The sequence below is a fragment of the Colias croceus genome, chromosome 8 (genome assembly GCF_905220415.1).
Source record: "Colias croceus chromosome 8, ilColCroc2.1".
Taxonomy (NCBI): Eukaryota; Metazoa; Arthropoda; class Insecta; order Lepidoptera; family Pieridae; genus Colias; species Colias croceus.
In genome coordinates, this window is record NC_059544.1 from 4212875 (window position 1) to 4334770 (window position 121896).

The 121896-nt window shown below is 30.8% G+C and overlaps 3 protein-coding genes and 7 long non-coding RNA genes across 10 annotated transcripts; 4 read left to right on the forward strand and 6 right to left on the reverse strand.

Moving 5' to 3' along the window:
• Positions 1-33193: 33193 nt before the first annotated feature.
• Positions 33194-35728, forward strand: LOC123693828 (putative odorant receptor 92a). Its single transcript, XM_045639066.1, has 5 exons — positions 33194-33999; positions 34264-34360; positions 34739-34843; positions 35142-35297; positions 35623-35728. The coding sequence occupies exons 1-5, from the start codon at positions 33194-33196 to the stop codon at positions 35674-35676; spliced, it is 1218 nt and encodes a 405-aa protein (XP_045495022.1). The 3' UTR covers positions 35677-35728.
• A 1383-nt stretch (positions 35729-37111) lies between these two features.
• Positions 37112-47413, forward strand: LOC123693691 (microtubule-associated protein futsch-like). The gene is made up of 11 exons (XM_045638885.1): positions 37112-37238; positions 37516-37554; positions 38177-38212; positions 38683-38721; positions 38938-38967; positions 39054-39086; positions 39513-39539; positions 39667-39714; positions 39794-46630; positions 46824-46904; positions 47276-47413. Exons 1-11 carry the CDS (start codon positions 37160-37162, stop codon positions 47284-47286), a joined length of 7260 nt encoding a protein of 2419 aa, XP_045494841.1. The 5' UTR covers positions 37112-37159; the 3' UTR covers positions 47287-47413.
• A 9859-nt stretch (positions 47414-57272) lies between these two features.
• LOC123693939 lies at positions 57273-58142 on the reverse strand. The gene is made up of 4 exons (XR_006751736.1): positions 58035-58142; positions 57796-57825; positions 57615-57717; positions 57273-57343 (listed from the first exon to the last, which is right to left on the reverse strand). It is a non-coding gene; the product is annotated as an uncharacterized LOC123693939 (long non-coding RNA).
• A 3603-nt stretch (positions 58143-61745) lies between these two features.
• LOC123693981 lies at positions 61746-62334 on the reverse strand. Its single transcript, XR_006751746.1, has 3 exons — positions 62244-62334; positions 62023-62049; positions 61746-61880 (listed from the first exon to the last, which is right to left on the reverse strand). It is a non-coding gene; the product is annotated as an uncharacterized LOC123693981 (long non-coding RNA).
• A 2380-nt stretch (positions 62335-64714) lies between these two features.
• On the reverse strand, positions 64715-65379 carry LOC123693944. Its single transcript, XR_006751739.1, has 3 exons — positions 65295-65379; positions 65138-65164; positions 64715-64847 (listed from the first exon to the last, which is right to left on the reverse strand). It is a non-coding gene; the product is annotated as an uncharacterized LOC123693944 (long non-coding RNA).
• Positions 65380-68531: 3152 nt separating this feature from the next.
• Positions 68532-69129, reverse strand: LOC123694031. The gene is made up of 3 exons (XR_006751760.1): positions 69041-69129; positions 68744-68770; positions 68532-68626 (listed from the first exon to the last, which is right to left on the reverse strand). It is a non-coding gene; the product is annotated as an uncharacterized LOC123694031 (long non-coding RNA).
• A 2954-nt stretch (positions 69130-72083) lies between these two features.
• Positions 72084-73573, reverse strand: LOC123693933. The gene is made up of 4 exons (XR_006751735.1): positions 73479-73573; positions 73111-73137; positions 72256-72359; positions 72084-72112 (listed from the first exon to the last, which is right to left on the reverse strand). It is a non-coding gene; the product is annotated as an uncharacterized LOC123693933 (long non-coding RNA).
• Positions 73574-74141: 568 nt separating this feature from the next.
• LOC123694086 lies at positions 74142-74631 on the forward strand. The gene is made up of 3 exons (XR_006751769.1): positions 74142-74203; positions 74271-74318; positions 74527-74631. It is a non-coding gene; the product is annotated as an uncharacterized LOC123694086 (long non-coding RNA).
• Positions 74632-79809: 5178 nt separating this feature from the next.
• On the forward strand, positions 79810-81254 carry LOC123693941. Its single transcript, XR_006751737.1, has 4 exons — positions 79810-79901; positions 80123-80155; positions 80775-80864; positions 81186-81254. It is a non-coding gene; the product is annotated as an uncharacterized LOC123693941 (long non-coding RNA).
• Positions 81255-87040: 5786 nt separating this feature from the next.
• Positions 87041-118064, reverse strand: LOC123693590. Its single transcript, XM_045638753.1, has 5 exons — positions 117965-118064; positions 117670-117798; positions 103582-103720; positions 97164-97265; positions 87041-87502 (listed from the first exon to the last, which is right to left on the reverse strand). The coding sequence occupies exons 2-5, from the start codon at positions 117688-117690 to the stop codon at positions 87459-87461; spliced, it is 306 nt and encodes a 101-aa protein (XP_045494709.1). The 5' UTR covers positions 117691-117798; positions 117965-118064; the 3' UTR covers positions 87041-87458.
• Between the last annotated feature and the right edge of the window lie 3832 nt (positions 118065-121896).

Genomic DNA, 121896 nt, shown 5'->3' on the forward strand with positions numbered 1-121896 from the left:
AATTATAATTATTTACCAATTGTACAATAAGCAACTTTCCCGTAATTGCCAGTCTCTTAAAGTATCATTTAAATGAATAATGCGACAAATTCAATAGAATTCGAGTCACTGCTTTTTGGAGAGTGGGCAAAATTATCGAGGAAGGGAAAATGAATTTCATTATTTTTTTTTCTCTCTCAGAGGTCTGTCGTTACGTAGTTATTTCGCGTGGAAAATTCTTTAGGGCTTTATGATTTGCAACTGAAATGTTTCTATGCCAAGCTAGCTTTGAATAAACCTAGAAAATTATATTTTCCATGAATGTTATACCTACCCTTAGAAATGCATAAATTACTTTCCATTTCACTTTTGGTTTTTATTTTTTCATTGGCGCTTTTTATAAGTAATCATCATAGATGTTGATGTTTAACAGTGATTCTTGAAAATAGGTATCTGGTCAAATACTATATTTTATAAATAAAAATAAAAGAAAAGGAAGATAGACTTAGATCAATTACATTATTCTAATATTATACCATTGTTATGCAAAAATTCACAACTGTTTTCACCCTTTACTATATCAAACAGAAAATCCGATCACAAATACAGGCACGAAATGACACGAAAACAAAGATACAGAAAACACAATTGGTATCTACTTAAAATTCATCAATCATATCTTCCGGCCTACGTGTATTGTTAGGAATGGATTTATTTGTAAAAAGCATGAAATGGGCCTGTCATATTCCGATCGTTGGCGAATCTATCAATCACAGATTGACTTGGCGAGCGTGTGACGTCACATCTTATCTCCAAGCTGGGTCAACGAAGCGCGTAATAGCTATTTACCTGCCAACCCGTGTTCGACGGATTATCAATGCTCTCATCCGATTTTGATACTTTTTCAGATTCGTAAGGAAGATTAGCAAGGGTCGTTGGTAAAGCGAAATTGAGAAGTATTAACTCAAGTAGCTTAGCGTTTGATTATTTTCTTTGAACGATTTTTGGAATGTGATATTTGACGTTTTATTTAAAGCAAATTAGCTTAGTTCCTGCGACTTTGCTTTGTTGATCATATTTCATTTTTTTTTTTTGCGGGAACAAGTAGCTTTATCAAAGATTTTTTTAAAGGCACCCGTCATCACCGGGTCTTTGCGCCACCTCTGGATTATAGTCCAGAGACATTTTTACTTTTATTTATTTTTTGCACAAATAATGTTAAGATACACTATAAAATACTACTTTAAAACAAAATAAAAAATACTGGAATAAATTACAAAATATTATGCTCTTAGCTCTATCTGTCTCGATCGGAATGATTGTCGGAAAATTATCAGACAGATTTTATAAATTTCAAGGCAATATCCTAATAATTAATAAAACATTATCTCATTCACATATACATATCAATAATGCATCTTATTTATAATTAAACTTAGCTCTATCACTAAAGACAGATTAATTCTCAAATTTTACCTTTAATCACTGGATCGCTTCTCGTCGTCGCTAGCAAAAGGTACTCTCATTTACCACCACATACTTTACATATATTAAAAAACCTTTTAAACGCATTCATTATGTAGTAAGTACGGTGTACAAAACAATACATTCAAGCACCATTAAAAATTCAACTAAAATATTGCGAACAACGCCTCCCTTCAGATTAAATTCTAATTCTGGTCCCATATAAAACATCGTTGTAAACTTATCAACAAGACACGAAACGAACGCTCTAATGGGCCGCTGGGGTCCTTTCCTTTAATGTCCACTCGTAAATTGGACGAAAATAATTAAAATCGCACGTCCGAACGCTCCAAGACCAAAACATGGTCATTAGGAGTGGACCGCGCCGTCCGCGCCGCTATAAAAGGGTTCGATAAATAAACTAGTGACATTTAAATGTTCTATTCAGTACTGATGGAGAATGCTTTAAAATATAGGGTTACTAGCTTTCCGCCCGCGGCTTCGCCCGCGTTTTCAGAGAAAACCCCGCATAGTTCCCTTTCCCGTGGAATTCCCGGGATAAAACCTATCCTATCTCTCAAGTTGGATTGAACTGCACATGGTGTGCGAATTTTATTATAATCGGTTAAGTGGTTTAGGAGTCCATTGAGGACAAACATTGTGACACGAGATTTATATATATTAAGATATTTAAAAAATCGTGCACAACCGTACAATATCAAAGTACGTAGAGTTGAGACGTAACATTGAGGTCATACGATTCCATTTGAATGGTTGATATTATAATTTATCGTCATGTAGATTTTAATAAACGGAAAGTTTATATGGATCTTCAATGATTTCAAAGTGTGAATCCGCATGTTTTAGGATTTTCTAGAGTTTAAAGTTCTTCTGTAGGTCTATATGGGTCCAAATATCTATAAAACTTCCAGAAAAAATATGATACGCTTACAACTTCAATTGATGTGATCCTCGTATAATAAAACAACGAATTGGTATATAAAGAAGAAATAAAATATTTTTTTGGGTACCTAACACGTATCACTTATCAACGGTTGAAAATCTTACATAAATCAGTTCACCTGCTTAATCAGCTTACCCTTTGTGAGCAGCTACTATAAATAAAGTTTCAATATTTATTTCTATCATTCACATCCAATAAATCGGTAAATAAGAGCTGTATAAATATTATAAGAATGCAGAACGCTCTCCACCGACTCGTTAGTTGATATTGATATTTGATGTAGTAAATCAAATATTAGCGCAAAAAGTCGTCGCACTCGCGTCGAGGTAAAAAATGTATATTTTTCAATAGAAACCGTTTAGCGAGACATTCATTTTGCACAATGCGTTAGCTAATTTTCACATTCATTTTTAGCGTTGTGCTATAATTCAATAGAGCACATAAATTTTGCACGGAGTACTTTTCGACTATACCTACAATAGAGGAGGGAAATTAATTTGTTTTTCTTACAATGGGACGTCTAGACAATCGCGTATAATTCAAGTTTCACTTAGTTTTGTAGACGCTAATGGTCGAAAACTTGTATTACAACAACGCGCTTAAATCATTTTAAAGGTGACCGGTGAGAGCTACGACTTGAATATTAAAATGCCCTATCACGTGATGGTACAAATATTCATAAAATTTGGTTTCAGTGTTTGAATATTGGAACCAAGCCACACTAAATATTAATAGTTATTACGCACTTAAGCTGATATTGTGTTTCGAACTTTATCGCTAATCATGCTTATTAGTCAGTATCGTGAACAACACCTACATTTTTCTAGACATTGACATACAAGATCTCTATTTTTCTTTTATTAAAGGCTGGGTATTATTATGATGCTCATGAACACTTTTTATATGAGCTCCAATGTGTGTCCTCATTCTAGAATCTATACTAAGTATAAAAATGAATCGCAAAATGTGTTGGTAAGCGCATAATTTTTTTTTATAATATTCCTTGAAGTTCGAGGATGGTTCTTATGGAGAGAAAACATAAACATGTACCACGGGCGAAGCCGGGGCTGACCGCTAGTATACTATAAGCTTATCCTACGTGATTTATTGCAATAAATTTTGTCCTTATCTTCTGTAAAAGTCTCACAGGGTTTTCATTCATTCATGTAGTTGATAATAGCGATTATCAAACATCATCACTATCGTATCATAGCATAATCAAATCCTTAAAAGATACTTCAAAAAAGTTCATAGCCATACTTTTATTCAAGTTATATTCTACATGCCATATTCATATTCACCTAACTCTTTATTATCCCAACTGAAAACTATTTGTTCGTCAGTAAAACATTTCGAGTATCTTAACTAAATAAAACCAACGAAGTGCTACTTTGTTGAACACAAAATATTATTTTATTGTCACTTTTTATTGCGTACTCTTGCATTGTTTTGAGACTCTACGTTTTAATATTTTATCTATGACTGGTTCACTGGTTTTATCATCAAACTTTGTGGTTTAGAGGGTGACATAAAACGTCTGTATATAAAGTGATAATTACTCGTATCTATTCATATAAAATAAAAAGATAAATAATAGTGCTAAAACATTAATAAAATAAGTAATTTTTCAATTCTCGGTACCAGATGCGAAAGATGTAACAACATCAAAAAAGTATCTTGAAAAGGTACAAACCATGTAATAATTAATGTGTTTATGCACTAAAATCTATCTTACAAAATAGGCCTTATAGCTTTTTGTATTACTTGTAAGACCTAAAAATAAACATTACAATATATAGATGAGGTTATCACTAAGTTTTATAGTTTTAAACATTTATATAACAGGCGATAACAATAAATACCGCTAAAACTTACAAAGATTGTAAATTTTTCATGTGTAAAATTGCTAACTTTTCAACTTTGACTACGAGTTACTTTGTAACTTCAAACTATAACTAGTAACAGCTGAGTTTAAATTAATTTCGTCCCCAAAAGCATTGTAATAACTTTAAAATATTCCAAATTGTCCGAAAATATGTTGCGGTGTCTATAATCATTAATATTCGTCGTTAAACCCTAGCTTAATGGCAATTTTACGTCTTATTAAAGGGTTATAAAATTTTATGCGACGCTAGAATTTAGCGCGACTTGTTTTAATTAAAAACGTTTTGTGAATAATCATGATGCCATGATCTGTTTTATATGTTCACCACGTTAGAGGTCTTTAATTAAATCATATTTTAAGCTATTGTTTATTTTAATGAGCTTGGTATAATACGCTGTGAACACGAAAGTATAAGCTATGTTAAGCTAAATGTGTCGCTTTGTTTTTAAATAAGTAAATGAATATTATATCTGTAATATAAAAAAATTGTATTTATAAAAATAAATTCTGTTGTTAAATAATTATTGTAAATAGTATTATATTTTCACTCAGAAATGTCTCATTTCAACCCACTGAAATATCTCCCATTAGGAATAAGGTACTTTTCGCGTATTTTGTTGATGAACAGGATCATATTGCCGAAAGCAGTTTACAACTTTTTTATTTCTACCAAGTTTAACAAAAATAAACCTTATTGACTATTAACAAACCGTTTCGCATATTTTATTTCAAATTAAATATCCAACGCTTCAAAACTGTACTTACCTACCCCTTAATTCGCATGCAACTACATCCTGAACTATAATTAAAGGCACAAACGCGATTTAACAGTTCAAAATTATAAAATGAAACAATTCTTCAACATGACCGTTTAAACTCGTCACTGAAGAGCTCCCCAGTAAAGAGTTGTTCATTAGGACTAAACACTGAACGACTTGAGCACGTACGAATGAGATTTCAGAACAACTGTTACAGCTAGTGTTTTTTGTTTGCACTTATCTAACTTCGCTAATACGTCGTGAAATTATTCCGTCAGCGTATTTTAACGTTTGCTTGATCATGCCGAGTTGAATAAATTAGTTTGTGCTGCGTCTGCTTTATATTTTATTAAAAGCTACATGATATTTTGTCTGGAATAATGGTTGGTTATTTCCGTTAATCTTTGGTAAATTAAAAAATTGCGTAGTAGAACATAATTTTACTATATCTGATTTCTGATCAACAATAATTATCATAATGGGCATTTAAGTGTGTTACCATGTCTCATAACACATGAGGTAACAAAAAACTTATTTCATTATTACCTCAAACAATTGCAGCCATGAAACGCTACAGTAAATAATATGATTTTAACAACCCCTTAGTAATTTAATTAAATATCATATTCCAGAAGTTCAAAGGAGCTCCCATAATGAAAGCCATAATTCAAGAAATTCGTAAAATTACGTACTCAGTCCAAGAATTGCCGGATGCCATCTCACAAAGTATCTTTTGATGGTCGTAAAAACATCCCTAACAACCGGCCGATTTCGTTCACTACTCCGCCTACCTTCTGAACAGCTTTTATGCTCTGTACCATCTTAACCCCAATAATAAAATGCGCCTCGTAAATAGATAATAAGGGTGAATCCAGCAGACGCCATTAAAGGCGCCATCATACAGTTTAACTGTCGCTATCTTAGCGCACTAATCGACGTCGCGGATTTTAATATCGTTTTTATTATTGTAAGCCACTCGCTTGCCAATATGCTTTGCCAGCAAAAAGGATTTATCGGCTTAGAAGTAGGTGAAGTAGGCTGTTAACAAGGCAATAGTAAATCATAAAACGCTTACATTTTCTCGTAATATGTACTTTAATACTTGCTGATAACAAATCATTGAATATTTGATGTAATATTAATACTGTCCTAATATTGCATGACGCAAAGGTGGACAAAAAAGGATTACTTTACTTAATACTTTACACCCACGGAATAAATCTCCTAAGTGTTCCTTTAACACAGTGTAATAAAAAAAGGATTTGTCCTATGCTTAGTATTGAATGGAAGTGTCAGTCAAGATCTAATAGATTTCTGCAACTACACAAAATCACAAAGACATTACATATTAACGAAACAAACAACAATAAACTTCTATTGGCTTTACATTACATTAATTAATAATCCGATCAAGTACGATCGAAAGTGGTAAAACCAATTTTCCACGTTCCAATTAAATCATTCCGTTTTTCCCATAAACGCGTATATTTTCTCACGCGCTGTTAATCTATTTAGGCTGGCCTCTTAACGAAACGTGGAACGACATCCAATATAAATGTGGATAAAATAATTGTGGTATTATAATGCTAGTCTCGTGCCAGGTAATCTAGTTAGCGCTCGGGCGGCGCCGATCATTACTGCATTGCAAGACTATGAACGTGAACTAAGATATATGCTACTGGAAATGGTTTAAATATTATGTATTATATTTTATTTAGTAAAGGCGAGAAACTAAGAGGAACTAGGAGGAGCACGATCGCTCCAAGATCATCGTGGCAGTACTGAATCTTCAGGATCTGAAATCAGGAGTCAGAATGAGTAATCTTCATAATAGCAGATGATAAAACCCTGCTTGGTAAAAGCTACCGACAAGGAGTAAGAGTAGAACTTTTATATAATAGTAACCAAAGTTTATTTTTCTCATAGTTATAAATCATTTTTACCGGTAGGGTATGTACAAGTATGTACTTGAAGTTGTAAAATAAGAGTCAAACAATCCTATATGTACTATTTTAATATTTCTCATTTCTATTGTTCTAGGGCAGGAAGTAATAAATAAATTGAAAGCAGTGCAAATTTAGTATTAAAATATGCCGCTTATGTTTATTAAAATGGTATGTTTCAAACCAAATCATAGAAAATAAACAGACAATATAAATAACTTACAAAGCAAGCTTTTTTCTTACTACTAAGTTGTACATTATCTATGCCATATCCAGTACTCTATGACAAGGTTGGTTATCCACTCGATGCGTCAGCATTTTTCACGAATACGAGATAATTCCAATCGCCTTCAGACTCGTTGATCCGTTAGATTGCTGAAAAAGATGATCGTAGCATTTTCTCCTATTCATTCAGTTTTAATAAATGAAAAATATTAAATCATGCAGTTGATTATATTTCAATTGTCTGGATTTAATTGAATTGTTTGTAGAATAATGCAAAAACTGTACGACTTTAACGAACTTAAATTCTCATTATTTCCATTGTTATAAGGAAAGTGAACTCGTAATAATTATTATTCAGAGAATTTCCAGTAATATACATTTACAGAACGAATGAGTAGAATCAGACTGTAATTGTGTGTCACTTATGATGTTCTGGATAATATAATAAACATTAATTATGAAATAAAAAATTCAAAATGCTGAATACATCAATGGATCAAACACTCGAATAATTTCCATAATGATATAATTTATCAATAACCACCCTAACGAGCAGTGGTTTTTAAAAAACTTACAATTTGTATAACTATTAGGAGCAATAGAGAAGATTTATTCGTATAATGTCATGTTCTATTATCGCATACATTCTTAGTCGTATATGTATTACGTTCTTTATATAATGTTCTCTTATAATGGCATTTCCTAGTTCTGGAAATAAATCTTGGAAAACAAGAATGTTGGTGAAATAAATGTAACGTCAATCTGCGTCCATTTGTCGTTGGCGTCGCGTCATTGTTAACTCTTAGAGGACTTAACACACGGCTCGTAAGTTTAGTTAAAAATATTTAATAATATTTTATTAGCGAGAGAAATAATTTTAAAATATTATCATAATTTTATGTTTAATAATCATTTTAAACGCAGTTAACATATACTTATATAAAAAAGTGTGTAAATGCTATGTAATGTAAATAAGTCTGTTATCTGTGATACTTCTCAAAAGCCCCGCATATATTCAAATAAAATAAGAATAAATGGATGAATGCCACAGAAACTCTCAACTAGTTATGTTCTAATTTCTTTATTTTGTACGCAATGATTCTGAAGGAAAAACCATACATATTCACCATTCTTCCTACTAATGTGTACACCAGCTAAGCCACAAAGCTTAAGCCGAAGAAGGGAAGGAAGACAAAACTTAATGACAAGTGGACAATGACGCAGATTTGAAACGCTTGTCGCGAGATTGTCAGAACGTTTCGGAGGGTGGGCTTGCATTATCGTGTTGACAGATAAATAAATACGTTGATTGATACTGTAGGAAAAGAATTGCTTTTGGATAGTGATTGCTGTTAATTGAGGAGGATGGGATGTAGATACTTTTAAATACTAATGTATTTAAGATAAAGTTATCCTGCTAGAAAAGAGGTGTTTCGCCATTGAAGAGATGAAAATGAAATTACAATTGGAATAATAATTTTATTTTAGGAGTATCAATGGTGCGTGTCTGCAACAGCTAGATTTGACTTATACTGACAATAAAAAATGGATAAGACATGAATTAAAAAATATAATTAAAAATAATGTTTTATAACTTGACCAATTAGATTTAAATTTTATGAAATTCAGGATTGAATTTCAGGAATAATCATAAATAAATACAGGATCAAATCAATGGGAATCAACGAAAACATTCGTAATTAGAGTCGAATATTTGAGCTTTACACCAACTATGTATCTACAGAAACCTTATACGAGCTCGTCAAGTAAATCTATTTGCCCACAATCTAGGAGCTCTCGGGTAAATCAAATCGGACAATCAAGTGGAAAAATCTATGTCCGCAGTACAAACAATCATGTCGAGTTACCGCGGTTTGGAGTGATGAGGGACGGTCTTCGCCTACCACTTAGACCATGCTTATGGTGTGGGCGAAGTAAGGGCGGTAGAGACAGCGGGTAAAGCCATCGAAATAGCGATATTAAGTATGTATATTGCGTCCTTTTAGAAGCAAGTAGGTTTCATTATGTTTGAATTTGTTTGAGTTTAAAAAAATTGTTCTTAACATAAATTTCTCACAATAAAGATCATACTATAACAGATGCGAAAAAAATAATTAAATTTATGATAATAAATAATACCTCTATTCTTTACGTTTTGTATTTGTCTGTTATTATGCACATTGTAAAAATAGTGTTTTTTCTTAATATGTGTGTGTATGTATTATCCTTCAAGTGCAATGTATGATACATAAAGACATTTTAAGTTTGAAAAATCAGATGTTTTGCGCGAAGTGACAGTAGTACCCACCTCAACGCTTCGCTTATGAGGCGTGCAATATGTTATAAATTATCGTAGCAGTTCATTATAGGACACTTTAAAACATCTAGGCTTTTAATATAGGATAAGATTAGAATAGCTGTATCACTATTTGTAAATATTTGTATGCCAAAAATCGCGTACACGGTACACCTGACTTTTACGCCTACCGCTGTTACCATGAACATGGCCTTATTTGATCTCCTCTCTCCCTAAGGACCTCTCTGAGGCACGCTATTTGTTTTAAAGCTTTATTACTAAGTAATGTGTACATAGGTCAACCCTCTAAAAATTTCTGTGTTGACCAATATATCTAATGCAGTATTTTAATTTTATTACTGTTTGATTTAATTCGAATGTTTTTCAACGTAGTTGGGTACATGAGATGAATGTGCCGCATCTGTTATTTATTTTGTGGGAATCTTATATTTATAAACATTCACTTATTTTGATTGAAAAATGTTTATGGTGAAGAATTATTTACAGAGTAAACTTTCCGGTTCAAATTACTACATAGCTGCCTTATTATAAACCGATTGAATATGCACCAATAAACTTCATTATTGGTTTATAACACCATAAACAACCTCCAACTACCGAACGCTATCATCCAACTGATTAATGTACCCTTTATTGCTTTTATTATCCACAACCACGTTATTACGAATTAACACAATCGTAAAATCCAGTCCATACTCCATTGTGCTCCGTAATTTATTCAGTGAGATACAAAAAACTTGTACCTTGTAACCGAAGGGTCGGGGATGGGCGAAAGGTGTCAATTTTTGAAAGATTGCACCGCGTCATGAATATTATATGAACGAATCGAGTTAAGGGTATTTTGCGATAATGTTCGACGGTCGTTTGGATGCTGTCAGCCTATGTCATTTCACATGGATTGGCCCTTTGTTAAAAGTAACACGTACGGTGTCAACTCGGGACGGGGAAGCTATCGTGTGGAAAATTTGCTTCCTAACAACATTATGTATGATGTATGCAAATAATACAATTTACAGTGATATCGATATGGTCAAAGCGTGTGGCTGCTTGTTTACATGAATTTTACGACTTTTTTCGAATATTTTAAATGACTATACATTTTAACTATATTTTGTTTTAAAATAAAGTAGGATATCAACATTTCTTCCCTTGGTCGATTTATGATTATTATAATTATTTAAGTTTCAGAGGAAATATTATTCATAATATTATGGAGCAGTTATTTCAAATTCTCTTAGAAAAGATTCCGCTCTTATTCTTATTTACCATAACTACCACAAAGCCAACGATAGACTTTAGCAAAACTTTATCTCGCTATTTATAAAAAAGCAATAATTTACATCGAATGCGTTTAGGTGACAATATCTTCATGGAATGGCCATTTTTCTTAAAGTTGTAACAAGTGTCATAAATAATAGATTTATACGAGTGAACAGTCCGATAGGGATAGTTGTCTAAGGAAATCGTAAAATAAGTTTTTTGCTCTGTCGCCGCCCCATAACGTCTGCATCAGTAAGTTCCATCTTAAACTATTGTTTGTTGTTACAGAATTACAGTTAAGATTTGTGTTAATGTTTTTGAAGTGAAACTTCTTTCGGCGCGTTGAGATTAAAAGTCACGTCATTGCAATATCGTCACGTCATGGAGTAAGGCGACGTTAATGGTATCATTAAATCTTGCCAAAGAAGTTTCACTTCTGACGCGTGTGCTCGGCGCACACGCTCTTTTTTTAATATAATAATAATAATTAAAGAAATTTTGTACTACTTACTTTCACAAAACAGTAGATATATGCCCAGTATATTATGCACAATGCCCAGAATGCATATTATTGTTTATGATTAAAATTTTCTTCGTCGTTAGATAAAATACGTACAACGTAGCTAAAATTCACGTACCTTTAAGTCTTTGTGATATAAATAGAAGGAAAATTCGACCAGAGAAAGTATAGCAATTTATTTCTAAATTTAATGAACGATCACTATCTCAGCATCAGCAGACTGAACGGTGCCTTTGAGAACGCCAGAGCGATCCCAAGATTTGCATGTAATTACCATTTTTGATTCTCTCTTCTTTTGTGTAAATACTCGTCCAAAATTTAACACCGTAAATGACATAATACTGCTAAAGATATGCTGAATTATTTATACGATAATACGCTTTCCGGCCCGCTTTACATCTTCGTTTTAACGTAGAATTACGCATCAATGAATATTACTTTTGGGGATTTTTGTTCCTTAAATAAATTATAACATTTGAATAAGAACATGTTTTAATGAATTTTCAACGGGAACGCGGCACGGTTTTGTATTTCATTTCGTATTAGCGACTTGAAAGGGAATTCGTTAGGGTCGTCGATGTGTCACCGCTTAAACCGAATGTAGGGTAAAAGAATATCATTTATGCATTCAATAGCATATTTAATCAAATGAGAGTATTTTAAATTGATTACATCTGCATATGGTAAAAGTTAAATAAAATAAATATTGACTGATGCCTTGGCTTAATAATAATTTGCGCAGTGATTTATCATGGAATTAATAGCACAGTAACACAGAAATATAAGTCCTAACGCCAGCAGATAACGTGCATCCTAATATCATAGATGATATAATACGTAGATACTTATAATATGACACTACCCATCTAAAAAATACAACAAAAGAATATCAGCTCTACGGCACTAACAGAAACGCTTATATTTCAGACTAGCTGCACTCCGCGGTTTCACCCGCGTTGCTTCGCTTATGTTAGTTCTAGCGTGATGATATTTAGCATATAGCCTTCCTTGATAAATGGGCTATCCAACAATGAAAGAATTATTCAAATCGGACCCGTAGTTCCCGAGATTAGCGCGTTCAAACAAACAAATAAAGTCTTCAGCTTTATATTATTAGTATAGATTAGTATAGATATAGATTTTCTTAAAAACATTATATATCAAAATGACTTCAAGTATTTCACTTTCACAACCCAGCATCAACTCTATGCCATCAAGTCGTCATTGTTACCAGCAGACGTTGGGTTTGACACAAAAATTATTTGTTCGACAACATTTACGAAGCGATCAATCTGAAATTGGATTTCATAAACGCGACCCTGCTCATGATGGCTGCGACTTTATAAAATCGTTTTTTGTGGATTACTGATCAGTAATGTAGGTAACAAGCGCACCCTGATACTGTTTGGAAATCCATTAAATTTGAGTTAAGTGTGTATTTTCTGCTTACTAATAACTTGAAATTAAATTAATATTTTCTGTCAAAGTAGGTAACCAATTTCTATAATAAGGATTTCTTAATATGTTGGTATTCATAAAAATGTATTGTTAAACAGCCTAGGTACGCTATTCCATGTATCTATACTAATATTATAAAGCTGAAGAGTTTTTTTTGTTCGTTTGTTTGTTTGAACGCGTTAATCTTAGGAACTACTGGTCCGATTTGAAAAATTCTTTCAGTGTTAGATTAGTAATAATAATCATCACGCTAAGGCCACGGCAGCGGAGCCACGCGGGTGAAACCGCGGAGCGCAGCTAGTTAATAATATGTTAACAAATCTTAAAGGTGATAGAGCTTTTTTACTCTACGAAGACCACGATTTCATATTTCTGAAGTTTCTTTAGAAATATTTATTTACTAATCCAATGTCTCACAAACAACGCGTCCAGAAAACAAACTAAAAATTCAAATCTCCATCTTGTATTCGACAAACGCGCGTTCTTCGTTAGGACAGGACCGCCCCATACCTGCGCTGCATATGTTACTATAAGACCTTTTTCTCTACAATTCACAAACTAAATTCCAGTCGCTTTGTTTATTTGTTACCAGTTGACGAACGAGCCCTAGCAAATTGAATTTTCTTGGATTTACAGCGCGGAATTACAAAAGAAAACAAAAGACTAACAATCTGTGATATTGATGTAGTTACGATAAGTATTTGATAGTTTTTAGTGAGCATTACATATTAATGCACTTTGATATATGGTTGTACACTTATTGCAGAATTCCAATTTATGCATTCTCAGTTTAAATGACCCAATACCTATTAAACCTTATTAATAAAAGCTTCTAACAGTTTACTATAGGTATAAATAAACGTAGATACAGCAAGAAGCCGCAGCAAAAAAAATATGACACAACTAACAAAAAATCAGCATCTTACCTTTTAAAAATAGAAAAATATTGAACAAAAACCAACCAAACTAAGCTTACAAAATCGCTCCAAATGCCCTTACACCAAAGAATAAGGTTCTTAAACTTCACAAGATGGTCTAATGAGTCATTACTTTCATTCCACGTAATAAACGTCCTCGTAGTGGACTTTATTAAGATTGAGGATTACAGTTGGAGCGGTTTAAATCACCGAGTATGATCCCATAATTACTCATTAAGGCTCTAAGAGAAGACAAAGGACGAAACTTGAGTATTTGAGTAATGGAAGTCAGTAACCCTTTTCGGTGCTATTTATGATGTTTGATTTTATATATAATTTTATTTTTACGCCAGATTTTTAATAGAATAAAAAATATTTACGCGTAACTACTATGCTATGTTTAGTATTGTTCAGTTCAAATATTTAAAAGTAAATCAGTATAACATGAGACTAGCCAGTTAGCCACCAACCACAGTTTGTGACGGTATAAAAAAATAAAGAGCCCTTTTCTCAGAAATAATAATATTCTTAAAATTGAATATTCATTTTTTTAAGTAGTTGCTGTAACCACAACATATAAACTTTTAAAAGTCTTATCTCATCTTTTTATATCTAAATTCTATATAGACATTAGACAGGTTAAAAAGAATCATATCGAGCAAGATAGATTACGTAAACAATTTAAATTACGCAATAACAAAACATATTTTATACAATTATACGTCTACGATAAAAATGTTATTTAATTAATTGAACAGGGATTCCTAGAAAGGGAATATAAATTCATAATAACGCTAAATCGAAGTTATTACCCGAAACGAAATAGAAATTCAGGGACACAACATTTGTTCAGTAAACCCTCAAATATTCATGGAGCAATTACCGTAATTTATGATGTAACCTGCTTATTAAATTTTACTTAATGTTCACGATAGTTGTGGTTGTCTAACCTTTGGGATACCAAAAATTATGATTCATATTTTAGCTTTTAAAACGTTAGAAATTTACAAGTAAATTGATATTTTTTATGCTTACAAAAATAAAGTTCCAACAAAAGGTACACAATCGATGTTGGATAAAGCAAGACTTAATTTGTGATTTATTAATCAACATAATAATAATTATCTTTAAAGAGCCTACTTATAATTTTATTATGCGCTGATATATGATGATAAGATTATTTTTAACGCATGATGTAGTGACATTATTTCAGTCAAAGAGAAAGTAAGGAAGTCTATTCAAACTTGATCAAAACAGTATTATATTTCGAACTAAATAATTTATGTATAAATTGTCCATATCGTTTGAGATTGAAGTCGTATTTTTACTACGTAAATATAAATGACGTTGGTATGAGTATTTGCAGACCTTTTTACTTATTTGATTGAAGCACTCCGCTAAAAGCAACGATATGTATTTCATTTAAATGGCTTTTCAATTTTATATGATATTTACAACTGCAGAGGTTTATGTTTTTAGAATACTAATATAACTTTAGATATTTAGATATGTAAAAAAATACCATAGGTTTTGAACATGCAGGAGAATTTAAATAAAAAAAATCGATGTTGTTATTTGTTTGATATGCGTAATTATTTTCCGATGACATTATTTTGAAGTTCAAAACCAGACGTAATTTAACTAAGATACGCATTATTTGAATATATAATTAACTAAAAAAAATTATATCCGCATCTTACCTAACTCTTTGATAAACATGTAACTTGACACTAAATCAAAACTTTAAACAAAACAGTACAAACTGGTCTAGACCAACAATTCCTAGATTCCATCGATCAACTTACCACTTTGATCGACGTTTTATTATTCGCCAAGAATTCTCATGTACTCAATCGCTTGAACACAATAAAAGTGGATATAAAAACTATAATGAAGCAAGTTCATCTTGCAAATATTTGCTTGTCTGGAGTCGTAATGACTCGAGTTTCTGAAGAACTTTACAATGAGGTTTTACTGGAACATTGAATTCGTTTAGTTGTTTGTTGTGTTTCGGTTTGTTGTATACGGTTTGTGTTAAGGAAATTATATGCTTTTGTTTATATTTAGTATTAGTAGCCGTGCAACTGTATAATATATAATATAAATTTATAAATTAACCCACGATATAACTTCAAACATATACCTATGTAAGTTTTAAAAAAAATTCCATCATGCGCTCCATAAGGTTTCTGAGCATATCTCATTCAATGATATGAATAATAAATACTTAATAAATATTTCAGGACAATTTTCACACACGGCACGATCTGATCCCATACTAAGCTTTCGCTTGTGTTATGGGAACCAGGTGGCTGATAAACATACATGTTATATAATTTTAAATAAATACTTATATAGATAATTAACACCCAGACACAGAGCAAACATCTATGTTCATCACACAAATATTTGTACAAAAACAAATATAACACGACCTGTGGCTTGGAAGGCAGGGCACTACCAACCAAGCCAACCGGTCAGTCAATCATGCGCTCCTTAAGGTTTTAATAATTCTGAGCATATCTCATTCAATGAAATGAGACTGAGAAATTTTAAGAGAAACAAATGTTATTTTTGAATTAGAAGTTTAGAGGCAATTTATATTAATACTACGAAGAAACAACTTACTTATACCTAGTAGTTAGTTACCCTTTCCCAAATCTTAAGTAATAAGCTATTACTCTATGAAATTAACTAAACAAAGTATATGTGACGGCTTAATTTAGTTGTCTTGTTACCATCCATCTTCACAAATGGCCAACGCATTACAAAGTTGCGTCCCTTTTCCCAAAACCCAAGAGGTCACTTCCTCTTATAGTTAATTATAATAATTGGAAAAGGGTCTTAAATCGCTGGCAATATTGAAATACCTCTGTTTCCGTACCCAATCAAAATAGCTGTATCAATTTTCCATAATTATTATGTGAATTTCATATTGTTTGGTAGAGTACTAAAATCAAAACTATTTCGATAAAATATAATAATATTCTGTCTGGTTTATGGCTACAACTAAATTACCTACTATGAAAATCCTGTGATAATGAAATTGCTTTTCCAAAAACGCAACTTACAATAATTAAGTACCTACTTAAAAAAATATATATTTATTAATACCAAAACAAGAATACCTACGTCTTCTTCGTATAATGATATGAATGTATTTTCTGACATATTATAATACATAGAGAACAAATTCTTACCCTTTGTTTGATGCAAAACCATTGATTACACTAACAGGCAATAAGAACATCAATTGACGCAAAAGCTAACCTATTTGTGAGAGCTTAACTCCCATCATTTCTCCATAATGTAATTACTTATACCAACTGACGAGAAAGCAAGATCCACAGCTACCAATTTTAATTGACCCCTGGTAAATGTTATCACGGAACATATTTTAGAGTAAGATATAGTAAAACAAAGGCCAAGAAATATGGTCGATTTTCGGGTGCGTTGTTATTACAATGTATTTGAGTATGTAGATTTGGTATTGCCTCTTATCATACAATGGAGTCGGTAAAGCAATTACTTTGGAATAGTTTCAAGCGTATAGGCGAATCGAGTGCTCTTACTAGCGGACTAATATATTCGCAATTTGCGATCGGGAAGGGGTTTTGAAGCATATGCAATTATATTGAAATTTAAATAATATTATCTCCTCATTATAAGTAAAGCTCGATTAAAACGATTTAAATTTTAAGGCTCGAATCACCTTAAATTCAATGTATATTTTTTTCTTATTATTAGGTACTCTTTTCATTCGCATAATTTGATTAAGTGCCATCATAAGATCGATTTAAGGACATCACAACATATTATTTCTACATATACTAGAAGACGGCACCCGTCAAGTTGTATTTTATTCAAAAGGCAATATGAAAAATGTTATTTCTCGTCCGATAAAGTTTAATACATGCCCATTTCTATGAATACCCAAGTCCTGAATGCGAAAGCAAAACTTACTCCGTCTATTCGAATCTAGTAAAACTAATTTAACTACATCTCTTTACTTCTATAAATTCTACGACAATTTTTATGTTTCAATTTATTTTCTATTTCAATGTTCGCGGTTAGTACGATGAATAAATTTTAATGTTTGATTTCAAGTTTATGTTTTAATTAAAACTTTGTTTGCAATCGTTTAAGATTGTTTTGATAATTAGTTGGTTGAACAATATATTTTAATAATTATGATTTTTAATCCAATTGAATAAAAATGCTAAAATATTATGTGGAATGTGTTTTAATGAGTAGGTACTTCTAATTTTAATTTATGAAAATTGCAATTATTGGTTACTTTGTATAATATTTTGTTTGAATTTTATAAAACACGAGTAATATAATAGTAAAAACCGATGAATTATAGGAGATTTGTAACTCTAGAGTCTAGATATTAATATATAGGTAGATTTGAATATCGTATTATTTTCTCTAGTATTTTTTAACAGGCATATCCTAATTTTTCATAATATTTAAATAATTGAGCCACTCACGAATTACATTTACCATTCCAACATTAAGTATCCATTCACACCCCAATGATACCAACTTAACAAATTCATAAGGTGATATTCGGATAGGTTAGGCCTAATTATACGAGCGACGCGCAATGCATGTTAACTAGTGACATTTGCATCAATTGCTGGAAGCCTGGTACATTTGGTCGCATTTTCGACGAAATTTGAGGGAATAATGTCTCTATTAATTTAACTTATTATTTTTACTGGTGAAGTTCTTTAATATTTATTATGATGAAGGATTGATAAAATGTTAGTTTTAAATTTTTAAACTTACTAAAAATACTTCGCAAATAACTTTTTCCAGTATTTTTTAAGTTCAGTTTAGTTTATTAGGTAATAGGTATACACAAATATAGCTTTTACAACAATATAAAAATCTCTAAGCTTTTAGTTCTGTTACATTGACAATTTTACAGGACACTAATTTTAAATAATTTGTAACCTACTGACTCTACTTTCTCGAGTATAGGATTAAAACAAAAACAATTCTAATAATAAGTTGATTCTCTACCAAATTAAACAACGTAAAACTAACAATCTAATAAACACACGTCATAACAAAAAAGGGGTGGTAGAAGCAACTGTCAAAATCACGTGATCATTACATCGGGGAATGATTCGGAAAATGAGCGCGGGATAATTGGCTTCCTGGAATGAATTTGTGATTCCGTAATATGATATTTTGATGGCGTGACTGGCGACTGTAGTTATTAATACGTGTATATTCTATAATGTAACAATAGGAGAGCGTCATATTCTTATGTAGGTATGTAAGTAAAAAATACGATATGATATGATAGTCGATATGCGATATTGGTACTAATTTAATGTAACATGGATAAGCAAAAGCGTTCATTTGTTCAGTAAAAATAAAATGGTCATTTTCTAAAACGCCCCATTCGGTTAAAAGTGAACACTATAAAAAAATTGTAAACAAGACGACTTCTGTCGAAGACGAAGTCTTGACAATGTTGTAAAAAAAATATTGCTTTAGAGTATATTCGTATTCCTGAAAGAGAAACGGTGTGAGCTTGACCTAATTCAAAGCATGCTCGAGTCCCACAAAAGTTCAGGCAACAAATAACGGAATGAGGCCAATAGGGGATTTTATGAATTCAAAATATTTTCCTCAAGGGTTGGATATATTATGGATATGTGCCATTAAAATTTGTAGGTATATAATATGTGAACTACTGGATTATATAGAATTTAATGAATTTAGTTTTAATTCAACAATCCAGTATTAAGTTTAAAATAATCTCTCTACTTTCACATTGCACCCGTTAAAATAAAACTATTATAGACGATAATTAGACGTAATGGTAACGTATAAATGCGAAATATTGCTTCAACAAAGAAATGACCATTACAACGCTTGTAATGACATTGATTTCATTTTCAAATAAGTCGTTTGGAAGAAAACGACTAAGAAACATCTTGGTATAGCCACTTACTAAACTAACTTAAGCTCGAAATTGTTATGATACTATTTACAGTAAAGTATTATAAGTGGTGTCTGGAGTTTCAAAGTTTATTATTATTGCTTTGCTTATATTTTTGTTTGCCTCATCTCGATATTTCTGAAATTGCAGTTTATTCCTGGGGGATATTAAGCCGCCTGCTGCGTTTTACCGTACTTCTCTCATACAAAATATTCCGTTTCCTGTTTATCGAATAGTTATGTGCCTGAAAATATGTTTATTTAACACATTTTTGGGGATCACTGTATTTTTTCCGTTGCTCTTTTTGAGTATTTTACTATTCATTGTTACAAATAATATGAATAAGTTTTATTTTTACTGAGATATTTCGTCAATTTTGAAAAATAATAAATAACTTAATACTATTAAAATAATTAGAAGGTTTATTTCATCTTTACATATTTTAGTGATAATTACATCAGAAAATATTTAATTTGATGTAGGCAATAAAATTCGTTTAATCAAAAATAATTAAAACAGACAAAATTTTAATTAATCATCACAAACAATCAAGAAAACGAATTAGCTGTTCAACGCACGGGACGCAATACGCATAGAAATAATTACTTAGCAACCACACTTGGTATAGAGCGTGTTTTATTAAGAACTGCAGGAGGGTTTATTATACGCCATATGCCTGCCGAAAGTATTTTAAAAAGGCTTTTGTGAGCTACCCTTTCGCTTCGTGAACGTACCGCGATGAAATGCTCTTTTATACTTCAAGAGGCCTTCGTATTGTGACTTCGAAAACACGCAGTGGCTTACGAAAACAGATACTCGGATAAACAATACGCGTTTTAATAATAAAACGCTTTCTGACGAGGATTCAAATGAAGGAAACCGCTGTAATGGATACATTGAAGAGCACTTTTTTGTTATAGTTTAGATGAATGAAGATTTACGCAGACTGCCGGGATTGTAATATTTTACTTACATATTTTCGCATTGTTTTTGTTACAGAATAGACTTGCTTTTTAATTATGTTAATTATAGCGGACCTATTTTTGTGTTCATTTTATATTCAACCTTTAAAATTACTTTTAAATTTTGTTTTTAGATAGTTTAATACAGATTAGCTATAACGTGCCGTATAGTTATCTAGTCGTATTATGTGCACAATCCTCAATGTAAACAAACAGGGCAACTTGACCATCAGTACATCAAAATATAAACCTCCCTTGGAAACTTTGAACATACCCAATCAAGAGGTTTATGATATTACAGCCAAAATTTACATCGTAAACACTAACTACCTTCCTATCAAACGGTTCAAATTCCCTAATAGTTAAAGGATTACCTTTTGTAAACTAAAATGGGACGCAATCATCATCTTATGGACTAGGACTACAGAAGGGCTCAGGATTAAACTATGTCTTACTTATGCAATAGAGAACGCGCCTCGGGCGAATCGAAGCGACCCCTTTGGTCCTCTGCAAATATTCCATATAATCATTCGGTTTTAATTATTATTGCTGTAGTGGGCAAGTTTTGTTTGATGTATTGATTAAAATCGTGTTTGTGTTGAAATGCCATCTAGATAGCGGTTGCCGGCGTGTCAATAGATACTGTAATCTCGTGGGGAGGACTTGTCACTGTGTTCGTAGATTGTACAATACCGGCTTGGTTATTTTCCAAGGGTCAATATTGTTTTGTATACGATTGCTGTATAATTAATAGTACATTTTAATCTAGCTGCGATGTAATTTTATACTAATGAATTCGAAAAATATATTTGAATTCAATTAGATGAATAGATTTCGTACATAATGATAAACATAACATAGTCAAATTATCTATAGCTTAGCTGTTACATAACAAGTCAACTTTAGAAAGAAATAATCCAATTTACCGCAAATGCTACGAACTCTATATGATCTGGTAAAGGGTTGTGAAAGTTCTTGTCAAAAGATTATTTGTATCAAATTAAAAGCGGACAATACAGTAAAAATTAAAGCCTCCTCCCAGAAATAGAATGTATGTAAAATGCATCTGCCCTTAACCCGCATGGTGTCACGAAACTTATTTTTACAGTTTAACTATCCAAACAAATATTTAGATGTAACTTCGTACACATGTGATTTATACGACCACTTCCGTTTATAGCATAATAAGCATAATACTCCTCTTATACCCTGTTTCTTATGCTTCCATAGAAACAACAAATAATCTATTATGACTCGTCATATTCAAAATTTTATCTGCCGCATAAACACATAGGGCAACATTGTCGCGTAAACTATAACGACCAGTAGCTTTACGAGCGCATAAACATAAAAAACTCATCGGGTCCGCGCGAAAATATGAAAATGCACCTAATATCGTGCATGTGTGTAAATAAAAGTTTTTCCATTTAGCCTCAACGTCGTTGGAAGCTATTTCCCTATAGAAGTCATAAACACGATGCTTAGTCTACATCCCCTTGCTCGAGCGAAGTTCAATTTTATTTCACTCTTTAGCGCGCTGTACTATAAGCAAGAAAAATGTTTCGTTTCCCTGTCCGTTAGACACTTTTAATTAGGATTTTAATTTTTAAGAGCTTCGCTTGCGAATCTTTTACCTTCGAGACATTTATCTATGAAAAGTACTTAATTTTTAATTACTTTTTTGAACATTTTTTAGTTGATGCGTTATATTATAATACAATTCAACTAAGCCACAAGATTATTACTGTAACTGTTAATAAAGCAAGCTAATAAAGAGCCGTTCCTAATCATACTCTAAAATCTTAATACCAATAATTTACAAGTATTCATAATTCAGGTAAACATGGTAAGTATACCAATATTTAAAATTCATTTCATTAGGGAGCGCACCGAACAAAAAACAATTTAGCTGATGTAATATCCGAAGCAATTTTTAATAATTACGTTATATGCCCCAAATGTTTGAAACAACGTTGTCTATCAGAGCGTGCTATTAAGGGTATGGAGAGGCCGGTAAAGCCACGAGAGCAAATAAACTTTGCCGAACGCACCGTAATAGAAGTTCATTGGATTAAGCGAGGCCTGCGTAAGCCTCAATAACAATAATAAGCAAAAATGCACGTGGAGCTTTAGCATTAAATAACTCAGTCAATAACGTCTAATTTAGGGACTAAATACACCCGAGCACATTCCGGGCCGGGGTTGTGCGGTTGCGAATTACGATGCCCACAGTTTATGTTATTCTCATTAAGCTAAACGCTATTTGAGTTTATTGCACTCATTTTTAAATGCTGTTTATATTTTACTTTATTAGATTTTATGCGGAACGCTCTATGCAGGCTCAGTTTATAAATAACTGCCTGTTCGGACACTAATGGTTATATTGTTTTACATTCTTCGTAACGTTATTACATTTTTAAATGCAGAGCGATGGAGCTCAGAAGAAAACATTATGTAAGGAATATTTTGTGTCTTGAATTAACTGAAATTCCAAAAGCTTTTGCTTACAAACTGTTTATTAAATTTGGCAAATAACCATTTGTATTATAATAGACGTAAAATTATAGGCTCAGCAAAAGTGCTCAAAATTCTCTAAAACTTTAGCTTGAAAAACCTAATCAGTTTTCGACTTCAACATACACCCTAACATTTCATAAACAACCTTTTGTATTCAGACAAAATTATAATCAACACATTCTCTATAAACAGCGAAAGTGCTCGAAACTTCTAGAATTTTCGAATTCAACAAACGAACACGCATCGATTTAAATACCCAGTTGTAGCTCAGGTGTATCCGAACATTTCGGAGTCATTTGTCACGAGGCGCCTTGCAATAACGCAGTACGCTCCATTTGCACATAGCGCAATTTATTCTGCATTCACATACATTTTCTGAACACTTTGCTGTATCCTTTCGTTTTAAAAGATTTCTTTTCACGTTCTAAATATGGCGAGCGCAAACTTTAATCTTTGGCAAAATTATCGTTCTATAAATTAAGGGTGTCTTCCTGTCATTAAAAGATAGGATTAAGTAGGTTTTATTTTATGTAATGTAAGTTTTAAAGTTTGTAACTATTAATTATTAATCTGTGATAATGCTGAGAAATAAAGAGGCGTAGCTGGAATCTATTAATATCGCGGCAGTGATTGCCAAAGTTTATTCAATTTTAAAAAGATTGTTGGCACCATGATTGTGAACTATAACCGTTCAATTTGTTTCTTTTGTTATTATCACTAAATAACAAAATAAACAAATAATAAGGTAAACTTATATTTAACAAGTAATCGAACCTTTCAATAATAAAAATTTCAAATATTTTACCTTATAAACACTATCAGAACTAAATATTATAATCCGCACATTACTAGACATCGCTCGCGGCCGCGTCTCAGCGTTATATCTTTTGTTTCCGTTTTGTAAAATTTCGCCCCATAACATTATGTTGATGGTGGCAATAACGCTTGAAATATTTACGAATATCCTAACAAACGAGCCGGGTTTGATAAATAGACGATACTCGGGTTGGATTGACCGTGGCGGAATAAAGATAACACGGACCACAATACACGATCACGGCATTTTTCTTTTAAAACGATTCTACGTTGTTTATTACGTGTAACGCTAGACAATTTGTTCTCGATTTTGTTTTTTCTGTAGTAAGTATTTCAATATAATAACATGGAGATGAATGTTGTGGGTACGGTATGTGGTTTGGAAATAAGCGATTTTTATTTTTCTTTATATTGAAACTTCCATGAGCATTTTCAGTTATAAAATGGGATCTGGTTAATTTAGAATGGTTATTCTATTATAATTTTTATAATTTCCATAGATAAACATGAAATATCAATAAACTCTTTATAACATAATACCTCTATATAGTCGATGTCTTGAAAATTAAAGTATGATTATCATCGAAAATAATACCCCCTAATAAATATAGTCTCCACACAAATTATTCAACTATTATAAGAAATACAGACTTCTTTGTTGATGCAGAATTCTTTATGAGATCTGCCATTAAAAGTTAAACATACTTCAGAACTAAGTAGCTTGCTGGACGGAAGAGCTAGACGTACCTACATCTTTGTTCAAGCCCCGGCATAATATTGCTTTTATTTTTATTTTACATAAGAAATGAACCAAGTAACTGCAAACAGTTAATGGATTTCAGTTTTGTTCCTTTAGTATAAAACGGAGATAAGATTTTTTAAGAATAAATTTCGGGATCTTTAAACCCTTATACTGCTTATTCAAGAAACATAAAAGAAAGAATTTCGGTGATTTTAAACCTAATGAAGCTTGTTTAATCTGTTTTTATTTATATCTTTATTAATTGTCTCACCTATCTGTATCTTATAAACCTGAAGAGTTTGTTTGTTTGAACGCGCTAATCTCAGAAACTACTGGTATACGTAGTACATTACATATTCTGTGCTACTGGGCAAAATTATTTCAGTGTTAGATAGCCCATTTATCTAGGAAGGCTTATAGGTTATACATAATCACTCTAAGATCAACAGGAGCGAAGCAACGCAGGTAAAACAGCGAGGCACAGCTAGTATTCTATAAGCTTGATAAATAGTTTCAATGTAATGCAATAAAAATATATTTGATCCATCATTAAAGAAATGCTTTGTACCTTAAACATAATATAATACCAGAAAAAGTACAATAAATAATAATCCCCAAATATAAAACACTTCGTCAGAATTTCTTGTTCATTAGCAACTCTGACCAGTGTGAAGACCCTCTCATCTCAGATTATATCAGATCCAAATCCCAAAGCGAAACAATACGAGGTACCCCACCTTGCTCTGTTGCTCATTTTGCTATTCATCGCAAATATACACACGGTTTAAAAGTATGCCAAGTTATATGTATTTTTTAATCATGTACTGGAATATAGAGCAGATAAATGGTGCTATGTTGTTCAATTAATTAGTTGGTTGTTAATGTTATAAACTATAACTATAATTTTACTATAATTTTATGTATTCTATCTTCTATAATCTACATTATTATTTTATTTATTATATCAGCCACCCGCGTAACATGTACGTTTCTTCTTTATCTCCTACCTTGGGCAGTCTGGAAGAGATCGCTAGTAAGCGATAAGGCCGCCTTATGTACCTACCTTTTGATGTACCTTTGTATAATTGTAAATATTACTTGGTGTGGTATATTAAATTGATAAATAATAAAAATAACATAATAACATAATATCGAATAAGATATATGTTATGTTGCTCTAAACATGATCACTAGTACCATAATAATATAAAACGAAAAGTAAAGCTGTGTGAAAAAAATAGAGTCGATAGCAACGATCGTATTTTAAAATATAGCTCGATAAATGTAAGAAGTGTTCAAGTAAGATAAATAAATAGATTTTCATTAAAATTCTTATGAACTACATTTTTTGATAATTTTAAAAGTTCACTTTTCAACAAAAGTATCAAAGCAACATAGAGTAGATAGACTCAGAATAGAATTGACTTAAACTCAAGTCGTATCTTGATCATCTTAATCTTTATCTTCTTTAAAATCTGTATTTATATTTGTTTGACTATCTGCAGATCCGTGTGTATCGCTGGTCAGTAACAATTGCCGCTGGACAAGTCAATATAGTGGTCCCTAATTAGGATGAGTTGCCCGTTAACAACAACCCAATTAGGACGCAAATTTTCAAATAGTTACACTAATAAAACCGCTACCCTTTTTGATTTAACACCCATGATTTTCGCTCCGTATTTAATTTCAAAGCTACTTATTATGTACGGGCTTGAAAGTTTGTATTTAATATGAACATATAGCAAAAACTGCACATAATTATCTATAATAATTATTGTTATAAGTGATCGTAAAGAGCAAGATATCTTAAATTGAACTTGTCAAATATTTCATCTATCATTAGCAGAAGAAGACAATTGTAGAATAAAATAAAAGGGTATGAAATTAAATGTCGTTCTTCAATCAGTTTCACTTTGATTTTCAAGCTTAAAATTCAAAGAAGTTCGAATAGACCAATCGATACTCATCAAGACTAATTCATGCGGAGTCGCGACGTCGATCCATTCCGATACAATTTCCCAGCGGACGATCCCAACAAGACATCTAATTACAAATTCAATGCGGCCAATAAATATTCCAATAGCTATTTTACATAATCAAGACCACAACATCGAAGGAACTTTTGAAACGCGGGCTGACTATCCAATATGTCGGAGCCAAAACAAATTGAGTCCAAAGAAAACATCAAAGCCGCAAACACAATTACAATTTTGCTTATGATAGTTATAGAAAACCCTTATTAGAAGTCCGGGATGAGGCAATTTCGCGGACAAAAGGATGCCCTTCAGTGGGGCTGACGGCAATTCAAAAGTTTACAGATGACAGGGTCCGTCGTGTCCGAATTTATTGAATTTTCCTCGAGTATGAAGAATGACCAGGGATATTGTTCTGTCATACATAAGGGTGTATCGTAGTAACCAGTAAGACGCTAATTAACTCGGACGGACGCATGTTAAATGTATGAATGGGGTGGGTTTTATTCAGTTAATGTTGTTGTTGTGGATGAATATGGACTCGGAAGTATGTAACAATAAAATGCTAATTGGTTATTTTATGTTCTTTATTTTAAATTTGCTGCAGTTGATAAAAATATACTTAGTTAGAGACGGTTTATTTTTTATTGTATTAAAAAATATATTCGTAATTCGTATAATGAAGTAAAAAAATGAATTGTACGTGTCACGATAATATTAATTTATTTCTTTTTACGTCGTTCGAAAATAAAGCATGATATTAAAAGCCTAAGTAAACCAAATAGACAGTCGTACCCAAACCTGAAAAGGAAATTTATCCCACAAGTTAATAAACTAAATTCATCGAATATCTCCATTAAAATGATAAACAGCACGAACGTAATTTTGGGATACAAAAATAACTGAAATGACCTCATAATTCTTCCATGAATTCCTCGCTCGATAGTGGCTCTCCAACAATTAATTATATTGCTTCTTTGACAACATTCCCGGGATAGTTTATTGACTTCGAGTTGTGGTCATGGTTACTTACAAATACAATGGATGTTGTATCTTTGAGATTATACAGAGAAAATATATTTTATCTGACAATAAATAGAAAAATTAGACATTTGGTGAAGCAAACAAAAATTACTGGAATATCAACAAACATAATATTTTAGACCAGTGTAAAATACTTCTGTGTTTGGAATAAAAGATGGATGATTTTGTAAAAAGGTATTTTTACATAATGTTAACTCATATGAACCGAAGGCAGGTATTGTTTTCCATTACAGGTACAGCTTTTTCTTATCAGTGTTGTAAAAGTTACAAAGAAGATTTTTGTTTTTATTGCAGAACACATAATATTGTGATTATTGCAATAAATGAATAGTCATTCAATGACCTATTATACTAGAAGACGCGGCATACGCCAACATTGCACTAAAAAACAGCGTAATTAATACATACCTACTTACTAACGCATTATCACCAATACAGTTGTTCTCTCTTTCACTCTCACGCACGAGACATAATACATGTCTCACTCATGTACTTCGTAATAACAACTGCCGATTAAAATACAAAAAGAACGTCCAGCCACGACACTGAATGGTGCGTGACTAAGTGAAACTCGGGCACTTACCTGAGTTTTTTCTTGCCAAAATAGAGAGCGGGTAACGTATCTAGCTCTTTTATATATCATAGTAGTCATTAGTTTAAATAGCAATAATATCTTTACAATTCAAGTCCATATCTAAAATCGAGACTACATTCCCTATTCCACTAAATAATGAAATCATATCATTGAAGCTAATACAATGATATTAATTTCCAAATTGAATTGTGCGAGCCTCCATCCATTTGTATCGTATTGAAATATGAATTGAATTTTATATTTTAATCCACTATTACAAGGGTATTCTGGAAAGTTCGTCTACCTTATTGCGGTGTCTACTGCTATTTATTATAGTAATGCTTGCAATCTGTCGTTTTACGAACGCAATAATTCAAGACAGCGATACCATGTTATAACGATTTGGTTTACATGTTCATTTTTATTAAGCTATTAAACCTGGATAGAACATTTTCTAAATACAGGTCTTTGTATGTAATAAATGTAATAAGATAGATGTGTTCTCTTGTACTTTGAGTGATTTTTCAAAGGTGCTCTTATATATTCTATGTTAGGTATCGGGAATGTTAGTTCTAGGTATTAAGATTATAATTGTTAAGTAGTACTTATTTTTAAGTTTAATGATGTTGATGTTTGATAGATGAGAATTGTTTTTGTTTATTTATAAAAGAACACTGTCGGTTGTCGGTAGGTTAGAATCCTATAATGATATTCAGTTCTATGTGGTGTAAATAAATAAATAAAATAAATAAAAAATATAAATAAAAGTATCTCTGTATTTCTTCTTCACGTCTCAATCGATGAACCGATTTGGATAACATTTGCTACGGAGATAACTTGAGACGTTGATAGGATAATTTACAAGCCAACTTCTTGTTTTCATACATTTACATTGATTATATTATGCCTGTTAAATTCATGTATTAATCAGTTTTAAACTCTCTCTTCATAAACAACATTAACTATAGAGTTTTTATAACAACACCAATTACCTGATGGAATTTCATACATCATTCGAAATAAATAAATCGTTTATTTGCAAGTAAACATGGTAACAAAAGATCGTTTAAAATATATCATCACTAAACCCGCTGATACCACAAAAGTGCACGAAACGTGAAACAGTTTCATTACTTATTTTAATAGCCAATAAAGTTGTCCCAATTTATTGCAACTATTTCGTGTGGGCAATCAAGCGAGGCCATCCTACCTCATGAATTATGACCCAGACCTTTAAACTTTAATAAAGTCATTCAGTATCCCCTTTATATGGTGAACGTATACTTTAAATTCTTTTAATGCTCATATAACATTGTACTTAGCCGCAGGTTTCCGTCTTTTTGTAGCGTTTTTGTTTACTATATAAGAAAATTGTGTATAAGCCCGCCTTTAACAATTTAGTGACGATTTTAAGAACCGTTGGCTGTGCCAAACTAGATTTTGCTTTAAAGATGAAAATGAAATAAATGCTTATTGACCAATAAACCAGTTATATCAAGTAATACCTTAATGCACCTTGCATAACATATGATTGCACAGTCACAATATTTAATAAAACATATTCCCTTGAAAAGATTATAACATTTACGAGTATGAGCCTTCTAATCAAATTAAGACGCATGGTTTGTACTATACGAAGTTTGCTTACGAAACAGAAACTTTCAAGCTAAAACAATGCTTTATATCGATTTTATTCCTTATAAAATACTTCTTACATGCAATACACAATAGATATAAAGCCCAGACAATAAGAATAGTAAGTACAAGTTTCAAAGTAGAAATACAAAGAGGAACACAATCTAATTTGCAGCTTTATTTACTGCAAAAGTATTCTACTCCTTTGTAATGCCTTGAATAGTACTCATTTTCTGCAGTGTCTGTTTTAATTAGTATAAGGAGCATACTTACCGTTCGTACAAGCAGCTTACTGCGAAATAAGTGCCTGTTAGAGTATACAACTAACTTAATTTTATTTAATGTCCCAATATTTTATATAGGTATATATAAATTGGTCTGTGTTGTTCAGCTAAATGAGGATGCAATTTTAAATGTTATGCATTTTTTTTTAATGAAACATTTATGATAGTTGTATAGTTGTATACCTACTTAGCTTTTACGCGAAAAATATAATGTTGAGATTGCAGGGATAGTAAAAAATAAAAGTAGCTGACTCCTTGACTATAAAAATATCTGTTTACAACATGATGCAGTTAAAGTCTTTCAAATTCTTATTTTAAATTGGGTCCGTACTAAAGAGTAAGACAGGACCGTGAGACTTCGCTTTCTATCGGTCTGTCTGTCTATCCGTTCGTATTTCGCCAGGCTGTATTTCATGAAACGTGATATTTACCTATACAGTTGAAATTTTCAAAATTTATGTATTTCTGTTACGCTTTAACAACGAATAAGAAAAAATCGAGATTAGGCAATAGTTAAAATAGGATTCGAGAACAGTTTTTATTTAATTTTTTTATGAAGCTTATATGTACGGAACCATTATTATTGCAAGTCACTATCACGCACACTTGACACTTGATAGAATTTTATTTATGTATTGTTTTTTAATGTACAGTACATTTTGTGACATAGAAATTATCATCTTTCTGTGACATAATATATCTCCATAGTTTTCCTAAACTACCTATAAAATTTTAAGTTTATGCATATAATTATAGTAATAAAGTAGTATTTAAAATAGACACTCAGACAATCGTCAAATCCACACGCAAACGCAACCAATAAAACGAACAAAATATACGTCAACAGCATTCAAGAGAGGTTTTAAAATGTGAATAGTTTAGCGCATATGAATAGAAATACAAAACTGGTATTCAAAACTAGCAACAAAACGCGGCAACAATGGGTGTGTAATTGAAGTCCAATTTAAAGAGAATACCGAGCTTAATCTCTGGCTCAATTAAATCAGCTATTCAGTGCAATCCGTTGACTTCCTGGCACGCATTCAAACTGGAGATTTCCATCAAATTAAGCACCACCTTTGCGAAACTATTTATAAAGATTCCGTGGGGTGAACGCTATTCAAGATGTGAAATTTGACGTGTGAGACCTTGTACGGTTCGAATAAAACGCTCTATCTCGCCATTGTACGCCGAGGGAACATATCTACCTCATAACCTTCTCGTTATTATTCTTGAAGACATCCTTATTTCCTTGTCTGGGATTTATATGGAGCTGATAAAATTGTGAAAATAACATTTTGTTTCTAGTAATAAATATCATGTTACAAGTTTTATTTATTTTGTTGTTTGTTTTATATTTGGCGTAACATGCTATTCTTGTCTTTAATGAAAATAAATAAATTTTAGTAACACTACATTTTTATTTTATTCCTAATATTATAACCTAACATAACCGTAAACTGTGATCACAGTGACGGTAATAATAGAACTTTACTTTAACAATAAAGTGACGTATGATGTGAATTACTCGTTATAAATACATCTTTGATGTAAAAATACATCCTATAATGTGTGAATGAATTATTCACATAAAGGACTCATATACGCAGTCTTACGTAACCAGTTTTACAAGACATCCCTTTACGAATTGAGTTTGTCATTTCCCTACAAAATCTGTTAAGTCAAGAGGGGCTAGGAAGGTCAGGGTAAAATGGTTTTTGTAAAGTACAATCAAGAACGTACGGGCTCACATTTATAAAGATTCGAAACGCATTCCGCGAATGAACACAATTTGAAGACGAATGCTTTTCTGAATTTGCAATTTCAATGTGCCGATTCAATCTTAATATCGAAATATTTGCTCAAATCGACTTATTTATGTTTATCCCGAATTCAATTGTGTTTGACAATGAGAAATGTTTAAAGAGCACATGTTACAATTGTTTTATGTTATGATAATTTTATTTTTTTTATTCTATAGGGTGGATTTTTGATAGATCAGTTCATTTCAAACAAATAAATATATTTTAATAACACCATGAAAACTAAGATTTAAGTAGACATAGGTATACTTTTGTATTCTTATTATTGATCTTGGTCATGAAGACCACAGATATCAATTGAATGTGAAAATTTAATTCCACAAAATGACATTTATGATTCTCCTATCACACAAAATAAACATAACCCAATTTTGAAGTTTATTAAATTCATGACTTAAATATCTATATTATATTCCATGAATCATAATTTTCCATCCAACAATCAAACAAAGGGAATTTGGAAGTTATAAAGCCGGTATACATTAGCATTGAGTGGATGACATACTCTCATCGGATTAATGTCCATATTAGTCATGCATCAAAGGGCTCCAAGTATTGTGGAGTGACGCCCTCTTGTGATTTAGTGAACAATGCTAGCAAATTATAAGCAATCGCAACGTCTAAGAGCTTCTTGACCTATTTCTGTCAGAATTAAATTATAGCCCTATGATATGCGATATTGATCTTTATTGGAACGTTATTGGTACTATTGTGTTGGACTATCGGTTTGCCTTGTATTTTGGAAGTTTTTATTTGTATGTTGATGATGGTGGTGCAAGAAAGTTATTTATGCGATATGCTCACTAAGTACCGGTATATTTTAACATTTAATGTATTTCCAGTAATTCTAGAAAACGAAGATGCCTTTTCTAGTATCAATTATTAACGTAAGAAAAGAAGTTTCGCAATATTCATATGCACCACTAAATACCCCACAATTTTAACGAACAAACAACATCTACCACGGTACAATATTTGTTTTTGAATTTTATTAGTAAGATAATTGATATTCAAGCTCACTTTCCAATTCACAGCGCATTATCTATTCTTTCTGATTTATTTCCCTTTAATTAAAAGATCAAATGCACCATTATTTGCACAAATGTAAAGCTTATAAGGCCGATTTCCGCAAAAAGAAAGTCACAAGAAAAGCGCGTCGCTAATCGAAAAGATGTCAACTACTAAACTGCCTGTAAGGGAAGAAGTTTTGGTTGAATTAGATTTTATAAGTTCTTTGGGCGGTAAAATATGCCTGTGTCCATTTAGTGGAAAGTCAAAATACAAAATCATGGGATACTTCATTTTCTTTATGCTCGCATTGACGACCACGCTGCAACTATTTCTTACTCTGGTTCTGGCGAGCGCAACCGACCTCCTAGAAATTATTAACATAGCTCCGAATTTAGGAGTATGTATAATGACCGTTATTAAGTATACGAAACTGGAAACTCACAAAGATCTATACAATGAAATTTTCCTCCACTTTCGAGATGGCATGTGGGACATTATATCTCCGTATTCCGATACTCAAATGAATATCATTCAAAAATATAGAAAAATTGCAATGTTCATAAATAGATTTCTTCTCTACTATGCCATTCCTTTGATTGTTGTCGTCGATTCTTTTCCTTACATCTTCATGAAGTACGAAGAAAAATTTTTTGGCGTAAAAGAATATCTGTACCCCTTTGAGGGATGGTATCCTTTTGATAAAGTCAAGTTTTACGGCATAGTTTATATTTGGGAGAGCTGCATGACAGTTGTGGTTGTAAATGTTTATGTATTTGCAAATATGGTGCATGCAACTTATATAGTATTCACATGTATGGAGCTGCGAATTCTCGGTTGTTGCCTCGAGGAGTTGATAAGTCCAGACGACGTCAAAAATATCACAAACGGATTTAATGTTGACGCAATACACTTACGAACTGTAAGAAAATTAAAAATAATCATCGCGAGACACGAGTTTTTGGCCAAGTAAGTTAAAAATTCTTATTGCGCTTAAAATAACAGCTACGCTTACAATTAATATTCAGGTGAAGATAAATTTATAACTCAAATATTAATAATAATATAACGTTTCATTCTTGAATACATTTAAGAAGAGAAAACTTCAACTTCAATAACTCACTTCATAACAGCATTTATTATATTATTTATTATTTTTATTTTAGTATGTTGCATATTCTTTCCACTTATTTTTGCGTTGTTAAAGTTAAAAGTGAAACTTGAAACTTCCAGAAAATGTGCCGCACTTGATGCCGTTTTGGGAGGTGCAATGCTTCTCAACTATTCCCTTGGAGCAATATTCATTTGTCTAACAGCTTTCACGTGCATGGTAAAGTGTGTTTACTTACTCTAAATTGAAACTTATGTTCAACATTAGTGCGATGCTTATGAAAAAGATTATAACCCTTAATTCGAAGGATTTTTGAAGTGAAACTTCTTTAGGCGCATTGAAAGTAAAATTTCAAGCCAGTACAGTGACGTCTAGAGTAAGGCGACGATTTTGTTATCTTTGAATCTTGCCAAAAAAGTTTCACTTCTGAAACTTGGGCTCGGTACACGCTCTTTATTAATTTCATTTAAATTCGTGACTATTTCTATAGTCAAAAAAAATCTGTCTAAAAAAAATCTGAGATGTTTTTCTAAACATCTCAGATTTTTTTTCCTATATCAGTTTTTACCCAAAGACTGAAATAAAGTATATTTTTAGGTCGTGGATAATTTGTACAAACGTGTGCGTTATTTCTTCATGTGCATGTCATTGTTTGTGGAGATATTTAATCAGTGTTTGATTGGACAGATTTTAAGTGATCACGTATGTATGAGACTTTTTTAGACTAATGGATTATGGAACTTTGTATTTTTATTCTTCAGATTTATATTGCCTGCATTAAATAATTTCAGAGTAATTTCTGGTCAATATAAATGCTATAAATTAAGTAAACTTTTATATAAATGCAAGATACTTTGTGCGAGGACAGTATGATTTGGAATTGTAATAATTCGCCAAAACCCCAGTCAACGATAAGACTATTTAATTCTTTTGTTCATGTTAATTAATTGGTACCTACCTTATAACAATAAATCGTGATTAAAAGTAAATAATATTTCAGAGTGCAACCCTCACAAATTCTATTTATTCGTCCAACTGGCTCTACGCCAGTCCCGAGGTTAAGAAAATTATGCTGATGTTAATGTTGCGTACTCAAAAGCCATTCGAATTCACAGGCAACGGATATGTTACAATGAACATGCACACATTTAGTAGAGTACGTATTATAGTATATGTGATCATATATTTTACAGGACTACACAATTTGGTAGCATTAACTGTAAGGAATCATCTTTATTGGATCTGTGTATTGATAAATTTCTTACGTCGCTCTATTACAGTAGTCATACACTATTTTCTTCACAACTGCTTTTTATTGCATGCACTCTTACTAAAATTATTGGCAAAAGAAAATCTAGTGCACCTAAATGTACTTTAATCATTATTGAAATACATACATAGATATTATTAAATTGTATTTACAATACGTTTATGAAGTGATTCTAAGAAAATATTTCATGGAGTTATTATTTTTCTTTCAGATTTGCGGCACCTCTTACCAATTTTTCAACCTCTTACGCACATTGTATTTATAATTAATTAATATTCTATTTTATTTTGAATTGATTAAAGCAGTAAACCAACATACTAACTGTTTTTTATTTTTAAGTAGTCATTGCAGCTATTTTATAACAAAAAATAAATAAATAGGAGCCCTATCAAAACAGAATATTCTGTAGGTCCATTACACCTAAATTATAACCTTTCATCTTAATACTGGCTTTTAAAGATGTCAATTTAGGGTCTAGAATCTAGTGTAGAGTAGTATATCGATAAAATCAATCAAAAGAAACTACAAAAACGATACAATTTTCAAAACTACTAAATATCTTATTTTTGTAATTTGCCACGTTATAAAAACGATAACTTCAATATGTTTGCATGAAGTCTGTATAACGGCGTACGATCGTACGCAAATATATAAAATAAGATTTCCAATATGAATATTGGGGAATGGTTGAAAATTACGAGGTGCATACGACGGCAGAAATGAGAGAGCTCTCGAAATGACTATATTGAAGTAATTCGCTCCGAACCGATGCTATAAAGTCAAGATGGTTACATTCATATTACACTGAGTGTGTCGTATGGAGAGAAAATAAGCTTAAACTCAAATACTTTTTGTTTATGTAAACTTTGACAATAATTGTTAAGGAAGGGTTTTTTTAAAGCTACCTTCGATTTGCTTTTAATTACACTTTCTAAAGATAATATGTAGGTACAACCATTACCGCGTACAGTTAAACCGAATTAAAATTCATTAGCTGCTAACAACTGCCCTTTTGTTGATTTGGGAGTTACATTTATCCCAGTTATCCTATTAAAATAATTAAAGAAAATCCTGAAATAAGCCTCTGTTTGACATAACAATTCCTATCATTTCAAATTACAATTCAAGATTATATCTCGTTTATAAATTCTCACTGACTGGTATTAAAAATAAATATAAACGATTACAGACCAAGGTGAGATCCTTTCAATTATGTTCCATGTAAAATTGTTTTGATGTATCGAATAGAATATCCAATAAAAAAACCTAAACTCTCTTCTCGTCTTTTTTCGTATTCACAAACGTAAGTTTTGCGAAACTTTAAAACAACCTGAAAAGAATCAAAACCTCATTCACTTTATACCCTTATTTGTTACAAAAGATGTATTAAGTAAAAATATTTATTTAGAAATTATTTATTTTCAATTCAGTTATTAAAAATGTCTTTTCACTGCAACTGATACACCAATAATTGTGTTTACAAAAATAAAAGTCCAATCTAACTATAAAATTATAAAACAAAAACATTGCACCGATTACACGTATAAATATTGGCAGTTATAAACTTTATGAATGTAAAAATCACGATGGAAATTTCATGTTATTATTAAATATAATATTACTATTATCAGTGCTTGTATCACGACATATTTCAATAGTTAAATAATTATTTTATGATCTCATTTCTTTATAAATTGATTGTAAAGGTATGAAATTTTCAAACCATCGGCCAATTCAGGCCTTAAAAGATGGGGACGCGATATAAATACATTTTTATATTTTTAGTTATAGTACCTATAGGAATCTTAGCAGAAAACACTGAACCCGGTAAGTCGGCATTGCTTTCGCGCGTACGTTGTTCATAATTATTAAATTATATATTTTTTTTTAGAAAAAGAGAAATTAATTAGTAACTTCATAATGAAGCACAAAACTTTTCAGTAATATTCTTCTTCCTAATGATGCAAGCTCTACAATTTTTAATCTCACATAAAAAGCTCTTTATAACAGTTTTGTTAACGCTATACATACATTAGTCACAATATAAAATTAATTTGGTTTTATTACATTATTTATACTTTATAATGGATTTCTTTTATTTCAGCTCCAGCGCCCGCTGCTACAGCCAGTGCTGTTGCTATTGGTATTTTTTTCTGAATATATTAGGAGTAGTTAATAACTAGACCGTGATATAAAATTGCTTCCTAATGCAGCTATAGATGATATTTTCAATTGAAGTGAATTGCAATTTCTGGAATTTTTGAATTGCCAAAAAATATGAATCTTTATTTAAAACTAGCTTTCCACCCGCAGCTTCGCCCGCGCAGCCAAAGAAAAACCCGCATAGTTCCCGTTCCCGTGGAATTTCCGGGATAAAACCTATCCTATTTCCCGGGGTAAAAAGTAGCCTATGTCCTTTCTCGGGTGTCAAAATATCTCTATACCAAATTTCATGCAAATTGGTTCAGTACTTTAGGCGTGATTGAGTAACAGACAGACAGACAGACAGACAGAGTTACTTTCGCATTTATAATATAAGTATGGATTATGTATTTAATGTATGGCTCATATTTCATACATTTATACGTAAACAGGTTATGAGAACGGCTTACTTTTAATACTCTATACACATGTTTTAAGCTTTTCTCTATCATCATAATTTTAGACATACACCAATTTGTACACTTTTATAAAATCTATTTCACAGAGTTACTTACAAAATTATACATATTTTACTAAATAAATAAATAACCTTAATTCCACAGCATCCACAACTGTCGAAATAAATCCATTACCGAGTGGTAAGTATGTACGGTTAATTTAACTAAATTTTATCATGCCTAATGCCTATGCCATGCCATGGTTTATGAATCGTCACTTGGCGTCTTTAGCGCTAATATCTCTCTCTCTGCTCGTTCAAGAGATCATATTCGTTTTAACAAAACTATAAAACGAAACAGTTAATTTAGTGCTTACCATAATTAGTTGATTAATCTGTACTCTACTGCATACTCCTTTCTTCCAATAATCACCATTTCTTTAATGGCAAAAATTAATAGATCGCTTATAATATATTTTTGTCATAGTAGAATAGTTGTTTTATTGCATTTATTTTTTATATAGGTGTGCGATGATCAAAAAATGTAAATAGTTTTTTTTTATTCATCTGAAAGTTAAAATTATTGTTGTTTACAACCTAATAATTCTCTTACATTTTGTAAGGTCAAACAAAAACTTGAAGCATATTTTGTACAATGTTATTAAATTTCAGGAAATGGTGATGCAAAACCAGGGAACGGTACAGATAAACGTAAGTAAATTCAGATATTTATAATACTTAAAATTAAAACATCAATACAACAAATAACAGTTTGTACTTGAAAGTACATAATTATTTTGAAAGCATAAATGCCTAAAGTATTAAAATACACATAACTTAGTATAATAAAATACATAAACTCTTTGTATTTATTCCTTCTGACCAACCAATAAGTATTATAATGATAATTAATTATTGTTTTTACAGCTAAAGGGAGTGAAGGGCCGAATGATGATGGTGAGTATTTTTTTTTCTATATAAACGATTATTAATAAAGATATTATGTTACCCATATTTAACATACTTGTTTCTTTTTATTTTAGACTATTATGACGACTCCCCGGAGGCACCATCTGGTAATGTTATTTTTTTATAAAATTTACTTTAATATAAACTGTACAAGAAACCATGCAATTTTAAATAATATTAATTTGTGTAACAATTTGGAACTATGATATTTTGGCAAAATTACACTTTTTCTCTAAAAGAATCTCGTTGGTACTAAAACTCGAATATCCTAGACGAAGGTACTAATATTTTTGTCCACAAAATTCAAAAGGACAATGTCAAAAACAAGTTATTTACCCGTCTTTACGTCAAATAAATACCAGAAGATATTAATAGATAATTTTTAGTAAAAGTTATGTGTTCTATGTTTTCTTTCTAAATTTTGAATAAAATACATAAAATATAATTAATTGAAATAGAAAAATACTGAGCATACGTTTTTCATCCATACCTAAGAATTATTGTGTATATTTTATTTCAAATTTCTTTTTCAGGTGCACAGGCTAGTGCCATCGCGTCCGGTAAGCAAAATCACATAAATAAAGTATAGTCTTCTGAAGTAAATTAGCAAGTTAATAACAACTCCATTTATGAGTAAATACCGTAAAACTTTTGTAAAAATAAATCATAATATTAATAAAATTGCAGCTCAATCAAGTGGAGGTGGACAATCCTCAGCTAATGCAATAGCACAAGGTGATTCTAAAAATAATATTTAAAGTATGATGTTTGACGGTCTATTACATAATATTTATTTTTCAACAATTGGTTGCAGCATCTACATCGACAACAAGGAAGAGAAAAAGAAAACAGAAAAAACCTGAAGAGAAGAACAATGAAGAGGGGCCAACAAATTCCAACGGTGCTAATAAGCCTAATAATACAGAAAGTCCACAAAATAACACCAATTCTTCTAAACCTATTGAAAAAGACAATTGTAATGACACTTCCACAGATTCTGATTCAAAAATGAATCCTGGGGTTAATTCTCATGATGAACCAGAAAAAAAAAGTGAAGGAGGTGAAAGTAATAATTCTGTACAATCAAATAAAAAGGCTGATCAAAAACCTGAATCTAAAGAAAATAAGGACATAAAAGAGACTGGAAATGAAAAACAAGAAAAAAAGTCAAATAAACCGAAAACTAGCAATTATTCAAAAGAAATTGATAATCCCAAAGAAACCAAAAAACCACGAAAAAACAAAAAAAGTATGGTTGAAAACAAACACAAAAATCAACACAAAAAAGAAAATTCTTCGGATGATTCAAGTATTTCAGACGATAGAGATGAACGTGGCAAATCTCATGAAAAACGAAGGAATGATAAAAAATATTCAGAAAACGGAAAAACTAGTAAAAACAAAAGGAAAAAATATAAAAATGACGAGAAACATAAACGAAGGAGACACAATTCCATGGAAAGTTCTTCTAGCGAAGAAAGGGAAGGTTCTAGGTATAAAAAGCGAAAATTCCATAAGCCACAAAAAAGCGACGAAGATAACAGTAATTCTTATGAAAGTTCGGAATCTTATGAAATATATGAAAAGAGTGAAAACGAATCAAATGGTGAAAGTGAGCCTAGTGCAGAGAGATATTCCAGATATAGGAAAAGACATCGCAAACATAATAAATCTGATGATTCTAATGAAGATGAATCTGACGACACTAGTAGTTCCGAAGATAAAAAAAAATCAAAAATGTCAAAGAGTCCTCATAAGCAAAATAAGAAAACCAGATCATCAGAAGAAAACATTGCACCACACAAAGGGAATCCCAAAACGTTGAAGCAACCAAGAATTCACAGAAGATACAATAGATCAAGTAGGTCTGTCTATTCAGAACCTTTGAATGAAAGTAGTGCAGAGAGTGATGAGAATGAAATGGAAGAACCAAGTCAGCAAGAAAAAGGCACCCAATCTAGTAACAGGAATGATTCAGATGAGATTGAAGAAGGAGGATCTGAATCAAAACATTCTGACGGTACACATTACTTGAAAAATAAGCACGGAAAGTCCCATCGTTCACACAAAAAGAATAAATCGGATATTCCAAATCAACGTCGCTCATCTACTGGATCTGAAAATAATTCAAAAGAATTAGACAAGACAAGTGCAGAAGATCAAGATAAATCAAGTAATTCTGTTCAGTCAGACAGCAAGGAAACCCCTGAGAAAACAAGCAGCATAGAAAAATCCGATACACCATGTAATAATGAAGTTCTTCAAGAAATTGAAGAGCTGATAGAAGATGAACGTAAAGAATGTGATGAAAATAATCACTCAGAAAATGGAGATCAAAACAACGAAAGCGGATCAAATAAATCACAAGTATCTGAAGAATCAGACAAAAAAGAACCAAAAACCTCGAAAGAAGATGAAAATAAAACAACAGAGAACTCTAAAGACTCCAAACAATCAAAAAGTTCTGAAGATGACGAAAATGACTCAAACATCATGATTGACGAAATCGCCGAAATGTTTGGGATTTCTCATCACAAACATAAAAAACCAAATTCACCAAAAAATGAGAATAAATCATCAGAAAAACCCGACATAAATAAGAATCCTGACGTAAAAGAAAAGCAATCAGAAAGTTCTGATGAAATTAAAGAACCAAAAGGACATGGTAAAAATGGTAAGCCTAAAAAACCCAAAGAAGATGAATATTCAGAAGAACCTAAACAATCTGGAAAAACTAAACATCCAGAAAAGGATGGCAAGCCTAAGAATCCCAGTGATCACAAACAACCAGATCAGGGTAAGAACGGAAAACAGGAAAAGCCGAACAAAACGGAAGGTAAAGATTCCGATTCCGATGAAATGAAAGGAAGGAAGAAACCTAATAAGAAAGAATATCCCAATAAAGAAAATAACTCAAATGAGTCGGAAATTTCACAAGAATCCGGCAAGGCTGCAAAAAAAGAAAAGCATAGTAAGCAAAAGCATCCTAGTGAACACAAAAACCATGAGGACAAGAATAAATCTGAACAAACCGAAAATTCTGATGAAATTAAAGAACTTCAAGGACACGGTAAGAAGGGTAAACCTAAAAAACCAAAACAAGAACAAAGTTCAGAAGAACCTGAAAATTCTGAAGAATCTGGAAAATCTAAACATCCAGGAAAGGGTGCAAAGCCTAAGAATCCCAGTGATCACAAACAACCAGATCATGGTAAGAACGGCAAACAGGAAAAGCCAAACAAAACGGAAGGTAAAGATTACGATTCCGATGAAATGAAAGGAAGAAAGAAACCTAATAAGAAAGAACATCCCCATAAAGGAGATGACTCAAATGAGTCGGACATTTCACAAGAATCTGGCAAGGCTGCGAAAAAAGAAAAGCATAATAAGCAAAAGCATCCTAGCGAACACAAAAAACCTGAGGACAAGAATAAATCTGAACAAACTGAAAATTCTGATGAAATTAAAGAGCCTAAAGGACACGGTAAAAAGGGTAAGCCCAAAAAACCAAAACAAGAACAAAATTCAGGAGAACCTGAAAATTCTGAAGAATCTGGAAAATCTAAACATCCAGGAAAGGGTGGCAAGCCTAAGAATCCCAGTGATCACAAACAACCAGATCATGGTAAGAACGGCAAACAGGAAAAGCCAAAACAAACGGAAGTTAAAGATTCCGATTCCAATGAAATGAAGGGAAGGAAGAAACCCAATAAGAAAGAACATCCAAATAAAGGAAATGACTCGAATGAGTCGGAAATTTCACAAGAATCTGGCAAAGCCGAAAAAAAAGAAAAGCATAGTAAGCAAAAGCATCCTAGTGAACACAAAAACCATGAGGACAATAATAAATCTGAACAAACCGAAAATTCTGATGAAATTAAAGAACCTAAAGGACATGGTAAAAACGGTAAACCTAAAAATCAAAAACAAGAACAAAATTCAGAAGAACCTGAAAATTCTGAAGAATCTGGAAAATCTAAACATCCAAGAAAGGGCGGAAAGCCTAAGAATCCCAGTGATCACAAACAACCAGATCATGGTAAGAACGGCAAACAGGAAAAGTCAAACAAAACGAAAGATAAAGATTCCGATTCCGATGAAATGAAAGGAAGAAAGAAACCTAATAAGAAAGAACATCCCCATAAAGGAGATGTCTCAAATGAGTCGGACATTTCACAAGAATCTGGCAAGGCTGCGAAAAAAGAAAAGCATAATAAGCAAAAGCATTCTAATACATCTAAACAATCAGAAAATTCTGATGAAATTAAAGAACCTAAAGGACACGGTAAAAATGGTGAGCCTAAAAAACCAGACCAAGAAGAATGTTCAGAAGAATCTGGAAAATCTAAATATCCTGAAAAGAGTGGCAAGCCTAAACATCCCAGTGAACACAAACAACCAGAACAGGGTAAGAACGGAAAACAGGAAAAGCCAAACAGAACAGAAGAGAAAGATTCCGGTACTGATGATATGAAAGGAAGGAAGAAACCTACTAAAAAAGAACATCCCAATAAAGGATATGACTCAAATGAGTCAGAAATTTCACAAGAATCTGGCAAGGCTGCAAAAAAAGAAAAACATAATAAACAAAAGCATCCTAGTGAACACAAAAAACCTGAGGACAAAAATAAATCTGAACAATCCGAAAATTCAACTGAAATTAAGGAACCCAAAGGACACGATAAAAACGGTAAACCTAAAAAACCAAAACAAGAACAAAATTCAGAAGAACCTGAAAAATCTATAGAATCTGGAAAATCTAAACATCCAGGAAAGGGCGGAAAGCCTAAGAATCCCAGTGATCACAAACAACCAGGTCATGGTAAGAACGGTAAACAGGAAAAGCCAAACAAAACGGACGGGGAAGATTCCGATTCTGATGAAATACAAGGAAAGAAGAAACCGAATAAAAAAGAACATCCCTATAAAAAAGATAACTCGGATGAGTCGGAAATTTCACAAGAATCTGGCAAGGCTGCAAAAAAAGGAAAGCAAAACAATCAAAAGCATTCTGATAAATCTAAACAATCAGAAAATTCTGATGAAATTAAAGAACCTAAAGGTCACAGTAAAAATGGTAAGGCTAAAAAACCAGACCAAGAAGAATCTTCAGAAGAATCTGGAAAATCTAAATATCCTGAAAAGAGTAGCAAGCCTAAACATCCCAGTGAACACAAACAACCAGATCATAGTAATCATGGTAAACAGGAAAAGCCAAACAGAACAGAAGAGAAAGATTACGATTCTGATAAAATTAAAGGAAGGCAGAAACCTACTAAAAAAGAACATCAGAATAAAGAAGATGACTCGAACGAGTCAGAAATTTCACAAGAATCTGGGAAAGCTGCAAAGAAAGGAAAACAGGATAAACAAAAACATCCTAATTCATCTAAAAAACCTAAAGACAAGAAAATATCAGAACAACCTGAAAGTTCGGATGAATCCCAAGAACATGGTAAAAACCGCAAGCCTAAAAAACCAAAACAGGGTGAAAATTCAGAAAAAAACATTAATTCAGATGAAACTGGAAAATCTAAACATCCAGGAAAGGGTGGCAATCCTAAGCATCCCAGTGATCACAAACAACTAGATAATGATAAGAATAGCAAAGAGGAAAAGCCAAAAAAAACAGGAGGGAAAGATTCCAATTCCGAGGTAATGAAAGGAAGTAAGAAACCTAGTAGAAAAGAACATCCCAATAAAGAAGATGACTCGGACGAGTCAGAAATTTCATACAAATCGGACAAGGCTGCAAAAAAAGAAAAGCATAGTAAGCAAAAGCATCCTAGTGAACACAAAAAACCTGAGGACAAGAATAAATCTGAACAACCCAAAAATTCTGATGAAATTAAAGAACCTAAAGGACACGGTAAAAAAGATAAACCCAAAAAACCAAAACAAGAACAAAACTCAGGAGAACCTGAAAATTCTGAAGAATCTGGAAAATCTAAATATTCAAAAATACTAGGTATTTTCGGACAAAGTAACCCTAAAAATCCCGAAAATGGTCATAATAAAAATCCACAAAAGAATGAAGACTCTAAAAATAGCGATGATGAAACTAGTAAATTAAAGGAATCTACGAGTTCTGGGGAGCCTGATCAATATGAAATGTTCCAGATACTTAATATGCCAGGTTTCTCTGGTATTCCTCGTGGGATTGTTCATGAAAGTATGAAATCTAAAACCCCTAAGCCGTCACAAAAAGGTGACTCTCCAAAAGACACCACGAATCCAGCAAGTATATCAAGCAAATCAATAAGTTCTGAGGATTCCGATGAATTTAATATAGCTGGAATATTTAATATCCCAGGACAACTAGGAATTCCCAATATATATGAACAAGGCTACATACCTAAAACTCATAAGCAAAAAAAACCTCAGAACGATAACAATTCTGAAAATGCCATGAATCCGGAAAGCAAGTCAGATGAATCAAAAAGTTCTGAGGAACCTAATCAATTTGATATAGTTGGAATACTCAATATTCCTGGAAAATTAGGAATTCCCAATATATTGCAACAGGGAAGCCGAAAAATCCTTGGTTCAAATATTCCACACAAAGATGGTAATTCAAAAGATACCGCTAATTCTGAAAGTAAATCAGAAGAATTGAATAGCTCAGAAAAATCTGATAAATCTCTAGTGTCTGGAATATTAAAAATCCCGGGTCGAGTTGGTGTTCCTAATCTATTAGGCATTGGCAAAAATAAACAGCCAAAGCCTGGAAAACAACAATCTACTGGGAATAATAGATCTAAAGATAATGTAAATTCTGATAGTAAATCAAAGGAATCGAATAGCTCCGAGAAATCTGATAAATCTCTAATGTCTGGAATAATAAAAATTCCGGGTCGAGTTGGTGTTCCTAATTTATTGAGCCATGCCAAAAAGAATCGTCAAAAGCCTGGAAAACAACAATCTACTGGGAATAATAGATCTAAAGATAATGTTAATTCTGATAGTAAATCAAAGGAATCGAATAGCTCCGAGAAATCTGATAAATCTCTAGTGTCTGGAATAATAAAAATCCCGAGTCGAGTTGGTGTTCCTAATTTATTGAGCCATGCCAAAAAGAATCGTCAAAAGCCTGGAAAACAACAACCTACTGAGAGTAATAGTTCTAAAGATAATGCTAATTCCGAAAGTAAATCACAGGAATCGAATAGTTCAGAGAAATCTGATAAATCTCTTGTGGTTGGAATGTTAAAAATCCCAGGTCGTGTTGGTGTTCCTAATTTACTAAGCCATGGCAAAAAGAATCGTCATAAGCCTGATAAACAGCAACCTACTGAGAACAATAGTCCTAAAAAACTTGATAGTTCAGCTAAAAAAGATACATCTCAGAAGCTTAAACGAGCTAAAGGAAATGAATCATCACGGAATAAACAAAATAAACGAATGAAAGATATTTTCCACAAGCGTTCACCCAAGCGTAGCGTTGACGAAAAAAGAAAAAAACAAGATGATTCTAGATCAAGTTCCAATTACTCTGAATCATCGGAGGGTTCATTAAAATTACCTGAAGATGAAGCGGATATAGATAGTTTGCTGGCAACATGTGACGCTCTTATGAATAAATACAGACCGATGAAAATAAAGTATAACCGACGATACCTCGCTGTTCCGGAACTTGATACGACATCAACAAGTAAGGAAATGATTATTTTAATGTGTATTCAGATTTCCTTAAAAAATAACAAAAAATTTTATATAAACAAAATACAGATGCTTCAATTATTTTGTTTTCATTGTAAAAGTCATTAATTTACATTTTATATAGTCTAGCATGTCTTTTTTTCAATATGTTTACATAAGGCTATATAAAAGCTTATTTTTTTCAGCTAAGAGAAAACATCATTCAATGTCAGATTCAAAATACGCATCACGACCCCATCTCTGCCCTTGTCCAGTAAATAGTAAAGGTAACTTAAATTTTTAACCGATCCATACTTGATTAACCCTGATTACATGGGCCAGAAGTGTTGGGTAAAACTTGTCTATTTTCTAGAGTGAAAATCAAATTTTAATAATATGTACACATATTTCAACAAGATACAATAATGTAAATGAAAACTTTTATCTGTATTATGATTCAATATTTTTGAGTAATACATACCTGATAGTCCAATTATTTCGCCCCTTTTTTTTGTTTAAATGTTTCGAAGATCATATTTTCGATCAGGATACACAAAATATTTATTAATTACTATTATTAAATCGACTATTAATATCCGTTACAAGTGCTAAGCTCCTTTAATTTTATTTTATAAATTCATACATCCATTTTTTTCAGGAATGAACTAGTAACTAAACGATGAAGTAACAGTCAACTTTATCTATAAGATAATTTATGAATTGACCCTAGCGAAGTTAAAGGAATCCGATATATGCAAATTATATTTTATATATATTTATTCCAAATGGTGTTTTGTCATATTATATTACAAATATATTGAGCATCCAAAACAGTCTTTTATTTATTATTCCCTCTACTAATATTCAACGTTATTTTTGAATAAAGGTTAAGAACTGGTTAATCTCACATCACATGCCTATTCAATATACCTGCTAATAATATTATACAAGCGAAAGTGACTCTGTCTGACTGTCCGTATGTCTGTATTCTTCAAGCCAAAACCACTGAACTGATTTTGTATTTGTACATAGTTTGAGACCTGAGAATGGACATAGGATAGATTTTATCCATAAGGAACGGGAACTAAACGGAACTAACAGCCTTCCTTTGATTACGCGGGCGAAGCCGCGGGCGGAAAGCTAGTTTTATTTAAGTTGTTGGTAAAAAATGCTATATGTTATTTATTTGTTTTTTGGTCCGCATGACAACAATTTCCTATCAAATACAATAAGGATCACTTCAAAGCTTTCCTCGGTCAAGCTACGTCCATACAGACCAAACTGATTTGCGCAAAAATCGTGAAGCTGTTCGCTCTGTTTTGATCCGCTTATTGAAAAAACTAACTAAAGTAGATAATGAATATAGTTAAGTTAGAAATTAGTACAAAAACTGTGGAAGCAAGATACTAAAAAAATAGCCTTATGTCTGATGCCAGAATATTAAATGGTCAGAAAGAATTTAGCGCAGAGACAGTCTCTCGGTTCTCTACAGAAACTGCACAAACAAATGAACCGAAGTCGATTTTTTTGAAGTGAAACTTCTTTATCGGGGTTGGACAAAAATTTAGTGTAACATTTTTGCGTTACGCTGTAGGCGTGACATTTTTGCGTTACGCCGTAGCGTAGGCGTGACATTTTTGCGTTACGCCGTAGGCGTGACATATTTTCGTTACGCCGTAGGCGTGACATTTTTGCGTTACGCGCCAACTTTTTTTTATCCCTAAGTTTCACTTCTTACGTGTGTACTTTAGTACACGCACACATTTTTTTTTCGTTAATTTTAGTTCTAAACTTACTTAAAATAGAAATTGAATCGAGTTCGAATATAGCTCAGCCCTCTAAGCTCGTGTCAAGACAAAAAGCAAGTATACGTGCAATTTATATACGCCATTATGTTTCTGTACGTTTTGGCATCCTATCCTATAATCCAAATCCTAAAATCCTACTAATATTATTATAAAATATGCGAAAGTTTGTGAGGATGGATATATGTGTATTGTGTATGTGTATTGTGTATGTATGTATACAGTATGTTTGTTATTCTTTCACGCAAATACTACTGAACCGATTACAATGAAATTTAGGACTCATGTAGAGGGTAATTTGGATTAGGGAACTATGCACATTTTTCTAAGAAAAAGCGAGTGAACCCGCGGGCGGAAAGCTAGTAACCAAATATTGAGGACACTAAATTTTGCATAATCGTTTCAGTACCCAGCCTGTATGCTGGCCTAGTGTAATGTAAGTAACCAAATGTGCAAAAAAAAACTGTGCAATTTATATCTGGAATTTATTTATTTACTTTTTAATTAAATTGAATTTCTTTAAGAAACATAATATTATGGTTTGAAGTAAATATATTTATATTTTCATTTTATTTATCTAAAGGCTGTCTCTCTCTATTTATCTTTCACCTCTTTCTTACATTTAAAAGAATATTACAATGAAACAATAATAATGGTTCCATAATTTGATTCAGATTTTTTATAAAAAAAATCTGTAAATATGTAAATAGTAATATACTTATTACTAATTGAATTTTATCATGATCTATCAAACTTAACTATCAAACCAAGTTGGATAGCTATTGCATTGTTATAGTGGTTAAAATTGGATTTGTTTCTTTTAATAAGTATCAGTCGGCAGAAGAGCTGAGTTGCAAATTTATTTTTAATTGTGTTTTGCACAATTTTGTTAAATTTCGACAGGATGGGAATTTTTTTCGTGGTCGTAGTCGTCGTTTGTAGTGTCACCGCACCATTACCAAAATTTCTAGAGTTTATATTGTTAATAATAATTATATAGTGATAGCGGTTTCTGTTGATTAGCGTAATTCTATTCGTCCGCTATTTGTCTCGGCCTGCTGGTACCTTATTGTAAAGCATTATTGTAAAGAATTGCCGACTTTAGAACTCTTTTTTTAACATTAGGATATTAATAATAAAAAATAAGTGAAGGAATGCTAATACAATTTTGCTATAGTGCATAGCGCTCAGAGTGATTTTTCGTGACGCTCGCCTAGCCCCCTTTCCCTAATTGGAATCGGGAGTTGCCATAAGAAAAAGAAGAAAATACTTATTTTAAAAAATATCCATGCTTAGCTTCTTATGAACGTGTAATATTTATGACATTTTAAACATAGATATAATATAATAAAATTTACTTAATATTGGCAAATTTATCTGTTAGTCATATTATAATAATATTATATTGCCAAAACATAACGAACCAGGATATTGATTCACGTTCCATTGATAATGACAAACATAAAACTATACACGTAAATTCGTGAAAATGATAAAGTGAAACATAAAAGGTTTTGCGTATGTTCTTTATAACTAAATAACGTTTAGTTAAATAGTTGAACTGTAGGGTAAAATTACTGGCGAATTTTCTATGGTAATATGATTCACGATGCTACAAGAGTTAAATATAAACAATTTAATTTAAAACCAAAAAAGTATGTATTTATTGTCTGTAGTAAATGACAAAAATAATTAATGTTTATAAATGAAAATAAAGAACAGATGATTTTTTTCTTATATTTTATGGCGTTATGGCGGAATATTTTTATCTTTAGAGTTGTTTTGAAAAAGTGAAGAGCTATGTTTTTATTTTCAAGTAGGTACAGAGATTTTTTATTAACTAAAATTTTGAATTGAATTTACAATAATTCTGAAACATGCTTTTTTTCTAGGTTTACAACACATTTTTCTTCGTATATCGTCTTAAAAATAGCAGTAACACTTAAAAAATCTGAAGCATGAATTCTCATTAATTTTTTATGGTCATTTGCTCATATATAAATAGAGAAAGGGAGTTAATTTCATTATCATTATTGTAGTTTTTTTACTAGTATTAACTTTACACCACTTCAATATGTTCGACAAATTCCAAGCAAGGCTTTGCTTGCTCAATATTATAATTTTCTGCAGTTCAAGAATGGGTAATGTATCGATTAAATAATTAATTTAAGTTCGTAACAAACAACAAAATAAACTTATCTGTATATATATATGAATTGGCTTTTAGGCCTTTATCTTTCAGCTTTTAAACTACAATAATCTATACTACTAATTTGTATTGTATAATTATTAAAAAATTTGTTTTTTTGTAAAAATTTTATGCAAATGGAAGAAACTTGTTCCCACGACACAGGGAATCCTAGTGTGGGAACAAGGGTTCTTATATTGTATGTATCATATTATTTTGGATAATAAAATTATTGAATTATTATTATTATTATTGAATTACTTATATTAATATAAAGCTGAAGAGTTTGTTTGTTTGAATGCGCTTATCTCAAGAACTACTGGTCTGATTTGAAAAATTCTTTCGGTGATGGATAGCCCTTTTATCAAGGAAGGCTATAGGCTATATATTATCATCACGCTAAGACCAACGGTAGCGGAACCACGTGGGTGAAACCGCGGAGCGTAGCTAGTTTACAAATAAAAAAAAATTACTATTTATTATAGCTACTCCTCCGTCCCAGCATAAGCCGTTTCGACTCCCAGGGCTTTCTGAAATGTTTGAACAACATACTACAACTACGCCAGCGCCTACCCAGATAAGTTTGAAGGTCGATGTCCAGCCTAGTCAGCCAACTACGCCTGCTCCTCAAACCCATACATTTGTCGTAAACACCCCTGCAAAGCCTAAATCATAGTCATACACAATTTGTAGGTACTAATAAAAGGAAACTTTTTAACTAATAGAATGTTTTTTCAACGTTATGCTCTGAAATATAAAAGCAATGTGATTTCCTCCCTTTTTAATATTAATATTATTTTTATATCTGTGATTAAATGTTAGAATAAAAAAATATATTTTATTTGTAATGTTAACATTAAATTGTGATTATTACTTTTTACAATGTCATAGGTAAGGTAGGTATTTGAAACACGTATAGTGAAATAAATCACCTTTATCGCAGTTTGGTTTGTTTTATTTTTGTGTATCTCTTCTATTCTTTATATACATATAATCCTTCCTATCATAAATATATCTCAGATTATGTATATTTTATGTATAATGTATTTAAATTTCAAACAATATTACATAGAAATTGTATGGAAAGACACAGAAATATTTTAACTAAGTCTTATAAAACTACAATAAGTTTAGTACGAGTACCGTATATTAAATTTTTATATTATTGAAGAGGAAATATAGTAACTACTTACTGATTAAAATTATAATATATTCTAATATTTTTTTCATGTATTATTTCTACATTAAAATTGAAAATCATGTTTTTCATCAATAAAATCAATAGGATCATAAAAAAAACATCACGATTATTTCATATAACAACCATTTAATAATAACCTAATTAGCAATAATGTACAAATCTTTAGAAAAAAAAATTATAAAACATAGAATTTTTCATGAAAGTACCATTATTGAAACAACATGGCGAAAAGTTGCATGTTTCTTGTTGTTTTAATATCCGTATGTGTAATTGCTGTGAATTGTGGTAAGAACTTATTCTCTTTCTCTTTTGATTTTATCTGTTTTGATATAAATAGTGGAAATATATTCAATATTTAATCTTATGTATTTTACAGGCCAACCAGACAAAATGGTTATAAATGGTAATGTATGCCATTTTAGCGCAATTTTATTTTCCTCGGATAATTTTAGTTCATTTGTTCATGTTATTTAACGAGATTGTTTTGGGTGCTTTTTCGTATGGGAATATTGTGTAAAAATTACAAGGGCAAGTGGAAATTGTAAATATTAAATTATCCTTTATATGTAATTTATACAGAAAACAAGCTCAATTTCAGTTAACTTATATTCCTATTATAATTTTTAAGTGTCAATATTCAGAATTTTACGATCGATTCTTTTAAATAATGAGTTAAATTAATCATGTCATAATATTTTAGTTGAAAATAACAACAAACTTCAGAATACAGACCAACAAACTACAACTGTAGACCAAACAAGTGGATCATCGAAGGATTCAGGTCTTGTATCGCCGATGGCAAAAATGATGTTGGGTTCTGTAAGTAAACAGTACTTTTTAATTTCTTATAACGAATAAATAAATGAAAGTTCAAGTGTCAATACTTACTAAAAGTTCAGTTTATAAATTTTAGAAAAAATTACTAAACCCATTCTGGTATATAGATTTATTATTATTTACTTATTATCTTAATAGATAAGATTATTTTTTAAATATACATATCGCTTCTTTATATAATTTAATAATAAATAGCCTATTTTGTGAATATTTGATGATTTCCAATGATTGACTCGGACATTTACTGTGCTGAGGATATCTCGTACAGTAAAATATCTTGAATAGCACAATCCAATTTTCTTTTTAATTAAACAAACGTTCTTTTTTTACAGGTATCTAAATTGATATAACCTCCGGAATTTTGAAGAATAATAATAATAAAAAAAACAAATACTAATAATAAGCCCCTGATGATTTGCCTGCACAATCTGAGTAATAAATAATAATGCTTCAATATTTGTTTTATTTATATCTAACAACAAAATTAAGAAAAATATTATCATAATAAGTATTATATTTCGCTCCTATTTAATAAATAGATACTTATAAAATAAAACCACGGCATTGAAACGTTCTTAAAAAGAAAAGTATGTTGTATGTTGTAAAAAGTGTGTGTATGTTTGTCACTGAACTATTCCTAAACGTTAGGACCGATTTTTGATTTGTTTGATTATTAATTTGATTAAAGACATTAATTTTGCTGAGTCAGCTAGTAGTTGTAGATATTTTAAAGCTTAATTTACAAAACATGCCAAGACTGATAAAAAAATATTTTACTTAATCTACGTATCTAGAATGAAAAATATGCTAATTATTTTTTGTGCTCATTGAATCTTTTTCTTAACAAATTTACTTTGTTAGATGTGAAATATAAAATTTTATTACAAATTACGATTATCAATCAAAGTTTTCATGTACCACGACAACATATTTTACGATCGATTAATTATGAAATCGATGGTAATACACCAATAATATATATTTTTTAAATAAGAAATCTGTAATATAAAGAAAAAAACTGTGTTATTGGAAGTACTTAACAGTTGATGTTTGTATAAAATGGTTGGAAAAACTTTATTCGCATTTTTATTTATTTCATCTATAATGTTTGAAATTGGTAAGTGAATCTTTTTTATATGCAAAGTAAAACTTTTTCTAATTTTTTACCACAGAAAATTATAATAAAAATTTATTATTTTGCAGCTTTAGCAACGGAGACGGTTATCAATGGTATGACATTTTTTACGCAGTTATATTATATTAATGATTTATGAATGTTGCTCCTACGCTACAAAATCAAATGTAGCATCATCAAAATCAAATCAAATGGCAACCTTCTTGGCTTTTTGCAATGTTTGAACAAGTTCCGGTGACGTTATATAATTACAAACAGCTTATTAATATAATAAGGCTTTTTTTTCTTTTTTTAAGTGGGGAAATCTTGCATAGATATATGTCGGATTCCTACCGACCAAAACCCCCACTGTGTTCCGTCAAGCCGCATCAAGGACAGGGCCACGGGTATGGTAGAATTCATCTGTGACCAAGGATTTGATAGTCCAAAACAATATTAGCACAACACTTAGTTTCAACCAAAATTTGGTCGGTGGTCACCCGTGCATCGGATAACATATTTTTTATATTTATTATATATAGCTTTTGAACCTTCCTTTCTAGTTGAGTCTAGTCTAGCCGCAGTCTTGCGTTCCTTCGGACTATTTGATGGCATAATGCTTCACAATAAATACGTCTGCGTGAATACTTGTACTCTTCAGTTCAATTAGTAAAATATAATATCCTGCGCATATTTAATCTTAATCGAAATTATACCTACTCTAGGAACAATGAGGAGTTTTTTTGATAAGTAATGAGTTAAATTAATCATTTCATAATATTTTAGTTGAAACAGCCAACAAACTTGAGAATACGAACGCACAAAATACAAACGCAAACCAAAACAGTGCATCATCGAAGGATGCAGGTCTTGTAACACCAATGGCAAAAATGATGTTGGGTTCTGTAAGTAAATAATTTATTTCAAACTCAAACATCTACGAGAATTCAATTAGACTTCTTCTAGAAGCACTTTCGAGCATGCTTTTATGTAGTAAAGAAGTTAAAAACTTAACCAGTTCTGGTATATCGATCTATTATTATCTGTTAAGTATCTTATTAGAAGACAATTATTTTTATCCTTTTGAGTTTTTTTTTTTTTTATTATACAGGTCGCTTCTTTAAAGCATTTATATTAATAATTTATAGTTATTAAACTAAATAGCCTATTCCAATGATTAGCTGCTGAACTGAAGGGAGGGGGCACTGTGAGATTTTCTCGCCTGAAGAGAAATAGCATACCCGATCTTGCGATAAGATTCGCAGACAAATGATGAGCTTTGCGTCACTGGATGCAAATCTCAGTGTATAAACATATTTACAGATGAAAATCAGAAACCATATTAGATTATTGTTTATATAAACAGATGGCTAAGTTGCAGTATAGAAAAAAAAAAAAAAAAAAATTCCAATGATTGAATCCAGGACATGTTACAGTCTCTCACAGTGAAATATTTAAAATAGCACAGCCTAATTTTCTTTTAATTCAATAAACCATTCTTCTTATTGTTTACAGGTATCTAAATTGATATAACGTAGCCTTTCTGGAATTTTCAAGAATAATAATAAATAAAGAAATACTAATAATATGCCCTTGATGACTTGCCTGCACAACCTGAGTAGGTAATAAATAATAATGCTTCAAAATTTGTTTTATTTTAATCTAACAACAAAATTAATAAAAAAATTATACTACTAATATTATAAATGCGAAAGTAACTCAGTCAGTCTGTATGTCTGTCTGTCTGTTACGATTTCGCGCCTAAACCACTGAACCGATTTTGATGAAATTTGGTTCGTTCCTTTTTGACATTCGTGTAAAAAAATTTATAAATAAAGATAGAGTTTCGAGTGGTTTGATAATTCAATCACCAATCCTTAGTGGTAACTGGTAACTCGCCATAGAGATTAGCCTACAGTGTGTCCTATACTAATGCTAAAAATAAGATAGTTTTAATTGGAAATTATATTTCTACGATATCCACCAGGTTGTAAATATTATATCCACCATGTTTGGGTTACCAAACGGATTTGGATATTATATCCACCATGTTTTAACAAACATGGTGGATATAATATCCAAATCCGTCCAGCAATTTTTTTGTTGTAAAAGAGTAATCTTTTACAGCAATTTTTTTGTTGTAAAAGAGTAATCTTTTACAACAAAAAAATTGCTGTTCGGATTTGGATTAAACTTTATTTATATTGTTATTTTAGTAATATTGGTTATACATTAGAATAACACATGAGATATATAAATACAAGATTTTTAAAGGCACAGCTAATAGTAGTAAAAGCGAAAAATTATATGAATATATGTTTGTGCTGAGGGTCCAAAGTGAAACTTTTTTAGCATGATTCAAAGATACTAAAATCGTTGCGCGACCGCGACCTTGAAATTTCCTTTCTCAACCCGCCTAAAGAAGTTTCACTTAAAGAATCTGATCGTGTATGTAGAATAATAATTGTTCAGGGATGAAATACAGTCTGGATAAGCATTATATCATATCAGGATACCACGCCGCAGGAGCAAGCTAGTTTGCTCGAAATTTTTTTTTTTATCATTCTCTGATTGCTACGGGACATGGGAAAATGGGATCGGCCCTATTTGTAAAATTGCACACTATAAGCACAGTAAGTATTACAATAGTAACCTAAAGCTTCTATCGGCAGCGGAACTTACAAGCAATTTGGACCATTTTTGAGTAATTTTGCTGATTTTTTTTCTCAAACTAATAATTTGAATCTTCTCCAATGTGAAATAAGAATAATTTTTGTTAATGTCTTTTTATTCGAACATATGATTAAAACAAACTATGTATTAAATGTCTAATAAATTATTTTTATTAAGTAATATCAGTTATCTAGTGGCAATTTACTCCATATATTCACCGATTCTGAAAGGAAACGTATTTTTCTGTGTCAAATGTACCTATGCAAATAATATAGTCTATAGATATGATAAAATAATAATTGGATTACACATCCGAATGTTACATGACTCTATCTATTGTACACTATGTTATACTGCTTTATTTAAAAATGTGAATGATTTTTTTTCTTGGTCCCAACTCCTTGGTCCTGCCCTCACGCGTGAACGATTGGACCGATTTCAAAAAATATATTATTTATTTATTCATTATTGTAAGGAGAACGATATAATGAAAGAAAAACCTCTATTTTCTGAATTTTTTAAATTCAGAAAACTAAACATTAGACTTTAGTTCGATAATTCACGCGAAGACATGACAGCATATGTCGGGTATACTTGGGTATACTAGCTGATCTATAAACTCATCTAATTGTCAAGTTAAACATTGTAAATTCTACACAAAACATTTACACATAGACCATAGTACAATAATCAAAAAGTAAATTTTAATTTAAAAATATTTATTTATTTATATCACTTTTGATAAAAGTACAGCAAGCACCTTGAATTGAAGTAAGTATAATATCTTGGTACTTGTTAAACTAGATTATGAAAGGGGACAGGGAATAAAAGATCATATTATTATTTAAATAGTTTTATTGCATAACTTAAAAATCTCTCCAGCCCTCCGTTGGCATAGATGTGGAAAGCTGTAACAAAATTTTCAATGAATACATGAGCCTCATTTTGTAATATCTGATTATTAATATGAAGCAAGAACAGGGATTTTGGCACGCAACTGTATGAATATTTTGTCACGATTTTACTCATGGCCATTGGCTTATACCGCCTGTTTCATCGTACTTTATAGCCCACTTCATTGATCTCATAATCTCTATCATTCATCATAGTCAATGAATGCCTTAAAAACTATGTTTCTATTAAATTGTTTTTAAACCGCAACTTTGTTAAAACTCTTACCAAAAGTCTAGCTTTGTCTAGCTAAACATGTTCCCCACTTTTTTCATTTGTTCACCAACCGTAGATTGTTTATTATCATTCGATCCTGTCACCGCAGGCATAACTGAAAAAATGTTAAAATTTAATAATATAACTGGCTGTATAGAAAGAAGTATTTTAAGGAAATTAGTAAAATACTCACTTTTCATCATGGCTCCTAAGCCACCTAAACCTAAAATAAAATAAAAGAACAATCAAGAGATTTAAAATTATATTTTTTTTTTACATTCGAACGCAATTAGGATTCTAAATAATGAAATTAAGAGGGAGGCATATATATTATAAAGCATATTTCGAAAATAAATAATTATCATTAACTAAATAACTTCAATTTTAAAGTAAATTCCATTTTAAAGTAAAGCTTTCAAAAATGTTCCTTACCACTGCAATGCGCAAAAGCAAATAATGTAGAGATAATGAAAGCAATAAACAAGAAAGATTTGGTATTCATTTTGGTGGGCGTACTTTTGCGACTCAATTAAATTCAAATTTGCTTTTATTTATATATAGCAGAAGCAGATAAACGTGTTTCTTCATAAAAACCTTATCAATATCACGAAGCTAATAATATATACTATCATTATGCATTATACCATCGTAATATTATGTTTTAATTAACTTTATGACAGTAATAATAATTTTGTATATGAATAGTTTTTTTTTATATCTCTCTCTTGTCGGTCCCTCATGTCTGAGGATCGTGGTCAGCATTAGGGTTGCATCTGGAGCGGATGATTTGCCTCCACCGGTCTCTGTCCATGGCGTCTCTTACGACCGTGTAAAAAGTAGTGGCAGATGAGTTCTTGACTTGGTCTGTCCATCGTGTTGGTGAACGACCACGCGATCTTTTTCCCTCCGTGTTCCCAACCACTATCAATCTCTCTAGATTTTCATCGCCTCTGCGTATCGTGTGGCCGAAGTATGACAAGATGCGTTGTTGGCATATAGTGGATAACCTGGTTTTTATATGGAGCTGGGTCAGGATTGATGCATTTGTGCGTCTCGCAGTCCAAGGTATTCTCAGCATTCGCCTCCAGCACCACATTTCGAATGCATCAATCCTTTGTCTTTCTCGGGCCAGAATTGTCCATGTCTCAACTCCATATAGGAAGATAGGGAAAACTAGGGCTCGTACCAGTCTTATCTTGGTTCTGATACCAATTTCTCTTTTCTTCCAAATGTTGTTCAGACGTGTCATAGCATCTTTTGCCATCCCAATACGCCTTTTTATTTCGGGGACACAGCTGCCGTCATTGTAAATTTGGGCTCCCAGGTAAATGTAGCGATCGACGGTGTCAACGCCAGGAATGTTGAGAGTAACATTTGATAGCTTTCCGGCTCGATCGACTATCATCACCTTTTTTTTATATAGTCAAACTGTTATTAACAACGTCCATTTCAAAGCCGCAATAGCCAAATTTTATAATAATAGCCGGCAATTGAGTTTAGTTTAGTTGCTTTTTTAATGATTACCCGCAAGAATCATATCGTATACCTACATTTAGAAAAAATACTGAAATGAGGCAAAGAAGCAGTTTTAAGCATGACTACACCGTGCCGGGAACGAGTCGTGCCGGAGCCGGGAAACAAATGAAAAAATATCCACACATATGGCTAGACCCTGTCCGAGCCACGTTCAGGTGCCTCTTCACGTACCTCTTCCCATTTCTATGAATCAATTCATAGAAATGGGAAGAGGCACGGACGGGGCACGACTCGATCGTGACACAGTGCAGCGTAAGCTTCAGTGATCATTCATTCAGAGGTGGAATAGTTTTAGAGCCGGTGGAAAATTTAAACACTCTTTGTTAATGTAATTCGATATTATGAAATGATTTTTTTCTCTTCTCACAGTTAGCAATATTTCAGAGTTAATTTCAAGTAATGAAATACGTTTGAATGTTTTTTGCTATTAAGCATAACACTCATTATATATACATTACATATACCTTAGCACTTTCTGAAAAAATAAGTAAGACTAAGAGTTAAATCTGTCATGGTTAAGAGTTACATCACATACAGAGTTACATCTGTCTTAAAATCATGGTATCCAGGGATACTATGCCACAATAAAAACAAACAGATTAAAAAAAATCCTTCATTTGTAGTCTTACCATAAGAAAGGTTGGGAAAGGGTGGCAATATCGATTATCTTGGAAACCAAGGGTCTTTTACAAAACATGAAATATACTTTTTTTAACTGCCAAACCGTTCTCTGACACACACCAGCCTTGCAAAAAATATTTTTCAAAGTTATTTCTTTACAATGTTTTTCGTCACTATTTAGATAGCAGGTTTAAAAACATTCATGGTATACCTACATAGTATAAATACACAGTATAAAACAAAGTCACTTCCCACTGTTTATCCCTATGCGTGCTCAGTTCTTAAAACTATTCTTATACTAATAACTTAATAAGTTCAGTTTTTGTATACATCGGTTCAAATATGTTGGAGGCTTAGATCAAAGGTTGGAGGTGTCGGAAAAAATAAACCATCTGTGGACGTTCAACGAAGCCCCTTTCAGATAATAACCAAATTTTAAAATATCTACTATGTGTGGTGATTTAAATAGAGGTCTTCGATTTTTTTTTGTTGTGTTTAATTTTTCCTGTATCTTTGTAATTATGAGACATTGCTTTTTAACAAATTTCGAAAACTTGCAGAATAAACGATTGTGTCACTTGATTGTGCTAAGAGAATTGATTTTTTTAATAACTTCAAGAGACAGTAGACCTGAGTATTCGATATGAATTTCAGCTTGCTACCTGAGAAAAAGGGTCTCGACAGACGGACAGACAACTAAGGGTTTTGTTTTTTTCCTTTTCAGGCTTGGAACCCTAAAAATAAGAAATTTGTTGGGCTTTTTTAATATGGAGTCAAAATACGGGGAATTATTTTCAAATAAATTTTCAGTTAATATGAAAGAAGTTTAGAAAAAAAACTTACAGGTATATTTATTTAATGCAACTTTGCCATTGACCTTTTCTATTTGTATTTACGCTGCATTTTATAGGTTACTAGCTTACTGCCCGCAGCTTCGCCCGTTTTGTCTAAAACCTAATAAATTATAGTAGTAACCTTCCTCTTGAATCTATTTAAAAAAATCGCATTAAAATCCGTTGCGTAGTTTTAAAGATTTAAGCATACAAAGGGACATGGGACAGAAAAAGCGAATTTGTTTTATATTATGTAGTGATTAATTATAATATAGTGTTAATTTTTTTTAAGTGTTGATGGTTTGTATTGTAAAAAAATGCAGTTAAAATTTTATACGAGGACAAAATATCAGACACATACAGAAATACAGATAAAATGTGATGAAAATTTTAAAAATTATACTATTTTTTGCATGAGTTTCAAAGTGCGTATCATCTTCGTTATCTTTATTATCAACATCGATAAAGGCTTCATCAGTAAAACTAAACAAATTATTTTTTCAGAAATATGATTTTAAATGTCTTTTATCACCTTTGCTTTATTTCTTATTTACAACATTGTATAGAAAATAAGTAGAAAAAAGGGCTGTAGATGATAACGCAGAGTTCATAATGAGAACTGTGTAGGAAAAACTACCAATGTCGAGGTTGTAGATATATCAAGTACCTAAAGCTGTTAAAGCACTATATTAATTGGTATCTACACAGATAACAATTACAGCTAGCGCGCAAGAGCAACTTTTGTCTCCGCAACTATTTGTCTCTCCCATCAAATCTATAGGAAGTTGCGTCGCTACGTGCGTGCACTTTCTTACTAGCCCATGGAGTTGATGGAATAGACAAAATAGTTGCGGAGACAAAAGTTGCTCTTGCGCGCTAGCTCTTAATATATTATGTAAAATAAAAAAACACTACTACTTATGTATACGATTAGATGTCAGAATTATAAGAAAGTCAAATTATTATATACAGGGTGTAATCGTTAAGTGTGCACAGGCGATTATTCCGTAACTATTACAGATATCAAAAAACTTTAAACTGATATAGAAAGTACTTAACCTAATGAGTAAAATGGCCATAATATTTTTTTAAAATAAAACGTGAATCTCTAATAATAAAATGTATAATACTCGCGTAGAATCAAACACAAGAAAAAATTCTATTATATTTATTATATTAAAAAATTACATATTATGTCTTCCTAGGAATCCTCTAATTCCTTTACTTTGCTTCTGAGATACTCCCGTAGATTGTGGATTTTGGTCGTCCGCCTCGTTTTTATCTTTCACTGTAAATATTTTTATAATTTTTATATTCAGGATAAAAACGTTAATCAATTATCAAGGATTAGAATAAAAACAAATTATTTTGATACTAAATAGTATATAGATAGATTATAGATTTGTAATTAATAATTTACATATTCTTACCTGTAACGATGTTACCGCCTGGATTAGCTGAAACAAATACAACACGCATAAATAAAGATAATAGTCATTCTGTATATTTCGTCACTTATAATCTACCATCTAAAAATAAAATATTAACAAAAATCATTATGTTCATTCGTATGTACCATCATTAAATACTGTATCGAAGCATAATTAACAGTTTTATTATTTATTTATTTTTATTATTTTTACTCTCTTACCTGTTGCATACGCCATTGCAATTACACAAGAAATTATGAGGAAAGACAAAAATAATGTTTTTGCATTCATTTTGAAAAATTAAAGTGTAAATGAAATGAACCTGCGTTATTCTCTTTATATATTTACATATATCTATTGGACAATTATTTAATTTAATTAGGTTATAAATAAAGTCACGACTTAGTCATATAAAGATAAATGTTATATTTTATCGTGAATGTTTTTGATAATAACTACTTATGTTTTAATGAATTCTTGAACTTGATCTACATAACAAAATCGTAGGTAAGAAATTGATATTTTTTTAAATACTTGGGGTGTGATCTATAATTAATTGATATCGAAGTCAAAAATAAAGTTTTTATATTATTGTCTGTTTGTCTGTACTCTGTATGTATGTCCAAGTTGAACTCAGAAATAACTAGACGAATTTACTTTAAATTTTGGATGAATATTATATTAATAACAGGTCGGGTCAACATATAGGCTATATATTATTATCATCACGTTAAGACCAATAGTAGCGAAACAATGCCGGTAAACAGTTGCCGTTGAAACCGCGTGACACAGCTAGTTAAAAATGATATCTTAAAAGTCTAATGTTGCCTTCAGGTTCTTTGACTCTAAAAATTACGTGAAAAGGAAGCGATGAATTTAATCCAAAATTTCCAAAATAAAAATGTTTTTTTTTTAAGAAATTGACATAATTAATCGTCGTTAGGTACTTTGAAATCTGACATGAAAGGAAAGCATTTTTTTTATTTTTTTTTAAACTGGCCATAAAAAGACCCACAAGTCATTTTTATTAATTTAGATAAACTTTTGATAATCATACTTTTTTAAAGTGTTCAATTTAGTTACGCAAACAAAGTCATCACTGCTTCGAACCACATTTTAATTAGGTAAGCAATATATATATTATTACTAGCTGTTCCTTGTGCTACGCTCCTGTCCTTAGCGTGATGATATATCGCTGAAATGGGCTATATATATATATAGATTCGTCTATTTGTTGACTTGGTGACCTGTGTGGTCTGATAATCCATGATGTGATTATTCTATAACGTTCTAGGTTAGTGTAGTTGAGAAAGTAGAGGCTAAAATTATTTCAGTGGAAGGCATAGATGTTTAAAATATTATACTAGATCCATTAGAACTCCTATTACGGCATGAAAAAGATTTATTTCTAAATGATGTTTCACAATTCTTCTCATTATCAATTCGGCCGGTATTTTTTTATGTATGTACAACGATTGCTCCAGGGTTTCTGAACCGATATACGTTTGTTTGGTGCGGGATGGTGTCGAATTGGTCCCATCAAAATTTCATTCGGATAGGCCTAGTAGTTTTTATTTTATGAGCATTTTTGCCTGATCTCGATGACTTGTTGAAACGTAGGAAGTAACTTTGATTCACTTCCCGGTAACCGATTGAGCTGAAATTTTGTGTATTGCTTGCAAATTGGATAGCTATGAAACATTATCATGACATGGAGCTGATTTGATGGTGGAAACAGAAGGTGGCCATAGGAACTCAGTAATATATTGACTCAACTTTATCGAGTTTGGGCTCGTTTCATTCGTGTTGAAAAATACACTAAATAGTATTAAATAATAAAAATAACTAAGTTAAACGTAGTTATTTTTATTTTTATGATGTAACTGACTTTATTTTGCCTTGTGAGATTCGTCGTCGAATAATTTTACAATTATTATTAACTAGTGGTCCGCCCCGGCTTCGCCACGCCTTTGTACCACGGTACATATTTCGCAATAAAAGGTAGCCTATGTCCTTTCTCGGGTATCAAAATATCTCCATACCAAATTTCATGCAAATTGGTTCAGTAGTTTAGGCGTGATTGAGTAACAGACAGACAGACAGAGTTACTTTCGCATTTATAATATTAGTAAGGATTAGTATTTATGCTAATATACAGAAGGAACGAAACAGTTTATCATGGCTAGTTTTGCTAGATGTGAAGACCTAACTAATGGACAGAATAAATTAAGTTCAAAGTATCTTAAATATTTTCCCATGTATGTGTAAAAAAAATAGAAAATAACTAATTTAATTTTTTATTTGAAAAATAATAATTTGAAATATTTATTACACTGCCTCTGTCCTCTTATAAAATTAATATGGAAACGATTGTATTTCATTTTTTTCTTACATTTCTTATCCTAAACCGAACACTTTAGTGTGTATGGCCTTCATTAAAGGTAAGGTTGGGCAATAAAAGTGTTTCGTTAAAATTATTATATAATTTAAGTATTATGAATTTGCTTTGAACGTTCACATAAAGTCACAATATAACAAAATACTACCAAATCACATAAATGTACATGTTGCAATATGGTTCTTTATTTTTGACTCATATTTCCTTTTATATACGAAAAATTTATAATGTAATATGAATATTAAAACACTGAAAATTAAGAAATATTATGTTATTGTATTGTTTTTAACTCATAAATGCAAAATATATAAAATACAATCATAATTTAAACAATTTTTTTTTTAGAACAATGAGTGCTGGTGACTTTGTCCCTGGCTTACGCCAGTCTTTTGAGGATTATAGTCCTGTGCTTTGTTGCTGTTACTTTCTGCAAAAAAGATATATTCATTTTAATTTGATATTTTTTTGTTTTATTCAAATGCTTTATAAATATAAATTTATAAAGAATAGAATATGAAAGGATGCGGGTTCGAGTTCGTGATCGATTTTTTTTTATTCTTTATAAATTTATATATAAATATATATTCATTTTACAATTACCTCTGTATTATATCATAGAAATGAACAATAAATCAACAAAAATTTCTGATAAAAAGACAAAAAATGTTCATATTAAATTATCTCGAATATGTTAAATGTTCATATTAATAAACTTACCGGTAACAATGTTACCTCCCGGATTAGCTGCAATAAAAAGTAAAAGATAAATTATTTGTCTATATCGTTACAATTTATTACTTTGATATTAGGTATTAGATATCATATAAACTTGAACTGAAAATAAACTAAGAAGCAAATAATATTTAAAACAAACCTGATGAATATGCTAGTGCAATGAGGCATGACAAAATAAGGCAAGTTAGAAATATGCTTTTGGCATTCATGTTGTATAATGTAAATTATTATAAAATAAATAAAATTTCCATTTATATACTGTTTCTTAATGGGCAATAAAACCTAAAATAAAAACAAGGAATATAATGATTTTAACATCACGAATACCCATTACAGAATTTATTAGCTGTGCTCCGCGGTTTCACCCGCATTGCTCCGCTTCTGTTGGTCTTAGCGTGATAATATATAGCCTATAGCCTTCCTCGATAAATGGGCTATCTAACACCGAAATAATTTTATAAATCAGACCAGTAGTTCCTGAGATTAGCGTGTTCAAACAAAGAAATAAACTCTTCAATATTTTTTACCAACCGCTATTATTGTAGTATATAGTGTTCAAGTGCATTTGTAAAACTTAATAAAGTTTCTTATATGTTTGACAATTAGACTTTTTTGATTAAGTTAGTTTTTATAAACCTCTACGTAAGTACTTAAGTGTGAATTAAATTGAATCGACCCCGGTTCAATTTAATTCACACATTCACTCTCTTGTGGAACAACTTACCACGTTCCGTGTTCCCCAACCAGTACGACATGGGAACCCTAGCAAAGAGGAAGGAACCTTACCTTCCTGAAAAACCAACTTGCAATAATCGTATTATATATATCGCAGTGTTCCCAACGCTGTGATCGTGGTGATCATGGGCGGCGTCTATCACCTACCACCAAGTGAGTCGCCTGCCCTACAGCTGCTAGCAGTATAAAAATAAACGGCTATAAAAAAATCGGATAGTTGGTTTTCTACTGTCATTCATGTTTATTACACATGTCTCATATAACTTTAAGAAAAACTTCACTACTTTGTATAAAACAAAGTCGTTTTATCTGCCCCTATGTCCCAGTGTATGCTTAAACCTTAAAAACTAAGCAACGGATTTTGATGCGGTTTTTTTTAATAGAAAGAGTGATTCTCGGGAAAGGTTTTAGTGTATATTAAAAATAAAAATAGACAAAGTCGGCGAAGCCGAGAGCAGAAAGCTAGTTATATGAATAAAGCTCAAACTTCTTCAAACGATCGTTATATTTTTTTCCGTACCGTTTAATCGCTTTTTTATCTGAAGTAGGAAGTCCACTTACATTAAAATGATTGATAAAAAATTAAAATGTGTTGGTAAGATTTGTTTATTCTCAACTAGAAACAAAATATATTTTAACAGTACGTATAATGTTGCATTTAAATCATACAATGTACCTACATGATAGATCTCTACAATTATAGAATACTAGATTTCCGTCCGCGGCGTCGCCTGAGTTTTTAAAGTAAAAGCCGCATTCAGTTTTTCAGGAAGGTGTAGGCTTTTTGCTTGAAGGTTCCCCTGTCGTACTGGTTGGGGAAATCGCAAGGAACGGAACCCGAGGTGGGTCGATTCGGACGTAGAGGTTTATAAAAACGAAACATACACTATGAACACTCGCGAGGCAGTAGCAGTCTCCCACGCACGTAGAAAATATTTTTTTTTTCAGTCGTTCCTCTTTTGAAAAATGTTCATATTATATTTTATGTAGTATCTTGTATATTTTTATGTAGTATCTTGAAAGAAAAACAAAGTCAGCTGACCTTTTTTTTTGTGTGGGGTTTCTCAATGTTAGCCAGATGGGCTTCTACATTTTAAACGCGGACGCGTAGTCAGCTGACCGTAACATGGTGTATTGTATGTGACCCGGCTGCTTGAACATGAAAAAAATATATATTTTCAGTGATTTCCTCTCAACTGAAAATTTACCCTAGTGATCGTTTATATGCTAGCTTTCCACCCGCGGCTACGCCCGCGTTTTTTAAGAAAATTCCCCATAGTTCCCGTTCCCGTGGGATTTGCGGGATGAAACCTATCCTATGTGTTAATCCAAGTTACATTCTATATGTGTACTAGATTTAATTGTAATCGATTGAGAGTAATAAACATACACACATACACATACATCGGGTCTTCACAAACTTTCTCATTTTTAATATTATTATTTTTTATATAAAGTAGGAAGGATAGGATTATAAATGAAAATTAATGTCAGCTGGCTGTATCTCATTGGAAAGTTCGTCGCATCTGTATCTCATTGGAAAGATAGATGCTGTTGTGTTACACCAACACCATCTATCACCGAATCTTATCAGGTAACGTCTTTTGAAAATGAAATGCAGGTTTCTAAATAAGTTTTTGCTAAAAATAAATGACGAAACATTTTGTACTCAACGTAAGCGAAGTCGCATCCAATGTTAGTTATAATTATAGTGCTTAAGACTTAAAGAGTGTACACACACGTTCTTTTTTTTATATGCTGCGATAGGGGAGCGCTTGGCCACGATCTCGCCTGATGGTAAGCTGAGATGTGGCCTAAGATGGAGCGTGCTTCCCTAGAATGTACCTGTTCTACGATAAAGTATTATGTTTTTTTTTTACTATTTATAGAAAAAAGTCTACACCCGAATATTGTTATTTGAACAATAAGTTTCTTTCAAATTTTATTATCATCTTATACTTACTTATAGGATATAACGAATTCAATTTATATTGGCCCAACTCTCAAGAATAAAAAATAGGTGAAACCACGGATCTGCTGAATAATCTTAATTATATCAAAGGTTAGACAACTCTATTACAATACAATAACAAGACAATTTATCATAGGCATCTTTGTTCATCTATACTAATATTATAAAGCTGAAGAGTTTGTTTGTTTGTTTGAATGCGCTAATCTCGGGAACTACTGGTCCGCTTTGAAAAATTATTTCGGTGTTAGATAGCACATTTATAGAGGAAGGCTATATGCTATATACCAACAGGAGCGGAGCAATGCGGGTGAAACCGCGGGGAACAGCTAGTAAATTATATTAGATAAAAATAGGTCTCAATTGGTTATCAGATGGGTGAAGGTTGATCCTAATTCGGATCTTAGACTTACTTTTGGATCTAACTTGCACATTTACAATATTAATTTGTACATTCGAAAAATTTGATAGTAAAGTTAAACAATTTTAACACAACTTAATTATATAAAGGTGATATAAAAAGAGGTAAACACGCTTACAATAAACACAAAAAATATTAATTAATTGTTCAATAATTTATTCAATATATAAATAACAAATTTTATCGTAAATAATCGAATAATATTAAAACAATTTTGACATTATTTTATTATTAATAGTAACCGTATATGTATAAATTTATCAATTCATTTATTTATAATTTTACTGCTGCTGACCAAGCGAGCTCTTCTGAGGATTTAAGTCCGTAACCATGTTTTTCACTTTCACTGAAAAAAAAACTTATTTTTTATATAGAACACATAATATGAAATCATTTTAAGAACATTTTCTTAATGCTTTTCTTGCTTCATAATGATTAAAATAATTAATAAAAATTAACTTACAGAACGATTGAGCGAGCCCCATAGAAGCTGAAAAAAGCAAATACACATGATTAACTATATACCTATTTATTGGTATGAATAATCTAAAAAAATCCCATTTTTCAATCAGTCATTTTTATGTTTGAAGACGAGAAACATATCGGACAAAACGCATTAAAATTGACTTCGCTATTAAAAAATAATTTGAATTTTGAACACAATACTTTTTTTTAGTTTACTTCGATCATTATTAATATTTTATTTTACAATAAGAATTTTAAGTTGTTATCTTTAAAAAACTGTTTCTGTTAATCTTACCTTCAGCATGCGCCATTGCAATTAAGCAAGCCATAATGAGAAAAGTTAAAAATACTACTTTTGTGTTCATTTTGAAAGTAGACCAGGACAATAAGAAGTGAATCTCAACATTTCTTTATATACTATTTGAATATACATAAAAATGTATCAAACTATAAAATAATATTTATTGGTCACGAAAGTGACATTTATCATATTTTTATATCTTTATAACGTTTTCTTTTTTATTTAAGTACGCAAAATAAATAAAATATTGATTAGTTAAAAAATTAAGTATAACAACGTGTTCAGGTATCCTATATTTAGAACTGCAGAGCAAATAAAATCTTAAAGTTTACACTACTCTTATATTTTATCCATTCTGTACTCGTATCTGTCCAATATTTTAATTTGCAATCATTTTTTCGGGATTGAGAGAGTTAGTTACCCGTGACGTTGGCTGTATAGTGTATACCTATCACTAGTCGTGGTAATCATTCCCGCACGCAATTGTATCATATTTAATCAATTTCGAAGCTTTGCTTTCGGAAAAAGTGACGTAATAGTAGTGAGGTAGAGTTAACATTTTCCTTATTCCTGCACTCGCTTGATGAATGCACCGTGCAACAAGCGAGTGCACGAATGTGCATTCAAACCCCATTATGTCAAATTATTTTAGTGTAAACAGGCGCAGAGCATTCTTTCCATGTTATTCGTGCGTTTGAAAATATTCTATGCAATATTCTAATACTGAACAATACTGAATACGAGTTTTCGTTTACACTAAAAAATCTCGAAAGAATGCTCTTGCTCCAGCTCTAGCTCTATGTTCATCTACGTGGTCTTAATGCACCGTCAGAGATTATACTCTATTAATAACTTAGTTACTGGTTTTAAATTTAGTAGTTCTGGGTACATAATGTACTGATAATATATGCTCAATTACTCAAACAATTCTTTTCACGTTATAGCGTAGGAAACTGTGATACGCAGACAAAATTGTTATTTATATCTATATATTATTGTTTTTGGTTAAAAAGATAATTAAATAAAAAATTGGTAGATTTGGGCTCAGACAGTTTATTTTGGCGGCGCGGATTTGGATTGATTTTATATAATACTAGCTTTCCGCCCGCGGCTTCGCCCGCGCAGTCAAAGAAAAACCCGCATAGTTCCCGTTCCCGTAGGATTTCGGGGATAAAACCGGGACATACCCGGGGTAAAAAGTAGCCTATGTCCTTTCTCGGCTACCAAAATATCTCTAAAGCAAATTTCATGCAAATTGGTTCAGTAGTTAAGGCGTGTTTGAGTAACAGACAGACAGACAGAGTTACTTTCGCATTTATAATATTAGTATGCATTATGTTTGAATGTTTTCTAAGCTTCTATCGTCTATGCTTCTATAATGTATATACTGGGAAGAGTACCTATGAATTTTTTGGAGGCTGAAGTATTTTCTGCAACTCTCTCCTGGGTGTATATTTGCTAAAATATGTACCTACACATTTAATTTGTAGTATAATAAGTCGTGAGCGTCGGCACCATTTCCCCACATGATGACCCCATACTATTGCATACATTTTCTGAGATCAAGTCACCACCAATTATGAAATGCTTTTTTTTATTACACAACTAGACTTTATTTTAGTTAATATGGTGGATAGATATTTAAGTATTATGACTAAGTTAAATTACTAGTATTTAGTATACTAAGTAGTACTAAGTATTTACACGGAGCCACATTCAACAGTGTTTTCAACGGATAGGTCCTTTACTTATATCAGTTCGCTGGCTGAACGCTCTTAACTATTAAGTTAAGAGCGTTCATGCCCTAGTTAGGTATTTCGAATAGAAAAATCATATGAATAATAGTGACTGAGTAGATACTAGATAGGTTAACGTTAAGGATTCTATGAGTTTTTTTTAATTTGTCAAGTAGGTAACTATTATTTGAATAAACACTATAAGCCAATAATTTTTATTTATTAAAGGGTAATAAATGGAACAATGTATTCTAGAACTTCTAATCGCACAGTCAGAATTTTAATATCTAAAAAGAATAGACAATCACAACCCATATTTACTACGCTCATATTAACAACCATTTCATGATGTGGGTCTAAATAAATATTTTTTTTCAATAAACCAATTACCTATGTGTCGCTTGTTTGGTTTATTTGTATAAAACAGTATCACATTATCAGTGACTCGTTTTTTGTTCCTCTAATTATTATAATACTTATAACTTTTAAACTTTGAAAAATTCAGTAACATTGTCACGTAATACCGTGAGCAGTCTTTTGTAACGAAAAATCACGACAAGTGTTTCTACAAACCTACTATCTATACATAATATAATAAAATTGTAGGGAAGTCAAAATTGTACATTGAATATTTTTTTTAAATAATACTTGGGGCGTATGTCCGGGCTAATCTCAAAAAGTACTGCATGTATTTACTTAAAATTTGATACAGAGATAGATTGCGATCTGAGTAGGGATATAGGATAGATTTTATCTTGGAATTCACAGGGAAACGAGAACTATGTGGGTTTTACTTTGATTACATAGCCGAAGCCGCTGGTGGAAAGCTAGTCTTATATAAATACTTTTAATTCTACGTTCAACTCATATCACAACCTAAAAACTATCAAATAAGGTAATTATTAGTATTAATAATGAATGTTTATGTTTGTAGTCCTTTCTATATGGAAAGATAAGTCTGAATGTTATTTATAACGTTAATGATAAGTCTAAATGGATAGTTTAAATATCAATTATAATAATTTTTACTTCATCAACCATAAAGGGTGGAGGGGTGGGGTTTAAAGGACCTTTTTTAAATTTTTGCTTAAAAGTTAAAATATGCACTAATTGCAAATATGACACTCGGAAATCAAGAAGTTTCTATAGTACAAGATGACATAGTAAATGGTAAGGACTTTTTTTAATCAATCCTTTACTTTCAGTAACCAACAAAATCGACTCATCTTGGTGGATATTTTTCCTTTTAATTAAAATTTTTAATAAGTAATAAAACGTCGCATTTTGGACAAACTCTTTATTTTAAATATGTACTCTGTTCCTCTGCATTCTGAAAAATAAAATATTATTAATATTTTGTACAAAAAATTACGGATTTGTTTACGTAACTTATTAAGATGGTGGCTTTTTTTAATTAAGTACTAAGTACTCATACTACTAAAATAATAACGTTTTTAACAATAAAATATTTACCTTACAAATGTAGTTTCATCATACCAATGATTTGCGATTTTCTTGAGTCTGGTCTGGGGTAGATACTTGAGGATTGTAATCAGAAGCCCCATTGGAATTTTTCTCTAAAAACGTTTGATTAATTAAAAATAAAATAATTTTTAAGGTTCCGAACCACAAAAGGAAAAAACAGAACCGTATATGATAACATTGTCGTCCGTCTGTCTGTTTGTTAAAAGCCTTTTTCTCAGGCAAGAAGTCATCATCATCATCATCATCAGCCCACAAACGTTCCCACTGCTGGGACACGGGCCTCCTATGAGGGTACAGGCCATAATCCACCGCGCTGGCCAAGTGCGTGTTGGCGGATGACACATGTCGTCGAACTTTTTAATTCTTCGACATGTCGGTTTCCTCACGATGTTTTCCTTCACCGTTCGAGCAGTGGTGATGTTACAACATGCGCAGATAAATTGAAAAATCAATTTAATTCCCGCGCGCTCGCCTGGTCTCGAACCCCGGACTTATCGATTCGAAGTCCGAGGTCTCACCACTGAGCCACCACTGCTCTATAGGCAAGAAGTATCAAGCTGAAATTTATAATATCAAATACTCAGATTCACCGTCCCTTGAAGCTATGAAAAAAATTCTATGCTCAACGGAATTATGCTGCATATTTTCGACTTTACACGGTACTTCCCGTGAACATAGAGTCTTGAAATTTGGTATGAAGTATCGTCTTATAAAAAAAATTGCAAAAAGCATAAAACAGTTACAACAAATATGTTTGTATAGAAGTGCGCAAGTGCGACTCGCACTTGACCGGTTTTTATTTATTTATAATCTTGTATTTCTATTGAAGTAGACAAAACTTACCTGCGACAATGTTTCCTCCTGGGTTGGCTGAAAACATACGAAACGTATAAGAGAAGTTTTTTTAAATAATAACCATTGCATTGGTGATATGGAAGCAATATAATAAATTAATGAGATGTGTGTAATAATGTCCTATAATATTTATTTATTTATATTGATTAAGTAATATTAGAAAGAATATTCATTTAACTGTTTAATTTTTTTCTTACAGATATAAAACTAATGAGGTTTGTTGAAACTTAACAGCACTATATTACTTTTAATCATCATTGTGTCAATTATATTACTATTTCACCGAAAACAATATTGCAAAATATTTTGCAAAGTTACAAAAAAAATTATCATCACTTAAAAATATAAATAAATACCTGAACTATAAGCGACTGCAAGTAAGCAGGCCAAAATCAAAAAAGTTAAAAATATTGACTTCGTATTCATCTTGAAAGCTACAGTCGTAGAGTAAATAAAATCCTACACATTTTCTTTTTATATACCTGTTGTATGTCCAAATGCAATTAAATAACTAAATAATGATAAAATGTCACGACTTATAAGTTTATGTGAGAAAATAATCATAATATTATAATGCATTAAAACTACTCACATGGAGTTAATTTGAAAACTTTAAATCCCACTTCATAGGATTATGAAGTGTATATATAAAATCGTTTAGATATACATAATAATAAATAGTGTTATTCTTGACAATCAAAATTACCTACGCATATTATGTTTCTCCTTTCCTCCGACCGATTAGGATAAAGAATTTTTATAACTTCGTAAGAGTCTCTAATGAAATGGTCCCTGATAAATTCCGAATGCAAACGATTATTTGCCTATTACAACAATTACTATTAGTAAGTACCTATTCTTTTATTGTTAAAATTTATTTATAGCCTTCATAACTATTTTTAATTTCATTATAACATTGATATGGGCGTATGAGACAATTTATGAATTTATTGAAGGCTCATGAAAGCCGTAACACATATGTATTGTTAATTATTTATTTAAATTAAAATGTTTTATATTATTATTTTAATTATTAAATTAATTATAGTTGACTATTTATTTCAAACGACTTTGTCTCATTGTAAGTCAAGTACCTTTGTGACATTTTCATAATGGTAATATAAATTCATCACATTTTCTTAATGCAGGTTTTCCACATACAATGGACGATGGAAACAGTAAAATGATTGTCCATGGTTGGTACACTGTTTATATATTATATAAATATATGTAATATTATATAAAACAAATTTAAATTTCAAATTCTTGAGATATTTCTTACAGTTTGTCATCCAAAATAAAAAAAAATAAAAATAGCTAAATTCCCAATTAATTATTGTCCACAAAATTTCCTTATGAATGATATTTTGATATTAATATCATAAAACTATTTATTTGTTTCAGTTCACATAACAAATGTTGCATCAAACACGAATAATAATGAGACTCAACGATTGGTTCAAGAAAAAACATATAAATACGAATAAAAATAAAACAAGCCATGTTTGATTTATTTCTTTATATATTTCCTTCTATATCTATATATTTATAAAATTCTCGTGTCACAAAGTTAGTTACCATACTCCTTCCAAACGGCTGGATCGAATCTCATGAAATTTTGGCTGCCTATTGGGATCTGAGTATTGGCCAACATTCTAATTCATACCCATAGAGTAAGGCAAGACAACGTTTTCCGGGGCAGCTAGTTATTATATATTAGATACCACAAGTATATTTTTTTTATTAAATACATTAATTTCTAGAACTACTAGAACGATAATAATCTATTTTTTAATCCCACCAGGAATAGAATCTAGGATGTCTCGGTTAACCGACCAAAGAAGCTCTCTAGTCTCTGATCTATCCAAATCCTATCCTACTAATATTATAATATTATAAATGCGAAAGTTTGTGAGGATGTGTATGTGTGTGTTTGTTACTCTTTCATGCAAATACTACTGAACCGATAACAGTGAAATTTAGCACACATATAGAGGGTAACTTGGATTAACACATGGGAAAGGTTTTCTCCCGAAAATCCAACGGGAACGGAAACTATGCGGGTTTATCTTTGAAAAAGCGGGCGAAACCGCGGGCGGAAAGCTAGTGTAATATAATAAAGTACTCTATCTAAATCTTATACAATAAACTACAAGTAAATCTGATTAACAAGATTGATCTAAATTTCAAATAGCAAAATATATGAAGTAATAAGCTTGAGAACTAAACCTTTACCATACCTTCACCATAACGATAATCAGCTGTTTACGAAATATAGTGGCAAGATCAATATAATCGAACGCTTTGATATGCCGATAAATATACCCATACATTTTAGCTTCCTTACGCTGTAATAGAATTAAACGCTTTATTCACCTTATTATTTGAATCAAACTAGTTTACCTACTGTGGGAGTGTTTTATGTAACTTTTTTAAAACTTATTAATGTCATTTTACTCATTAGGTAAAGGGTTTTCGATATCAGTTTAAAGTTTTTTGATATCTGCAATAGTTATGGAATAATCGCCTGTGCACACTTAACGATTACACCCTGTATACCTCTATATATAGATTATATTATAGGACATAAGATAAAAAATTCATATAAAGTATAAACTAAATAAGTAGTAGATAAGTTAGTATATATTGACTATAATAATTGTTTATGTATTTTATGTGGCTAAAGGCATAATTATATGATCACGATGTTCTATTAATTATTTTATATATTTTTTGATATAAATAACGAAATGGACGTCGCGTTATTAGTACACGATTGTAAAATCAACAAAATGAACGGAAAAGTTATTCTTATCACTATCCTTGCTCTTTCATGCCTTATTGCAACAGTAGTCAGTGAACGTAAGTTATTAATTTCGTTACACATATTTCAAAAAATATCGGTTATTACAAGAAATTCATTGTTTCCCACAAAAAAGATTAACATCTGTTTTCAACGTGCCATTGAAATTGAAACAGAATTAACGCTCATCTAGAGACAGACACGGCTTAAACATAGCTTAAGTTGAAACAATTCAATTGTTTAGCAATACCTAATTACGACTACAGTTTTGGGAGAAATTACTAATGGCGGCTCCACACTAGTGCCGTGTGACGTGTCCTCCACATTTATGGTGAAATTGACGTAGACTGTTTCTATAGGTTACTATGGTTATGGCGAATGTGTACCCGCCTGATGCGAACTAAAATAATATTGTTATAATGTAAACTACATAATTATATAAACCACGTTTTACCTTATTAATAATAATTTGAATTATCTATTAATCCTCTATTAATTCTCTAAAACTTCATTACATACCAAAAAATAGTTAGATTAAAAAATGTGCCTTATTCTCTTATTTATTTTTCAGCCAATCCACTGCCGCAGCCTGATGAAATAGAAGGTAATACTTAATTTAATATATTTTTATAAAAAAAATAGTTTTTTAATTGTTTCACCAGGAAGAATGATTAGAAGTGATAAAAATTCCTTTTGAATGGCAAAAGCAAACCTAGCCTTTAATAATTTTGTACATTAACGAGTTTATTGCGAACCATTACCACAGAGCCTTCAAGAAATGATCACATTAAGTTTTCTTAAAAGTCCGGCAAAGTACTTATCCTGGCCTAACATCCTTAAATAGCATTTAAACATGGATGTAATTTAGACCTAATCACCTGAAAATTGTTACACAAACAACAACAACTCGTTGTAACAACTTTAAGTGTAAACAAGCGTAGAGCATTCTTTCGTTGTTCTAAGTGCGTTCGAAAAGATTCTATGCAATGTTCTAATACTGAACAACGCTGATCATTAAAACATGCATTTACCATAACTCCATGCTAGAGCTAGAGCAAGAGCATTCGTTTGATGTAAATGCACTCTAAGAAATGAACACACATAAACTCTAATTCACTTGTTTTGCAGTGAGCCCTAAGGATACAGCAACAAACAGGAATGACCAAAGTACAAATGCTAATCAAGAACAAAGCAAGAGTCGCAAGATATTATCATGATGTGGATAATATAAGAAGGTACACGATACTAAACCATGCGCGTGCGAATTGTTTTCTATACAAAGCATTTAAAATATCAGCACAACACAACTTCCCGAAATCATCAAGGATTAGTGGAATAAAACTGCTTTTAATATGATTAATGAGATTCTTCTCAACATTTTTTTGTACTTTATATTAATTGTATTGATGTAAAAAATTTCATTTTTCTTTCAGATAATAATAATACCTTGGATCATGAACATCCTACATCCAAGAAAGTCTAATAATAATTTTTGTCTCAATCAATAAATGTCTCAAAATACAATTTGTATAATTACTTTTCATTGCGGCTAAAGTTTTTTTTTTTTTTTCATTTAAATAAATGTCCCTTGTCTTTGTTTTTGTAAAATAGATTCATTGTACATATGCATAGCTTTATTATTTTTAAAATGAGATATGAAATATATAATGAAATATCTTTGATTTAATATTAGATTTACTCAAGAACCATTTCCAGTTTTACGTGTCTAAAAAGCACAGTATTTTTCGTCTAGCTGCTTACACAACAAACATATCTATAAACTCGATTTATTTTAAATTATATAGTTTATTTTTATTCATATTAAAATCTCTCTAAAATAGTCGAATTGTGTTTGATATACCAATTTTGTTAGTAGGTTTTGATCATAATTGACCCTACCGATCAACAATAGCAATAACAAACGTAAACGGTGTAAATTGTAATTTTAAAGATTTAAGCTGATTCGATTACCGAATGTAGTAATGCAATTTCAAAATTATTTTAATATTTGAATTAGTACTCTTTCGCTTTAAAAATAAGGCACTTTTTCCTTGTCTGAAATTTTCTATGTACCAACTACCGTATTAAGACATCTTTCCTTTGAGCTGGTATTACGTAAATTGAATTCATAGTATGATTCTAACTCAGTTTCGCTAGCTTGTAAAAGTATCATTGTGTGGAATATTTTCAATTTTGAAAATTTTTAGGCTGGATTCCACAAATTATTATAATTGCGAAAAGAATTTGACTATATTTGTTATATCTGAACATCATATAGATTTAATAATGGTATCTAAGAAAGAAAATAGAAACCATCCAAAGTCCAGTAGCTGCGATGCAGATAATTTCGTAGCTATTATTTTTTAAGTAAAAGTTATAAATTTTATTTTATTTAGTTAAATAAGTTATATTTTAAGTTAATGATGGAAAAATATCGACAGGACTCTTCTTCATAACTGACCAAAGTACACGGAACAATCAAAGTGGTTATCAACTGACAAATTCTCCCTTGTTTACCTGCGTGTTGATTGTTATACAGTAAATACCTATATCAATTGTATACATTTTTTATTATTGTTTATAAAAGCAAATACAAAATGAGTCTTTGATTAAATTTTACTCAACACCCAATTTTAAATCTTTCAGACAAACATGAAATTTCACGAAAAGGTAGAGCGTGCAAAATAATATCCTTTCGTTTAGCTTTAGATGCTTGCAGAAACATTATTATTATAATAGTCTAAATTATTATTCATAGATCTGCTCGACAGCCAATTTCAGTAATTGTCAACTGACGCATGAAGAGGGTAGTGGCACGTAGCGGGTATTAAAAATTACAAAAAATTTTCAGTCACCTTCAAAATTTAAAAGATTTCATTTTTTAATATTTTATTTTCTTATTAATACACATTTCAATATGACATGACATTTTATCAATAGTATTAATTAAAAATCTCTCAATTTTAATACAAAATGTTTCCAGTCGATTAGAAGACACAGACATCGACTCTACAGGCGATGTCCTGTCTTCTTGCGAAACGCGTGAAGTCTAAATTTCATATATTTTTTTATTGTTCGTATTTTAATGGAATGGTATTTTATTTTATTTTTTATGCTTCCATAATCTGAACACAACAAAAACGAAATAGCCATACGGTGAAGCCGTGTTGAACCTAGAGAGTTTGAAAATAATTTATTAGTAAATCCACGTGATTCCTTGACTAAGGTAAATAGGAATTTATAATAATAGTAAGCGTAGAGATAGAGATTACCTGCACCAGTTAATCTAAATGCTTGTATTGTTAACAAAAGTCTCCGAGTTAGTTTTAAAAACTGTTATAAATTATACTTACTATATCTACTAAATAATTTATGCCTATTAAATAAGAGAGCTCTTAGAAGAACTTCGAGTCTGATCATCTAAATTGAAATTAGCTTAGATGATAGCATGTTATGCTGGACAAGCATACACATAAATTATACGTTTATAATTTATATACGTACACAAATATGCAAACAACTTTTGTTTGATGGAATAATACAGTTGTATACAGTTGTATTATTCCATCACATACGACCCAATTCATCGACTCGATCACACAGTGCTCGACCGAGGTAAACCCGTGTTAAAATATTTTTAAAACTGCACCTGTAATCAAACCTCTCCATCTGGTTCTAACATCCTAACAACCATGCATTCACTCGCTGAGTAAAATTATTACTAATTACTAATCAATAACATTTTTATGTTTATGTTTTATCTATAATTATAATGTTAATGTCACACGAAAAGCTGTAAATTAAATAGAATTCACGACGTCGTTCAGAATATTTTTATTAATTTCCCGGTATAAATATAAATGATGTGCCAAAGTGATTATCACATTCAATTGTTCAATCGACAAAATGAACGGAAAAGTTGTTCTCATTGCTGTGCTTGCTCTTTCATGTCTTATTGCTACAGTTGTGTGTGAACGTAAGTTATATTTACCAAAACAAAATGTTTACTAATTTCTTATTTTAAATATATAAAGAATACATATTATACGAATTATTGAAAAATTAACAAAGATAAAAGTTTGAATATTCAAATTGATATCAATTTCGTTAAAAGTTAAAAACATAATTTTTTTAAACCTTTGAAAAAATGTTTAAAAATTGAACAATTAATAAAATAATCTGTTCCTTTAATTTCAGCTAACCCACAACCGCGGCCCGATACTATTTCAGGTAATTGTTATTTTTACTTAGTTACTAGCTTTTCGCCCGCGTTTTCAAAGGAAAACCCGCATAGTTCCCGTTCCTGTGGGATTTCCGGGATAAAACCTATCCTATGTGTTAATCCAAGTTACCCTCTATATGTGTGCTAAATTTAATTATAATCGGTTCAGTAGTTTATGCGTGAAAACCATACATACATACAAACCTTTCCTCTTTTTAATATTAGTATAGAAGTATAGCTTAATAGAATATGATTTTTCCAATATTTATTTACAAAAACATGATACGGTATTCAAAACCGGTGAGCTTAATTACATCAACTTGTGTGTAGAATATCAAAAATAACTTTAAATGATTGTAAAAATATTGAATGAAAATTCACCTGTTCTGGATTCTTACAAGGTAATCAATAGACTAACCAATGTCGAAACACCTATATGTCACGTTTAACATAATACTAGTACTGTTAAATCAATAGGATCATCTTAATAAGGATGTATATTGGTAACAAAGAATCTGTGTTATCGGTTGTTTTTAACCGACTTCAAAAAAGGAGGAGGTTATTCATATTATGTGTAAATTGAAGTAAAGGCTTCGGCCATGAGCACATACTGATATATTTTTACAGTGACACCCACCGACACCGCGGGGAATGCAAATAGTCAAAAAACTGATGCTGGTCAAACTCAAAGCAAGAAACGCGGGTTTATGAATTTTAGTAAGTATTTTTATATGTATTTAGTCGAAATCGTCCAAATGCATCGTCAGATAACAATCGTTACATAGTATAAAACAAGTCGCTTTCGCTGTGTGTATGTATGCTTAGATCTTCAAAATTACGCAACAGATTTTTATGGATTTTTTTAACTAGATATAAAATGGTTCTCGAGAAAGGATTTTACTGACAATTTGTGTAAATTAACTTTTAAGGGCTAATCTAACAAGAAAAATGTATAAGAACTTAAGAATAACTGAAATAAATTTAATTTTATGTAGAAAGGAAACAAACTAAATACCTATATATCTATTAATTTCACAGGATCATCATAGGATGGGCAATGGCGATCATCCAATACTTTTTAAAAAGCAATAAACATTTGTGAAGGCACTTTGTTTTTTCATTGAAACCTGAAACTTAAATTTTGATCGGATTTTCTGAAAATCTTTTTATTTTCTATAGTAATTATTGCGTGCAGTCATAATATTATAATACTATCCATTTGTATTCAAATAAAATTGTTTAAAATATACTTAATAGTGTAATAAGGTATAACAGCAATACCTACTGCTGCACTAAAGTTATTGTATTATACCTACAAAGCGGCCAAACAAAATAGGTAAAACTATTTATTTGGTAGATGATAATCATTTTTAGCTATTTGTGGATAACAACTTTTAGTTGGTGCCATAGCATCTACAATACGTTCTGGTTAGATTATCTGCCAGTTAAGGACAAATAAGGGGAAGCACGATGGTTTTATATATGCTGCCGTTATCTGTTTGAATCTGCTATTTGTGTGAATGTCTAGCGCGTTCATTGAATGACGACATTTAATTGAATGACTATAGGACGAACGTTCATTTATCAAGCGGCACTCAACGTCCAACTTGTTAACGAATTGTAACATAGAATAGCGGATATTACACTCGGCGTATTGTTAAATAACAGCGCGTTGGCCGTGGTGAAGGCTCCTTTTTATGTGTGGTTAAAATACAATGAACCTAACCCCTTTATTCTAATCAACAACTATGCTAAATGACGTTCAAGACGTTGAACAACTTGACGAGTTGTCCTTTAGTTCAATTCGTCATTCAATGAACGCGCTAGTCAATCAAAGAACAGATTCAACTGTTCGAGCTAATGCTCATTCTAACCCCATTATGTCAAATTCTTTTAGTGTAAACAGGCGTAGAGCATTCTTTCGCTGTTCTTAGTGCGTTCTTATACTGAAAAACACTGAATACGAGTTTTAATTTACACTAAAAGATCACCAAAGAATGCTCTTGCTCTAGCTCAAGCTCTATGTTCGTTTCGTCTAAATGCACCGTTACGTCACACCATGAGCTAAGATACTCGTGCTTTGCCCGCGGGCTTTCATTAATATCATTAATAAATAAAAATTAGCCTATAGCTGATTAGCCATAAGTCTTCAACTACATTCTTCAGGTCCAATTTTCATCCAAATCTGTGTATCTGTGAAACCGTATCAGACAGGAAGACAGACAAATTCGCATTTCGCAATTATAATAATTTTAGTATACGTATATTAACAATGTTTCCATCGACAAACCAATGAATCGTAGTTGTATGTATGTAGAGTTTTGTTCAATACATTTAAATATAAACATTGACATATAATATTCCTTTACTTAATCACTAGTGTTGATTTATGAGTTGCCTCTGATGAAGTGGTGAATATGTAAAGTGAAAAGAGCGGGAACGAACCACAAACTATTTTTTAGAAATAAATGGATATGTAGATATTTATAAATAATCTAGATACAAAACGGCTGAATGAATCTGGATAAAATAATCATTGCACAGAATTTTTGCACACCTCGGAGAAGTAGTGCTCTATTTTTAATATTTTTTAGTACTTATAGTTTTAATGACTATTGCAAAATTGCAAATAAATTATTAAGAGTAATAAATTAAATAATGCATTTATTTTAAAATTAAGCTCATTATTCCATTGTATAAATTATATTGCCTAACCTCACCTTTTCATCCTTTTACGCACGAACTTAATTTAAACGAATGGAAGGAAATAGCAAAAAAATAAATAAAATAGTAATTATAATAGTTCATAGTACATAACATAACGAAAAATTGTATTAATGTGATGATGAAAGAATAACGTAGCAATGGAGGAACTAATTTTATTTATTAATTAGTATCATTAAATTTATTCTGGTGTATTTTCTTGAAATGTAATGTGATGTGATTTTAATAGCATTTGTTTCATATTAATATGTAGGGATTTTTTTTTATATGACGACGCGGTTGGCGCAGTGGTAAAGTGCTGCCTACTGAGCCGACGGTCCCGGGTTCGATCCCCGGTCAGGGCAAATATTTGTGTGATGAACTCAATTATTTGTTCTTGGGTCTGGGTGTTATTATCTATATATGTATTTATTAAATATTATATTTATCGTCGCCTAGTACCCACAACACAAGCCTTAATTGAGCTTACTGTGGGACTAGGTCGATTTGTGTAATAATGTCCTATAATATTTATTTATTTATTTATTTATTTAATTTGAATTATATTAATGGGCAAAAAAGTTGCGAGGATCGTGCCGTTATCAAATAACATTGTATTTATTTCATTTTTATTAATCACGACAAATTTAGCTTCGTCATTATATCTAGTGGTAACTGGTAATAAATAATGTACTAGAGTACATTTACATTTTATAAACATTATTTTTAATAGTTGGTTGCGCATAGACTAATAATGTGCAGAGAAATATTAATTTTTCTTTTTTTGACCTTAATTATAATAAGATTTTCACAGTGTAAGGAAGTGATTTGAATTAAATTGAGAATTTTCCGGATTTCTTTCTTACGTTGTTTTAATTTTCGTTTCAGGTAATATAGACGATTATGATTCTTATTCTGATTCTTATTCCAATTCTGAATCCGACTCTATCTCTGAGTATGGTGCTCCCCAAAATGTTTTGTACATTATTGGTAATAAGATTTAATTTATCGTTTTTATTTCTATACAGGATCATAGTCGAATAGATACGTTACGATACGATCATTTTCAGGCAGCGCATTCGAATCCTGCCGCGTGGTTGATTTTTTTTAATTATTATTTAAAAATTTATCATTTTAATAAGAATATAAATAAAGTTTATTTTTTATGTTATTCATAGTTCAACCCGGAGATATAGCTCTAGGGGCTCAACATAATATTATGGGAACTCAAGTAGAGGAAAGCTCTTCATACTTTGACCCGTTTGGTATCATTAACATGCTTGTAAGTGACCGTCTTAATTAGTCTATGTATTTTTAATAATCACATAGATATAAAACACTTCGTAAAATATTGAAAGAAATAATTAATCGCTTTGGTAATTCCAGATACCCACTTTCTGAGTCCATATTGTGTCCATATATATAATCTTATGTAAGTATATATTAATTATACAATAAATAATTAAATTTTCTAACGCTTTATTGTATTATTTTACAGGATAGATCTTGACCAATTACCTGCAACTTTACAGAGTAGGCACCTAAAATAGAGTAAACATTATTTAAGAAATATCATATTGTTTTACAATAGAATCCTACAAAAAATTCATTGAAATGTAAACATAATAAACTGAAGAATAAAGAGAATAAAATAATAATGATAAAAATATGGAATATAATAATATAAATATGGCAAAACCGAATATAATAGCGAAATTCTTTTTTATAAAGGTAAAATCCTTTGAAGTCATACGCATAATGGCAAAAATTCGAATACAAAGTACGAATATATTGGTTGCATCCGAAACTGAATCTAATTTAAAAATAAATAGCCCTGTAAGACACCGGCTTTTAACGTAAGAATATATTACAGCAGAAATCTTATCAATAATATTCTATCCATCTATTCAATAGTGAAAAATGAAGTTAAAGAAAGATAATATTCAGGTTTTTAAATTAGAAATAAACTAGGCAGGTACGTACCGAGTTTTTCTAGTAACTAGACTTCAATTATATATGTAAATAAATATATTATTGTGTATAATTCGTCTACTTATTTAATTAATTGGACAATTCAATAATATTCCATTCGATTCTTATTAGAATCTCATATACTATAATTACTTATTAGTAATAATATTAAAATATTGTGAAAAATACCAACATAGCGTATCTTCTCTAATATATCTTCAAAGTAACACGTTGAATTTCGTTTAGGCGATGAAATGACGCATAGATGGCGTACAAAGTAGCTCCTCACTACATCTGACAAATCTCATTTGCCTTCACTACATATTTCCTATCCTCCAAGGATTATAGGATTGCGGTCGCTTCAAACTATTTTATACGAAATAAATAGAGGACAAATTTTACCCATGCAAATTCGTTTAACCGAGCCTTTGCTATTATTTTTTATCAAGGCGCTATTGATTTTGTTTTGTGAACTATATTTTTATAAAATGAAAGTATTTCATACACAGGAATTATATGAAATTCCTTTCTGTGATATGGATCTCTTTTTGAACAAAGCGAATCATTTTCTCTTGAATTAATATTAATATTTTCTTATATAGGAATAGAGTACCTACGGCCAACGCGAACGGCCAAGTCACACCGGGAAAGGTTCCACTACCTCACAGAAGATCGGCGTCAAATAGTATGTAGTAATAGCATGTGAATGCTATTGTGTGATGAGTAGGGGAGCCGAGGACCCGTAACTACTCTATTTGCTGAGGCGTAAGGGATACGTAAATGTTAGAGATCCAGCAGCTTTTTTGTCCGCTCTATCCTTAAAAAAGCATACCTTTACGTAATCTGTACAAACACTTTAAAATTATAAACATTACAAAGTTAAATATCACGTTCCTAAAACCTCCAAATAACGTCATTATCACAAAATTACAAAACAATACATTCTAAACGCCGGTGTCGACGGTGTATAACTTCCGCCAAGTGATATAATAAAACCAAAATAAAAAAACCAGTACTTAAAATGTTTTATTTTACACATTCAAATACAACATTAATGACAATCATACATAAGTTAAGATTTAAGAATGAACACGTTTATTAACAAACATCAAGTATTCGACCACTTCTAAAAGTGTTTCTTGTAAAATTATATAAAATTATGTATCTTATCTAATATTACAATTGAACTATTTATAAAAATAGTAAGCCTCGTTTATTTTAAAATGATAAAATATATGAATCGCTTGCGTATATGTTACATTTTCAGTGGATAACAAACATCTGTTCCAGTCTTAATAATTATAGATGGAAAAATATAAAATTTTATATGGGTAATGGGTATATAAGATTTTTAAACTGTAAAAATATACTTTTCTTAAAATTTAGTTTCTGAAAATGAAACACCACGCAATATTTCAAATAATTTTAGTGCATCTCATTACATAATATTTTGCGACTACCCTTTATCAAAATATTACGTAATAACAACATAATATTCTATTTGAACACCTTGAAGTTTAAAAAGACCTACTGAATATCATATCCTTTATTAAATAAGCGAATATCTAAATAAATTTCGTTGAAATATTTCCATAATAAGGATATTACTAAATCGAGTTTCGTTTTTATTTGTTCGTTATTTACGACTAGTTGTATACTTTCTAATTCTACAAAAATGAAATAGATACGTGAAAACTGTTCACAATAATTCCAGTAGGTTTTTTTTAGTTTTTTTTTTTTATTATTATAAGCAATCAAATCTTTTTTAATATTATACATACTATGAAAACATGATAGTTTACAATATTGAAGTATATTTCTATAGAAACATTTTTACATTACTTTACATTATTAGTACGTAAAATGGAGTATCTATAAGAATATTATATACAATAACTTCTATGTGTGAGTTTTATCTCAAAAAAAATTGCTTTATTTTTATATTCTGCTCAAAACCATATTATCTTATTTTCGGCCAATATTTCCTGACTATTTAAAATCTCATCATTAAACTTCAAAAATGGACCAAAACATATCTTAATATATATAAATCTCGTGTCACAATGTTTTTCCTCAATGGACTCCTAAACCACTTAAACGATTATAATAAAATTCGCACACCATGTGCAGTTCGATCCAACTTGAGAGATAGGATAGTTTAAACATGTAGGTACCACGGGCGAAGCCGGGGCGGACCACTAGTAATAGACATAAAAATATAAACTTTAAATCCTGTTTAATGGAATCAGGTATTTAAAAAGTGCTTAGTTTTAATTGATCGTCAAAGCGTATGTACTTAAAGTGATATAAGATAATCCGCCTTTACAATTTAAAACATCTTATTGAATTGTTTTAAGCAACTTTAAAACTAGTTGGATTTTTACTGAGATTGTTTAAAGATGCCTAACAATGATAAATTATTGTTTCTTTTGGTCCTTATTATATAATTAGCTAAGTTAAGATATTATACAACACTGGGACATCCTTTTCAGTTTTATCACAGATTTATCATAATATTTACATGGTTTTTTTTACTAATTTAAATGTAATTAAGTAAATAAGTGGATGTATTGTACATATATTTATACAAGTACTAAGAGGGGTCCGAATTATTAGTTGCAAGGCCTTTCTTAAGTTTTATCTTCTTCCAAAATATCTGCTGTAGAAGTATCTTGGTATACCTGAAAATAAATATTTATAATTACTATGTATATTCATTATATTATACAGTAGGTAATATTATTGACTTCATTCCAAGTAATTAATTTTTAAGATCATTGCAATTTAGAATAAAAGCTCTTGATTATATTTATTAGGTACATATTTATTTTCTTTACAATGAGTGCTACCATATCGGAAATTATAATGACCTTATTGGAATCTTAATGAAACATGCCTTTTATTAATTTGTTATTATACATTTTAATATATTATTTATTTATTTATAATTCTCTTGCGTCATATGAAATGCTTTTTATGACGCAAAATAAAGTTTTAAATAAGAAATTATAAAGCATATTCAGGCAAATTTTGTTAAAATATAATTAAATATTCAAAGGTAACATTTTTATTATATTTATTTTAAATACCAAGGCTTCTTCCTTCGACATAGCTTGTCATGTTTAAAATTAATATTTTATTGTCTTATTTATTTTACAATATGCTCATATCTGTTAGATTATGTTTAAACAACGTCCGAAATAAAACACAGCATCCTTAATTAATTATCTATTATTATTGTTTATTATCTTAATATACCATCCTTAGTCTGCTATCGTCTACTGGTACGTATTAAAGTATACCCTTCGCTTGTTAGCTTGATGATAGCTACAGATATTGTTAGTTTCGTAATATCACGTAATACAGAATCAAATGTGCAGTAATTGATAGGTAAGAGTAGTAGAATGAAAGGGTAGACCCTTTCATTTTACGACTCTTACCTTTGCCTAGTTTAAAAAATTGTATTGGTACTGGACTGTACAAAAATGGACATCAGTGCAAACTGCATGCTGTGCATGTGACTATATTATACATGTGTGGTGGACAAAGCAATGTATGTATTTTGTATTTCTATTTCAAAAATTTTATTTGTCCAACTTTAACTGAGTTTGACATATTTGTTGAACAGTATTTTCGTATAATATTCAAGAAGTAAAGTGCATATTATGAAACAATACACATAAAATCATCCCACGATCACATATCAAACAAAGATGTTCTTTGCCCAAGTGTAGATGAATTGTTTTGAAGGGTGATATCGTAACTGGAGTTTTCACGGTTCGGGAGTGAAATGCACGAAGTTTCCTTTTGTGGCGTTTCTCATAAGTTGATTTGTAGCGCAACCCTTCAGTTGAGTTCCGGTGTGGCGCCGCCGCGGCGAGACACGTCAATTCCGACGCGAGTATGGTGCATATGAGAAAGTAGTTTAGTATACTGGGTAATTAGAAGTATCTTAGACGCATTTTTAAATAAGAAAGTACAAAAACTGAAGATTAATTGGTGTACTTGAATTCATTATTCAGAGAGAAAGTCAAGTAGAGTAAGTTCGATCAATTCAGTGACAAACTTTTTTTTTTACACTCGACTAAGTACATATTTTTCTTGAATTTAAAAAAAACTGTTTAAAAAAATTGTTCTATTAATGTCGTGTATACCTAGAATTTTACCCAAGTAATGTTAATAATAGCAGAAAAAAACATTTATGCTTATTAAAATATATAAATTATCATACATAACACACTCCGCATTGAGGATTATGCTGATGGAATGCCCTAAAAGCATGAATTGTTGCACAAATCAAACGTCTGCCATCACGAGACATCCTGTCTATATAAGAATTTATTTTAGGTTATGACCGTCACAAATTTACCTTCACGGCACATAACTCAAATACTCCCAAAGTAATACATGTTTCACGTCAAATATTACTTAAATTTAAACTAGTCTCGCTTTTCAATGCCTCAGAGACACCCTAGCTTCAGAGGGCACGCCTTGTGACAAGACACGATACTTCTATCTGAAATGTAACATGTGATTTCTTTTACTTTTGAACATAAACAGACAATGCACATTCACACGACGATGTATTTTTCATCTTTACTCTGCAGTCGTGTAGAATTTAAACTATTTCATGTTTGAAAAATTGTATTTCGCTTCCATTTAAATGTATTAAAAAGGTTCTTTCAATATTAATATCTTAAAATGTATTAAAATCCTTTCATTTATTCAATAAATTTTTAAGAATAAGATAGGTAAGGAATTGTAAATAAATAATTTCAGCCCTAATTATTATAATAGCTTTAACTAGTTAGGTACCGAATTTAAAAGAAGATAGAGATATTTTACAATCCTAATATCTATTATAGCTATTTTATTTAAATTCTAAATTTAACAATTTTCAAACTAATTATAGTGTCCGAAAAGCCTTTGTCAATGAAGCTTCTATCTGACATATCTTAAAAAACAATGCTTTATCTGTGTAATGATTTTAATTGTAGTCGAGCCCACATCCTTGGCATAGAAAAGAAAATTGCTAAACACTGCACTTATATTTCATAAGCATTGTTATACCCAGCGCGGCCTAAGATGATCCCTATGACAGTTCGTCTTAGTGATTGCTCGTATGATGGATCGTGTCGATACTTTACTATTTTATAGGCAAAGGCGTGGTTTGCATTCAGCCACGTCGGTAAACATGTTTTTACAAATATTATAAAATGAATTTTTAACGTCTATTATGTAAACGAAACGGTAAGTAAAACAAAAGTTTTCCAAAACATAAAAATGCACCTTATCATTTTCTCGTAATTTTTAACCCGTTTAACACAGTGTATATTATTTTATCATGAAAATGGAATCCCCCATTTAATTTTCCTAAAAAACTTATATTACCATAGGTAAGTAAATTAACGCGAACGGTAATTAATTAATTAATTATGCTGCGATGTTCTGTTCCATTAAATAGTGAATGAACTATAGCTTAAGCATGGAAAAAATGTGAACTCGTTTCCATTATCGAAATTTGTTTATCGATACTTTCCGCACTAGTCGATAAATGCCAACGATGTAAGTTTTGAAGGACGTAAACGTAAAGTCAGATTGATCTAATTTCTCGTTAATGTTAAGAATTGTTATAATTCCAACGGAATATCATTGTAATGGCATAAAGCTACTTAAAAATTAATAAATACCATTTTTAGACGCCTCCAATACGTTTCTAATTTAATGGTGACGCCATTACAAGTTTGTCTCTTGAGAATAACTGTCAGTGTCATAGGGATCATCTTAGGTCGCGCCGGGTATAACAAGTTTATAATGTATATAATAAGCTAATATAATGTTTTCTATTGAGGTATGTTCATTGACATTGACATCACCATGGACCGTTTTGAGTTGGCTAGGTGGAAGTCAAGGAATGGATTGGAGTGTGAACTATGTATCAATATTGTCTTTCAGCATTTAGTTTAACATTAACAAACAATCTTTTTAGTGCGGTGCCAAGAGGTGATTAATTTGAAAAAAACTGTACCTATTATAATTATTATGTTGATAATATTATTCTGTAATATTTGTTGTTGACTTTATCAATAAAAAGTGAAAAAAATCTATATACAATTCAGGGCTTTATCAAAAGTACGAATCCAGCCTTTTTTAACAAAACTTACCTAAATAAGACAGTACCAGATAGTTTAAAACACTTGACTATACCCATCACTCATTAAGGTTTAAGGTTTAAAGACATTTATTCCCATTAAGACATTAAGTCACTTACATGAGAAACTTAAATTTTAAACATAGGTATTTATAAAAAATATCATTCGTTAGTTAAAAATTTAGAGTAAGTTACATACTATAAACATAAGTTTAGGTTAGGTACTCATTCATTGCATTCAAAGTTTGAGCGTGTGGTCTTCCAGGATGTGTTTCGCTAATTGTTTTTTGAATACAATGAATGAGTTTACACTTTTTAATTTGCTTGGCAATCCGTTATAGAAACGTGCTCCCTCGTATGTTGCCGTTCGCCTTCCATAATTCGTTCGGATCTTCGGGAGGGCAAGATAGCTAGCTCGTCTATTAGGATAGTGGCGATTTGATGTTGAGAATATTATATTTGTATTTATGTTTTTATGTAGCGCTTTGTGGATGAACATACACGTATTATAAAAGTATAATTGTTTTAAATTCATTATTTTAGTATCGTCGTAGATTTTATTTGTAGAAGTTAAAAAAGGATATTTAAAAATGGTTTTAATAATTTTATTTTGTAAAATTTGTAGTGGCGCTAATTTATTTTTGTAAGCGCTACCCCATACTTCTATTAAATACATTAGGTGAGGTTTGACTAACGTGTTGTAGATGGTGTGGCGTAATTTATGAGGAATGCAAGAAGTGATATTACGCAGAGATCTAAGAAGTGCTGATAATTTATTTTTTAGGTGGTCGATGTGATAATTCCATTTTAGAGAGCTGTCGATTCGCAAACCTAGGTATTTCTCGTGGGTTTTATGTTCTAATACAACACCGTTAATTTTAAGTGGAGCGTGTGGTGGAATAATTTTGTTCTGAGCTTTGAATTTAATATAACACGTTTTAGATATATTTATTGTTAGTAGATTGTATTGAAACCATTTATTTAATTTATTTAAATCGTTTTGTGCTTGCTTTATCATGTCATGTATAGAGGGACCAAAATAAAACAGACAGGTGTCATCCGCATAAAGTGTTAGATGACCATTTAGTTTTAAATCTTGTAAATTATTAATATAAATTAAAAAAAAGCAATGGGCCTAAAATCGAACCTTGTGGTATGCCACACGTAATTGGTAAGGGAATGCTATTGTAGTTATCTATTTTAACGATTTGTGATCGATTTTTTAAATATGATTTCAGCATGTCTAGTGCTTTACCAGTAATGTTAATGGATGCTAATTTCTTTATTAAAAGTTCGTGAGAAACGGTATCGAAGGCCTTTTGTAGGTCAATAAATACTCCCAAAACTAAATTTTTTGCGTCAATGTTCTGTTTTATTTTAGTAGTCAGGTCTATAGTCGCTGACAGAGTGTTACTTTTTGGCTTAAAACCGTATTGACGCACTGAAATAAAATTAAATGAGTCTAAATATTTTTCTAATCTCGTGTGTAAAATTTTCTCTAATATTTTTGACAACACTGGCAACACCGAAATTGGCCTATAGTTACCAGGTTCAAATTTTGAACCACTCTTATAGATAGGAGTTACCTTCGCTATTTTTAACGAATCCGGAAAACGTCCTTGACTTATAGCTTGGTTGAAACAATCGCTTAAGGTATGATTCAATTTTTCTTTAATGCATTTAATTGCTTTTGTGGTAATACCATCAAGACCTGTACTACAGTTTGAATTAAGGTTATTTATAATTTTTAAAATTTCATTAGGTGTACACGGATCAAAAGTGGATAATTCGTACTTTTTTGATGGTGATTTAGGTAAGGTTGAGGAAGAGTTGGTTTGATATTGTAGGGGTATTAAATTTGCTAGACGAGATCCTATTGTAGAAAAATATTGATTAAATATCTGGCATATTTCATTTGGCTCGGTAATATATTCAGAATTTATAAGTAATTTAGTAGGTAAAGTACATTTTACAGTTTTGTTATTAGCTAATTTATTTACTAAAGTCCATAATTTCTTGGGTTTATTTATATTCCTTGTAAATTCTTGGTAATAGTAAGAATCTTTTGTGTCTTGAATAAATTTTTTTACCTTTATTTTTTGAGTGTTAAATTTTATTTGAAGGTTTTTATTTTTAGGGTTGTTTTTTAGTTGAGACCATAATAAATTTCTTTCGTTAATTTCTGTTAAAATTGCTTTGTTTATCCAGTCTTTTCGGGGCAGATTTAGAAATTTAGTTTTAGTAATCTTACTTTTATCTATAATAGATTTAATTTTATTTTCTAATATTGTATAATCTTTGTTTATTTCAGTATCAACTATGGAGTCAGACAGGGATGATAATCTTTCGTAATTAATTGCTTTATATTGAGTTTTAACACTTTTTGGGGGTAAATATTTTTTTAATTCTACGTATATGTGCTTATGGTCGGAAATACATGAGTTTATTATTGCGAAATGAAAATTATCATTTCGAAGGTTCGTACTTACATGGTCAATGATAGATTTTTTTGAAGAGTCTCTTGTGCTGTATTTTTTAGTTAGTTTATTGAGTAATATATGTCCATTACACTTAAGAGTATATTTGTATAGTTTGGTATTTTTATCTTTTGTTAACAAGTCGATATTAAAATCTCCAAAAATAATAGCTCTGTGCCTTTGTTGTAATTGCGATTCATACATTTCAAGGAATTTTTGACAGTTAGTATAGCCCGGTTTATAGATAACGCCTACATCAATTTTACATCGTTCTAAACTTATCCATAAGTAATTGTTCCCTTCCTCGTATCGTGATTCAATAAGATTGTGTTTTAAATCGTTGTGGATGTATGCTGATTACCTTTCAAAAGACTATATATCTATTTCGATCATAAAAATACAGTCAGACCTCCAAAAACAATCAGCCCGTGAAATGCGTGCGGTCAGGGAACACGCGAAGGATACAATTCCTAACAATATTATAGTATACTACGTTATACTATAGTTAACTATAATATAATCACCTTGTGCCTAATGTTTGCTAGGCGTAACCAATGATCCTAGCCAATTTGTACGTAGTTATCGAATCTAAGCGACCACCTCATTATTATTCACGTTAAAATTTATAAGTATTCATAATATGTACTTACAAAAGATAACTTCTTTCGTTATGTATATTAAGTATATGTAATAACATATTCCTCTATCTGACTTGCATTATTACCATTTTGCTTGTTAACATTTTTAATTGGAATCATTTTTATCAATATGTCGTGTTTTAATAATGAGGTACCTTTGCTCATTATTTGTATAAAGTATTCATAATGATTTAAAATAAGTATAGGTAATGTAAAGTTAGTGAAGGTGAACTAATTATTCTTGTGACATTCATAAACAACACATTTACTTTCTTTATATGTCCAAACATTTGCTACAAGAACCAATTAAAACGATAATAGTTTTAAAGTGATTGCTTTTGTACTACGTAACAGCCAGCGGCCTTAAAGATTTCTACTTATAAATAATTCATTAGGCCTGAGACATTTATCATTTCTTAACGATTTTCAGCTGCCAATATTTTATTTTATAGCTAGCGTGAGTGTTTCCTTGTCGTAATAAATTTGTTTATTTAAATATCGCAACTTGAATATTATTTGAGCGACAGCCATGAAATCAACAGGTTTTTATTTAAGTAAATAAAATTATGAATATAAATATGATTTATTTTAGGTGTATGTGTAATTTACGGTTATAAATTAAAAAATCAATTCCTATTTAGTCGAGTTGTTGAAAAATATATTGGGATAGTGATGTAAATAGCATTTTATCTTTTTTACTATACTTTACTATTATGGCTCTATATCCCTATAAAGATCAAGATTCACTCTAACGAACCTGAAAAAACTTGTTCTAAAATTAACTATTCATTACTTGATACAAATTCATAATAACAACACAACACACGTTGCACTGAATAATGCAAAAAATGGATTTTCTTTCCTACGAATTAATTCAACACACACGGGAATCCCTTTACAAGTGCAAACATATAAATATTCATTAGGTAAATAACAAAGCCCCAGCTAGAAAATGGCAGAGGCGGATTCAATTAATACAAACTCTTTTATTAAATCATAAAATTCTCGCGTCGCTGGCCTCGTACTTGATATGTCAATTTCATAATTAAAATTCGTTTGACCGTACCAAGGGGTTTGGGGAGATTAAGAGAAACCAAATTGAATGCTGGCCACCCGAGTTAACACTGAACCCGAAGTATGAATGAAGTCATCGGGAAATTTTGCTAAATATAATTAAAAAGAGCGGACATGAATAATTGACAGCTCGTTTTGAGTTATGACCCTTTGACCGGGCTTTAAATTGAATGGTATGTTTTTCCGGTGTATGTTTGTATGGATAAACCTAGAAGAGGTTTTAATATTTTATTTAGTATTTATAGTTGTTTGTTTCATTCTTTAAGTTGTTTCTTTATGACATGCTCATAACCTCACCTTGTTTAACAGTAACTTAATTTTACAGATTATCAAGTGACAGCAACTTAAATAAAAACAAATAAAACAAACAACCATACAGTTTAACAAATAAAACAAATAATAGACCGTGAAGTAATACCCCAATAAGCAATCAATTATAATCATACAAAAATCCTAATGATACTTGAAATAAAATTAATGGAGCTAACAATTATTGGTACAAACAGCACAAACCAGTAGATTATTAATTTATCAAACATGATAAATAGTGCCAATTGTTACTTAAATATATCTTGATGAAATGTGACAATCTAATTGTAGGAAGTCTACTCATAAATCTCGTTGATCCGGCATTTCCAAGGTCGTCGTACTTAGTCGTGCCGGAACCTAAGGTTTCGGTGGTCAAGCAAATAAAAAATATTTCACCATTAGCTATAGAATTATATTATTATTTATGTAAAATTAATTGAATTAATAACCATGTTAGCGTGGCAAGTAATACTTGAATTTCGATGTTGAATACCTGTGTTGAATACATTTTAATCAATGTCGGGAATTATGTAGATTGATATGATGTAGTATTTGGTTTTTTTAGTGTTTGCAGTTAATTAAAATATTGATAAATGGGTTGTTAAAATGTGAGAATTTATTTTTACAAAAAAGAATTTAATCGAATATTTTTAACAATCATGTAACAATCAATCAATATATTGTACATATTATGTAAGTACGTCACGGTTCAAGTCTTTTAGTGACTAGTGAGTCCTGTATAATAGCAAAGAGGTTCATCTATGAGTGATTCTATCAAGGATTCTATCAATAAGTTTTTATATTTTTATAATTACTAAATTTCTGACAGTTTCATTTAACCATACCATTCTTCTCACTATGATATAATTTATATAGTTCATGTTATAGCCTGTTATAGCATTCACATTTCATTCCATATTTATAGAATATACCTACGCTACTTAAGCGTAAAAGTGAGAGAACCGACCAGGTTCCAACAATGGAATCCGCATCGCATACTTACCAACAAGGATTACTAATGAAACAGGAAACAATTCTTAATATTTATTGTTACAAAAAGAAATAAATATTTACATCGGCTATATTATGTACAGCTTTATACACAACACAACAAAAACAAAAAAACATGTTACATAAGAATACAAACGTGCATGCATATTTTACCATAAACGTATGATACAAAAATAGATATATACAAAGTGACAATAAATTGTTTTTATTTTTTATTTAGGTAGCAATTTGTGCAATCACACGCATATCCAAACAAAACCATACTATTGAATCTAGTAATAAGTTACAACATTCTATTTAAAATGAAAATTAAATCAACAACTAAACAACCATTAAAACAGACAGCTCAACGAGACAAGAGAAACTTAAAAACTTAAAACAAATATCACAATATGCAAAACATAAAGAAATGAAGGGGTTAAAAGGTATAAAAGTAAAACTGGGAGCAAAATCGTTTGAATTATCTTACATGAAGAACATATGGTTTATTATTCAAATACTTAGACAGTTATAGTAACAAATGTAACAAAGACATTGACGATTTCGCTCCAAGTATCTAAAACTCTAGCGCAAAGTGCCACAGATACCTAGTTCGAAAACAAAGTCGTAAAGCTGTCTCTGGTTGCAACATTATCTAACTACATTAGCTAACAACAATCATTTTACCGGCCGTAGGGTTTACCTTGAAAGCCTGGAGGTTGGAAGCCATAGCCAGACGCTCCAGGGACCACGCCACTGGTTTGGGAAGAGTCCCCGGGTGGTGAGGGGGGGAATACTACGGGCCCTGGAAACAGATCAAACATTGAAATCTAAATACAAAGTCAACCTCTAATATAATAAGTACTTATTTATGCGCTTTTATATCGTCACAATACATATAAATTATCCACCGCACCGTTGCGGATAACGCAGTGTCAAAAACGCTGTCTCTATGTAGAGACAATTTTTATAGAATTTCAACTACTAGCTCTGATAAAGGAGTTATAATTTATATTTTTGTGTAGTAATTAATACAAGACCTTTGTAAGATGTAAATAGGTACTATGGATACAGAAGATGCCTAAAAATTTAAACGTGATTAGACTTATCAAAGTTTAAACTGAAAAAGAATTAATATCTATTTAGAATATAAACCCGGTTGCAGTTTGAAACTAAGTCTACATCTGTACCGTGAGTTGTTATTTTAGATTCGTGCAAATAAGCACCTATTCCATGTTGTCAGCTCTTAATTATATATTTAACCTTTGAGAGATAATATATTTAATATTTAGTAGCTAATTTTGTTTTAACTACATTCCAATCATAAAAAGTAGGTTTATCAGAAATAGTAATAAAACATTTACTTATAATGTAAATTAATCTATCTTTTTGTTGCCTGATCGACACTTCGACGTAAACTTGCAACAACTTCCGATTAAATCGATAACAAACTCCAGACATTATTTCGTAATATTAACCTCCAATATTGATATTGGCCAAAAACTAGGCGCGCGGAAAAATTTGAGGGTCATGTCGCGGAAATGACAAATTGCGCGTTTAAATTGCATAAATCAACTAATTCACACATGTATGGATCTTTATAAAGCAGGCTATATTATAATTTGTCAAAGGTATAGGTAAACCAGAATCTGATGGCAATTAGGGAAATCAAAATTTTGAGTGTGCAACCCTAGGGAAAATGGACTGAACGATCTTGATACTGCTTATTTTTTATTTTGTCCTCAATATCATTAGACACATTACATAAGTGGACAATACTGTACTTAATAACGAGATATCCACTTAATAACTCAGCCCCCAGAATCACAGACTCAATAGAAAATCTATTGTGTCGTGGTCAGATCGGGCCGCTCGGGGCTCAATGGGTTAATATTATGTAGGTACATACTAACATGTATAATATTATACAATTTAATTTTATACAGGTATTAATACATATTATTATTTACACATACCTATATTTGTATATTCATTACCAGTATGCCATGTGAAAATATCGATATAATGATAATGTAGATCAAAACTGCTTAAAATTTTTTATAAAATAAAATAAAAATAAAATAAAACTATGTTTATTTTCGTAAGTATTAACAGATACACCCATTATAAAATTGACTTGGACAGCTTGGACTTGACGAATATCCGTATTGGAAACTCCTGTAATAAGTTTTCATAAAATTATATTCTAATCAACAAACAATATTATAGTTACCTACATATAATATTTTTTAATTTAAACTTTAAACTTTACCTTAGTTGATTTTTTAAATTTTATCTTATAAGTAATACGTTCTTTTATTGCAATATGTATAAATTATATTCAACTAAGTCAAATATCTTGGTGAAAATAATCATTTTGTCGAGTATAATTTCTAAAAAAATTCACATTGTTCGGATTTTAATTTCGTAAGTTAGGAGTCCAAATTAAAAAAATCTTTTAACTAACTATTTTAATAAGGATTTTTGCAGTTAGTTAAAAAAAATGTGTGTTAGATCTGTCAGCAATTTCAGATATTTTTAGCTTCGAAATTGACACTAAAAGTGAAATCAAGTAATCATCGGCTCAGTTATCTTGATGGTTTTCACAAATACTGTATTAATTGAAAAAAACTCTTAACTAACTATATAGACAATAAAATTCCCTAAAATTATTAGTAATTCATATGTTTGTAAGATAAGTGGTTGATGGACAATCTGGTTTGAAAAATCACATATTTGAGCCAAACAGCGCACGGACCGCGTACACGGCCTTAACGTCAGAATGTTGTATTTACGATAGTTCGAGAAATACTATAAGGATATACATTTTTGTTTGAGATATTTGATGATCAAGAAACTGCTGTTGCAATAATATAAACAAATTTAAATTTCTTTACTTAACTATACTATACTATAATTATACATTTGAATAATATGTTACCTTCTTACCCATGATTAAATATAGTTGTTTGGTTGATATAAATACTTATATTGTCAAAGTAAATTAAAAAGAAAGACAAAAAAGTGTAAAATTGTAACAAATAGATGTAACTGTCCTGCAAAATTTACCTACGGAACCGATTGTTCAGTTGAACATTTATACTAGTTTTTATTTGAACAAAGCTTATTCGATCTTATTGCCATTGCACGCGCTATGTTTGATAAAACTTTAATAAATGATACAATGCTTTATAATCAGTTATTAAATGTGCATTTATTGTTATATGATTGAATTTTAAATTGCAATTAAAATCATATTAACTATGAATCGTAAAGTAATAGATATTATATAATAACATCGACCTCCAACATTCAGACAAAGAATTCGACAAACGTGAAACTATTGTATTTAATAGTTGAGACTTTCATTGACCTTAACAGATACCTTACAATTATACGTATAGCAAATTATATACTATAATGTAGACTAAATAAGATGTTGTATGGCAACTTAATGGGTAAAGTGGGTGTAATGGTAGGTAAATTTTGGCTCAAGGATACTGTTTAAAATTGAGTAAATGTATTACATAAAATGCATCATTAGTTACATTAAATCAAGTTTGAGTTGTTCACATATTTACTAATCATAATATTAATGACATACTAGGTTTCGCCCGCGCAGTCAAAGAAAAACCCGCATTGTTCCCGTTCCCGTGAGATTTCCGGGATTTCGCCATTTTCCCGGGGTAAAAAGTAGAAGAAAGAGAAAGTATGTCCTTTCTCGGGTATCAAAATATCTCCATACCAAATTTCATGAAAATTGGTTCAGTAGGTAGTTTAGGCGTGATTGAGTAACAGACAGACAGAGTTACTTTCGCATTTATAATATTAGTATGGATTTGCAAAGGGAAACATTTTTACAAAATTAGTAACATTTTGAAAGTCGCCCAATAAAATATTGTGTCAATGATATAAATCAATTTAATTGGTACAAATTAAAGATAGTATTGATTGAATGTTTATGAAGTTATTAAGTGCAGGAAGGTCACCACAATTCCTTTTAATAAAAATGTTAATTGTTTGTTACTTTACGTATCTTGCAATATATTATATTGTTGTCCTCTTAATACCAGACTAAGAACATAACCTAATGAATTAACCGTTATAAAAAATAATTTGTTTGTTACTTCTTAATAAGTTTCAGATTCACACAACCGATAAATTATATCGCTCTCAGAAAGTATTATAATTGCCAAATATTATTCTTTTTCTGCTAGAGTTTGTAAAATGTAGAGCAGAAACATATCTATTAAAGGTGGTCTTCTATCGATTTTTTGTTGTTGTCTATAGGAGGAATTAATTATTAAAACACTTCTCTCTCATATAATCATCTCTCCTAACAATACAAAAAGACGTGTGGCACTCGGGGACTGCCGCGTTAAGCTATTGCATAGCATGCCTTCAAGCCACACCCCCGCCCGTCGGAGTGGGGAGCGTGAGGTTTTTTCGTTACGGAATTTCTGGATTTGGTCCCCGTGCTCAAGGCCCGCGATATACGCAATAGCTATGCAATAGCTTAATAACTTTTCAATACGTAAATATGGCAGATTTTCAACCTATACTGAATCATATTCTCCGAGCGGAACACTTAGTCATTCGAAATAGACTTTCAAACAGGATAAGAAATCTCAATCGAATAAAGGGTCACTATCATTGTTTTATGACTAAATCACAATATAACCTTTACAATATACATATAATGCAATTTTAATGTCTATTCGGAATTTATTTGATACGAATACTGTTGCTATGTTACAAAGAATCTTAAATAGATAAATTATACATAATATTCCAACAATCTTGAATTAATTAATGAACACTTGTAGTATGTGTTTTTATATAAAATTACATTAAGGTTGTCGTTATCTGTAAATATGACGAGGTTTCGAAAGAATTTGTTAAAGTGAAACTTTTATTACATCGTCTCAAACTTTTTGGTCTGTGTAGCGCATGTCGCGTGACGCACGATACGTACGATAATTATCGTACAAATACGATAATATTTAGTTAAATGTCTATAGTGTGAAAAAAAGTTTCACTTTTACCATGGTTTCATAAAACCACACAACATTTTTATTTTTTTGTTAAATCTTTAAATAGTATATCTCAATGATATAATAAATAATAATCATATATCACCTTATCATTGTTAATATTAACCAAATTTAGCTTACAAAATGACATTGAAAACGTAGAATCACGTGGTTATTTACCGTAACAACAACATAGATCGTGATACCTCAATATAGACATTACATTAAATTATAACATGAGATCTTATCTCGTAAGTACTTATTGTGAAACAAACAACCATTTTGCTTCTTAAATATAAACATGATATGATCCATCTTTGCATACTATCTGCATACATAAGTAAGAGTTAAAGAAATTCATATTATGTAGATTATTTGAAGATTATCATTTCAATATTTTATATTGTTATAGCCATATAATTAGTAACTGTCTAACAAAAAAAGTACTTTAAAAAGTTTACTAAATGTTGTATAAGTGTACATAAATAAATGCTAAATATTACGTAATCTGAAATAACAGCGTAAACGCAGTAAGCATTGCGGTTAAGTAGAGAACATCTAAAATAATGCGATAATCAGCGGTTTGAATAACGACACTTTGTCTGTTTGTAATTACTGTTACCTAATCTGATAGTTATCTTGCTTTAAAATTCTATACAAATAAACAAGCACACTGCACATTAATGATGGAGTTATAAAATGTAGGTTATCTTTTCAGTTCACATTCGAAGAATTCTTACAAAATAGCAATTTTATAATATAGAAGATGGGTTATTTTTGAACAATTAATTAACACTGCCTTTATTATCCTTAGCACCTAATTTAATTGGGATTTTTAATTGGATAGCTCACTTAATAAAAACTCTATTGACCTTGTTTGTTAATTTGTTTAAAATCGCTGAGCAGTAAACATATTGTTAAGCATTAAAAAAAAGAGATAATGACACTATGGTTTAAACTACCGTAATTTCTACCAGACAAATTTCTGAGTGATTTCAATACTTCACTAACAAAGCAAACTTGCAAAATTAATAATTAATTTTGATTGAAGGATCCTCGTGTTTCGAACATTTGTGAAGCCACGGTTTTTGCTTGGCGAAGCATGATTCTGTCATTAAGCGGACTGCGGAGTGCGGACCCTCACAAACAACTTGCGTATTGTGTCAACATTTGGTGCCTGTTTTTTGGAAATATATGCATTAATTTCAATAAACTTATGTTGGTTTTATTAAACAAATATAGTGTAAAATAGATTGGTAAAACATGAAACAACTCATTGTACAAGTTACAAATTATTACAGTTTACACGAAATTAGTTTTTCCAAAAATATTTGGTTTTGGCAAACAAAAAAAAACCATCACGTTTATGTATTAAATTATCAGCTCATGTTTCATCAAACTTTAAAAAATAATGACAACACCAAATGAATCTCCATATCTTTAATCGCAATCAAATCAAAAATTAGAATCACCGCAATAAGTTAAATACCATAATTTAACATGCAAGTTAATTACCTATCTTTTGTTTGTCACTAAAATATATTTCAATAGAGAATATTGAATATAATATACAATTTTTCTGTTAGTAAACAGACAGCTGTAACCAAATAATGAACTGACATGCGCAGGAAACGAAAAAAATTAAGGATGCGGCTACACTCGCTCCAATTGAGTGTTGAAAGATTTGCAACACCTCGCTACTGTGAAGCAACGTGCACATTGTCTTGTTATATCGAGTTTAATTTAATTTTACCAAATATATTGTGGGATCACTGACTTATATGGATTGGAAATAAGTAAGATGTTTATTTGTATAATTAGTAATAGATAATTTAAAGACCCTTGTATTTAAACTGTGCCTCTCCGCGTTTGTAATAGATACATACAATTTTAAACCATGCACTATATCTACTGATCATTATATTTAGTATTAATAAAAAAATGCAAAACTTAGAGGTTAATGTCTCACTTATAGTGCAACTCATAAAATCTTTTCGAGCTCTACCAATCTTCATTTTAACTTAGCATATAAAACACTTCACCATCAAGAATATACCATATTTTATCCTTAAGAACCTAAATATTTACCTGTATTAGCTCTAGGGTCCCGCGATGAAGCGGACAGGGTATTATAACCACCGCCGAAAGAATTCGCGAAATAACCGTCGGAGAAACCGAAGTTATACTGCGCGGATGTCAGCATCACACACGCACATAGAACTAACGCCTGGAAAGAGGAAATTTTGGGTTTAGACACATTAATTAATATATTAGGCTTGAAGATGTATCGAAAATAAGAGTGATATCGACTATCAAATTTAATTTAAGGCCTCTTTACATACAGAAATATTAATGTTATTCCTAAAAATAGGTTAAAATGTATGTCGAAACAACATATTATTATTGCAATGAAATATGTTTATACTCTCACCATAAAAAAAAACAAAAGAAATCGATTGAATGCAACAGATCTAAATTCAACTTTTAAATTACTTTAAGATTGCAAAAGCCTTAATAAGTAGGTACACTGCGATAGGGACCTAGAATAAAGAAAAAGCTAGAACAAGGTTGTTGTTGATTATTAATAGATATTTTTTAAATATTTTATTTAACATTGATATCGTAATTAAGTTGCATAACATAATGAATCTAGTACAACATGTAATATACATAAAATATCTGAAAAAGGAATATACGAAGAAGTATTATTTCCCTTTCCCCTTCCCTTTTCCTATATAGCATCGTAAAGGTATTTAAAACAAGTCTATATAACTGCGTTAAAAACAACCGACTTCAAACTTGCACTTGCCACATTTACAAATACAGACAAAAATGCTCATAAAATAAAAACTACTGGGCCTATCCGAGTAAAATTTTTATGGGACCAATTCGACACCATCCCGCATCGAACAAAAAAAGAATCACGTAAATCGGTTCAGAAACCTCGGAGTAATCGGTGTACATACATTAAAAAAAACATATAATATATACATCATACGAATTGATAACCTCCTCCTTTTTTTGAAGCCGGTTAAAAAATATCGACAATTTACGATGCGTTGTTTTTGTTCAATATTTTGAATTTATATAATATAGTTAGGTAGCAATTGTAATAAGCATTTGAATATTTTTGAAGTAGGTATCTTTAAAATAATTACTAAGAGCTGATATTATCGCATAAAACTGAATATTAATAAATAACAAAACTATTAAACAAATTGTCACCTCAGATTTATGGTACTACTAAAGGACTAAGCATTGGAAATGTGGTTTTAGCTCCTTTCTATTTTATAGATTACTGTTGAGAAATATCATCTAAAATGTAGAACAGAATGTTTGTGGCCCTTACACATTCCACAAATAATATTCCTACAATCTAACTAAATGTTAAATTACCGCGATTTTGTTGAACAGTCGAACAACACTGCATTCGATAAGGAAATAATCTACATTTGCTTATTAATTACATTTTCCTGTAAATATAACAAGGACTATATTTAAATAAATAAGATCAGTTGTGTATTATGTGTATATTATGCAAATATACGGAACCATTACACATTTTACACAAATAAAAGAATTGAGGCACATATTTCAAAGTGATAATTAAATGTATATATTCAAAAAGTACCGTTGTATCAAAATATAATCGTATAATTGTTACTTTTTATCAGGTGTTAATCGGACGTAGCTAAAGATATAATTATCATACCAGTGACTATAATAAATATTTTGGTATTTCATACTAAATAATAATTCACAGCTCACATAAATAAATGTTATTCTTGTGCTGCAAATCACCAGATATAATTGTGTACCTAGTTTATATATCAAACCCATAAACTGGCATTTGCAAATAACTACAATTTTAAACTAATTAGTGTTTAAATACAATACTAAAATAGCTTCTAGTTGTCATCGATTCACATGCTGCCTCATTTAATATAACATAATACGTCAATTATTACATTACATATATAAAACATGGACATTATACAACACAACAATCGCGGAAGCATTTAACATAAGCAGCGCACATGTGGGCAACTGGTTTGAATCCGAAACGGGTGCCTGAACTTGATATGTGACCTCTGTTGAGGTCTACACGAAGGCGGGCCACTTATGAACCGAGAACTACGGCTAGCCGATACGTGTTAGTCATCCATTCCTTTTATAACATAACATGATACGAAACAATAACAAGCTATTATTTTGGATTAATGCGTAAGGGTTAGGTTATTTTTGTTATTTTTACTTGAGCTGTGTTTTTTCAGGAATAGAACCTATATTATTCGTATTTCTATATATACTGAGCATGATCTATTCGGGCTTTTTACATCTTAATTTTGAAAATAACACTGGATAAAGGATTATTATTAAGGAACTGTTGAAATTTCGGATTATTAGCGCCATATAACAATTGCAAAAGTTAAAATTGTTAAGTTTAGTGACGGAAAATTTAAATAAGAATTTCCCCATTGGATAATGATTGGTTATAAATGAATGTACATTCCGTTTGCTGAAATATATCTTATAATTTTATAGGATCACGACATAAATGTATACTTAGATACGGTATAATCATGTTACCTATTTTTATTACCTAGTTAACATAGTTTATTACTCAGGTGGCATAGATTACTTTACGTGGTTTTTGCATTACTTAGAACCCTATTAAAATTGAGTTGTGCTCGTAAAATATTAGTATCTCATTACCCAATTAATTTGTATTGATTGGCCTGTGGCATAATGCACTAATTTAAAATTTTATAGATATTGTACAACCTTTAAAGAATTTGATGTAATTTTTTATGTCAGAACAAGCAAAGGGGCAGGTGAGCCATTTGATGTTTAGTGGTCATAACCACTTAACTGTTTGTCGAATTTTAAGAAATGTAAACTAACCAGCTGTTATAAATTATAATAAACTATAAAATAGGTGTGTACTTTCAAATATTTATTAACTTAAGTCAACTTTGTTTCCAAACGTATTTAAGGCGGAAATTCAGAGACACTTCGACATGAACAAGACGGCTTTAGCATTAAGAAATGATAATTAACGCAAATCTAATAAATGTATTTGGCATTAAGAATAATATTTTATAGTAAACTATCCGCAGTATGAAACTTAATAAATTATACACCTAAACCTTCATCTTGAACTATAACTCTATTAAAAAACCGCATCAAAACATAGCGTGGTAAATCAAAGTTAAATAGAGACAGACAGCGGGAAACGACTTTGTTTATTCCATATAGTGATATAGAGAAAAATCTACAAATTGAGTAATTGATTAAAAAATCATAGAGATTAATTATAAACAGATATAAGTAGTTACACAGGCACATCTGTTACACTTATTACAGCTGTATTTTGTTTCGGGTTAAAAAATATTGCCCTTGCTCTACCTCCATTTAATGATTGTTGTTTAACTTCTTCAATATGTATAATATAATTTATTATACTTTTGTTCTCACATTGTCCCTATAACATTTCGTTAGTTTTAATTTTAATGCTAAACTTATTATATCAATAGGAATCTAGTTACATACCTTGCCTACGACTTTCATTAGTATCAGTTGAAACTTTCCAGACTAAGGCATATCGTAGAACTTAGTGGGCGTTACCTATCGGTTATTAATGCTTTATGTGCAATTGCATTTAATATTTTAAAGGTTTTAATAATGCCGCAATGTTTTAATTAGCATTTGCATTGAACACTACATGAAATAGCCATACGGCAATGAGTAAAATATTTATATAATAACTATTAGATACTGTAACTAAATATATATGTCATATATGTGTAATGAATATGTGTTTTAATACCTGCCTTTTGAATTTGAAAATAATATTTTTAAAAGAACAGGACATATGTTACTTTCCACATGTATACTATCTATACAAACTCTCCAATTACTATTATCAAAAAGAGTAGAAAGGAATCAATTTTAGAAGGTTTATAATAGTTGAAGATTACTCTTCAAACTATAACAATCTCACGTATAGTGATCCGGTTTCTCACAACGAGATGATAGTGAGCTTGTTAAGGCCTTTACTAGAACAAGGTTTTGTTAAGTAATCATTTTCATAAATTCTACACCGTACATTCTCTATGGTATCCATCTCGACAAGGACAATTACGTATGTACGTAGTGGACGACGTCTGAATCCTAACATTCGCCTCAGAAACACAGTCACGCACTTAAATCTCATTGTTACAAAACTCTGGAGGCCTATAATGCCATATTCGTCTTACATATTCCTTAACATCAGTGTCAAGTATTCTATATTATGCTCGCAATAATTCGCACTATGTAATTTTAACGTATTGATAATGAAGTACCATCATATTGCATTTGGCATAATGAATTAGTTTTAACCCAAATCTGTACTTTTTTATTAGACCACAAGAACAATAAAACTACTGGCTATATTAAACAAAATTAAAATTAAAAGCGAATAATGTAAGCAAGTCCAATATTACAAGTAGGTTTATAAGGCTCTATTGTAGAGATTTTATTCACTGGTTCAATATAACATTTCCTTATTGACTAGAAGTTAAATTGAACTATTCTATAAACAGATCGAGAATAATTTCCACCAGTGAAATTAAAATAACGTGCCTTCAACCATAGTTAATGTATCGATCGTTATAGTATCGAACTATATGTCTCGATACTATCACTAGATCTAAAATAGAATGGCTCGAAGAACAAAATCTCGTTTGAAACAAAAGCGAGTCGATTGGCTTTATCTTATACACGTGAAAGGCACGCTTTAGTTTTGCGAAATTATGCTACAGCATAGAAGAATTTACAAACATCGATAGCCCTAAATACACGTTAAGTTAGGTTGAATAATAAAATAGGAAACAAATACAAATGTTTTATACTATATAACTTTAATGTGTATATAGAAAAGCAAGCCGATGTTTATTCTTTATCTTCTGTATGTTACAATTCAAATAAGTTTATGATTTTTGTGGCCCTTCAATAGAGCTCTATACCGACAAAATAACTTGTAAGAACATGAAATTTTATGGTACTTAAAAAGCTTTTGTTACACAAAGTCGAAAAACAATAAAACTATTTTCTCCATAGCGAAGACTGCCTAAACCTCAGCACGGACGAACAGACATAACACGATTGTGAATGCGCCAAAAACATTCATATCTCGCGTACTCAATCGGAAAAGGGCAGTTCTATATGCCAGAAACGCATCGCCTATTACGCGGTCATACATGCGTGGAAACCGAATCAACCGTGCATATTGCTACATGCCGACCAGAATGCCGACCACGACGGACGTAGCCTATTCAATTTTACATGTGAAAAAATGTATTTTTGCAGAAAGAGGAAGAGGAATGCAAATGTAGAACGACCCTTTGAAATTCCCTTAACGTGTTTGGCGGAACTTTTTAATGTTTAATTAATGATAGAAAATAAGTCATCCTGATATTTTACAAACATTCTATTTAGTTTAACACATTAGGAAATAGGACACGATAAAATGAACATTCATTTTACATGTAAACATTACAATTATACAAGAATGTTAATTACAAATAGATAATAAGTAGTTGGTTAGAACAGTTTTGAAATATTAGGTCGTAAAATATTGTAATAATAGATATATTTTCTTTACAATGTGCTTATTAAATATTACCCCAGTATAGAGTGATGTTGGTACAAAAGATTTCTAATCGGAGCAGTTTATTAACATAACTCGTTTTGAAATGTCAGCATAAAGATCTAACAAGGATAGTTAGTAACAAATTATATCATGCTTATACAGTTTATTGAAACAATGACAATGACTTATATCTTGGAGGCGCACTTTTATTTCAAGACGTTATGTTCAAAATATCGCGAAAAAATTGGCAATGAAACCAGATTTGGTGGAACATGGATAATAAACGAATTACATAAAGTTAAATTCTACATATTATAGAGCATCTACAAATCTTATCCTCAAGTAATCCAAACGTACCTACAATTAAATTACGACGCTCAAAAATTATAAATAACATCATAATATTACCGTTACGAGATTGATAAAGTAACATATTTTTGCTTTTTATGCTTATTTTGTATTCCATTATTACTGAAAATTCTCAAATAAACAAATCGAAATTAGTTAATAAACCTATTATGAGTCTTCACAATATCCATCCACAAACTTTAAATGGCTACGTGTAATTTTCAACATAACAAAAACAATAAAAATTCATAAATCTAATCTTCAAGCAAAATTACACACAGAATAAGATCATTCTCGGACAGGTGACAAACGCTAACCACGTTATTTGCAGTTACAAAATTGCCTATTAAATATTCAACTCAGTGTACGTACATAGGAAGCTGTAACCGCTTGCAAAACAGAGAAATGGCTATTACAATGGACATTGGTATAAACACAAGTGACTCAAAGATATATAATTATTATGACTTGTAACGTGAAGAAATATTTAAGAGCGTTCTATCTGATATTAGAAATATGTAGAGCTTTAAATCTATACTATCTATACTAATTTAATATTATAAATCTTAAGAGTTTGTTTTTGCTTTTTTTTTTGAACGCGCTAATCGGGAACTACAGGTCCGATTATATCATCATCATCATCAGCCCATATACGTTCCCACTGCTGGGACACGGGCCTCCTATGAGGGTACAGGCCATAATCCACCACGCTGGCTAAGTAATATATAATCAGACCAGTACTATAATTAGGTAGCTCATTTATCGAGGAAGGCTATAGGCCATTTATCATCACGCTACGACCAACATGAGTATAGCCACGGGGGTGAAGCCGCGCGGAGCAGCTAGTTTATTATAAACTAGCTTCCGCCCGCGACTCCGTCCGCGCGGATGTCGGTCTTCGCGTGGATGGTTATTTCTCCATTTTGAGTACCTCTGTCAATAACATCTTATAAATATCTATTGGACCCAATTCCCAAATACGGCTAGGCCTATAATAATACGCAACGTGTGTTCGCGGTTCTACGGAACAACGTCTATGGATAAAACTGAAAAATTAAGATTAATTTTTTTCTACGTATTTTTCCAGGATAAAAAGTATCCTATTTTACGCCTAGGATAATAAGGTATAATTATACCAAGTTTCATCGAAATCGAACCGCTAGTTTTCACGTGATGCCTTCACATACAGACAGACAGACAGACAGACAGACAGACAGACAGACAGACAGACAAAAATTTTTTTAATCACATATTTGGGTTTGGTATCGATCCAGTAACACCCCCTGCTATTTATTTTTTCAATATTTTCAATGTACAGAATTGACCCTTCTACAGATTTATTATATGTATAGATATGTAAATTTTTTTGGCGTATATTGAGTGAATTGAATTTGATAAAACATTGATATTAAATAAATTATTTTAAAATAGTCATACATATTTATCTATCAGATTGCTTAAATGATTAGTGAACGATAGGTGTCTTTATACAATAATAAACTATTTTACTATCGCACTGTTATCGTAAACTTTAAGTTATTGCCTATTACATTTATACCGAGAAATTATATGAAATCATTGGTAACATATAACGATCAATTATTACCATATACTATTTTATTCTATACTAGCTTTACACCCGCGGCTTCGCCCGCTTTGTCTAAAACCTAATAAATTATATACTAAAACTCTATTCACCGGATTTCCGCAAAATAACAATTATATTGTGAAACATATAAGTGGGTCAAGTTTAAGTCTTGTATTGTATCGTTTATATAATTAAAGTAAAGTTCCAAACGCCTACACTAATTGATAATTAAATTTCATACCATAAATTAAAAAGTTCGTTTTATTTAGCATATATTAATACGAAATTGTTTACATTCAGTTAAGAAAATTATATTACAACACGTGGAATACATTTTCTTCGAGAATTATTATAATTAAATAAAAATACAACATAAAATACTATAATATGATTTTTATGGTTTTATTAATTGGTAAAGAATATATAAAATTAATAAATTCTCTATCTATCCCTATATTCCCTTATTAAAAATACTTTTCACATTTCTTGGAATTTAATTCATAACATCAACGCAAAAAGCATAAGTGATACAAAAACTGCCAGCTTTATAACAAAGACACATTATCTGCTATAAATTCTACCGCAAGTATGGTCAACGTCCTTGCAATAAATAGCTTTGATTAATTGTTCAATTTAACATAAATTCCGAAATAAGATGATATTTGATACGATTCAACTAAATTATGGGAATATAGATGTGTCTTGGCATTTTTATTATCTATTAAACTCATTAGTTGATAACAATCTAAATAGAGTTGTTGAAAACATTTATTGGGTTGTACAAAATAATATTCTGTGACCGTGACATCATCTGAAATTAAGCCCTTACAAACTGGTTTGTATATTTCAAGAAATATTGATAAGGAAAATGTAACAAAAGAATGAATAGAATGAGCACCAATCAAATTAATTTTATTGGTAAGCCGTAATTCAGGCAGTGTTAAATTAAAATGCAGCGTATCAAACAAGCTCAATTATATCGAATGTACGTTACGTATTGATATCTTATATTTAGATAGTAATCTGATTAAGTAGGAAAGAAAACGTTTTTTATTTGACTACAATTGGGGGTCACGATGTGGCCTTGAAGGCTTTCAATACATTTCAGAATGGATAGTAAGGACAGTTTGCAGTTAACGTATAATGGTGAAGTTAGTTTAAATATGTAAGGTGCGGCGGTAACTGATAGTTGTGTGGTAACAAAGTACTTAAATGTAGGGTCAACCTTCGCTATGTAGGTGACAACATTGACAAGTCAACTTTGTACTGTGATTAGCGTAGATGACGTGCAATGTATAATTCTTTTGTTCGGAATATTGTTTTTTAAATGTTTTGTAATTTTCGCCAAATTGATGATTGATTAAATCTGTGTTTATACCAGCCGTTGCTAAATGCTGCGCCTGAGCCTCAGCTAAATTAAAACTTAAATGGCCATAGAGTTTTCCCTAGTATTACTGTACAGTGTACTACAATAACTTTACATTTCATACCACTACGATAAAAATGTTCAATTTTTTTAAAATATTTATACCAACAATGCATTTTTATCTTAAATTTTTAAGTTTAAAGTATGATTTTACATCCCTCTTCGTTAAACATAATCAAGTTAAAAGAAGTCTAATTAAAAGGACTCAAAAACGCGGATGTTCTTGTGATCCACGAATTGAATTACATAACATGTATCGGTCATTAATGCAAATGCACATGTGCCGTGAATGGCTATATACATTACGCGAGGTAGCGGGAAGCCATGCCCTAAGGCGGGCGCATTACTAGTTTAGGGCAGACGGGCGACTTTTTGTCGCATGCGACTTTTATATAATAATTTTCATAGACAAGGTTCAGTAGCAAGAAAACACGCCAACAAATAAATATTGTAAATAAATAAATAAATAAACAAATTTAGTTCGATATAATGCAAAGAAAAGCGTGCAATTGGCTATAGATTTTTATTATTTAAGCTTGTTAATAAGATTGATGGTCATAAGCATTTGCGAATACATAATAAACTACTTAAGTAATTGTACGCAAACGACTACAGTTGACACAACAATATAATAAATAGAGATAAATTTACGAGAAATACAAACTTATTAAGCAACGAAATGCAGACAGTAATTGTTAAATGGTTCAGTATAACTAGAACTCTTACAGGAAATAAGCAAAGAACTAGCAATCACAAATTATACGTTTAAATTAATTTCGAAAATAGTTACTGTAGTTGTCGTGCAAAAAGTAAAATGTATAATTGTATAGGCAGAGTTTCTGAGTTAAACCGCTTATACTGCAAGACTATACAAAATTAGTATGTTTCTCACATTTAAATGACTGCATAGAAGAAATTGTTTAACCGATAATAATCTGTTTATACAAAATATTTCAGTTTTATTACTTTGTTATATTATATTCATTTGTACTTTAAAAATTTCTCTTCAAATTGTAAAACTATATGATTTGTAAATTATATAATGTTAAAATTAATTGATTACATTGTCGCTCGTCTACAGAAAAGCTGCGTAGACGCATTAACATACTCGGACTCATACGTCGCGCGTGTGCCCGAGAACCGGTCCTGAACTTCCGCCTTCCGCGATAAATATTACTTTGATAACTATTTTCTCATGAAATTTATTATAGTTTGGGTGGAGATATTTATATAATCATAGAAATAGTAAGGACAACTTTAGAAGAATTGTATCAATTATTATTGTGTGTAACTATATAAATAAGTCTAAACTTTTTTACATTTTTACAGATAGTATTCACCTTCATATTATTCTTATTGATTATTCAATAGTTCTATATTTAGAAGATAAGTTATGGATACATAAAATAATATACTGTAAATAAACACGCAAATTTTAATGTAATATATTCAAATTTATAACCTTTATTTAAATTTTAGTTTTGACGGCTAAACTTATAACACTGAATTGTCACTATAAACAAGTTTTTTACACTTGAACATCTATTTCATAAAGTAATAAAACACCAAACTAAGTGGTCATTAAATACGACCATGGCAATGTCGTAATTTTAAGTAAGTATTTCATCGTAACTAATTCGCTTACTATCCTTATCAAAAACATCTTGAAGAAAGCCTATACTTTATACATAATATAATTCTATTAACATGTACACATTAACCTCACAGTGACAATTTATTAACTAAAACGTGCTAAAACTAAGGTATTTGTGCGTAAAAATGTATGGATCGCGTAAGGTCACAGCTTATGTAAATACCTATCCAATGACAAGGCCTCAATTGACATTAAAGTGGATAGTGACCATTTGCCTTGACTCCTATATGAGTGAGGCCAGTGGTGAGAATTTAGAAAAGGAAGTGTACGAGAAATTAACCCATTCATGATTATGTGGTGTCAATGATACCATTGTTCTTAAATCAGCAGCGGAAAAATAAAACAATTACATTCAATTTGCATACCGGGGTTAAACTTTGTGGCATATTTTAACGCTAAGAAGTTGTCGTAGTTACGTTATTTAAAATATTCCAAATGTGACTTATGAATAAATCGACATAATTTTTTGAGTTTATTTCACTCGATACCTACGTACGAACCTTGTCATCAATAATAATTGGTAGGTATGTAGATTGTAGAACCATGATACTGCAGTATGAAATTTTAACATATTGTATGATGAGAAATATTAAAAATAAAAGACTTAAATAAGCTATTTTCAGCATTCCTTACCTACATGCATATAAATATATGTATTTTTTTCATAAATTATATAATTTATATATTTAAATATACATAACTATATAATAAATAATGTATAATACATAATTTATATATGTAACTTATATTACATATAATATACAATAATTATTATCGAACTGAATACATAAATGAATTCGCAATAATCAAACTGATTCAAGGATAACAATTATACCATAATTATATGTAATAATGTAACATATATGCATTTCCGTTTTTTTATGCGTCACGATTATGATATAAATATACACCTACTTAAAGTATGAACAATCATTTGGTCGCAGTCTCATTAACTTTTAAACCCACATTTTGTATATAAGTATGTATGATATTAAATTATTCTGACTGCATTGATCGAGTTTAAATTGTATATTTTTTGTAGAAAATAACAACATAACAATGAATAAGTTTAATATTTATACACTTACAAATCTAAGAAAAATAAACTCTACAGTTAAGAAAAAACAAATTTTGCGTCCCTTAAAACTCTTACAATTTTAAATTCATGAGTACAGTGCCATCAATAATGCATTGAGTACGTATAAAAATTTCGTCTCGAAGCTTTATCACGAAATTTACGTACGATAAATATTTCGTATAATATAAATAACGCTTTCTACATGTAAGTACTATGTGTATTTTGTGAATGCACTTTCTGCGTTACACAATTGTTGCGACATCGAGTCGTCAAGTCCATTAAATTCCTATTATTTTGGTCACACAACGTAATGTTTACAAGGCTACATTGTCGCATGTTCTAAATAGCCATTTGTCTATTGTTACCGAATGTTATCTTTTTCATGGTTATAAACAAGGTTCTGCTATGCATAACGTTTTGACACTTGGGTTCGCGGACAATTATTTATATTATCTTGATAAGTAAATGGATAAATATTTGAGATTTGAATCACATAATTCAGGGTTTCGCACGTGACTATAAAATATAAGGATGCATATAAATCAGAAATCCCTCTATTCGTCTTATTACAAGAAGTACCTATGCCTACCATAATATTGCATTAACAGTGTCGTCAACGAGTCGCCAGTTAGTTCAAAATCATAAATATATGATGGCCTGAGCCCAATTTGAAAAAATTTTTTTTTTTACAAATTAACATTTACTAAGCCTTATCTTATAATAAGCAGTCTCAAAAACTAATTGGAGGCATTATCCTTACCTACTCATTATTTCAATGCATTATTTTAACGCGCTGCTGAACTCACCTTGACAAGTTGGTTTTGATTAATGAAAATTAGTAACTAATCGGCAATCATCTGAACAATTTCAATAAAAAGATAATATCTCACGTAATTATTGCTTATATGGGTCGTTCACCCACTAGCCGCGGAACTGTGAAGGTCGCTTTTTACATACATATCTCGGTCACGAGACCCATCAAGAAACTTGTGTACGAGTGACCACAAATTACCTTCAGGTATTTTATTTATTTGATACGATAATGACCCGTAAAACAAAGTATTACATGTTAAAGTAGAATAAATAATTGTTACTCGCATGCCTGGCTACAATATTGCAATAATGAGAATCCATCGGGTACTTAGTTTTAACACCGACTATACCTTGGCCGTAATTAATCTTGTTCTTTTGTTTGTTTTACACTTAAATAATCACCTGGATTATGTAAAGTCCGAATTGATTGTTTATACTTATTTCCTAATGAGGAAGCTCTCGATATAACGATTACCTACTTAAGAAAGTAAATAAATCATAACATGTCAAAGAAGATTAAGGCATTACGCGGCAATATTATAAAATTAAACTAAATAAGATGAAGACATTTTTGTTAAAACAATGTTATATAATATTCGTGTATGGAAATATTCGAGTGTTAGTTTAAAAGAAGTACACCCGGATATCGATTCTTATCCAATAAGATCTCCATACAAATTCAAGTATTGAATTCAGAGTTAAATAAGTTTACCTACTAATCATAATAACCAAACTTTCAATAACAGAATCCTCAATATACTTTAATAGCCCTCAATAGGTTGTAGTGTGAAAAAATATGTTTTCAAAAACGATAATTATCAAGTAATTGAACTAATTGTAGATAATGATTACGACTAAAACAATAAATCGATTAACGAAATAATCCATACATTAGGTAAGATTGAATAATCGTGCAATAGTTTCAAAATTGAAATCGGCGGTCGTTTATGCAGCTAATTATTATCAACAATATGACAGGACTGTTAAGGAAGTGTGCCGGATTACATTAAATTACATGGTCGTATTAAGAAATTAGTTCTAAATAACCAGTTCGAGTCTAGTCACGAGCTCTATATATCTTATTGTATGCTCTGTTTCCACTAGCTCCTGTTGTCTTTGACACAATTACTTCTAAAGCACAAAAAAATAGTCAGGGTCACGTCACTAATCTTTAAAAAAATAAAAAAAAATTGCCGCCAAAATTTACATAAGTGTCAATAAATCAAATAGATTATCAAAAAAAGATGACATTTAACATTACATTTATTACGTAAAGTTGAAAAAACTGTATGACAAATAATTGAATAATTACGACGCTAACAGCTTTTAAAAATTTTCTCGTTCTAGATACGAGGCGACATTATGTAATTAACACGGAAAGCTTATTAATTTGACATAACATTCACGTGCTCTAAACTAAACCTGCCATTTCGCACACTAACGTTAATTAGCGCTAATTTTAACAACTTTTAATTTGTGACTTGAGAAAGTTAAAAAAGTTGCAAGTAAACAGTTTAAAAAATATAATTTATTCCAGGATTTTGTCTTTTCTATTGTTACTTATATTATCAGCTAGCAAAGACTAATAAATAAGTAATAGCATTCCGTTTCAAATAATAGCTCAGATACTTACGATTTTTAAATAGCTATTCATGATGACGGTCTATCACACTGTCACAATCACTGGGGGATGTAGCGAACTTGCTAGTCCGCTGCGGCCGCGCAAACTGACTCCGGAGTCTGACCAGCTGGGTTCTGCCGTCTGCAACGAAACGGTGGTGGTAGTCGGTACAATAACCAATTCCGCTCACAACATACGTAGGTACGAACGTGAAAAACGAATCGCGGGGATGTGGAAACTGTTTCGCAACGACCTTGGCAATCGACCTGATTGGATCGTAATTTTTAATTCATTTTCTTTTACGTACTGTGAGGCTTTGTGTTGGCGGGTGTTGGCGGCGTGAGATTGTGTCTGGTTGTAAGCGCTTCAGTGCCGAGTTCTTATTATATAGGACAGACGGCGACCTCCAGGCTACTGAATGCCGCTCTGATCCATCTTATCATTGGAGATTACACCTCAAACTGTCAAAGGTATACGAAATGAGACCACGGATAAAGGTATCCTTCAAAGGAATGTTTTCTTGCAAAAAGGCTAATTGTATATTCAATGTGGTGAATTATTATTTTATTTTAAAGAAACTTCAAAGGGACGGTCACGGTCCAATATCCATGAAAACTAGGTAATATCAAAAACTGCAAATTTAAAAGAACAAAATATTCAAGAGGACTATTGAATGATCCTAGGCTCTATTTAATTTATTGGCTATTGGCTTTTAAGGAGTTTACTAACGAACATTATAGCTAGGTACTTAATGCTGCAATAAAATATTTTGTATATAAATATAAATAATGGAAAAAGTAAATCATATATTATAAAACATAGATAATATTAGGTAACGTTGTGTAATAATATAGTTTTTAAGGTTATCAACTAATATTTTTTCTTGTTTAAATATATTTACCAAAATAGTAAATTAATGGAATTATTCATTCATTCACAGATCATTGAATGTCCGAGTCGATGACATTTCTTAATAGTCAAATAAAACTTGTTTGTTGAACCCGGAAATTAATTTTATTCAACAATTCTTAAAACATAAAATCATGTAAATAATGCATAAAATTATGAAAATGCACCCAGTAAATATATACAATTTATAAAATATATTGTATCCGTATTGAGGAAATTGGAATTTCGTATTCCTAGCAACCGAAATATCACACGCAAGCCGACGCAGTTAAATATGTAGGTATACGTTGCTACAAAAGGAGAAATTTAAGCTCATAGATCATAATATTAATATTTCTCTTTTATTTTTGAGTTAAGGTTTGAACTATATTTTATATTATACATTTTTATTTATGATTCTTTGGGTTTATTTTATAGAGAATTATGCATCATGTTTAATGTACATTTTGTAAAAAAAAATGTAATCAAAGATATTACAAACTTAAATTTCTACATAATAATTGTGTTACCATGCCTTTTTTACATTATTTAATCAAAGTAAAATAAAATAAATTATTAAACTTTAATAAAAAATTAATCAAGGTAAAGTTTTAACTATTTCACAACACCATTGTGTCATAGGTAGACTAAAATATAAACTAAAGTTCTAATTATGTTATGTGAAGGAATTTTATTATTTTACTAATTAATATACGTGCATTTATTTTATCATAACTCACATTGATAACGGTGGCATTGTTATAATTTGCACGCCTTCAAAAAGACCTCGTTTAAAGATAATCATTGAATCGAAATGATTCTTATATTCAAATTAACTTTTTTTGATAAAATGAGACATGAACAAGTATATTATTGAACAAGAATAATAAATACATATTATGCAGTATCACATTATTATAAAGCCATATTTTTTATGCGATAGGACATTAAGGGGAGTCCTTTCAGCGAAGCGGAGTAAAATTGGTTTGCAAGATCAAATTTTTCATGTATTTGCAATTATATGACGCTTCTAGAAAAAATAATCAATACACTTCAAGATATTTCCTAAAAAGTGGGCTAATTTGTTACACAACCACGTGTATTTTGGTCGATCATATAAAATCATAAAAATAGGCTAAAATAAAGATCGAAAACGAATTATTTATTAATGAAATTTCTGATTTTGGAAATAATTTTTATATAAGGATATGTATTTTGATGTACTGCAGAAAACGTGCTAAATTTTGGGTTTCTACTGAAGCCCTGTAATTATTAAATACATATTATATCTCAGAACTTAACGTTGCCCAGCGTTTTCTTTACAAACCGCGCTGCCCGCTACCCCGCCAGTCCTGATCAGGCGCTTGCTAACGTAGGACCTGTGTCAAATTATCTCCGCTCGATTTTACGTTTTGAGTAACGATAAATTATTGAAAATGGGTAACAAAACAAACAAAATTCGGAAGAAAGCAGTGTCAGTATCAAAAAAAAAGAACAGGAAAAGAGAACTATAAGAAACGGAATGTAAATTGAGTAATATGATAAAAACGTAGTTACTTGATGACACAGAATAAAAATATCAGTTGGTCATAAAGTTTCACCTCGTATGCTTTTATTTCAAAACGATAAAAGCTGCGTTACTGTGAAATAAGAGTTTAGTTTTTAATAATTTGTTTTATATATATAATACTAGAGTTCCGCCCCGGCTTCGCCCGTGGTACATATTTCGCAATAAAAGGTAGCTTATGCCCTTTCTCGGGTATCAAAATATCTCAATACCAAATTTCATGCAAATTGGTTCAGTAGTTTAGGCGTGATTGAGTAACAGACAGACAGACAGAGTTACGTTCGCATTTATAATATTAGTATGGATTATTGTTACGTAATTGGTGTATTATTTGCATAATTTTGGGGTATAATTATTAATTACAGTTGTTTATTTTAAGGAAAAAAACAATAATGATTATTAGTTAAAAAATAATTGATAATAGTCAAATAATAATGATTATTGACTAATAATAATTATTAATCACTACAGTAAAAGTTCCTTATTGGCGGGGTATATGTTCCATAAAATATATGCCTCGAATACAGAAACCGTGAATACGGAATGGTAATTATTATATGGGATTATAGGTTCTACGTTAGGTATACGTTCCTAGGTGACGATTGAGATTTTTTTCGTGTCTCATTTTTTTTAGTTGACATTATAAACTAGGAAGAGTGCAGTAGACGTTACTCGATCACAATTTTGTAACGAATGTGAAAGACGAAACAATAAAACACGCAAAGCGGCTTTTACTATAAACGGAACTACATTTAAAAATATACTTTATTTATTGAGTTATAAGGTTGCTTCCATTCTGTTTATTTACATTCTCAAAAACATCAATCGCGGCAAAGGCGGCTTGCGACAAAGGCGGCTTGGGTCAAAGGCCTCGGCGATATCATTTAACAACATAATATTATGTACTTTAGGCAAACTTGTAATAAGATCTATTTTACTTTCTTATTAGTCCATTTGACAAGGATATTGGGTTAGATATATAATTATATTGGAATAATTTTATTATTATGTATGTACTTATTAAATCCGCGAATAAAAAAATTTTTAGTCGCGAATATAGAAATTGTTGCATTTTTTTAATTCCCGAATAGTGAAAACGCGAATAAAGGAAGCGCGAATAAGGAACTTTTACTGTATAATAGATGATAATAGTTAGTTCATATAATCATTGTTATTCATTGAAAAGTATGTCTCGTTTCAGCACCATACTATGCCTGATTAAATAAATAGATAATAGATAATAAATACAAGGGGAAGTGGGAGGCGGACACGCGCAGGCTCGCTCGCGCACCCTTCGCACACCTTACTGCCGCCACGTGATCGTAGTGATGTGACTTGACCAACGCTGTACTCGATAGTTTACAAGAAAAACTATATTTTAACATATTAATATTTGACTTTAATATTAAAACTCTTTTAAAAATATATTAAAAATAATTTTGTGTTGTGTTTTGTATCATACACTTTCTAATATTATGAATGCGAATGTATTATAGTGTAAATGTAAAGTATGTAATGTTACTAAATTGATTTTTGAAGGTTTTGGTAGGTATAGAATTGATATATATTTAATTATTTATATTGTTTATTATTTCATTTTAAATTATTAATTAATTCTTATTTTTATTTAACATTAAATACTATTATTATTTGATTTATTATTAAAAAATAGTACTAAACCCGATCTTTTATTTTCTTAATTTTAATATTTAAGAAGTCCACACGTTTTTTCAGATATTTCAATTATACATTTTTTTAAACTACTTATAATTAATAGAAGACTT

What these genes read in the sequence shown, in the direction of transcription:
- LOC123693828 (XM_045639066.1), top strand. Translation starts at nt 33,194, where the DNA reads ATGTCAACTACTAAACTGCCTGTAAGGGAAGAAGTTTTGGTTGAATTA. An exon ending in TAACAGCTTTCACGTGCATG is followed by an intron (nt 34,361 to 34,738) that starts GTAAAGTGTGTT and finishes GTATATTTTTAG; the next exon opens with GTCGTGGATAATTTGTACAA. An exon ending in ACATGCACACATTTAGTAGA is followed by an intron (nt 35,298 to 35,622) that starts GTACGTATTATA and finishes TTTTTCTTTCAG; the next exon opens with ATTTGCGGCACCTCTTACCA.
- LOC123693691 (XM_045638885.1), top strand. Translation starts at nt 37,160, where the DNA reads ATGGGGACGCGATATAAATACATTTTTATATTTTTAGTTATAGTACCT. An exon ending in AGCCAGTGCTGTTGCTATTG is followed by an intron (nt 37,555 to 38,176) that starts GTATTTTTTTCT and finishes TTAATTCCACAG; the next exon opens with CATCCACAACTGTCGAAATA. An exon ending in ACTTGATACGACATCAACAA is followed by an intron (nt 46,631 to 46,823) that starts GTAAGGAAATGA and finishes TATTTTTTTCAG; the next exon opens with CTAAGAGAAAACATCATTCA.
- LOC123693590 (XM_045638753.1), bottom strand. Translation starts at nt 117,690, where the DNA reads ATGAATAGCTATTTAAAAATC. An exon ending in GGACCCTAGAGCTAATACAG is followed by an intron (nt 97,266 to 103,581) that starts GTAAATATTTAG and finishes ATCTGTTTCCAG; the next exon opens with GGCCCGTAGTATTCCCCCCC. An exon ending in CCAACCTCCAGGCTTTCAAG is followed by an intron (nt 87,503 to 97,163) that starts GTAAACCCTACG and finishes ATTTATTTTCAG; the next exon opens with GTATACCAAGATACTTCTAC.